The sequence below is a fragment of the Salvelinus alpinus genome, chromosome 4 (genome assembly GCF_045679555.1).
Source record: "Salvelinus alpinus chromosome 4, SLU_Salpinus.1, whole genome shotgun sequence".
In the NCBI taxonomy this organism is placed as follows: domain Eukaryota; kingdom Metazoa; phylum Chordata; class Actinopteri; order Salmoniformes; family Salmonidae; genus Salvelinus; species Salvelinus alpinus.
This window is the reverse complement of record NC_092089.1, coordinates 32,796,257-32,912,906: the sequence shown is the minus strand read 5'-3', so window position 1 is coordinate 32,912,906 and position 116,650 is coordinate 32,796,257. Positions and strand designations below refer to the sequence as shown.

The 116,650-nt window shown below is 44.0% G+C and overlaps 7 protein-coding genes and 1 long non-coding RNA gene across 10 annotated transcripts; 5 read left to right on the top strand and 3 right to left on the bottom strand.

Annotated features, from left to right (window-relative positions):
* Positions 1-13,032: 13,032 nt before the first annotated feature.
* il11a (interleukin 11a) lies at positions 13,033-20,110 on the top strand. Its single transcript, XM_071395080.1, has 5 exons — positions 13,033-13,582; positions 14,565-14,731; positions 17,339-17,431; positions 17,588-17,749; positions 18,036-20,110. The coding sequence occupies exons 1-5, from the start codon at positions 13,576-13,578 to the stop codon at positions 18,219-18,221; spliced, it is 615 nt and encodes a 204-aa protein (XP_071251181.1). The 5' UTR covers positions 13,033-13,575; the 3' UTR covers positions 18,222-20,110.
* Positions 19,260-20,604, bottom strand: LOC139572356 (uncharacterized). Its single transcript, XR_011674386.1, has 3 exons — positions 20,469-20,604; positions 19,969-20,092; positions 19,260-19,340 (listed from the first exon to the last, which is right to left on the bottom strand). It is a non-coding gene; the product is annotated as an uncharacterized lncRNA (long non-coding RNA).
* On the top strand, positions 20,532-29,419 carry znf628 (zinc finger protein 628). 2 transcript variants are annotated; one of them, XM_071395077.1, is made up of 9 exons: positions 20,532-20,670; positions 21,143-21,749; positions 22,063-22,135; positions 22,293-23,153; positions 23,354-23,533; positions 23,948-24,302; positions 24,486-24,640; positions 25,000-25,242; positions 26,947-29,419. In XM_071395077.1, the coding sequence occupies exons 2-9, from the start codon at positions 21,250-21,252 to the stop codon at positions 29,011-29,013; spliced, it is 4,434 nt and encodes a 1,477-aa protein (XP_071251178.1). In that variant the 5' UTR covers positions 20,532-20,670; positions 21,143-21,249; the 3' UTR covers positions 29,014-29,419. The 2 variants fall into 2 exon arrangements, with proteins under 2 accessions (XP_071251178.1, XP_071251179.1); XM_071395078.1 differs by lacking the exon at positions 20,532-20,670 and adding an exon at positions 20,871-20,983.
* Positions 29,420-29,541: 122 nt separating this feature from the next.
* On the top strand, positions 29,542-32,880 carry nat14 (N-acetyltransferase 14 (GCN5-related, putative)). Its single transcript, XM_071395079.1, has 4 exons — positions 29,542-29,831; positions 30,821-30,977; positions 31,289-31,585; positions 31,737-32,880. Exons 2-4 carry the CDS (start codon positions 30,897-30,899, stop codon positions 32,193-32,195), a joined length of 837 nt encoding a protein of 278 aa, XP_071251180.1. The 5' UTR covers positions 29,542-29,831; positions 30,821-30,896; the 3' UTR covers positions 32,196-32,880.
* Positions 32,881-37,357: 4,477 nt separating this feature from the next.
* On the top strand, positions 37,358-39,865 carry aicda (activation-induced cytidine deaminase). Its single transcript, XM_071395214.1, has 5 exons — positions 37,358-37,483; positions 38,055-38,220; positions 38,970-39,258; positions 39,347-39,462; positions 39,551-39,865. The coding sequence occupies exons 1-5, from the start codon at positions 37,464-37,466 to the stop codon at positions 39,599-39,601; spliced, it is 642 nt and encodes a 213-aa protein (XP_071251315.1). The 5' UTR covers positions 37,358-37,463; the 3' UTR covers positions 39,602-39,865.
* A 200-nt stretch (positions 39,866-40,065) lies between these two features.
* LOC139572347 (adaptin ear-binding coat-associated protein 1-like) lies at positions 40,066-47,499 on the top strand. The gene is made up of 8 exons (XM_071395069.1): positions 40,066-40,230; positions 41,207-41,307; positions 41,920-42,024; positions 43,175-43,256; positions 43,647-43,755; positions 43,973-44,231; positions 46,818-46,923; positions 47,018-47,499. The coding sequence occupies exons 1-8, from the start codon at positions 40,136-40,138 to the stop codon at positions 47,070-47,072; spliced, it is 912 nt and encodes a 303-aa protein (XP_071251170.1). The 5' UTR covers positions 40,066-40,135; the 3' UTR covers positions 47,073-47,499.
* A 1,648-nt stretch (positions 47,500-49,147) lies between these two features.
* On the bottom strand, positions 49,148-54,787 carry mfap5 (microfibril associated protein 5). Its single transcript, XM_071395075.1, has 7 exons — positions 54,656-54,787; positions 53,493-53,561; positions 53,347-53,379; positions 51,531-51,599; positions 50,446-50,533; positions 50,193-50,266; positions 49,148-49,984 (listed from the first exon to the last, which is right to left on the bottom strand). Exons 1-7 carry the CDS (start codon positions 54,774-54,776, stop codon positions 49,869-49,871), a joined length of 570 nt encoding a protein of 189 aa, XP_071251176.1. The 5' UTR covers positions 54,777-54,787; the 3' UTR covers positions 49,148-49,868.
* Positions 54,788-87,737: 32,950 nt separating this feature from the next.
* On the bottom strand, positions 87,738-95,701 carry sbk3 (SH3 domain binding kinase family, member 3). 2 transcript variants are annotated; one of them, XM_071396633.1, is made up of 4 exons: positions 95,342-95,701; positions 92,001-92,145; positions 90,005-90,207; positions 87,738-88,952 (listed from the first exon to the last, which is right to left on the bottom strand). In XM_071396633.1, the coding sequence occupies exons 1-4, from the start codon at positions 95,345-95,347 to the stop codon at positions 88,152-88,154; spliced, it is 1,155 nt and encodes a 384-aa protein (XP_071252734.1). In that variant the 5' UTR covers positions 95,348-95,701; the 3' UTR covers positions 87,738-88,151. The 2 variants fall into 2 exon arrangements, with proteins under 2 accessions (XP_071252734.1, XP_071252735.1); XM_071396634.1 differs by lacking the exon at positions 92,001-92,145.
* Positions 95,702-116,650: the final 20,949 nt, after the last annotated feature.

The window sequence follows — 116,650 nt, the reverse complement described above, 5'->3', positions numbered from 1 at the left end:
GAAGTTACAGGTCTGTGAGAGCCAGAAATCTTGCTTGTTTGTAGGTGACCAAATACTTATTTTCCACCATAATTTGCAAATAAATTCATTCAAAATCGTACAATGTGATTTTCTGGATTTTTTTTCCTCATTTTGTCTGTCATAGTTGAAGTGTACCTATGATGAAAATTACAGGCCTCTCTCATCTTTTTAAGTGGGAGAACTTGCACAATTGGTGGCTGACTAAATACTTTTTTGCCCCACTGTATATATAGTTGAAGTCGGAAGTTTACATATATATATATATATATAAACATACAGTATATATATATATATATATACTGTATGTTTATTGTCACATACACTGGATAGGTACAGTGAAATGTGTTGTTTTACAGGGTCAGCCATATTAGTATAGCACCCCTGGAGCAAATTAAGTTTAAGTGAGACGGCTGGATCACTACCTGATTTCTTGACCGCAGGAAGCCCAAACAGATATAATGTTAGATAATCATTTCAAACATTTGTATATGATCACGTGTCTCTATATTCTGCATGATAATACTTGGGAACATAATTCTTAAATTAAAATCACTTGTCTGAGACCTGATGACTCGTGTAAGCTCCCACAAGCTAACATCTAGGCTTTATCTCAGCGGGGTGAACACTATCTTCAGCCATACGGGTGACCCAGGCTCGATACCCAGTCGGTCACAAAGAGGGTACAGTGGAGGCAGGTGGGACAGGAGAAAGGGCTTACTGAGTCACACAGAGGTGCTGTCACTCACAGCTAACGACTCACCACTCAGAAATCAGGTAGTGATGCAGCTGTCTCCTCCTCTTCCTCCTCAATGCCAGACCTGCCCAATCACACACAGATTAGCTGTGTTTGTCCTTCCTGTGTCATACTTCTCTCTCTTCTCCCTGGCTATGGTCTGTCTGTCTGTTGCCTTTGTGTCCTACCTCTGTCTCTCTATTGGGTCGTCCTATCCCATCCCTCTATCATTCATCATCCCTCTCTCTTTCTATGTCACGGTAACGGAATTTTTCTGAGACTCCGATTTTTCACTTAAAATGTATGCCAAACAAAAACATTGATTTCAAAGTTTAACAAACCATACAACTCTATGCACAAGGACTACCTTTATCAATTTACACAAAACATTTTACAGATTCAAAGTTTGGTAACAGAATTTCTGTAAAATCTCCCTCTGTTTTTTATGTGTCCAAGTTTTCCAAAAACTCTGCTAAATATCTTCTCTGAATTAGGATTAGTGATGTCTGCAGAAACAATGGGGTGTCAACTATGACATGACACATTGACTTTGAAAACATCTATTTTGGTTATTGAACTACAGTAAGTGAAGTGGATTTACACCCGTTAAGAAAATTGCGGTAATGGAATTTCATCATTGGTCACTGATCTGTACTACACAGCAATGCATAATTATGGATATGAATGTCATTCTCTTCATGGTGATGTATCCTAAATAGGTACACTAAGATATACATCTGTACAGTGGCTTGCAAAAGTATTCACCCCCCTTGGTATTTTCCCTATTTTGTTGCTTTACAACCTGGAATTAAAATAGATTTTTGGGGGTTTGTATCATTTCATTTACACAACATGCCTATCCACTTTGAAGATGCAAAATATTTTTTATTGTGAAACAAACAAGAAATCAGACAGAAAAACAGAAAACTTGAGCGTGCATAACTATTCACCCCACCAAAGTCAATACTTTGTAGAGCCACCTTTTACAGCAATTACAGCTGCAAGTCTCTTGGGGTATGTCTCTATAAGCTTGGCACATCTAGCCACTGGGATTTTTGCCCATTCTTCAAGGAAAAACTGCTCCAGTTCCTTCAAGTTGAATGGGTTTAGCAGTATGCTTCGGGTCATTGCCCTGCTGGAAGGTGAACCTCCGTCCCAGTCTCAAATCTCTGGAAGACTGAAACAGGTTTCCCTCAAAAATGTCCCTGTATTTAGCGCCATCCATCATTCCTTCAATTCTGACCAGTTTCCCAGTCCTTGCCGATGAAAACCATCCCCACAACATGATACTGCCACCACCATGCTTCACTGTGGGGATGGTGTTCTTGAGGTGATGAGAGGTGTTGGGTTTGCACCAGACATAGCGTTTTCCTTGATGGCCAAAAATCTAAATTTTTGTCTCATCTGACCAGAGTACCTTCTTCCATATGTTTGGGGAGTCTCCCAGATGCCTTTTGGCAAACACCAAATGTGTCTGCTTATTTTTTTCTTTAAGCAATGGCTTTTTTCTGGCCACTATTCCGTAAAGCACAGCTCTATGGAGTGTACGGCTTAAAGTGGTCCTATGGACAGATACTCCAATCTCCGCTGTGGAGCTTTGCAGCTCCTTCAGGGTTATCTTTGGTCTCTTTGTTGCCCCTCTGATTAATGCCCTCCTTGCCTGGTCCGTGAGTTTTGTTGGGCGGTTCTCTCTTGGCAGGTTTGTTGTGGTGCTCCGTGACATGTTCAAACCAAACCCTGATCTGTACTTCTCCACAACTTTGTCCCTGACCTGTTTGGAGAGCTCTTTGGACTTCATGGTGCTGCTTGCTTGGTGGTGCCCCTTGCTTAGCGGTGTTGCAAAGTCTGGGGCCTTTCAGAACAGGTGTATATATACTGAGATCATGTGACACTTAGATTGCACACAGGTGGACTTTATTTAGCTAATTATGTGACTTCTGAAGGTAATTGGTTGCACAATATCTTATTTAGGGGCTTCGTAGCAAAGGGGGTGAATACATATGCACGCACCAATTTTACGTTTTTTATTTGTTTCATTTCACTTCACCAATTTGCACTGTACTGTATTGTACTGTGCTCTTCAAACATGTGAACCCAACTGTGATTTGTGATTACTTTGATTTCCCATTGTAGACAATTCAATAGTTTTAATCACTTAATACTTAATTAACAAAATTGATATCAGTAAAAACACTACAACTAATTGATAGGTCTACCTTTACCGGTTACTTCTGGGAATTTTCATTATCCTCCCTCCTCATGCCTTAAAGATATGTGGGTTTTTGGTAAAGGAATATGTTTCTTAAACTTACAGAAGGCAGAAGAATTTCTACAAAACAAAATAGAAGTGTTGAAATTAGCAGGCGGGGGTCTTCAACATTATTGTGTTTAGGTGTATTTCTGATACCTTTTAAGTCTTTTTCTGGTAGATGTTTTCTAAAACCCATTTTCGATCTGTGTGACCAGAAATCAAAGCCTTTGATTATTCAACATTTTTGGGATGGAAAATGGTTGAAAAATGTATACAGGGCATTCGAAAAGTATTCAGACCCTATGACTTTTTCCAAATCTTGTTACGTTACAGCCTTATTCTAAAATGTATTAAATCGTTTTTTCCCCTCATCAATACCCTTATTCTAAAATGTATTGAATCATTTTTTCCCATCACACAATGCCCCATAAAGACAAAGCAAAAAAATTTTTTTAGAAATCTGTTGTCCCTTGTGTTCTTTCACTCTATTCCTGGGGAATTTCCATCTTATCTATGACCAGGGAGCATTCCTGACATTCCAGCCATTCTTCCTGGCACTGCAAGGGGTCCAGCCAGATGCAGGGGCGTCACTAATACAAGACAGACACTGACACAGCCAGGGCCAGCTCGACCTGGCCCCACTAACACCAACACTGACCTTCTCATAGACCCACAGAAAGGGAGATGGAGTAATGGAGAGGAAGAGAGTTGGGGAGAGAGAGATGGAGAAAGAGGGAGTGAAAGAGAGATGGGGAGAGGGAGATGGAGTAGTGGAGAGAGAGAGAGTTGGGGAGAGAAAGATGGAGAAAGAGGGAGTGAGAGAGAGATGGGGAGATGGTGAGTCAGGAAGAAATGGAGGTGAGGGATGGAGATAGAGGTATGGAGAAAGAAAGGGAGAGAAAGAAAACAGAAAGCGAGGAAGACAAGGAGAGGACAGACAGAGAGGTGGAGACAGACAGAGAGAGTGGAGACAGACAGAGAGAGTGGGCGGGTGTGTAATCGTAGTGTATGTAAACTGACACAAAAATAGAATGTTGAAGAATAACTTTCATTTCCAGCCCCTGACTCACTGCCTGATATTGTTAAAAGGAGGCCAGTAAAGAGTTTGTTGCTCTTCCGGCAGAAGTTGTGTGTGATTGGGAGCATTAGTGGGGTCAAAGTGCGTATAAACATTCTCCACTAGAATAGAAGAGTTAAGATGACTGTCATGTCTCACTACTGACTCACTAAACTGATCATGATGAATGTGGTTAAGTGGCTTCATACAAAACCTAGTGAGTTTCAATTGTTGTTACTGTACAGGTGAGACAGTGAGAGTTGAGAGAAATGGGGGCAGAGGTCAAACACAATGAAAGATGTTTTTCTGGAAGATATCTTTAAACGGAAAGATACCCGAAACTCATTATTACTAAATCTGATAATGATTAATGAGGGGAATGCAGCTGGAATGCACGCTACCTTATTACATCATAGATATTAAGGAAGTAGGAAGTGATTGGACAGGTCAGGGTGTATGTAAACATTGCCGTTTTTCTTTACACAGCATCATGTAAGTAGCATATAAACGCAAACTCATACGTTGAGGATTAATATAATCTCTACAAACAAAGATTTACAATTGGGTTATGATGAAACATGAAGATAATTCACAGATTCTGCAGTTAATTCACACACAGACAGGAAATAGAAAAATGAACAGGTAAACATGCAGTCATAAAAACTCGAATAAATCCTTGTTAACTGCTGTTGTTATCTGTGTGTGATTTATGATGCTTGGGGTTTAGTGTGTTCTATTGTAATGGCCGGTGATGGAAGGGCTGATGTGCGTCAGTGTGGACAGACACCCAACCAGGCCCTGTCAGATGTGTGGGGAGGAGAGAAGGAGGACGAGGGGGAGGAGAGGTGGAGGAGGAGGGGGAGGAGGAGAGGTAGAGGAGAAGGGGTTATAAATGGTTTAAATGGTAGATTACTGAGGTGGTGTGAGCTCTAATTACTCTGTAACAGACGTAAGCATGTGTGAGTGTGTGTGTGGGGGGGGGGGGGGGGGGGGCACGTTGACACGGTTACTCAGTGGGACAAACTGCGACGTCACAGAATTCCTGCTTCCTTTGTCCGTCTGCCCCCCTCCTCCCCCTGGGGTGTTTGTCAGCAACTCTCAGCTTCCGTAGAATAACATCAGACCAGTGTGTGGCTGACGCAGGGAGCATGGCACAGAGAGCAGAGGTGGTCAGCTCTGTTACACTACACACACTCACTCATTCACTCACTCACACTCACAGACAGAGACGGTGAGGGAAGACTGACAAAGAGAGAGAATGCTCAAGTAAAGTCTCCTGGGTGACTTTGCTACACGCTTAAGAATGTGCTAAAAATAAGATCCCTCACTCACTCTCTCTTTTTATTTTCTCTCTGTCTTTCTCTTTTTGCAAGTGGACCTGCTAGAGTTGCAGTGTGGGGTCACTCTGGGGAGATGGTGTAGCAGCCAGCCAGGCCAGCTGATGAAAATGATCAACTGTTACTGGGCTGCTGAGAAAGTTGTGTTGTGTTGTATTGTGGGGTGCTGTGTTGTGTTTTTGTATGTGTCGTTTTTGTTGTTTAGGGCTTCTTGTCTTTACAGATCATTACGCCTTCAGAAAAAGTATGGCTACTATCTAGCATGTTACACTTATATTGTATTAAAGGCACACCTGCAGGAGGGGGGAGAGAGAGAGGGGGTAAGATGAAGGTAAGAGAGATACAGTAGAGATGGACAGAGAAAGGCAAAGATGGACAGAGAAGGTAAAATAGATGGAAGAGATGGAGAGAGAGAGAGGGATGCAGACAGGACACACACAATGACAGGGGAGGAAAGAATGTTTAGGGTGACTGAGAATGGCGGTGAGAGGAGAGGGAGCTCTGAGACTGGCGTGGCTTCCCCAGCGCAGTAACACTGGCCCGAGATGGAGAGAGGAGAGGGAGCTCTGAGACTGGCGTGGCTTCCCCAGCGCAGTAACACTGGCCCGAGATGGAGAGAGCGAGAGGGAGGGAGACAGCCGGTCAGATGGAAAGAGTGTTTGCACAGTAAAAAGTTCCTTTTTGCGTGGGTTGCCTGCTTCTCCCCTCCCTTCCCCCCATCCCTCCTCCTCTCCCTCTCTGTCTCTGACCTATTGCTTCAACTCAATCATTCATAGATTTCTTCACTTGCAGATGCAAGACAACTTGGAAGGAGTGAGGGAGAAAGAGAGAGAGAGAGAGGGAACGTGAGCGGGAGAGCAACGCACAGTGAGAGGGAGGGAGGAACGGAGAGGGTTTTCGGCTGGCACTCACAGTCACACACACACACACACTGTGTTCTGTCACATACCATAGAGTTCGGTTTAATAGAGAACAGACTTAAATGTTGTTCATCTCTACTCTCGTTTCTCTCCCTCACTCTCTTTTTCATCCCTTCTTCCTTTGCAGAGAGAGAGTCTGTTAGCTGATAGAGGACAACTGTAATAATGATGCTGGTTAATGTCTTCTTCTAATGAGCCAATAAAAGGGAGCAGAGCAGATGCACCATATCACAACACAACCCAATACAGGACAACACAACACAATACAGGACAACACAACACAATACACAGGACAACCCAATACAGGACAACACAACACAATACAGGACAACAACACAGGACAACCCAACACAGGACAACACAAAACAACACAGGACAACCCAACACAGGACAACCCAACACAGGACAACACAAAACAACACAGGACAACCCAACACAGGACAACACAAAACAACACAGGACAACCCAACACAGGACAACACAAAACAACACAGGACAACACAACACAGGACAACACAAAACAACACAGGATAACACAACACAGGACAACACAACACAGGACAACCCAACACAGGACAACACAACACAGGACAACACAACACAGGACAACCCAACACAGGACAACCCAACACAGGACAACCCAAACACAGGACAAAACAACACAGGATAACACAACACAGGACAACCCAACACAGGACAACCCAAACACAGGACAACACAACACAGGACAACACAACACAGGACAACCCAACACAGGACAACCCAACACAGGACAACACAACACAGGACAAACCAACACAGGACAACACAACACAGGACAACACAACACAGGACAACACAACACAGGACAACCCAACACAACACAGGATAACACAACACAACACAGTCAACACAACACAACACAGGATAACACAACACAACACAACACAGGACAACCCAACACAGGGCAACACAACACAACACAGGACAACCCAACACAACACAGGATAACACAACACAGGACAACACAACACAGGACAACCCAACACAACACAGGACAACACAACACAGGACAACCCAACACAGGACAACACAACACAGGACAACACAAAACAACACAGGATAACACAACACAGGACAACACAACACAGGACAACACAACACAGGACAACACAACACAGGACAACCCAACACAGGGCAACACAACACAGGACAACCCAACACAACACAGGATAACACAACACAGTCAACACAACACAACACAGGATAACACAACACAACACAACACAGGACAACCCAACACAGGGCAACACAACACAACACAGGACAACCCAGGATAACACAACACAGGACAACCCAACACAACACAGGACAACACAACACAGGACAACCCAACACAACACAGGACAACACAACACAGGACAACACAACACAGGACAACCCAACACAACACAGGACAACACAACACAGGACAACACAACACAGGACAACACAACACAACAACACAACACAGGACAACCCAACACAACACAGGACACAACATAGCCATATCTGCATGTTGAAGGCAGAGAGACAAATGGAAAGGAAGAGAGCAATTGACACGCATAATTTGAAAATCACATCCGTGGGGAGTTTTCCTAACTAAACTAGCCAGAGGTGAAGGGGGGTGAATGGGCGGGAGCAGGGGGGTAGGAGGTGAAGGAGGAGAGGGGGGTGGATTGTCATATATCTCTTGGAAGGAAGACAACAGCACATTAACCGTGATCACTGACTGTGAGAAAGAGAGAGTGAGAGACGTCACTTTATTGCCCAATGACTATCCTCCCCGTGTGTCACTAGTTCATTATTTTTTTCCTACAAAAACATCAACACACTCACTCGCTCTTTGACGTACGTAGATGCATAAAGGGCATGTGGGGAGAGGGGGTAGGGGGGGAAATGATGGTGTGTGTAGGGGGGTGGTGAGTTAGGGTTACCAGGACAGTTGGTCAGATAGGATGCACTACTGGAATCATGCACTCTGAGGCAGGAATGGAAGGATGGTGTGAGGGAGGGATGTATGAGAGGAGTGAGGCGGAGGTTATGGAGAGAGTTAAGGGGTTGTCCATCTACCCAGACATAGTAGAGTAAACATTAACAGTAGTATACTATGTCGGCCTCTCATCCGTTCCCTTTGAGCGTAAACGCTGTTTATTATACAGCTTGGTGGAATTCCCTGAAGGAGGAAATGGTGGAGCAATATCAGCATGATGAAATGATTGGCTCCCAAAATCACGTTTGCAATTGGAGCTTCCTGTGTTTCCAGCGTTGCGTCATATTCAACATTCCCTCTGTTTACACATCCAAGGCTGTGAGGTAGGCAGGATCAGAGCCTTAACCTTCACCTTCATTACACTACAGTCACTTACAGTAGACATACAGTAACCAATGGTGTCATTTAGAACAGAAGTTTTACACTACAGAAACCAATTGGAATAACAGAAGGGTTATTTGGACAATACCAACATATTCAAATGTAAATGTAAAAAAGTATGATAAATATTATGAAATGATTCAAATGTACCCTTATTGTATACCGGGGATGATCAACTCCCAACCAATCAGAGGGCAAGGATCAAACGCAGCAGACACTCTGACCCATCAAAAGGCTTCATATGACAGTGAGGAAACCATGTAAGAGTCAGTGGCGTGCATAACTACACGGCGCCAGGGTTTGTCAGGGCTACGCAAAGATTGACTAACCCAGTAAAGTTGGACTGAGTGAGTCAGGTTTGTCTGGCCAGAAGGGCAAGGGAAGACCATGTCACAGGTTCCCTCCTCTCACTCTCTGATGTCTTACTAATGTTTCATACACACACGGACACAGGGCTGTAGTACGCCGTGACACAGGTTCCCTCCTCTCACTCTCTGATGTCTTACTAATGTTTCATACACACACGGACACAGGGCTGTAGTACGCCGTGACACAGGTTCCCTCCTCTCACACTCTGATGTCTTACTAATGTTTCATAAACACACGGACACAGTCACAGACATAGGGAGGGCTGTAGTACGCCGTGACACAGGCACAGACAAAGGGAGGGCTGTAGTATGCCGTGACACAGTCACAGACATGGTGAGGGCTGTAGTATGCCGTGACACAGTCACAGACAAAGGGAGGGCTGTAGTAAGCCGTGACACAGTCACAGACATAGGGAGGGCTGTAGTACGCCGTGACACAGTCACCGACAAAGGGAGGGCTGTAGTAAGCCGTGACACAGTCACAGACATAGGGAGGGCTGTAGTACACCGTGACACAGTCACAGACAAAGGGAGGGCTGTAGCACGCCGTGACACAGGCACAGGCATGGTGAGGGCTGTAGTAAGCCGTGACACAGTCACAGACATAGGGAGGGCTGTAGTACACCGTGACACAGTCACAGACAAAGGGAGGGCTGTAGTAAGCCGTGACACAGTCACAGACATAGGGAGGGCTGTAGTAAGCCGTGACACAGTCACAGACATAGGGAGGGCTGTAGTACGCCGTGACACAGTCACAGACAAAGGGAGGGCTGTAGTAAGCCGTGACACAGTCACAGACATAGGGAGGGCTGTAGTAAGCCGCGACACAGTCACAGACATAGGGAGGGCTGGTATAGACCATGTCACAGGTTCCTCTGATGTCTAACATTTTAACACACACACACGGCTGGTATAGACCATGTCACAGGTTCCTCTGATGTCTAACATTTTAACACACACACACACGGCTGGTATAGACCATGTCACAGGTTCCTCTGATGTCTAACATTTTAACACACACACACGGCTGGTATAGACCATGTCACAGGTTCCTCTGATGTCTAACATTTTAACACACACACACACGGCTGGTATAGACCATGTCACAGGTTCCTCTGATGTCTAACATTTTAACACACACACACACACACACGGCTGGTATAGACCATGTCACAGGTTCCTCTGATGTCTAACATTTTAACACACACACACGGCTGGTATAGACCATGTCACAGGTTCCTCTGATGTCTAACATTTTAACACACACACACGGCTGGTATAGACCATGTCACAGGTTCCTCTGATGTCTAACATTTTAACACACACACACACGGCTGGTATAGACCATGTCACAGGTTCCTCTGATGTCTAACATTTTAACACACACACACGGCTGGTATAGACCATGTCACAGGTTCCTCTGATGTCTAACATTTTAACACACACACACACGGCTGGTATAGACCATGTCACAGGTTCCTCTGATGTCTAACATTTTAACACACACACACGGCTGGTATAGACCATGTCACAGGTTCCTCTGATGTCTAACATTTTAACACACACACACGGCTGGTATAGACCATGTCACAGGTTCCTCTGATGTCTAACATTTTAACACACACACACACGGCTGGTATAGACCATGTCACAGGTTCCTCTGATGTCTAACATTTTAACACACACACACGGCTGGTATAGACCATGTCACAGGTTCCGTTCTCTCTGATGTGTTGGAGGTTTAATTCAGTGTCTCACTCGGCTACTCCTCCTCCGGTGGTTTATACACATTGGTGATGTAATGGGTAGCACATCGAGGCCACACACACACACACAAACTTAATGTTCTTGTACACATATATACACCACACTCACACCACCAGCCTACTAATTACCCACACACATGCACACACACACTCACATTCGCACACTCAACACTACCCCTTCTCCTAACACACACACCATGGCACATAGGCCTTCTTTCCCAAAAAATAGCCCCCCATGAACACACAAACACACACACACACTGCATACATGTGCACTCCCTCTCACTCACACACACACAAACACACACATATAGTGTCAATGTGTATGAGTGATATGAGTGATCACCACTGGTAGATTGTCTAACAGACTCTCAGTGCCTCAGAACCACCCAGGAGACCCCCATCATGGTAGGCAGACGGAGAGAAGGAGAGAGAGGGAACTAGGGAGGGAGAGTGACTAACTTCACTCTTTCTTTTATTCTTACCCCAGCTGTGTCTTCAAACAGCCCTTTGATGTGGGAAATTAAAAAGAGTGAGTGTGTCAATATCTCCCTCGGTCCACCACATTCATCCATTTCCTCTCCTCCTCTCCCCTTCTCCTCCTCTCCTCTCTTTTCTTGTCTGCTGTTGACCCAGGAAAAGAGAATACTACTTGTTTCCCACACCTCTACCACCCAGCCTCCTCGCCACTATGCCCTCATAAGTGTCAGTGTGTTTATTTGTGTATCCGTGTGTGTGTGTGTAGGCCCATCACTTAACACTTGTACCCACTACCCACATCATTATTAGTGTGTCTGATGTTCTCCCTTGAAGACCCACCCTCTAAGCATTTTATCCTTTTGTTGGTTTATGAGTGTGTGTGCGTATGTGAGTGTGTGTGAGTGAGAGGGAGTGCACACATGTATGCAGTGTGTGTGTGTGTCCATGTGCATGTGTGTTTGTGTGTGTGGGCCTGAGTGAGTGAGAGTGGGTGCACATGTGCTCGTGTATACAGTAAGTGTGAGTGTGTGTGTGTGTGTGTGTGTCCATATGCATGTGTGTTTGTGTTTGTGTGTGTGGGCCTGAGTGAGTGAGAGTGAGTGCACATGTGCTCGTGTATACAGTAAGTGTGAGTGTGTGTGTGTGTGTGTCCATGTGCATGTGTGTTTGTGTGTGTGGGCCTGAGTGAGTGAGAGTGAGTGCACATGTGCTCGTGTATACAGTAAGTGTGAGTGTGTGTGTGTGTGTCCACAGGCCCACTCCCCTGGGGTTTATGTCTATGCTGCATTAATCCTCCGTCTCTGCCTTGATGACTGGAAACTCATTTCTGCCTTTTTGCAACACTGTGCTATGCTTTACTGCACCTGACGGGGTGTTTCCAGGGCTGCTCAGTCAGTGTCTGAGAAAGTGTGTGTTTGTGAGACTGGTGCGTGTGTATGTGCCTGGTTGTTTGCACATCTTTGTTTGTTTGTGTGTGTGTATTCATTCCGCCATGTATGTGTGTGTGTGCATTATGCTGTGTGTATGTGTGTGCATTACGCTGTGTGTGTGTGTGTGTGTGTACTGTTTTAACCCCATCTTATTCCCCCTCCCTGACACTGTGTTACTGGACTGGAGTCCAGTCACTGTTTCTATGCAACACTAGGCCCCTTCTGGACAACACCTCTCTCCCGTCCCGCTCTGTCTCTCACTCTTTCCTTTACCCTGGAGAGGGAGAGAGGGAGAGAAAAAAGAAGGGGGGAAAGTGGAAATAACAGGATGATGTCTCAGGAGTGGCTGTCTGAAAAAAAGGAGAGTGGGGTGGAGAGGTGTTTTCTCTGTGTATGAACTATGAAGTGGGGAACGTGCCATATGGAGCAGAGTCCTACTGTAAAGCCACAGTCAAAAAGCATTTTTAACACTCAGAGAAACACAATAAACAATGAGAGGGAGAGAGAAAACAAGGTAGATCCACTGTATAAAGGATACAGGACTGGAGATAGGCTGATATAAAATTAAACAATGGCCTTTTTAAACTTCTGCAGTGATAGAGAGAGGGGGGAAGAGATTTGGAGATGGAAAGATAGAAAGAGGTAGATTGAATGATAAATTGGTAGCGGGATGCGACGGAGGAAGTGTAGACTACTGGAGATAGGGACAGGATGGACGAGAGAAAGTGATACAGACCGAAAAAAAAATGAAAAAACAACGGAACATTTTGAAAAATTTGCTAAGGGAGAGACAGCTCTGGGAGGGAGGGGAGGAGGAAAGAGGGAGCACGTGTGTTTTTATGAATGAATGTCGGTGACTCAGTCGATGTGTCATACAGCCCAGTCTTTATAAAAGGACGTTTAAAACAAGCCTAAACATTTCACTGCGCGAAAATTTGACTTACACACGCTCGCGTCCCTCTCTCTGCACTCATCCGTCTATCCCTCCCTAACCATTTGTCGGAGTGTCTGTCTATCGTTACCATCAGTTCATTACTTAAACTGATCTCAAACTTTACTGAACAAAAAGTTTGGAGGCATTGTATTTTATTTCTTTATTGGATAGTTCGCCCTCATTCCTCTACTTTTTCATTCATTCATTCTCTCGTTTTATTCCTCTTCTGCAATCTCTTGCCTCCACTCTTTTCGCGGAGTGTGAAAGGGAGAAGAAACTGGAGCACGTGACAATTTCCGGAGTTCGATTTATTTATTAATTTTCTAACCTTATTTTAACTATTTATTTACTGCAAGTCGTGCATTTATTTCTTGGACACGAACAAATATGAAATGTAAGTGCCTATGATTTTTTTCTTTCAAAAGCTATTATTCTTTCAATTGTTTCTTAATTTTCTTATTATTATCATCATTTCTCTCTAACTTTTCTTGTTTAGATAAGTCTATGTCCAATATGTTGGCATAATAATATGCTGACACGATTCTGAGAGTATGATCATTGATTGGGCTATTCCATATTCAAATGAAATTACTGAGCATGCAAATGTTACTTAATTGCAGCTAAGCATTGCCATGTTCAGTGACCACTGGATCCATTTGTTTCAAGAAGCCTAGACACTGACGTCTTATACCAGCAGGTGGTTAAAGTTTGAACAATGAGTGATGCTCTCCTGAGTCCTGGCTTGTGCTCCTTGTGGTTCTCCTGTAATTACACAGGCACTTATCATTTCAGCAGCAATTGGGACTTTCTTTACCTTGTATTTGAACTTGAAAGAGAAGGAATGAATGAGCTTACTGTTACAGAACTGTCTTGGTTTAGGCTATGTAATTTATGTCATCCAACAACTGATGTGTCGTATTGCAGGTGTGACAATTGGAGGCGTTCATGAAAGTCAATAATTGTGAAGATCAACATAGTATTATAGTGTGTCATAGCATGTAATGATTTAGGTCAAGTGATTTGCATTTAGGACTCTGGTCACATCCAACAACTGATGTGTCGTATTGCAGGTGTGATAATTAGAGGCGTTCAGGAAAGTGGATAACTGTGAAGGTGTTGTTATTGTTAATGATATTATGAGTCATAGGATGGAATGATTTAGATAGATGTTCATGTAACCTGTGAAAACATGACTCTGCTTTGTGCAACTCTGAAGGATTCCACTGCCAAGTCTGGGTTTATGTTTACATTATGGTGCAATATCTCTGGAGAGTTGACAGCCGTACCCCGAGGTCATTATCATTATATCGACGTGACAGCACTTCTCCGCGGTCATATAAACCTAATAATTGCTTCCGTTTCCTCCCACCCTGCAGTGCTTGTCGACTCCTCCTCCTCTCTGCTGCTCTCGCTGCTATTGGCCCAGCTTCCTTTATTTACGTCTGCCGTCCCCGCCCCCTACCGGCGGCCGAACGTCGTGCACGAACTGGATAGATTGGCCAATCAGACGAAGAATCTGAGGCAGATCACAGCAGATCTATTGGTGAGTGGAATGTTACTGTACTCACTTCTGATGTCACGATGGGGAGATTGCTATGCTGTATACTGTATACTGTATAGATTGTGTGGTGGTGATCATGCCATGACCAGTTACCTGAGGCACATGAAAAGAGACTGGCTGGGGTTGTTGTCCAATAGCTCACCTTTATGACCCCTTAATGACTACTATAGTGATTGCATAGAGCAGTCATAAGAAGCCATGCTCCTTCTGCCTCACTCTCCCTGACTGTGACGCAATACAACTCTGGACAGTTGACTTAGATGTCTTATTCTCCTGGCTACGTTAACCTGCTTGTGTTATGTCAGCCAGTGTATTAAGAGTCCCTTAGCTGTGTGAGTGGGACAGTCAGGGCAAGCGTCAGTAGAGATTTAACTATGTGAGGTCAGCCTTAATCCAGACAGGACCAACTGGAGGGCCGACTGACCGTGGGGAGATCTGACTCAACGTCCTGGTCTGACTGGACACCTGATACCACAGGGCCTGATGGAGCACTCATAGTAGGAGAAAGTTGCCTCTAGACACTGATTTCAGGTCAGTTTAGTGTTAATGCTAAGGGTTAGGATTGGGGGTAGGTACGCTGGTCCTAGATCTGTGCCTATGGACATCTTATACCTGGAGTAGAAAACACACACTCAAAGAGAATAGAATGTAACTACCGGTAATAGTTATTTCTGGAACTGATTAACTCCGTTTATTAGCTGTGAGGAAATGGAATGTGGATTGGCACCTGTTGCTTATCTGGTGCTGTTTCCTGAAGTTGTTCTAATCTAGATGCCCAAGTAAAAGTGGCTGGGGAGTTTGTGTTGAAATGGAAATGATTGCTGTGTACGTTTGGCCTACAGATGTGCTGGAAGTGTTCTGTAAGCAATGTGTTTGAACAGGTGAACCAGAACATATCCTTATCTTTGGTTATTCATTCTATTTTTATATGATGTAAATCAGAAACCACATTTGTTTAAGACACAAAACTGAAAATAGTTACACTCTCTAGTCTCTGGCAGGAGGATTGGTCAATAAGTGTGTGTATGTGCGCATGCGTGTGTGCAGTATCTCTGTATAAGGACACAGTGCTATAGCAATAGTGTAGTATGGGTGCCAGATGTGAGGAAGTAGCTTTATCAAAGAAGAGAACTCTGCACAGCAACGGCAATATGCTGCTTTGACAAAATGTTGTGTTTGTTTTTCACTGACATGAAGAATTTATTTTGGTTTCTTTTCTTCTTGCGCGGAGTTCCACTGAACAGGGGTCAAGGCTAGGAAAGAAAAATAGAATTGGAGACAACGGAAAGTCCCCGCAAGAAAGCAATACAACTGTGTGTGTGTCTGTGTAATGTTTCTACATGTCAAGTGTGTGTGTGTCAGAGTATGTGTGCATTGAGGGTGCTGTAAATAGTTGTGTAGGTGTGGTGTTTAGTGTTTGGTTGTCGGTCGCCACAGCAAAGTGACCTGATAAAAATCACAGATTTATCACATTCCAGTATTTGCATTCAGAAAGATTGTTGGGGGGGTGCAAGGTTCAGTTGAGTGAGGTCATGATGGAGAGAACGAGAAATGGAGGATAAGAGAGAATTACATGCTGAGACTGAGCAGATAAAGAGATCAGAGAGAGGTGTATGAGAAGTGGTCACCAGCCTCTGTGTGTGTGTGTGTGTGTGTGTGTGTGTGTGTGAGAGACAGGGTGTAAGAGAGAAGGTAGAGAGGAAAGCAGAAGGAGAAATAACCCAAAGAGGGGTGGGATTGGATTAATTATGAAAGACAAAACTTTAAGCCAAACATTAGTGGTCTTTTGTAAAAGACAGAAGCAAGTGAGTGAGGGAGGGATGAGAGAGAGATGGGAAATCAACAATAATAGCAAAACACGATGGTAAAAGCACAATGAGGACAGAACACCACAATAGCATGAGGAAGCATTAAGTGTACACAACTCATTGTGTACCACCATCCATCATGTTTTCCTAATGCTGTTATGTTTCTCCACTGATTGGTGCTCTGACGCACATGGCATTAGTCACTGTTGTGCTTCGTCATTCTCAGTCATTTACATTCTACTCATAAATCACTTCTTCACCTGTAAAGGCCCACAGAGATACAGTAGCACCCCCCCCCCCCCCCCCCCAGTCTGCTGTGATGTGGTCTGTCTCCCCCTAGTGGTGGCTGTGAGCAGTGAAGACAGACCTGGGGATTGTACACACATTACTACACAGCAATACGTCATCTCAGACTTTTTAATAGCTGCGACCCTGGAGTTTCCCTGCAGCTCTGTGTTGTCTATCCCATTCGGAGCTCTCTTAGTCACAGCATATGTTGTTCTCCTCCTCTCCCAGTAGAAAACATCCTGTGGTTTCAGGTCACTTGCTCTTATTGTTGACGTTTTCGGGGTTACAATCTGGGTGAACTCTCCCTGACCCGACCACACTTTTCTCAGGGAAAGCTAGGGTCTGTAGTCCTGGCCAGACCATACAGTCATCTGATCTAGGTGCTTCTGGAGTAATACTTTCCTTATGCTTACGTGACTCTTGTGAGGATGTGTAAATGAGTGAGGATGTATTTGACTGATGTAGCGTGTTGTTTTGTCCGTTTTTCTTACAGAAGGAACATGCGTTCGAGACAGACCCAGAACAGCATAGATTTAAGTCCTTGCCACTAATGAACAACAGGGCCAGTGACATCAACTCCCTTGAGGTAAATGTATTTTACGTTGTGTGTGTCTGTCTTGTGTGTGTCTGTCTTTCTGCCTTCCAGATGAAGGCCCAGACATTTCATGTCCCAGACATTGATACTAAATCGCTCTTTCTTCTAAATCGCTCCCCCCCTCCCCCCTCTTCTTCTCTCCTCCAGATGAGACCCACTCTCTCCCAGCTCCACGCGGACTTGAAGTCGTTTGAGCACCATTTTGCCTGGTTGAGCAGAGCATCAAGGAAACACCACCACCCTGCTCTCCCTAAACTGGGACAGATGATGTCACTCATCAAGTCTCTCACCAGCATGCTAGAGCATCAGGTAACTGCTCTGTTCAACACTAATACAGCTGATACAGTATGCAGCGTAGTACATTTATATCATTTGGATATATTATACATATGAGGTTTTATCAGATCGTTCTACTGTTCTTACACTGTGATGATCTAATAATGGTATAACTCTGCAGTTCTTGCACTCAGTTTCAATCATTACATTAAGACCTGTTGCATCACATTCCTTGGATGGGAGGTACATTAGTCTAGCCTAGCACTTCAGACAGGAAATCTAAACCATCCCTCTCTCGCTCCCTCCGTTCTCCTCATAGATGATGAGAGTTGATGCTCAGCGTCTCTCTCCTCCCTCTCCCTCGATGCCGCCTCCACCCCCCTCCCAGTTTGACGTGTTACAGTCTTCCCAGGAGCTGCTACTACAGTTCAGACTCTTCTGTGATTGGGCCCAACGAGTGTTCTCAGTGCTCAGTACAAAGTCCAAAATGTCTGCAGTACAATGATGATCCCTGAAGTGCTATAGTCTATAGGGATACACAGAATCCACACTACAACCAATGGGGATCTACTAGCTTCAACCGGCACTACAGCCAATGATGACCCAAGAAATCCACACTACAGCCAATGATGATCCAAGAAATCCACACTACAGCCAATGATGACCCAAGAAATCCACACTACAGCCAATGATGACCCAAGAAATCCACACTACAGCCAATGATGACCCAAGAAATCCACACTACAGCCAATGATGACCCAAGAAATCCATACTACAGCCAATGATGATCTAAGAAATCCACACTACAGCCAATGATGACCCAAGAAATCCACACTACAGCCAATGATGACCCAAGAAATCCACACTACAGCCAATGATGACCCAAGAAATCCACACTACAGCCAATGATGACCCAAGAAATCCACACTACAGCCAATGATGACCCAAGAAATCCACACTACAGCCAATGATGATTCAAGAAATCCACACTACAGCCTTGCACTGTTGTCACTGAACCTCCATCCTCATTATAGCCAATGAGAGACCTCCATATTCAAACTACAGCCTATGAGGATCCACCATATTCACACTATTACAACCAGTAATGGTCTCCAATATTCACGAACACGTCACTGCCACCCCATCCTCTCTCTTAAATACCTTGTTCCTGACTGTGTTATTTATCTATTTATTTATTTATTTAGTTATTTATTTGATGTCATTATTTATTTGATTTTGTAACGTGTCACGTATCGTATCATTTTTACTTACTTTATTGTTGTGAATTTAATTTCTTGTACCTTGTCAATACTCCTATTTTGTTCTCTCTCTCCCCCTTCATCCCTCCCCCCAAACTAAACAAGGAGACCACACAGTAGCACTTCCTGACTTCTTACAGTCTCTAAAGATATGGATTGTATTTTCAACTATTTAACCTGTCTTTCTTTACAAAGAGTAGCCTATTTCCGCCAGTAGATGTAGCAAACATACTTGGCTTGTAGCAAGCATATCTTGGGAGAGCGTACATGTATTTTTCTTAGTGCTGTACTTTACCTGGTAGATTTAGGGTTACTCATAGAATCTTCTGAACATGTTCAATGTGCCACCTGTTTGGTTTTGTAAACTGTTAAGAAAGAGAATTATGAACCAAGCCTCAATCAGGATGTCAACACAACATAGGAGGGTAGATCATTTTTCCATGGGTTTAGTTGCTATAAGTGGCTGTGTCCCACATGGAAAAATAACAGGTGGTATATCTAACACTGTGGTAAAGGTTTATGAATATGCCCTGTTGCTAAGCACTGATCTAGGACCTGATCTAATCTCTTTGCACAAATTTGTTAGGATTAGCCTTTTGAGTCAGCTGATCCTGAATCTGTGCCTTGGTACACATAATGTTTGAGCGTTTTAGTGACATAAATAAGAAATTAAAAAACACCCCAAGCCTTAAAATACTATGTATTGTGATACTACGGTTCTGCACAGTTGTACATACTTGTACAATAATGTAAATTGTTGTATACAATGCAATTGTGTAGTATAGTTTTCTATGATATAAATGTAAAATACTCTGTCAATGCTATCCCTATCGTTTTGTCGCAATATCAATATTATTCTATTCTAGTATTTTGTGACAGTATTTAGTATTTACTATTTATTTAAGTTACTTTGGTGGAACTATTTATTTGCGCTGCAGAGGAGCGAGTCTCCTGTTGTTTTTGTACTTTTATACTGTTTTTATTCATAATTACCATTATCATTGCCATCATCCATGTCGAAATCATTGTAGTACCATGCCTGAACGCTGTGTAAAACCTTGTGCTTGGGGTCTCCAGCACACAGACTGACTGATTGGCCTAAATGTGAAATGTGTGCCTTGAAAAAAATAAAGAACATGCACAATGAGATGGGCTTTTCATGTTACTTTGTCATATTTTCAATATTAGGTAGGCCTACACATCATGCTCTCTTCCCCCCCCCCCCCTCCATCAATCACCATCCTCCTGTGTCTCCTCCATCATCACACACTTCAGGGCCTTTCCTACATTCTACCAAAGACTGCATTAACCATCAGGCATTGCAACAAGCACAGAGTTCATAAACCTGTTTCCAATTAACCTATAATAAGCCTTTTTATATTTGGGGTTAACATTCAAACAATGTGTGAATTCAAGTACTAAATCACAAATAGTACAGTATTATCATATATTTAACAGATCTAGAGACAAGACTTGACTGTTGAAGCTCTTACCCAATGGCAGTGGTGCATTCGGGGCTAGACCCAGCCTATAGCGATCGTCGTTGTTGGGAGGCGGCAGCGGGGTGGGTGACTCCTAGCTAGCTAGTTAGTTTGTGCTCAGGTTTATTGTTAAGGTTGTATGGAGTAGCACTGCGAGTCTCAATCCCTTTTCACAATATCAACAAAAGCATTAACCATGAGTTAATGATACTAGGTGAGTAATTGTTGCAATATTACTAATGCACCACTCCTATCAAACATTATATAGCGAAGAATGCCGCACGGACGAAGGTTTATAGATTCGCAGGCCAGTTGCAGAGGCGGCATTGAAGGCGGCATCTGTAACATTTTCTGCTCATAGTTAACATCATAGTGTAGGTAGCATTTGTTTTTTTTCTGCCTTTTAGCTTGGAGAAACCGATCTTTTTCGCACACGCTCATCAGGGACAGACGCGGATAAACAGAAAGACGGCCAGGGAGGAGGGGAGAAATAAGAAGAAGAAGAAGGAGGGAGGGGTCGGGAGGAGGTGGGATTTAAAGGAATAGGCGGGTCTGTCTTCGCCGATTTGATTATTTGTAGATGTTTTAATAATTGTAGATGGAGATCAATAATTCATGTTGCTTTGGTGTTAGTTCCTGGACCTTGTGTCATTGAACAATACTTTGTGCTTTATTTTATTTCACAGCCCTACTCTTAAGAAAGGAGACCACACACTACATCAGCTCAGCTGTTGTTTCCACACACTGAGGAACAGAGCCACATCAGCTGAAGGAACCTTTCCACCAGCAATGAATGACACCGGGAAAGAAGAGACACAGCTCCACCAACACTAATACACACACTTACATTAATACCAAACATACAACCTTTTATTCCCTAATCGTGTCTTGCCTCAACATGGCAAACTCAGCTCTAGTGGTCCAAGCAGAACTATTACCCCCTCAATCGTCCTCCTCCCTCTCTCCCTTCCCATCGCTGCAGGGACCAGGAGAAGGGGGGGAGGACAGGGTAAGGGAGGAAGAAGCGGATGGGGAGAAAGGGATGGTGGAGGGGGGTGAGGATATAGTGCTGACCGGGGTAGGGGTGCAGATGGTGACGTCATCGGTCCTGGCTGCGCCCCATCTCCAGGAGCACCCTGAGCACCCGTTCCAGTGCCTGGATTGTGGCAAGAGCTTCAAGTGGTCTTCAAGGCTGGCCCACCACCAGCGCAGCCACAACAACGAGAGGCCCTACCGCTGTAACCTCTGCCCCAAGGCCTTCAAGGGCTCCTCCGCACTCCTCTACCACCAGAGGTACTGCAGGGAGGGAGACAGAGGGGGAGTGGCACAGTGAAAGTTAGCAATAGAAATGCTTACAGCTTATAACACACATCTCACTTTATGAAGAGTATTCTTCTCCTTGTGTCCATCTGTTTTCATTTGTTTAGTTCTCTCACAATAATCCAAATGAGGGAAAGGTGACATGAACAATATAATGTGAGTCTATTTAGGGCCGCTAGTGGAATAATCAATACAACCAGGAATTCTTCCTGTAGCCGGTATGATGTCCTGTAGATCTGTTGAAGTCAGTAGATTGTCTGTTTTCATGTTTGTTTTTTCTGTGCAGGTCTCATTCAGGGGAGAAGCCCTATAAGTGTGAGGACTGTGACAAAGCCTTCAAACGCTCCTCTCTGCTCCAGGTGAGAAACACTGGCCAGTAGTGGTTCCCACATTTTGTGGTAAAAATGTGTTAAAACTTTTTAACTTTAAAAAGTTGAATTTTACAGTATTAAAAGGCAATTTTTGGGGTTAAGGGACCAGTCACGGACGTCCTCTTTCTCTTGTGCATGTCTCCAGGTCCATCGTAGCGTCCACACAGGCCTGCGGACCTTCCAGTGCCCCTACTGCCCGCTCACCTTCAAGTGGAGCTCCCACTACCAGTACCACCTGCGCCAGCACACAGGCGAGTGCCCCTACCCCTGCGACAGCTGCCCCAAGGCCTTCAAGAACTCCAGCAGCCTGCGCCGACACAAGAACGTGCACCTAGGTCTGAAACCCTACGTGTGCACCGTGTGTACCAAGGCCTTCACCCAGTCCACCAACCTCAGACAACACATGAGAATCCACACAGGAGAGAGGCCCTACATCTGTGGAGAGTGTGGACGCAGTTTCACACACTCATCCAATCTGGCCCTGCACCGGAATTCTCAAAGTCACACTGGTGAAGGAAAGGGCGGGGAGACAGGGGGGGGCAACATGGGGGATGAGATACAGGAAGTGATAGTGGGGGAGGACGTGACATCACAAATGTTGACGGACATGGGCTTTGTGAGCCAGGAGGCCACGGTGGGTGTAGGGGTCGGGGAGGTATTCCTATCGTCAGGTCACCAGACCCTCCTGCCCCATCTCACCCTCACCCCCACCCAGGGGGGCGTGTGCACATCCAGGGCCATCGGGACAGAAGTGCACGTGAGCATGGAGTCGGGGGCCAGCGTGCTGCTGTACAGCTGTGGCAGCTGTAGTCAGACATTCAGCACACGGACAGAGCTAGAGGACCACCAGGCCATGCACCTGGGCCCCGGGGAGGAGGGGGGCAGCGGGGTGGGGGAGGGGGGAGGGGTGGGGCATCTGCTGGCTGACTTTGAGGAGGTGGTGGAGACGACGGCAGCAGCAGAGAACGGACACACTACGGCTGAACTACTGGGACTGACCGGAGGGGTGAGTAGTAGAACTCTGTCTCAGCCTGGGGAGGTTACCCCTAAGGCTCTGTTTTAGGGTCACACCAGATTCATCCATTCATGATCAATATTTGGTTTCTTACTCTACCCTCTAGGTCAATATCTCAGCTAATATGACTGCCGGGATGTTGATGTTGTAGTGCAATGACTCTGGCCTAATAGTGTTGTGTCCCATGTCAGAATATGGGGACTACCCAGGCCCAGTTTGACCTGCTGCAGAGCTTCACAGTGAGGGCTCAGATCCCCACAGACAGCGTGGAGACAGGGTGTAACACCACAGGTACAGGGACGGGCACAGAGTGTGCCTACTGCGGGAAGAGCTTCAAGACCAGTGGAGGGCTCAACAGACACCTGGCACAGGTACCAATCAGCTGATGGGCTGCACATCCTCACTACTATGTCATAAGGTCTCTCCTGGATGCCAGTCTGTTTCTACTTAGTCTAACTTGGGCCTAGATTCAATCAGTTAAGCATTAACCTGCGATAACCGACAATAGCATATCATTGCTTTTGTTTGAGAGCTGTCAAATCTACATGCAGCTCCTGGCGGTATGCCTTTCGCAGACAGTTCCATTGGATGCATTAGTAGAAAGCCCCTCCAGCCGTATTACAAGTTGGAACTCTGGAATGTGTGATGTAATCTACACTTTGATTAGTCTGAACTGATCTACTCCTTGGTGTCTGTAAAGCTGATGTTATCTGATCTATAAATAGTCTGTTTTGATGACCCTCTCTCTTCCCAAATCTTCTTCTCTCCCTCTGCTCCCTCTCCAGGTCCACTCCCTTTCTCCCTCCCAGTCTCGCTCCCAGTTCAGCTGCTCTGCATGCGACCGCTCCTTCACCCTCCTCTCTTCCCTGCTCACCCACCAGCACTCCCACACCCCTGAGCAGCGCCTCCTGGCCGAGGCTGAGGCGGAGATCGTCTGCCCCGCGTCCCTGTCCCTTTCCCTGCCCCTGCCCTCCTCCCCCAGCCAGGGGGAGCAGCACCAGGACACCCAGGGGGAGATCCACGTCAGCCTGATGGCTGTGACCGAGGAGGGGGACAGGGAGATGGTCAAGCCATCCACCAGAGCAGTGGTCAAGGGCCAGAGGAAAGGAGCAGCTAGTAAGACTGCTGGGGGGAACAATGGTGAGTTAGTCTTTTTCTTATGGCATTTTGATAGAAAATACTTTTAAAAGTGAGATACCTTGACAGTAACAGAGCCTAACCAACTGCTGCTCATGAAATTACCTGTATAATTCATGTGTGGAAGAAAATAAAAGAAGTCTATATAACATTCTATCTCTCCCTGTCCCTGTGGGTACGGTACAGAGAGGCCGTACCGTTGCTCTGAGTGTGGGAAGGCCTTCAAGGGCTCGTCAGGTCTGAGGTACCACATGAGGGACCACACAGGAGAGAGACCCTACCGCTGCACAGAGTGTGGCAAGAGCTTCAAGAGGTCCTCGCTGCTCTCCATACACCAGAGGGTAAGACGCATCCATCCATTTCTATCTCACTAAGGCTGCGTTTAGACAGGCAGCCCAATTCTGATCCTTTTTTTTTCACTAATTGGTCCTTTGACCAATCAAATCAGCCTTCAAACATATCTGATGTGAAAAGATCTGATGTGATTGGTCAAAAGACCAATTAGTGGGGGAAAAAGATCAGAATTGGGAGCCTGTCTAAACGCAGCATTTGTCACAATGTGCGGAACAGCGGCACTGCTGCATTATAGCAGTTTATGACCTGCTTTTCTTGTTCAAACTTTTGAATGTACCTGTACTTTCAGAAGAATCCAGGCCGTATTCAGTTATTTTCTGACTGATCACCCCTCCCTCCTCTCCAGGTGCATACAGGTGTGCGAGCATTCCAGTGCCCCTACTGCCCGCTCACCTTCAAGTGGAGCTCCCACTACCAGTACCACCTGCGCCAGCACACGGGCGAGCGGCCCTACGTGTGTCAGGAGTGTGGCAAGTCCTTCAAAAACAGCAGCTGTCTGAGGAGACACAGTCAGCTCCACTCTGGCCTGCGCCCTCACATTTGTCCCATCTGCTCCAAGTCCTTCTCACAGACCTCCAACCTCAAACAGGTCAGCACAGATAGCTCTGCTATGGCTGATGCTAAGATTCTTATGATATTGTGAACAGTTGCTCCTTCGCTCCATCTCTCTATATATACACAGTGCATTCGGAAAGTATTCAGACCTCTTGACTTTTTCCACATTTTGTTACATTACATGCTTATTCTAAAATGCATTAAATTACATTTTTCCCTCATCAATCTACACACAATACCCTATAATGACATTTTTGGTAATTTATAAAAAATAAAATAAAAACTGAAATATTACATTTACATTCAGACCCTTTGCTTTGAGACTTGAAATGGAGCTCAGGCTCATCCTGTTTCCATTGATCATCCTTGAGATGTTTCTACAACTTGATTGGAGTCAACCTGTGGTAAATTCAATTGATTGGACATGATTTGGAAAGGCACACAACTGTCTATATAAGGTCCCACAGTTGACAGTGCATGTCAGAGCAAAAACCAAGCCATGAGGTCGAAATAATTGCCCATAGAGCTCCAAGACAGGATTGTGTCGAGGCACAGATCTGGGGAAGGGTACCAAAAAATGTCTGCAGCATTGAAGGTCCCCAAGAACACAGTGACATCCATCATTCTTAAATGGAAGAAGTTTGGAACCACCAAGACTCTTCCTACAGCTGGCCACCCAGCCAAACTGAGTAATCGGGGGATTAGGGCCTTGGTCAGGGAGGTGACCAGGAACCTGATGGTCACTCTGACAGAGGTCCAGAGTTCCTCTGTGGAGATGGGAGAACCTTCCAGAAGAACAACCATCTCTTCAGCACTCCACCAATCAGGCCTTTATGATAGAGTGGCCAGATAGAAGCCACTCCTCAGTAAAAGGAACATGACAGCCCGCTTCGAGTTTGCCAAAAGGCACCTAAATACTCTCAGACCATGAGAAACAAGATTCTCTGGTCTGATGAAACCAAGATTGGATGCCAAGCGTCACGTCTGGAGGAAACCAGGCACCATCCCTATGATGAAGCATGGTGGTGGCAGCATCATGCTGTGGGGATGTTTTTCAGCAGCAGGGACTGGGAGACTATTAAGGATCGAGGGAAAGATGAACGGAGCAAAGTACAGAGAGATCCTTGATGAAAACCTGCTCCAAAGCGCTCAGGACCTCAGACTGGGGTGCAGGTATACCTTCCAACAGGACAACGACCCTAAGCACACAGCCAAGACAAGGCAGGAGTGGCTTCGGGACAAGTCTCTGAATGTCCTTGAGTGGCCCAGCAGGAGCCCGGACTTGAACCCGATCTAACAACTATGGAGAGACCTGAAATAGCTGTGCAGCAAAGCTCCCCATCCAACCGGACAGAGTTTGAGAGGATCTGCAGAGAAGAATGGGAGAAACTCCCCAAATACAGGTTTGTCAAGCTTGTAGCGTTATATCCAAGAAGACTCGAGGCTGTAATCGCTGCCAAAGGTGCTTCTACAAAGTACTGAGTAAGGGTCTGAATACTTATGTAAAGGTGATATTTCAATTATAAATTTGTACACATTTCTAAAAACCTGTTTTTGCTTTGTCATTGTGGGGTATTGTGTGGAGATTGATAAGGAAAAAAAACTATTGAATCCATTTTAGAACAACATTTGGAAAATGTCAAGGAGTCTGAATACTTTCCGAATGCACTGTATCACTCTGTCACTCCTCTCCCTTTATCTTTCTCTCATCCTCCCTACCCTCCTCTCTCTCCAACAGCACGAACGCACCCACTCAGGCGAGCGGCCCTTCCACTGTGCCCAGTGTCACAAGAGCTTCACCCACTCCTCCAATCTCCAGCTCCACCTGAGAACCCACTCCTCCAGGAAAGACTACAAGTGTCCCTTCTGTGGGAAGGAGTTTGTCATGCAGTCCTACTTGCAGAGGCACATGAGGACCCATGGGAACGGGGCTGTGGCCGGGGACGCTGGGGTGGGGGGGAAGGAGGGAGGCAGGGCAGGTGGAGGGGTGACAACCACCACCACCTTACTAAACCCCATCACCCTAGAGACCACAGGGAACTCTGGGTCTCTGATCGTGTCTCAGCCGGCGCTGGACATTCCCCCCAACACCTCCCAGAACTACTTCATGATCCAGACAGCAAATGGGCTTCAGCTCATCCCCCTGTCTGCCCCCGCCCCCCCTCCTCCCCCTCCGCCTCCCCCCCAGACACAGTACATCCTCCTACAGTGCCCCTCCACCAATGGGAGCCAGCCCAGCCTGATTCTCGTCCCCACCACAGCGACCAATCCCCAGCCCACCCTGGAGCCCCAGGGCCTCCCATTGGTCCAGACAGTTCTAAACCCTGCCCAAACCCAGATGCAACATTTCCAGACAATATCCCAGCAACAACAGCAGCCCAGGTTCATCATCACCACCACCAACAACAATGTAAACAACCCTCCTGTTGCTAAGACAACAACTCCCTCCCTGAACTCTATGCTGAACAAGCCCATTTTAGGGAAAAGTACACGGACAGCCAGGTCCAGGAGAGGACGGAAACCCAAAGCCGTTGTAGGTCGGAATACTGCCACCTCAGTTGCTATGACAACCACCTCTGTCACCATGACAACAGCCCCCATCAGTCAGTCGGGGGATGTAATACCTGTGTCTAGCTGTAATGTAACTAGTGTCACTCCAGCTACTGTTACTGCTGCCAACACTATGACATCATCATTGCCATCGTCTTTACCCGCCAAGTCACAAAGTCCTTTCTCACCACCAACAGCCTCTGTCTCTGTTTCTACCCCCTCCTCCTCTACCTCTGCCGCTGTTACCTCAGGACCCCTAAAGGTTGCCACAGTTAACTCAGTTACCACGGTTACCCCATCCTCCCTGCCCTCTGACCCTGTGGCCTGGGTTGGGGAACCCCAAACCGCCCCAGAGTTGAGCAAGACCACTGAGCAGGACATGAGAGGGGAACAGTATGTCCTCTGCTTCCAGAAAGAAGGAGGGAAGAAGGAAGAGGTAAAGATAGGAGGAGAGGGAGGAGGGTCCTACGTGTTGCAGTTTGAAGGGGAGGGGTCCGGGGAGGGGGGGCAAGGAGGAATGGGCAGAGAGGGGGATGGGGAGTCATACGTGCTGCGCTTTCAGACTGAGGGAGAGAGAGAAGGAGAGAGAGAGGGAGGGAAGGAGAAAGGAGGCCTGGTGTCACTGAACCTGCTGCAGAAATGGGGAGGAGTGAGGGAAGGAGAAAGACGAGTAGGGGAGGATGGTGGAGTGGGAGAGTCCTTTGTGCTTCATTTCCAAACAGAGCCGCAGAGCGAAGAACGAACCACTTCTGACCGTGGCTATCCAGAAGGCCCCAGAAACAGCCTGGAACTTTCCTGCCCGCATCCCCAGGCCTTAATGTCTCTGAATGGGCAGGAGGTGGTGTTTGAGCTGGGGGATGAGAACAAGATGGTGGGTCAGGGGTCTGGAGAGAGTGTGCAGATGATAGCCCTGATCCAAGGCGAAGGGGGTGGGGAGGGAGAAGGGGGCAGTTACAGCGGGGCAGGGGGGGCTGTAGGGGAGGGCAGGGGGCCAATGGATGGCATCTTTCAGCTGGAGGGAGGAGAGGGGATCGTCATAATTGAGGTTAGCACCAGCAGTCTAAGAGAAGGGGGGCTGGACAGAGGGGAAGGAGGAGTAACTGTAGAGAGGAGTGAAGCAAAAGGAGGGAGTGGAATAACTGAGAGGCCTGAAAAAGACAGGAACTTAGCGGAATGCATTGAAATAGAGACTGGAGCGAATGAAGGAGAAAACACAGCTACGAATGGCCCTACACCTAACTCTCAGTTCTCTTAAACCTAAACCAAACAGCCACTGTCAGGAAATGTGTGTGAAGGTGTCTGCATGTGTGTGCACACATGAATGTACATATGCGTGCGTGCAATGTGTGTGAGTGTGTTTTTGATGTGGAGGCCTTTTCCAGCTACTGAACTAAAGGAGATTAAGGTCGTTCAGAAAGAGACTATAGGAAGGACTGTAGAAAATAATACCAAGGTGCCAGAAACACAAAGAGTTACATTCACTGACTGTTAATGAAGAGGGACCTCAACAAATGACTTTCAATTAAACTGTCATGTTGACAGTGTTGATATAAAACACCTAAGAGTTTTTTTTGTGGGTGAATAGATGGCTATATTGGCTCAGTTTCACTATAAATATTCATACTAGGAAATAGTCATTATTAATAAAGTTGTTAATAATATTTTTTATGAATGTTGATTAATTCACCTTTCTTATTTCGTAAATAGAAATATGTCCCTTTATCTAAAGAGGAAGAGGATCAGCTCAGAATAACGGACAATACCAGTTTATTATGGGAAATAGGTTCTCCACTGCGTAAAGTGCGACTGACCACATTCACGTAGCAGGTTAGTCAATTTTCTGCAGCGCAGGTACTCGCTATGCAAATGGCGTAGAGACAGCATTCATGACAGTAAATGTTATCGTAAAACTACGTAACACAACATTTGCAATAGGTGGCCATGGTGGCCACGCAAGTATTGCGAGCCATTCAATCAAACATAAGAAAAATCGTTTTGAGGAATAAATACACAGCGAATATATAAATCCGTTTCCCTGCGTTTGGCGGTGGTCCAACGCTGCAAGTTTACAAGGTAGGCTATGTTGGTTCGGCTGGGTTGAACGAGAAGATTCGACGTTTATTTAGACATTGCGCATGAATAACCCTTCTCCACTCACCATATAAGGATTTAAAACATGTCAACGGGTTTAAAACAGGCTCAAAATATATGAAAACCGTGTGTTTTGATTTGCTTTTTAATTGTCATATTACTGATTTGCGAACTACATTTATTGTACATAGAAGACCAACATTGTTCTAAAGGATCCTCTTGGCCCGTTGTTTGTTGTTGATAAGCCTTGTAGAAGCAGTGTGACCATGCAATAGACAAATCCTTTCCCGACCCCCTCAAATAATCGCCAGTTCTTTAGCTTGATTTTGGGAGGAAACGCCACTGCACTCACAACTGACACATTGTATCAACCTGTGCCAGTGTGATGCATCGGTTGTTACATTGTAGTAACAAACGTTACGCTGTTACTTTGTTGCACAATGCAGCCACCTACAGTCTCTTATAGAGAGAGGGATGTCATAGGGGTCTGCCCCTTACAGTAATGTCATGTGTTTTCTATGTGTATCTGTCCATTCAGGAACTTAACAAACATTACAATCAAATAATTGAAAAAAGGGCATTTATTTTCAATGACTTCTCAATAAACTGAAAAGTAGAAGCAATTTATTTCAAACGTTTTTAAACTTCCTGAATTGGCTGCCTTCAATTCAAATTGAGACCAGCCCAGGTATCTATGTAGGCTACATATACAGTGTTACAGGGATGGATTGCTTTCCCTCTGAGTCATGGCCTCAAACCCAAAATAGCCTGCATCAAATATAACCCACCACATTCCCATCATCTTGAATAGGATTTTATACCATTTAGCTACTATGGTAACCAGAATGTAAATACTCCGCTGTATATTGTCATTGTAGTGTTGTATGTAATCAAATATGCAAAACTCAACCAAATGGTGTATCTGTACAAAGCAATGTATTATGTGACCATGAGATTTTCTATATTTGCAGACCGGTGTGTGTTGCTGTATGAGTTGTGCGTGAGTGAGGGTGTGTGTGTGTGTTGCAGTGTGTGTGAAGTCCAGACATGGTAAAGCTGGAGCTAGATCAGGTGGTAATGAGGAGGATGAGGGAAGATGACATCGAGACTGTCAAAGCTATCATCAAGGTGTGTGTTTTATCCTTAAAGTTATGCACACACACACACACACACTTAAATCCTGAGTTATGCTCTGTCTCTACGCTCTTAGAATAAAAGGTGCTCTCTGGAACCTAAAAGGGTTCTTCGGCTGTCTCCATAGGAGAACCCTTTGAAGAACCCTTTTTTTTTGTAAGAGTACTTTTTCAGGTTATCACTCACTCACCTTTCTCTCTCTGTCCCCATCCCTTACGTCCCCCTATCTCTCTCTCACGCGCTCTTTCTCCTCCCCCACCCCTCTCTCTCTCTTCGTCCCTCCCTCCCTCTCTTTGTCTCTGTAGGAGGGTTGTCAGGGAACAGAAAACCGTCTGATCCTCCACATCCTGACTCGTCCTGTCTGCCTCCTACTCCTGGCCACCGTCTCTTCTGTCCTCCGCTGCTTCCTTCACTCCTTCATCCTGGCCCTCATCATCCCTGTCTTCCTGCTCATCGTCTACCTCAAGTTCACCATGCCACGCTCCACCGGAGTGCTGGGCACCAGCCGGCCCTACTGGGACTATGTGGGGAGCAGTTACCGAGGGGCGCAGGACGAGACCCTCCCCTATAGCAGGATCAGTGGGAAACCCCCACCGGCAAAAGTAGGTTTCCTTTTCTTTGGCTTTAGGTACTGTATGTTGTGGATGTTACATGCATTGCTCCGTTTTACTACGGTGTTTTAGTGATTTGGACTTTTCGTGCTTTGGGCTGAGTTGCTGCGCAAATAAAGTTGATTACTATCTGTCATTAAAGGGCAAGGCCAGACGGAGGACCAAACCCAAGGCAGAGGACAAGGACAAAGACTCGTCTCCTGAGATCATAGACGTGGAGAGGGAGAAGGCAGCAGGGCAGGTGTGGGTGGCGGACTGTGAGGGGGAGATCGTGGGCTGTGTGTCCAGGGAGGGTGACTGTCGTCTGGGGATGAGGAGGTTCTGCAGGGTGGTGGTGGGCTGCTGGTACCGCCGGGAGGGCCTCGGCAGACTGCTGGTCCAGAGTCTGGAGCAGAGGGAGAGGCAGACGGGGGCCACGAGGGTCTACGCCCATGTCCCCTACCCCTCTGCAGTAGGAGAGGCCTTCTTCAGGAAACTGGGCTACAGGCTGCAGGGGGAGGTGGGCTACGACGGGGAGGAAGAAGAGGAGGATGAAGAGCAGCCGGAGAGGACATTTCTGGGCTTCCATGTCACCAAGGTGTTTGTCAAAGACCTCAAGTGATGGAGGAGACAACAAAGGGAATGTGGAAAATAAGACAAAGAAGAGATACTAAAGGGAAATAGAGAGAGGAGTAGGAGGAGAGATACTAAAGGGAAATAGAGAGAGGAGGAGGAGGAGAGATACTATAGGGAAATAGAGAGAGGAGGAGGAGAGATACTATAGGGAAATAGAGAGAGGAGGAGGAGAGATACTATAGGGAAATAGAGAGGAGGAGGAGGAGAGATACTATAGGGAAATAGAGAGAGGAGGAGGAGAGATACTATAGGGAAATAGAGAGAGGAGGAGGAGGAGAGATACTAAAGGGAAATAGAGAGAGGAGGAGGAGAGATACTATAGGGAAATAGAGAGGAGGAGGAGGAGAGATACTAAAGGGAAATAGAGGAGAAGGAGAGGTACAGTGAAAAGAGGGGGACTACCTCTCCTCTCTTATCAAGGCAATAATGAGGGTAGAGTCTAACTAAAATGTTGGAAGACAATGGACAATTTAGTGAACAGAACCTTACTTTAATTATGTTTTTTCCTCTCCTGATTTGTAGTATGTATTTAGTTATGTATTGCTTTTACAGTTGTCATTGAGTTCTTATTCAATGTAAAATATGTCTGGCTGGCTCTTTATTTGTAAAAACTTGTTTTTATTAATAAGTGATTTTGCAAATAAATGTGTGCGTATGCGGGGCTGTGTGCACACCTGTGTCAGTGAGTATACATTTACTGTGTGTGAGGAAGTATGTGGTTTATGTGAGTCTGCAGAACTTCTCTGTTCACCTTTCTCTCTTTCTCCCCCCTCTTCTCTCTCACTCCTCACCTGCACCTGTGTGTGGCTTTGTATGAGTCTGCAAAACACATGCTCTCCTTCATTCATCTCTCTCTCTATCCTCACCCCCCCCTTTAATGACACTTAATATCCTTCCTCACACTGCACACCTGTCACATGGCAGGAGGAAAGTGTCAGCTATATTATCCCTGGTACAGATTACACACCATGGCATTCGTAGTAAATTATAGCAGTAGTGAAGTGTGCTGTTTGCAGGTGAATGTCAGTTTGTGTGTGGGTGGAAGGGTATGAGTGACACTGCTCTTCAGCCCTGTCTCAGCCTAACCAGAATTAGAGCGTGGTTAGCTACACGTACGCTCAGTGCTAACCTCAGACCGTATCATAACTACATTAACCTGTTTCTTACAGACATCAGTGTTGGAGTGTTGTAAATTAAATAGCTAGCGGTGTGTGTGTGGTCTTGGGGGAGGAGTATCTCCCCTAATACAAAGTTTAAGAAAACAGAACCACCAAAGATTGCATCAACTGTTTAAACAGAACAAATCCTTAGCTCTAAGCCTCTAGGATTCTGTGTAACATAAAGTGATTTCTCTGCAGTGCAAAAGACAGTGTTCAGAATAAATACATTACAATGCCACAACTCTTTGTAGTGCTGGGATTACAGTAAAACCCCATTAAAAATCCCTCCCACTCACACATTTAGCACTACCCATAGCCATGGACATTAGTGAAGGAAATGTGCAGACAGACAGATGTAATGGGGAGTGTGGGAGTAATTGTTATCCTTGAAACAGTCTTCCCCATTCTTCCCGTTGAGCATGAGGTCATTTTATTATTGAGAGTGATGGTTCTCTCTCCATGGCTGCCCTGCCCTGCTGCAGACACCTGTTAGCTGGCCTTCTATAGTCTAACACATCTGAAACTATTATTGTTGTCAGGAAACAGATGTGAGTTCACGCTACTGGAAAGTAAGCCTGTTTGTGACTGTGGTCATAGGGTTCTGCACGGTATGGCGGTGTGTGTGTGTTTGTTTGTGTGTGTGTGGGTGTGGGTGTGGGGGGAGGGGGGGTTTCGGAAAGTATGACTTTGCACATCCTGCTGCCGTTTGGTTCCCCCCGTAACTATGAGTTAAATGCACAGCCATGTCTACCATAACCTACTGTACTCTGACACACACACTGTCTGTTACATTAGGGCTGTGCACGAGAGGAGGGCCAGTGCATGTGAGTTGATATGTGACCGAAAGGCGACCTCGGTAAACTGTGGTCAAACCATGGAAGATGGTGATGTATAATCCATGTCTTACTTAAAACCACACACACACACGTTTTCAGGATCATATTTAAAACAGACTGGAGGTTATGAATGGTAACATTCCATAGACACATTCACAGTGAATTTTAGGTGCTTTAATAAACATAGTGCAACAAGGTTACTAAGGTTAGTTGCTGTCAACACATAGAGTCACTCTCTCACACACATACACACACAGACACATACACACACACACACACACAAACATTGCAGATGAATGTAAATCTTGATGTTGGGGCACCGCACCACCGGCGGTTGGTACGTAAATGGCAGTGGATAAATCCGTTCCAGATGATGTGAATAAAGATCATATTTATGACACACTCACACAGATGGGCTCCACAAGCCAACCAAACACACACTCACACACAGTACAGATGAGCTCCAAATACACCCACCCTGGGAAACAGTGAATTCCCCAAACCACAGAGTGCATGAGAGGGTGAGGGGAGTGGGGAGTCATGGGAAACAGAGGCACAGGATGCGTGCAGCTGCAGTGAACGGGACCGGGCCGGAGCAAAAACAGACAGAACGACGGCACAGAACAAAGCCGGAGAGAGAGTGAACACACCCTCGTCTATGGAGGAGGATGGATGACAACATCTCATGGTTCAAAGGCTGGTTGGTCTGAGTTATACACACTGTGGGTAAGGGGAGAGAGCCACACACTGCGGTGGTGGAGCAGAGAGGGAAGCCTGGGGTGAGAGGGGTCACTCACCTCCTAAGTTATGATTGACACACTTTGGTAAAACCCAAATATGACACGTGCAAGCACATGCACTCACAAAACCCAAATCAGAGGTATAGGTGTCAGGGCCTCTGGATTATGGGGGACGACCATGTCTACCCCAACTCTGGGGCCTGGAAAAGGTGACGAGGGGGAGGAGGTAACGAAAGGAGGAAGGAGCTGAGGGGAACGAGGAAGAGTGGTAAACCCAGTCTGCATCAAGGCGAGAAGGAATCTAGAAGTTTTTTTTTATGATCTGGGAAAACCAGAGTGGAGGGTTGGGTGACTGGCTGGGGGAGCGAGCGAAGCGCCTTTGGAAATTTCCACCCATTTGGCTGAGTTTACTGACGTATGTGAAAAAGTCAAAAGGTTACAAATCACGTCAAACACTCCTGGACTCATGTGTGGTCACTATAATTACTTTGTGTTTCCTGCAAAAAGCTCTGACGAAGGCCGTGAGGCCGATACGTAAGCTTATTAAATATCAGTGATACTATCAAGACCAGTGTGCGGTTTTCTTTTTCCTTCATCCTGTTTCCTGCATTGTGAAACGGATTTGTTTCCTGAGGTTCTCTAATTAGTCATAATCAACTCATGGACTCATATAACTATACTGAACAAACATATAAATGCAACATGTAAAGTGTTGGTCCCATGTTTCATGAGCTGAAATAAAAGATCCCAGAAATTTTGCACAAAAAGCTTATTTCTCTCACATTTTGTGCACAAATTTGTTTACATCCCTGTTAGTGAGCATTTCTCATTTGCCAAGATAATCCATCCACCTGACATGTGTGGCATATCAAGAAGCTGATTAAACAGCATGATCATTACACAGGTGCACCTTGTGCTGGTGACAATAAAAAGCCACTCTAAAATGTTCAGTTTTGTCACACAACATAATGCCACAGATGTCTCAAGTTTTGAGGGAGTGTGCAAATGGCATGCTGACTGCAGGAATGTCCACCAGAGATGTTGCCAGAGAATTTAATGTTCATTTATCTACCATAAGCCGCCTCCAACGTTGTTTTAGAGAATTTGTCAGTACGTCCAACCAGCCTCACAACCGCAGACCACGTGTAGCCACGCCAGCCTAGAACCTCCACATCTGGCACCCTCACCTGTGGGATCGTGTGAGACCAGCCACCCGGACAGCTGATGAAACTGGGTTTGCAAAACGAAGAATTGTCAGAAACCATCTCAGGGAAGCTCATCTGCATGCTCGGTGTCCTCACCAAGGTCTTGACCTGACTGCAGTTCGGGATCGTAACCGAGTTCAGTGGGCAAATGCTCACCTTCGATGGCCACTGGTATGCTGGAGAAGTGTGCTCTTCACGGATGAATGCCGGTTTTACCTGTACCGGGCAGATGGCAGATAGTGTGGCGTTGTGTGTTTGAGCTGTTTGCTGATGTCAACGTTGTGAACAGAGTGCCCCATGGTGGCGGTGGGGTTATGGTATGGGCAGGCATAAGTTACAGACAACAAAAACAATTGCATTTTATCTATGGCAATTTGAATGCACAAAGATACCGTGACGAGATCCTGAGGTCCATTGTCGTGCCATTCATCCGCTGCCATCACCTCATGTTTCAGCATGATAGTGCACGGCCCCATGTCGCAAGGATCTGTACACAATTCCTGGAAGCTGAAAATGTCCCAGTTCTTCCATGGCCTGCATATTCACCAGACATGTCACCCATTGAGCATGTTTGGTATGCTCTGGATCGACGTGTACGACAGCGTGTTCCAGTTCCCACCAATATCCAGCAACTTTGCACAGCCATTGAAGAGGAGTGGGACAACATTCCACAGACTACAAACTACAGCCTGATCAACTCCATGTGAAGGATATGTGTTGCGCTGCATGAGGCAAATGGTGGTCACACCAGATACTGCCTGGTTTTCTGATCCACGCCCCTACCTTTATTTTAAGGTATCTTTGACCAACAGATGCATATCTGTATTCCCAGTCATGTGAAATCCATAGATTAGGACCTAATGAATTTATTTCAATTGACTGATTTTCATATATGAACTGTAACTCAGTAAAGTCTTTGAAATTGTTGCATGTTGCGTTTATATTTTTGTTCAGTTTAGTATTAGTCATAATCAACACACGGACTGTATCTATCTAGTATAACTAGTATTTCTTATCTAGTTTGACAGTTAGTAGGCCTACATTGTTGTTTGCTGAATAACAATGTCCTGTAGTATACTGTATCTATACGACCCTGGCCTAGCTTTGGTACTGTTGTCACCCCTCCCCTATTCTTGTTTTGAAAAATCTCTCCATCCAACCAGAGCCACCTCTCTACACAAGCTGTTTGACTGAGCGTATAGGTATATATATATATCTACCCTGTCCCCTCCTTCCCTTCCCTCCTCCCCCCACACTCATCTCACCACTCGCTCTCGCCTGATTGACTGTGTGAGACAAATTAGGCTTCTGAAATGATCAACAAATTTGACAGGTGAGTAAAATGAACATCTGTTTTTTTGTATTAATTGTTTAATGAGTTGAGCAAATGTATATGATATAATATCACATGGATGGTGTAGTACATATTTTAAAGCTTATCCCTACCAATTGGTGATTGCGGTCCTATTTATCATTGGTGATGCTTTATGAAACCACTCCTGTCATCTTTCTCTTATGCAGCACAATCAGAAGTTTCAGTGATGATGACAACAATGAATTGAATAGCTTTCGCTAGTTTCGCTGAAAGCTGTCTGATTGAAACTGAGACTGAGAGAACCAGGGTCAGTTTCTTAGACACCAGTTCATTGACAGATGGTTGACCAAACCTGTGGTTTTGTTAAAGAAGAGGAAAGTGTTGAGTAGTTAGTGCAGTCCTCATAACCAGAGTATATGGCTTTTCCACACCAGAGAAGACACTACAGGGGCAGAGGAGGGAAAAGCAATAGTAGTGGCTATAACCATTCACCTTTTCACCATAGGCCTGCCTCAGTTTGCGTATGAAAATAGATTTAGCATTCATATCTACTACGTATTTGAGTGAAAACCTACTTTCTGTGTCTCAGTGTTCTGTTGGCCCAGAAGAAGTTTATCTACCACTATAAGAACATGCGCTGGGCCAAGGGCCGACATGAAACCTACCTGTGCTTCGTGGTCAAGAGGCGGGTGGGACCAAACTCACTCTCCTTCGACTTTGGACACCTGCGCAACCGGTCCGGCTGTCATGTTGAGGTGAGGGAGGGAGGGAGGGAGGGTAGAGGAGATGAGAGGAGAGAGAGGGAGAGGAGGAAACAGAGGAAAGGGGTAAAAAACATGCAACAAATCTCATCATCTGTCATTTGCTTCAGTTTCTCTCCCTCTTTCCGTCTTCATATATTTTCCTCTCTTCCATTTTCTTTCTTTCCTTCCCCTGTCTTCATCACTCTCTTTCCCGTCATTCTACTCTACACTCTCTCTATCCATGCATTACTTCTCCTTTCTCTCTATCTACATCTTCCTTCCTCAAACATTCCCATCTCTCTCTCTCTCTTCCTCAACTACATCCATCACTCTCTCCCTCATTCCTCACCCGTCTACCTTCCTCACCTATCTCCATAACTATCTCTCCCTCATTCCTCACCCGTCTACCTTCCTCACCTATCTCCATAACTATCTCTCCCTCATTCCTCACCTGTCTACCTTCCTCACCTATCTCCATAACTATCTCTCCCTCATTCCTCACCTGTCTACCTTCCTCACCTATCTCCATAACTATCTCTCCCTCATTCCTCACCCGTCTACCTTCCTCACCTATCTCCATAACTATCTCTCCCTCATTCCTCACCCGTCTACCTTCCTCACCTATCTCCATAACTATCTCTCCCTCATTCCTCACCTGTCTACCTTCCTCACCTATCTCCATAACTATCTCTCCCTCATTCCTCACCTGTCTACCTTCCTCACACATCTCCATCACTCTATTTTCTCCCCCCCCCCCCCAGCTGCTGTTCCTGCGCCTCTTGGAAGCAGGCGCCCTGTGTCCAGGCCTGTGGGGTTATGGAGCTCCAGACAGTGTGGGACTGTGTTACTCTGTCACCTGGTTCTGTTCCTGGTCCCCCTGCTCAGACTGCTCCTACAGGCTGGCCCAGTTCCTCAGCCAGACCCCCAACCTCCGCCTCAGGATCTATGTCTCCAGGCTCTACTTCTGTGACCCGGAGGACAGCAGTGCGAGAGAGGGTCTCCGCATGCTGCAGAGAGCCGGGGTGCAGATCACTGTCATGAACTATGAAGGTAGAGAGGGTGTGTGTGAGTGCGGGTGTGTGTGTGTGTGTGGGTGTGTGTGTACGTCTCTCATTATAATTCTGTCTCTTCCCTATAGACTATTTCTACTGTTGGCAGACCTTTGTGGCTTGCAGACAGCGTGTGTTTAAGGCCTGGGACGGACTGCATCAGAACTCTGTTCAACTGGCCAGGAAACTTAACGACATCCTCCAGGTAGGACACACACACACGCACACACACATACACACACACTGTACCCTTGAGTTAGTAGGCTAATAATATTTACTGATTTGTCTTTCAGCCTGGTGAGGCAGAAGATTGGGGAGATGCTTTCGAGCTACTTGGACTGTGATTCACCTCTATCCCTGTCATATACGCTGATATGGAGCTATTTATTTATGCTCCTCCCACTGGTGCTACCTGTCAATGTTATACTGTAAAGATCACTTTAATCTATCATTGTAAAAGTAAATAATAATAACTGAAATAGGTCAACTGTACAACTCAATAATGTGTTTATATATTGTTATTTAATCCATGGGATTTACATTTTTACCCTTTGTAGCATTATTACTGTCTTGTAACACATCCATTAAATCATTCCCTCCAACTGTGATTGAGTCGTTTTGTGTTGACATGATCCTATCCTCTATTTACATTTGACCAGCTCTTTATCTCTCACATAGCCAACAATAAACAAACAAATAAAGTTTAGGCTAATTGATTACAATGATCTCTAAACTATCACTGACAATGGTTGATTAATCTGGATAAATTACATTAGAAATGGATGTGAACGCTTCATGTGCGCAAATACACAGGGTATTACGCTCTCGCACCCGTTAACGTGCACGATCACCACAACACCGATTGAATTAAAGTCAAGATGGCGACCGAGGGCGAATACGAGTCGATCCTGTGTGTGAAACCTGACGTCAACGTTTACCGAATCCCGCCGCGGGCATCGAACCGGGGAGTCAGGTAAGAGACCCGGTTCCGTCACCATCAACCAGTGACCTTGCCCTGGTCTGACTCCAGCATCCATTGTTTGATGCGGCGATAAATAAACGTCCCCATAGGCAAAGCTCTTGTCCCCACATCAAGGGAATGCATAGCCCATATAAAGGCTATAATGGTCGTCTCTGTCGCCTTTGCAGTGCGCAATAGCTTTTTCTAAGGTGGTTTACTAGGCAAACTGGTTGACTTGTATTGGGGAAGAATAATCTACCACCAGATGTCAAGGTTGTGCGTAGTGGGATGGATAGGGAGAATACACCCGTCATTATTGTATTCCACCTGTCGGTATCAGACAATGACACTGAATCCTGTTTTCAGTGCGAAAACGTGACCGTGTCGTGTGCCCTTTTTACAGAATGCGCTTTGACTGCACTCTGCTTTGGGGCGAATGTTTAGTGAAGGGCTATAGCGGGTACTACGGTATTTAAAGGTCTAGAGGATTAGGTGAGATTTTTACTCCCTCTGAGGATTATCTGGGCATTTTCTCTGTTGTAGCCTATCCTGTTACTTTCTGAACAGGGTTCGTTAAAGGATCTCTTGTTGACAGTGACTTCTGTCCTGTTAGGGTACAGTCTACGTTTGGCAGTGTGTGTGACTATATTGTGTTTACCCATTTGTTCATTGGCTGGTATTTTAACGTGATCCAGTCTATCTCCATGCTGACTGGACAGCGCTTCATACTGTATCTGTCTCCTGGGAGCTGATTGGCTGACCACTAGTAAAGTGCCATGACCACGCACAAAGCTGAGTCTGTTGTGTGATGTAGTGAGTAATAGTAATGAGGGAATATTTCACCCCAGTTCTGGTGAACTGCCAGCCCAGTCACTCTCATTTCGGTAGCAAAGTGTGGTGGTTGGTTATCAACATGGTCTCCCTCTTTCTCACACACACACCTATACAGTCAGTCTCATCTCTGATTGGCAGTCTGTGTCTCCCTCAGGGCTGCGGATTGGAAGCTGGACGCCCCTGATTGGACAGGCCGCATGAGAGTGACGGCTCGGGGAAAAGTGGCTTTCATCAAACTGGAGGACAAGATCTCTGGTGAGAGGCCAAATCGGCCCCTAGCCCCTAGCCCCTAGCCCCTAGCCCCTAACCCCTAGCCCCTAGCCCCTAGCCCAGGGTTACCCAATAGGCGGCCCGCAGGCCAAATTTGATTTGGCCCCCCAAGTTTTACATTTTTACAAATAATTATTTTTGTTCTTAGACATGAAAGACTGTAAAATCACCAGGAAATGCTCAAAGTAATTTGAATTAAGGAAATCTGTTCCCAAGTATTCTCACGCATAAATAGAGAGGCATATGTGATCGTATCCCAATATAATCAAGGTTTGAAATGATTCTGTTTTTGTCAAATACTATATCTGTTTCTTGCAGTCAATTTCCAGTGTACAAATTATTTATAACTATGTTCCGAGCATCCGCTCAAGGAAAAATTGGCCCACTGCTGAATGTAATTGGGAACTCCTACCCTAGCCCCTAGCCCACCTCAAGGCACTTCTAGTCAGAAGATCATCGTGCCCAATTCCAAATTGTCCCCTGGGCACTTCTTGTTGATCTGAAAGGACCATGTTAACTGTTCCACCTTGCTCTCTGACTCTTGACTTGAACTATTAGTTATAATGTCTAAGTTCTAATTACCCTCCGTCTCTGCAGGGGAGCTGTTTGCACAGGCACCAGTGGACGAGTACCCTGGCATCGCCATAGAAACCGTCAGTGACTCCAGTCGTTACTTTGTGCTTCGGATCCAGGATGAGAGTGGTGGGTTGTTGGTTGTCATCACTAGTCACCATCTGGCCAAATTAGAAAGGACAGAAGTATCACACACTACTTTCTCACATTTTCTATTAGTATTTATTATACTGAACAAAAATATAAACGCAACATGTAAAGTTTTGTTCCCATGTTTCATGAGCTGAAATAAAAGATCCCAGAAATGTTCCATATGCACAAAAAGCTTATTTATCAAAAGAAAAATGGCACATATTTGTTTACATCCCTTTTAGTGAGCATATATCCTTTGCCAAGATAATCCATCCACCTGACAGGTGCGGCATATCAAGAAGCTGATTAAACAGCATCGGCATTACACAGGTGCACCTTGTGCTGGTGACAATAAATGGCCACTCTAAAATGTGTAGTTTTGTCACACAACACAATCCCACAGATGTCTCAAGTTTTGAGGGAGTGTGCAATTGGCATGCTGACTGCGGGAATGTCCATCAGAGCTGTTGCCAGAGAATGTAATGTTTATTTCTCTACCATAAGCCGTCTCCAACTTTGTTTTAGAGAATTTGGCATTACATCCAACCGCCCTCACAACCTCAGTCCACGTTTAACCAGTCCAGCCCAGGACATCCACATCTGGCTTCTTCACCTGCGGGATAGTCTGAGACCAGCCACCCAGACAGCTGATGAAACTGAGGAGTATTTCTGTCTGTACTAAAGCCCTTTTGTGGGGAAAAACCTATTCTGATTGGCTGGGCCTGGCACCACAGTGGGTGGGCTTGGCTCACAAGTGGGTGAGCCTATGCCCTTCCAGGCCCATCCATGTCTGCACCCCTGCCCAATCATGTGAAATCCATAGATCAGGGGATAATTCATTTATTTCAATTGACTGATTTCCTTACATGAACTGTAACTCAGTAAAATTGTTGAAATTGTTGCATGGTGCATTTATATTTTTGTTCAGTATAGTAGTAGTAGTAGTAGTATACCACAGTAATAACAAGGTATGTTTTGGATCATTTGAGTGTGTAGTATGAAACAGTATTCTACTACAGCATTTGGAGTACACAATCAGTTGTTTCTCACTGTGCTATGTCTCTGTTTTAGGATCAGTGTGTGTACGAAGTGATTTGATTTGTAATTTACATTGGTCTGTTGTTCTTCTTTGGCCTCTGTCTCTCAGGTCGCAGTGCGTTCATAGGCATCGGGTTCGGGGACAGAGGAGACTCGTTTGACTTCAACGTGGCGCTGCAGGACCACTTTAAGTGTGTTGCTCTTACAGCTGTCAGCCACAAAACTCTCATAACATTAGCAAAACAAGTGCAGCTCAGAGCTAGAATGTTGACTTCTAACTGACATGAATTAGTAATAGCCTGTCATCTGTTTCACTATATAACTCTCGATTCAATTCAAAGGGGCTTTATTGACATGGAAAACATGTTTATATTACCAAAGCAAGTGAAATAAACAATCACAAATTAACAGTAAACATTATGCACATCAAATTTTTCAAAAGAATAAAGACGCTTGAAATGTTATATCTAGCTATAACGCTCTGTCCCTTTTGCCCACTCATTCTTTCTCTCTATCTGTTTACTGTATATATCTCTTTCTCTCTCTCTCTACCTACCTCTGTCTCTCTGTCTCTCTCTCAGGTGGGTGAAACAGGAGCTTGAGATCAGTAAGCAGTCTCAGACTCCAGACAACACTCCTAAACTGGACCTGGGTTTCAAAGAAGGACAGACCATCACTCTCAATATCGGGGTAACTTCTTCAACTCATACCCATAATACTCCTACCATGGTACCATCTGGTTAGCGCTTAACAACTAAAAAGTGAACAGCACGTTTGCACGCACACGTTGCAAACCCATGCTCTGTTTATAAGCTTTGTCAAGCTATCACTCAAACACCTATTCCTCTCTCCTTCCTTCTCACCCGTCGCCCCTCTCTCTTTCTTTCCATTTCTGTTCCTCTCTCAGCAAGGCAGAAAGAGAGACAAGTCCCGCCCCCAGAGCGCTGGTGGCTTTGGGCTCCTCCCTCCTCCCCCTGGCGGTGGTGGTGCCAAGATAGCCCCTCCCCCTATGTCAAGCTCCTCCAATGACAACGAAGGTTTATTCTCAGGGGGAGACTTATTTTCTACGGGAAGTGACTCATTTTCAGGGGGTAGTGACACATTTTCAGGAGGAAACAACACATTCTCAGCAGGAAGTGACATGTTCTCAGGGGGAAGTAACACAGGTAGGTGAACAGCATTTTGGGCCACGTTCAGCGAGGTGTAATGCTCCTGGTTGTTCAGACAGATATACACTACATGACCAAAAGTATGTGGACACCTGCTTGTCGTACACCTCATTCCAAAATCATGGGCATTAATTTGGAGTTGGTCCCCCCTTTGCTGCTATAACAGCCTCCACTTTTCTGGGAAGGCTTTCCACTAGATGTTGGAACATTGCTGTGAGGACTTGCTTCCATTCAGCCACAAGAGCATTAGTGAGGTCAGGCACTGATGTTGGGCGATTAGGCCTGGCTCGCGGTCGGCGTTCCTATTCATCCCAAAGGTGTTCGATGGGGTTGAGGTCAGGGCTCTGTGCAGGCCAGTCAAGTTCTTCCACACCGACCTCAACAAACCATTTCTGTATGGACCTCGCTTTGTGCGCTGGGGCATTGTCATGCTGAAACAAGAAATGGCCTTCCCCAAACTGTTGCCACAAAGTTGGAAGCACAGAATTGTCTAGAATGTCCTTGTATGCTGTAACTTTAGGATTTCCCTTCACTGGAACAAAGGGGCCTAGCCTGATCCATGAAAAACAGCCCCAGACCTTTATTCCTCCTCCACCAAACTTGACAGTTTGGCACTATGCATTGGAGCAGGTAGTGTTCTCCTGGCATCCGCCAAACCCAGATTCGTCCGTCATACTGCCAGATGGTGAAGTGTATTTGTCACTCTAGAGAACGCGTTTCCACTGCTCCAGAGTCCAATGGCAGCGAACTTTACACCACTCCAGCCAACGCTTGGCATTGTGCATGGTGATCTTAGGCTTGTGTGCAGCTGCTCGGCCATGGAAACCTATTTCATGAAGCTCCCGGCGAACAGTTCCTATGCTGACGTTGCTTCCAGAGGCAGTTTGGAACTCGTTAGTGAGTGTTGCAACAGAGGACAGACGATTTTTACGCTCTACGCTCTTCAGCACTCGCCGGTCACATTCTGTGAGCTTGTGTGGCCTACCACTTTGCGGCTGAGCCGTTGATGTTCCTAGACGTTTCAACTTCACAATAACAGCACTTACAGTTGACTGGGGGAGCTCTAGCAGAGATGAAATTTGACAAACTGACTTGTTGGAAATGTGGCATCTTATGACAGTGTCGCGTTGAAAGTCACTGAGCTCTTCAGTAAGGCCATTCTACTGCCAATTTCTGTCTATGGAGATTTCATGACTGTGCTCGATTTTATACACCTGTCAGCAACAGATGAGGCTGAAGTAGCCGAATCCACTAATTTGAAGGGATATTCACATATTGTGTATATATAGTGTATATAATAAACAAAAAAATAAACACAACATGTAAAGTGTTGGTCCCATGTTTCATAAGCTGAAATAAAATATCTCAGAAATGTTCCATATGCACAAAAAGCTTAGTTTTCTCAAATTTTGTTCACAAATTTGTTTACATCCCTGTTAGTGAGCATTTCTCTTTTGCCAAGATACTGCAATTGTACCACCTGACAGGTGTGGCATATCAAGAAGCTGATTAAACAGCATGATCATTACACAGCTGCACCTTGTGCTGGTGACAATAAAAGGCCACTCTAAAATGTGCAGTTTTGTCACACAAAATGCCACAGATGTTTTGAGGGAGTGTGGAATTGGCATGCTGACTGCAGGAATGTCCACCAGTGCTGTTGCCAGAGAATTTAATGTTAATTTCTCTACCATAAGCCGTCCCCCATTGCTTTAGAGAATTTGGCAGTACGTCTAACCGGCCTCACAACCGCAGACCACGCATAACCACGCCAGCCCAGAACCTCCACATCCGGCTTTTTCACCTGTGGGATCGTCTTAGACCAGCCACCTGGACAGCTGATGATATTGAGCAGTATTTCTGTCTGTAATAAAGCCCTTTTGTGGGGAAAACTCTGATTGACTGGGCCTGGCTCACAAGTGGGTGGGCCTATGTCCTCACAGGCCCACCTATGGCTGTGCCCCTGGCCTCTCATGTGAAATCCATAGATTATGGCCTAATTTATTTATTTCAATTGACTGATTTCCGTATATGATCTGTAACTCATTAAAATCATTGAAATTGCTGCAGGTTGCGTTTATATTTTTGTTCAGTATAGATCTGCTCTGGCATGTAGATCAGGGATGATGTCAGCTCCTTACAAGACAATTCTATGTGCAACGTTCAGAGCGTCGTGTTCTCCTGAATGTGACCCTGTTCTTATATTGTTGCTTCTGATTCATCTGTTTGTTTATCTTGTTCGGTTACCCTAGTAACTGCTTTTTCTGTATAGCGCTTTTTGCTTCCATTGTTGTAGTCTATTTTTACAGTTCCCCAAACCATGCTGTGAATTCATTTGACTGAAGGGAAAAAGTGTATGTTTTATATGCCACTGTGTAATTAGGTTAAGGATTGAATGGGGCCCTGGGTGTTTTTTCTTTTAGTTTTATGAGCTAACCAAGAAAAAAGGCTGTTGTCGTTAGAGTATGAATGTAGAGAAAGCAGTAGAGGGTGTGTATTGAAGAGTCTGATGTGTGTTGTCTCCATAGAGATCCTATTAAATTAGTTCTCTAATTCCTAATTCTATCGTCTCTCTGTTCTCAGGCTGTTTGTTAGACCTGGACAGCAGTAACTCCAACTCTGTGGTGCAGCCGAACCCCAACCCTACAGGCGGCTCGGACATGTGGGGAGACTTCTCTGCCCCAGAAAAGTAAGGGGATAATCTCCTGTCTTTCATCCTTTTCTCTCTTCTTTCATTATTCTGTTCCCCCATTAATGCTCTCCTCTTTTTCCCCATAATGCAGGTCAATGTCTCCTCTCGCCAACAATGATGGTTCCACCAACTGGCAGCAGTTCTGAGGCCCTCCCACAATCCCTTTCACTTGACCTTCACCTGACCTTTAACCCCTGACCAGAGGAGGACTCCAGCAGAACACTGTATATTATCACCTCAACCTCAGTGTACTCTCTCTCTCTCTTCCCCCTCTCTTTAATTTTCTCTCTCTCACCCCTCCCCCACTCTCTTCACCCCTCTCCTGGCTTCCTCTCCTTACCATCCTCTCCTTCTACATCTTTCCCTCTCAGCCCCAAAGTTACACTCTCTTCCCCCGTCCCCCTCTCCTTGCCCTTCTCTCCCTCTGTCTCTCTATCTATTGCAACAGAGTATGTATTTATTGCTGAGAGAAAAGACTGAGGTTAAATGTCTCTAAATGAAAGATGTTACAGAAAGGAATGATGGGGGCTCACACTAATATAGTCTTGATAAATAAATACATTAATTCATTTATGTACATAATATATTATTGTAAATGTATATAGTGTCAGTAGTTTGTAATTCCCATTGTTGTTGTGGTAGTGTTGTAGCTAATTTTCCTTTAGAATCTCCAGTACAACTGGAATTATCGCCTGAAATAACTGATTTACAGGATGCATTAGTATATGACCAAGTTATCTTATATCTGATCCAAGGTCAGTTTAGCTTTTTCCTCTTAATTGCTAAGGTTAGGCCACGGTGAGTCTGGAGCTGTGCTTTGGAGCAGCTTCTGCTTTGAGTGGACACTGATCTACTGTAAGTTTACACAGCAGCCATGCTGTTTGGCGCCCCTTAGTGGGCTATTGCGGTCCTACAACCACAGTCTGACAGGGAGAGTGGTGAGATGCACAGCAGCAGCTGCTGTGGACGTTATCACTGCTGGGGATGGGCACTTGTCTGGGTCACTTGGCTGCATTGTTTTAACAGGAGGCTGGTGTTAGTTGGTCAATTAACACAGAAATGGAGGGAGAGAGAGGAAAAAAGTGTGCTGATTGAGGGAAGGGAAAGATGGGTGGGGTCTGAGGAGGGATGGAGGGTGAGGAAGGGCTTAAACCCATGGGGTGATAGACAGGCCTGATTTAGGCCTAGTGATGTAATCAACAGTCCCTAGGGGTTTCTGGGTAGTGATGACTCATTTAGGTCACGACTTTTGCCCTGCTGGATGAATAGCCCTGTGTGTGTACATACAACTGTCTGTCTGTCCGTCCGTCCGTCCGTCTGTATTCTATACGTTGTACCCTGGAACTAACGTAACGCTGTCAATGCAGCCAGACCATTCCAGTCCTTGTGAGATGCAGTGTTTTACTTTACTGTTGTGTTGTTATTGTGAGAGAAAGGATGGAGGGTGGGATGGAGGAAGGGAGGGAGGGAGGGATGGATGGATGGAGGGAGGGATAAAGGGATAGAAGGATGGATGGATGTATGGAGGGAGGGAGGGAGGGATAAAGGATGGAGGGATGGAGGGAGGGAGGGATAGTGGGAGGGATAAAGGGATAGAGGGATGGATGGATTGATGAATGGAGGGAGGGAGGGAGGGATAAAGGATGGAGGGATGGATGGATGGAGGGATGGATGGATGGAGGGATGGATGGATAGAGGGAGGGAAGGGTTATAAGGCTGTACAGGACATCATAATATTACAGTAAAGGATGGAGGGATAGAGGGAGGGATAGATGGAGGGATGGATGGATAGAGGGAGGGAGGGATGGGTGATAATGTTGTACAGGACATCATAATATTACAGTAAGCCAGTTATGTGGCTTTTGTACTTATCATTGTGTGTGTCTTTCTCTCATGGACACACACATGGACTCCAACATTTGCATTAACTGATGACATGATGTTGATTAATGAGGTGATAATTGATTGATTTCCTGTGTGAGAACACAGCTAGTGGGAGAACTGGTATGAACTGGTGAGAGTCTGTGTAGATCCTACTCATGTTGGTTTATGTGTTTATTCTTGACATTACAAATACAATATATGTGTATGTAAATGTTGATGTATTGAAAATCAAAGCATAAAGATATCAACTAATGTTGAGTCAAGGTTGACTTGTTTTCTTTTTATCTACATGAGGGAAAAAACTGGACTCCATCAATAAAGCAATCCACATATAAACCACTGAATGACATTTTATTGGGTAGTATTGCACTGCTTTGGTATTGGATTGTGATAGAGTGCTTTACAATAAGGTGTCAGTAATGACAGAGTGGATACTTTGTTCTCAGACTGTCTCTACAGTACACAACTACAGGAACTCAACAGCGTTCCATCTGAACAGTATTATACAGCCCGCAACGGCACAGAACATGATCCGTGTCAAATAAAACAGGTCAAATCTGTGGGGAGTGATTTCTCCCCACAGTTCTAATAAAACACAGGGCTAATAGAAGAACTGAGAAATATGACACAGACTGTTCTTAACTGGAGTTACGTGGACTGTGTTATATATATATGTTGTTTGTGTGTGTATGTGTATGTGTGCGTGGTTGTGTGGTTGTGTGTGTGTGTGTGTGTGTGTGTGTGTGTGTGTGTGTGTGTGTATGTGTGTGTGTGTGTGTGTGTGTGTGTGTGTGTGTGTGTGTGTGTGTGTGTGTGTGTGTGTGTGTGTGTGTGTGTGTGTGTGTGTGTGTGTGTGTGTGTGTGTGTGTGTGTGTGTGTGGTTGTGTATTAAGGCACAGGCTAGCACCAGGTGTTGAGTGGTGGATTTATGGTGTTTTGGGGTGTTTTTATGGAGACAACCCAGTGTTCTGTCTCCAAGGGTGTCCTCCCTCCTACTCCTTCTCTCCTTCCTCCCTTCTTCCTCCGCCCCTCCTTCCATCTCCGCCATCTTGGGCACATCAGGCCTTGTTTTCCCAGGTTTTGGGGTTGCCATGGCGATTGCGACAGCGTTTCTTATTGGTGGTTGACCTCTGGAAGCGTTTGGGCCAGCCGGACCGCTCCCTGCAGAGCTCAGCTGGGATGGAGAGAAAAGAGAGAGAGATTGAATAGAGAGAATGTGTAAGAAAGAGAGAGAGAATGTGTAAGAAAGAGAGAGAGGATGTGGGGGCTCAGATGTACGTGCGATCCTAAAGTCAGTAAGAGTTTCATGCACTCTAAGATTGTTATGTTGTTGTAATCCTAACAACGGGTCTAATGAAGTGCTATCAGGTGGACTGTCTTACCCTTCAGGTACTCATCCTGTTGGCAGACAGTTCTAACACAGATCTCCTTGTTGATCACATAGACACGAGGGAGGCTGAGACAAAGCAGGAGACAGACATCATTACACTATAATCAGAGCGCAGCTGCTGTCTCTAAAACATGCCTCTCTGTACAGGCTCTCAGGTTGAAACAAATGAAGTTTGACTGCATGACCAGGAGGCACTGAGTGTGTCTATGTTTTCCTGTGAGAGAGAGCCTGTAGTTGCAGTTTACCTGTAAAGGCAGAGGGAGTGGATGCATCTCTTGATGGGCCGGTGGACAGAGTACATCCTGGTGCAGGGATACGTCTCTTCCCTACAGTCTAGCACAGAGGATACACACAACATCCAGATAACTCACACACAATGTTTAGATAACACTGGACACCCCTGGTCATCCCTGGTCATCCCTGGTCATCCCTGGTCATCCCTGGACACCCATGGTCATCCCTGGCCTAACATTGTTTAGTGATCTTTCTGTTCCACACTGAAGACTTTACTCACCAGGCGGTAGGGTAGAGACAGACACCTCACTCACCAGGTGGTAGGGTAGAGACAGACACCTCACTCACCAGGTGGTAGGGTAGAGACAGACACCTCACTCACCAGGTGGTAGGGTAGAGACAGACACCTCACTCACCAGGCGGTAGGGTAGAGACAGACACCTCACTCACCAGGTGGTAGGGTAGAGACAGACACCTCACTCACCAGGTGGTAGGGTAGAGACAGACACCTCACTCACCAGGTGGTAGGGTAGAGACAGACACCTCACTCACCAGGTGGTAGGGTAGAGACAGACACCTCACTCACCAGGCGGTAGGGTAGAGACAGACACCTCACTCACCAGGTGGTAGGGTAGAGACAGACACCTCTCTCACCAGGCGGTAGGGTAGAGACAGACACCTCACTCACCAGGTGGTAGGGTAGAGACAGACACCTCACTCACCAGGCGGTAGGCTAGAGACAGACACCTCACTCACCAGGCGGTAGGGTAGAGACAGACACCTCACTCACCAGGTGGTAGGGTAGAGACAGACACCTCACTCACCAGGTGGTAGGGTAGAGACAGACACCTCACTCACCAGGCGGTAGGGTAGAGACAGACACCTCACTCACCAGGTGGTAGGGTAGAGACAGACACCTCACTCACCAGGTGGTAGGGTAGAGACAGACACCTCACTCACCAGGTGGTAGGGTAGAGACAGACACCTCACTCACCAGGTGGTAGGGTAGAGACAGACACCTCACTCACCAGGTGGTAGGGTAGAGACAGACACCTCACTCACCAGGTGGTAGGGTAGAGACAGACACCTCACTCACCAGGTGGTAGGGTAGAGACAGACACCAAAGCCTCCTCTTCATTCCAGTCACCTCTGGGGAGTTCCACCTCTACCAGCAGGGAAACAACACAATCAGCATGGCAACGACCTCTACCCACGGCATGACTCACAAACAGAGACATATTGTTGAAGTCGGAAGTTTACATACACTTAGGTTGGAGTCATTAAAACTTGTTTTTCAACCACTCCACAAATTTCTTGTTAACAAACTATAGTTTGGAAAGTCGGTTAGGACATCTACTTTGTGCATGACACAAGTAATTTTTCCAAGAATTGTTTACAGACAGATTATTTCACTTATAATGCACTGTATCACAATTCCAGTGGGTCAGAAGTTTACATACAATAAATTGACTGTGCATTTAAACAGCTTGGAAAATTCCAGAAAGGATGTCATGGCTTTAGAAGTTTCTGATAGGCTAATTGACATCATTTGAGTCAATTGGAGGTGTACCTGTGGATGTATTTCAAGGCCTACCTTCAAACTTCAAACTCATGGGAAAATCAAAAGAAATCAGGCAAGACTTCAGAAAAAATATTGTGGACCTCCACAAGTCTGGTTCATCCTTGGGAGCAATTTCCAAACGCCTGAAGGTACCACGTTCATCTGTACAAACAATAGTACGCAAGTATAAACACCATTGGACCACGCAGCCGTCATACCGCTCAGGAAGGAGATGCGTTCTGTCTCCTCGAGATGAACGTACTTTGGTGCGAAAAGTGCAAATCAATCCCAGAACAACAGCAAAGGACCTTGTGAAGATGCTGGAGGAAACAGGTACAAAAGTATATATATCCACAGTAAAACGAGTCCTATATCGACATAACCTGAAAGCCCGCTCAGCAAGGAAGAAGCCACTGCTCCAAAACCACCATAAAAAAGCCAGACTACGGTTTGCAACTGCACATGGGGACAAAGATCGTACTTTTTGGAAAAATTTCCTCTAGTCTGATGAAACAAAAATAGGACTGTTTGGCCATAATGACCATCGTTATGTTTGGAGGAAAAAGGGGGAGGATTGCAAGCCGAAGAACACCATCCCAACCGTAAAGCACGGGGGTGGCAGCATCATGTTGTGGGGGTGCTTTGCTGCAGGAGGGACTGGTGCACTTCACAAAATAGATGGCATCATGAGGCAGGAAAATTATGTGGATATATTGAAGCAACATCTCAAGACATCAGTCAGGAAGTTAAAGCTTGGTTGCAAATGGGTCTTCCAAATGGACAATGACCCCAAGAATACTTCCAAAGTTGTGGCAAAATGGCTTAAGGACAACAAAGTCAAGGTATTGGAATGGCCATCACAAAGCCCTGACCTCAATCCTATAGAAAATGTATGGGCAGAACTGAAAAAGCATGTGCGAGCAAGGAGGCCTACAAACCTGACTCAGTTACACCAGCTCTGTCAGGAGGAATGGGCCAAAATTCACCCAACTTATTGTGGGAAGCTTGTGGAAGGCTATCCGAAACGTTTGACCCAAGTTCAACAATTTAAAGGCAATGCTACCAAATACTAATTGAGTGTAGGTAAACTTCTGACCCACTGGGAATGTGATGAAAGAAATAAAAGCTGAAATAATAACTATTATTCTGACATTTCACATTCTTAAAATAAAGTGGTGATCCTAACTGACCTAAGACAGGGAATTTTTACTTGGATTAATTGTCAGGAATTGTGAAAAACGGATTTTAAATGTATTTGGCTAAGATGTATGTAAACTTCCGACTTCAACTGTATCATGCAACTTAATGTCTGTTGAAATAACGTGTGACCGTTGAATAGAGGGATTATTACCAGCCTGCGGGGCTTGGGCTACAGCTGTGAGGGCTGTGGAACAGAAAACCAAATGAGAGGAGTGTTTTATGGAGTTAAAACAAACAGAGATGGACTCAAACCTAATTGAAGGTGATGATTTGTGTGTTGTGTTTGTCAGGGGTTACCGTGGAAACCGCAGAGGAGCAGGGCGATTGGAAGACTGCCCATCCTTGTAAGAGCTGAATGTTTACGAGCTGAAGGAAACAGGACCCACAAAAGCCCAAAGAGGAAAATAGTTTAAAGTTTCAATTCACACAGAGGAACTCTTCAATATCTCGACTTTACATTTCCTCCGTCTTCCTTCTGCTCTCCCTCTGGCCCTACCTCTGCTGTTTCTAATGCAATGTATACTCTTCTGTAAGGCAGTTGTAGGAAATGTGAACCTGATGAAATCCAGGTAAATGAGCTAGATACAGTATATGTGCGGTTAATAGTATCCAATACTGGAATCAGGATGCTGTTTTAATCCTCTCTCTCCCTCTCCCTCTCCCTCTCCCTCTCCCTCTCTCTCTCTCTCTCTCTCTCTCTCTCTCTCTCTCTGTCTCTCTCTGTCTCTCTCACTCTCTCTCGCTCTCTCTCTCTCTCACACGCACACTCTCTCAGCTCTCTCAGCTCTCTCTCTCTCTCTCACTCTCTCTCTGTCTCTCTCTCTCTCTCTGTCTCTCTCTCTCTCTCTCTCTCTCTCTCTCTCTCTCTCTCTCACACGCACACTCTCTCAGCTCTCTCCCTGCATCATTCCTCTTGTGATGTGTCAGTGTGAGTTTGGAGTCCAAGACATGAGTTCTCACAAAGGAATGTGTTTTTGTGCCCTATCTGAGCACCCCTCTACTCCTCCTTTCTCATACACGCTCTTTTCATACACTTCTCTTTTCGTAAACCTTATTAAGAATGTTCTAAAGCATCCAAACAGTTTTGTCCACTCAATATGTTTAACACCCCATTCCTCCTTTAGCAGCATCTTACCCAGGCCCTGAAAACGTTCAATTGATTTAACTTGCTTTGACTCATTTATACACTCTTGTATGCCAGGGCACATGGCTTTCTAAAATACATTCGTTCTGAATGACATATTGTCATCCATGACCGGAGTTCACAAACAGTATTCTATTAGGATGACTTCATGTAAAGTTAGTTTTTTGCAGTAAAATGTAGTTTAGTTTCTCTATACGTCTTTTGTATATGTACTTCATGTTATTTATTGTAAACATTCTATATACAGTACTGCAGTGCTACTAATGTCTTTATAGTCTTCAAAATTAAGAAAATAACACAATGTTTTCATACTCACAACTTTTCCTGTCGTCCAAAAATGTCCTTTGTTTTGAATATTTTGTCCTCTCTCCTTTCTCCTCCTTCTCTCTCCATCCCCTCCTCCTTCTTCTCCTCCACCCCTTGTCCTCCCCTCTCATTATAATTCTCTTTCTCTCTTACTTTCCTCTCCTCCAATCTGAGATTTAGGGAGAATTGTTCTAGTCCAGAGTTGGTTTTGTATACACCCAAACAACACAAACTCATTATCAAAAATATATATCTGTGGATTTCACAATAACCATCACTAATAGTAAACACATATATCAGCGCATTGAACTAGGAACTTACACTTTACAAATACAAACAACTGAAAGAATAATGATCAACACACAATGACAGGTAGAATATTGTGTAATAAATATGAACATTAACAATTAGCCCAGTATGCTTTAGAGCAGCTGAAGGAATATGACGGAATGACTGGTACAGGTCTGGCAGACCTTGCGTTTGCAGTGATCCCCTTTCTCCACTAGGCGGGGCAGTAAACTTGGTGAGTTTTTTTCATTTTTATTATGAACACAACAAATACAAAAACAGAAATATACAAACAAGAGTACATAAATCTAACAGACAGGGGTGTTACATATCAAATACATTTTAAATTTGTCTAAAAGTTTTATGGTTCGTTTTGCTTTTTTGTTTTTACATTTACTGATAATTTCAAAATAATATTTAAATTCTATCTTAAATAATGTGAAGAAGAGTTTGTTCTCTGCCCACTTCATTATATGGATAAAGAATCTTCCATGAAAAATCAACACATGAACAATGGAAGTTAAATCAAGGTCCATATCATTTGGATCAAAATAAAACTTAACATCAGAGTCTCTCAGATGAACATTAATAGTCGTTTCTTTTCAAATAAAATCTTCTAACTCCAAAATCTTCTGACATAAGAACAGTCCTAAAATAAATGGTCAAGAGTCTCTGGGTCACAACCGCAAAATACACATTTGTTATCAATAGCTATTTTAAATCTGTGCATAATAAAGGTCTTTACAGTGTAGATTCTATGAATGAGTTTGTATGATACTTCACCTTATTAGATATGCTATATTCACCAGACAACGACAGTGTAGTTGGTGAGTGTGGTCTCAGCTCAGAAGTGGCCAATTCTGGTTTCGGAAGAGCAGCAGTGTGTGCAGGCTTTTGTTTCAGCCCAGCTCTAACTGTACACCAAGTTATCGTGGTCTAGATTGAATGAAACATGCTAGTGTTGGGCTGGAGTAAAAGCTTGCAAGGCCTGTATCACTGTCCAGAGTTGCTTGTAGCTAAAGGTCACATATTTCTGTATTCATGGGGTTCTTAACCCTGGTTCTGGGGACCCACAGGGGTGCATTCTTTGATCGTTCCCATCACTAACACACACCGTATCACGCTAATCAAGGGCTTACGTTAGGTTGGGTAGTTGAATTAGGTGATGGGCTGAAGCAGAAATCTGCTGTGGGACCCGAAGGACCGTGCAGGATTAAGAAACTAGAGTAGACAATTATATTGCTACATCAAAAGGCATTGCAACAAAGATGAGTGAATATCACGACCGAAACTCCTGACCCTTTGTTTGATCCGCTACTTGTGTTGAAAAGAGGGTTTCCATGGGGACCATTAATAGCTTGTATGGGGGAAACCTGAGTGCAGCAGGCTTCCATGAACTTGACCAATATAAATATTGTCACACATACTACCAGAGTCACAGACAACAAAACTCCGCTGGCGCTCTCTCTCCCTCTCTCCCAAAGTCACTTCAAGAGGGATACACACTCATCATCCCCCTGACATATCGGGGCTACATAGTCTCTGGGGATGAGGCTGGGGGTGAGGGGGGGTGAGCGGGAGAGAAGCGCTGGCCTAACAAGGTCAGGCGGGCATGGCTGATGACAGGTTGAGTGATGGAGAGATCAGGCCAGGGAACACACCGACCCGCCATTCTGAACACTCTGCTTTCACCCTGAGAAATAGGGAGGGAGGGCATAGTGAGCAAGACCCAGTCAGCAAGACATAGAAAATATGACTCTGCCTGATGTCCAAAGGACGTTCGGATTTGGTACAGAGTGAAAGTTGAAACAACCTCTTTTATGGATGTTGAAAAAAAAACTATTTTGGGGCCAAATCAAGGCTGGTCCTGCCAGGCCAGATTGGCTCAAAAATCTATGTCTATAGACATTAAAATCAAGGCATGGGGGGACTGACCCAATTTTTACCAATAAACAACGTCCATGCATCATGTCGGTGCTCACTGGGGATAGAATGTATATACAAAGTATAGAGAAGGAGAACTTCAGCATTGAGAGAAAAGTGTGGGAAGAGGGACAGTAAGTGAGATTGTAAGCATAGAAAAGCTTTAGAGGGAAAGGTACAGGGACATATTGTGAGGTAGAGGGAGAGTGAATATTTTGGCAGAGAGAGAGTGAATATTTTGGCAGAGAGAGAGAGGGCAGCAGGGTGGTTGATAGAGGGAGCCCAGGAAGCGTCCATTTTGGAAGTGAGGGGGGAGAGATGCCAGGTCATAAACACTGATAAACCTCCAGACTTGTTTATTGGTTGAAGGCCTTTCTCCCCGCCCCTCTACAAGACTGCCCATTCCTGTCTGGTGCATGTTTCCTCCACACAACCCCCTGTTAAAGATGCACTCTGGGATCTTAAAACCTCTTATGGCTGCAGTCCCGATATCGGGACCAATATGACAACAGCCAGTCCAAGTGCAGGGCGCCAAATTCAAAAACCAGAAATCTCATAATTAAAATTCCTCAAACATACATGTGTCTTATATAATTTTAAAGGTAATCTTGTTGTTAATCCCACCAAAGTGTCCGATTTCAAATAGGCTTTTCAGCGAAAGCACTACAAACGATTATGTTAGGTCACCACAAAACCAAAAATAATCACAGACATTTTTCCAAGCTAAATATAGCTTCACAAAAACCGGAATAGAGATAAAATGAATCACTAACCTTCGATTATATTCATCAGATGACACTCATAGGACTTCATGTTACACAATACATGCATGTTTTGTTTGATTAAATTCATATTTATATAAAAAAATCTGAGTTTACATTGAGGCTACAAGATTCACTAAATGTAAAAACATCAAGTGACTTTGCATAGCCCATCGTTTCAACATGAATACTCATCATAAATATAGATGATAATACAAGTTATACACATTGAATTATAGATATACCTCTCCTTAATTTTCTCAATAGGGGGGCGCTGTTTTCACTTTGTAAAAAATCGTGCCCAAATTATACTGCCTCGTACTCTATTCTAGATTGTACAATATGCATATTATTATTACTATTGGATAGAAAACACTCTCAAATTTCTAAAACCGTTTGAATTATATCTGTGAGTAAAACAGAACTCATTTTGCAGCAAACTTCCTGACAGGAAGTAAAAAATCTGAAATCGAGTCTCTGTTCCAGGGCCTTCCTATTAATTTGCTTGAAATCTATGGATATACATGCACTTCATACGCCTTCCACTAGATGTCAACAGGCAGTGGGAGGTGGAATGGGGTGTCTAGCTTGATCTGAGGTCGAACAAGAGCTCTTGGAATGACGTGACCACTATTTCCTTTGTCTTCGAAGGCGCGGGAAGGACATCAGCATTGCCTTCTGAAAAGCTTTCGGTATACACGGTAGATATCTCCGGCTCTGATTTTATTTGATAGATGTGATAAAAACATCATAAAGTAGTTTTTTTCAACCGAGTTGTATCAGTTTATTGAACGTTAATTGCGAGTTTTGGAATTTTATTTTCTTTGCGTGAGGTGAAGTTGGGCACGTTTGCGCCACATGGCTAGCTATGGTTGCTAATTCGACAGGCGAAGAGGACATTCTAAAACCAAACAACGATTTATTCTGGACAAAGGACTCCTTGTACAAGATTCTGATGGAAGCTCAGCAAAAGTAGGAACCATTTATGATGTTATTTCGTATTTCTGTGGAAAATGTTTAGTTCTATTTTCCGCCCTCATTGCAGGCGCTGTCTCGCTATAACGTAAGCTGTATGTCGTACTAAAGTTATTTTAAAAAATCTAACACGCCAATTGCATTAAGAACTAGTGTATCTTTCATTTGCTGTACAACATGTATTTTTTAGTAAAGTTTATGATGAGTTCTTTGATTAGATTAGGTGACTCCGGAGAATTTTGTGCAGTTTGGCTACGTATTCACATTGTAAAACCAGGATTTGTAGCTCTAAATATGCACATTTTCGAACAAAACATATATGTATTGTGTAACATGATGTTATAGGACTGTCATCTGATGAAGTTTGTCAAGGTTAGTGAATAATTTAATATCTTTTGCTGGTTTTTGCAATCGCTACATTTTGCTGCTGATAAATGCGTTTGTGTGGTTGGCTATTGTGGTAAGCTAATATAATGCTATATTGTGTTTTCGCTGTAAAACACTTAAAAAATCTGAAATATTGGCTGGATTCACAAGATGTTTATCTTTCATTTGCTGTACACCTTCTATTTTTCATAAATGTTTTATGATGAGTATTTAGGTATTTCACGTTGCTCTCTGTAATTATTCCGGCTGCTATGGTGATATTTTTTATGGTAGCTACAATGTAAAACTATGATTTATACCTCAAATATGCACATTTTCGAACAAAACATAGATTTATTGTATAACATGTTATAAGACTGTCATCTGATGAAGTTGTTTCTTGGTTAGTGACTAATTATATCTCTATTTGGTCGGTTTTGTGATAGCTACCTATGCGGTAAAAAAAATTGTGAAAATATGCGGTTGAGTCTTTTGCTATTGTGGTTAGCTAATAGAAATACATATTGTGTTTTCGCTGTAAAACATTTAAAAAATCGGAAATGATGGCTGGATTCACAAGATGTGTATCTTTCATTTGGTGTCTTGAACTTGTGATTTCATGATATTTATATGCTAGTATTTACTTGTGGCGCTATGCTAGGCTATGCTAGTCAACTTTTTTACTGATGAGGATGCTCCCGGATCCGGGATGGTGACCAAGTAGAAGTTAATGCAACCGCTATATCAGATTTCAAAAAAACTTTACGGAAAAATAATTGCAGGCTATAATCTGAGACGGCGCTCAAAGTAGCATACCACAGCTGCAAAGATAGCGTCACTATAAACAATAAAATACATGATAAATATTCCATTACCTTTGTTGATTAGGATCAGAAAGCACACCAGGAATCCCAGGTCCACAATAAATGTTTGTTTTGTTCGAAAAAATCTGTTATTTATGTCCAAATACTTTCTTTTGTTAGCGCGTCTGGTTAACATATCCAAACGCTAATTCTGGTCAGCGTTATATCGGACAAAAACTTCAAAATGTGATATTACCGGTCGAAGAAACATTTCAAACTAAGTACTGAATCAATCATTAGGATGTTTTTAACATATAGCTTCAATAAAGTTCCAACCGGAGTATTCCTTCTTGTCTGCGTGAGCAATGGAACGTCAGTGCCTTGCATGAGGAAAAGGCATGATCAGCGCATGACTGCTTGATGGACACCTGACTGATTCTGCTCTCATTCTCTCCCACAACATCATAGAAGTCTCATTGGAATTTCTATTGATTGCTGACATCTAGTGGAACCCCTAGGCAGTGCAACATCAGTCATAACTCAATTGGATTTCTTAAAGGACTCTGGTGAATACAGACAAACTCAGATTTCTGACTACCTGTTTTGATTTCAACTCAGGATTTTGCCTGCCAATATGATCTCACAGACATAATTCAAACAGTTTTAGAAACTTTGGAGTGTTTTCTATCCAATACTAATAATAATATGCAAATATTAGGAACTATGACTGAGGAGCAGGCTGTTTGAAATGGGCACCTTTCATCCAAGCTACTCAATACTGCCCCTGCAGCCATAAAAAGTTAAGCACAACAAATTTCTATCATATTGCAAAAAATGGATTCATAACATATCACACGAATTACAAAAAATAGGATGATATCACGCAAATTGAAAAATTCGTAACATATCACACGAACTGGATGACATAGCACACAATTTAATGACATAGTACACAAAAAACGGGGACCGGTTTTGGCTCGTGAGCACCACTTTCAAAACTAGTGGCTGAAATTATACAGAAGTCTGAGAGTGCATCTTTAACCCTGCAGCACCTTTCTCTCCCTCTCTCCACTGTCTTTTAATTCTCCTTTACTTGTTCTTACCCCCACAGGTCCACACAAGTGTTCCGTATCTATTTGCAAACAACACAAACATGGCCTTAACTACACGAGGACACTCACTTGCCGTGTCGATCTTCTTTTTTTTCAATTTAAAGTTTTATTAAGTTTTCAAACAACCAACCAAACACATTCCACATTCACAGATGTGACAGACTTAAAAAAATAAAAAAATAATAATAATAATAATAAAAAAAATAAAAAAAAATGTTATATATATATATATATACATATATACATACCTACATATACATACATACACACATACACACAAATAATAATTATAACAAAATTTAAAATGTAGAACTTGCAGCAGCACTATCAAGGTTCTTATTTGCTATTTCCAGCCTTAGCTGAGATGACGAGCCAATGATTAGTTTTTAGATTTTACAGCACCTTACACAACACGCATCTGCTCACCTCCCCGATCCCCCCATTCACTCTGTCCAATTTGAGATATAGTGGAGTAGTGGAGACCAGAGTCTATCAAACTTGGGCTGTCTCTTGTGGAGGTCATAAGTGAGCTTTTCAAGAGGGAGAAAGTCAACAATCTGGTCAATCCACATTTTAAATGTAGGAGAGGTACTAGAGGCCCACAATAGAAGGATACATTTCTTAGCAAAGTATGTAATGGTCATGAGCAAATTTTCTCTGTCAGGATCAAGAACAAAGTCCTGCTGGGCATTAAGAAGATAGAGACACGGGGTCATATCAAACTGTACATCTAGTATTTTCTGTGCAGCAGTATGTATAGATTGCCAAAATCTGGCAATCTCTCTACAGCTCCAAAATACATGCATATAGGTTCCACTTTCAGAGGTACATCTTTTACAGTTAGGAGAAATGTCTGTTTTCATTTTATGGAGTCTCAAGGGAGTGTAATAAAATTTGTACAAAAATTTGTAATTCGATTCTTTCATTTTTACATTAGTAGAGGAGCAGTATACCCTGTCGCAAACCTCCGCCCATAACTCATCACTGATAGTCAGACCAAGGTCCTTTTCCCAGATTATTTTCAAAGGAGTAAAGGAGGAGCCTCCTTTCTCAGAAAGGAGTCTATAGATATAGGATATTTTGCCTTTAATGGATTGTGCTGTGACAAGAAGGGTTTCAACTTCGTTCAACTGAGTTCTAAACCTCCTCTTGGAAGTAAATGAGGAGATGACATGTCTAATTTGAAGATATTTAAAAAAATGGGATCTTGGCACATTGAATTCACTGCAGAGCTCTTGAAAGGATTTCAGTGTAGTGGTCTTCTGATGAAATAGGTCTGAAAAGGTCCTGATTCCTAGAGTATGCCAAAGATTAAAGTTGGCATCCCTCAGGGCTTTTGGCAAGTCTGGGTTGCCTACTATAGGCGAGTGAGAGCATATTTGGGAGGAGATGCCCAGGTATTTCTTACAGTCCCTCCACGCTAGTAGGGTGCTGTAAATCACAAATGTTTTGGCTATGTTGCCCACTTCACTAAAGTTATTAATGAATATAGTTGAGCTTAGTGGCAATGAACCACAGGATTGGGCTTCTATCTGGATCCACGTTGACTCTTGTCTGTTTGTGATCCATGTTAGCATGTTGCGGATTTGGGCAGACCAGTAGTACAATTGAAGGGAGGGAAGGGCAAGACCGCCCTTAGATTCAGGTTTCGATAGAGTGGAGAGCTTGATCCTAGGTTTTTTATTGCCCCATATAAATTTGGTGATGCTTTGGTTAATTGTTTTGAAAAAGGAAGCTGGGAGATAGCATGGGAGCATCTGAAATAAATAGTTCAGTCTAGGGAGGATGTTCATACGGATTACATTAATTCTTCCTACTAAGCTAATTGGGAGGGTTTGGAGGTTGTTTTTGATTCGATCCAGGAGTGGAAGATAATTCTCCTTGAAAAGCCTATTCAGATCTGGTGTTATGAATATCCCAAGGTATTGAAACCCCTGTGTCTTCCATTGGAATGGGCATAGTGTCTTCATAGAACTGGTGAGTGTAATATTGAGAGGGCAGACAGTGGATTTGTTAAAATTGATCTTATAACCTGAAAACGTGCCATACTGAGCAATTGTGTCTAAAATGGGAGGAAGGGATTTCTCAGGGTTGGATATGTAGAGCAAGACATCATCCGCGTAAAGCGAAATCTTGTGCTGCAGGCCGCCTGCAGGAACACCTGTAATACTTGAATTGCTCCTTATCAACTCTGCCAGAGGCTCCGCCCCCAACAAGTAGAGCAGGGGGGATAGCGAGCACCCTTGTCTTGTGCCCCGTCCCAAAGGGAATCTGTCAGAGTTCAGTCCGTTAGTAGTCACCATGGCATTTGGATGAGAGTATAGTGATTTGATCCATTTAATAAAGTTTGGGCCCATATTGAACTTTTCTAAGACTGAGAACAAAAAGCTCCACTCCATCCTGTCGAACGCCTTCTCAGCATCCAGTGAAGCCAGCAGGACAGGGGTCTTCTGTGCGTTTACTTGATCAATAATATCAAAAAGACAGCGAATGTTATCAGAAGAGTATCTGTCTCTAATAAATCCAGTTTGGTCCGCTTTTATTATTTTGGGAAGAAGAGTGTTTAGTCTTTTGGCCAGCAATTTGGTAATTATTTTGTAGTCGAAATCCAACAAGCTTATGGGCCGGAAGGAGGAGCAGGATAGGGGGTCCTTGTCTTTTTTGAGCAACACTGTAATGCGAGCTGTGCGCATTGAGTCTGGGAGAACTCCGTTTTTGCAAAAATTCTCCAGCATTGGCATGAAAATAGGGCTAAGCTGGGGCCAAAAAGCTTTGTAGAACTCTCTGGGGAATCCATCTGGGCCTGGGGACTTGTTAGGTGGCATGGAGGTAATTGCCTCCAGGATCTCCTCAGGAGTGAAGGGGGAGTTGAGATCTTCTTGGTCAGTCTCTGATAGTTTAGGTAGCGAGATTCCCTCTAGGAAGGAGTGGAGTTCTGCTTCCGTGTGTTTTCTCTCAGAGGTATATAGTTTGCAGTAAAAATCATGAAAAGTTAAATTGATCTTTTTTGGGTCATATGTGACCTCGTCCTCTGCTGTTCGGATAGCCATAATTGTACGCTCTGACTGCTCTTTTTTTAATTGATAAGCAAGCAATCTACTAGGCCTATTGCTATACTCATGGTATTTCTGTTTAGTAAAGAAAACTTTTTTTTTAATCTCCCGAGTATAGTCCAAATTCAGTTTGGCTTTGGCTGCTTTAAGTTGACTCCAGGAGGTGCTGTCTGTGGATTGTTTATGTACTTTTTCACAGCGTTCCAGCTCCCTCTCCAGATCTAGCCTGTGTGCTTCCATTGCTTTTTTCTTAGAGGAAGCATATGCAATTAGATGACCTCTTAGTGTGGCTTTAGCAGCGTCCCACATTGTGGCCGGAGAAACAGGAGAATCTTTGTTGTCTTGTGTGTAGTTGTCTATCCATGTAGTTACCAATGTATGGAATGCTTCGTTTGATAGCATGGAGGTGTTGAATTTCCAGCTCTTTGACCTCGGGATGTTTTTGCAGAGGTCAAAGCGGAGGTGGACAAAGGCGTGATCCGAAAGCGCTATGGGTCCGATTCTACACGTGGCTGAATTTATGAAACTCTTTGGGATAAAAATGTAATCTATACGGGAGTAGGTGTTATGGACATTAGAGTAGTATGTATAGTCCATAGATGAGCTATTAGTCTCTCTCCAGATATCTATCAGTCCCATCTCTTTAGTAAGAGAGTTCAACATCTTTGCAGATCTAGGATTTGTGGTGGGGACTTGAGATGATTTGTCTAGGGTTGGGTTCAGGGTACAATTAAAATCTCCGGCCAACACTCCAAAGGAAACACAATGCTCATTGAACAGGGTTATCATTTTCGACATAAAAGCAGGAGTATCTGTGTTAGGGGCGTATATGTTTAAGAGAGTAATTGGTTGCCCATACAGTGACCCAGTTATCAAAATAAATCTCCCCTCCGGATCAGATATGTTTTTGTCAATTATGAATGGAACATTCTTATGGATAAGTATGGCTGTGCCTCTACTGTTGGATTTGAAAGATGAGAAATACACCTGTCCCACCCAAGCTCTGCGGAGTTTGGCATGTTCAGCATCACAGAGGTGTGTCTCTTGCAATAGCGCGATGTCTGCTTTTTCCTTTTTTAGAGCACATAGTATCTTTTTCCGTTTTATTGCATGACCTAGACCATGGCAGTTCCATGTCAATAGATTTAAGGTACTAGTCATCGTCATCGAACAGTAATCGAACTTTAGTGCAAGTCATCTCTGGGTAAAGGTGGATAGTAGTTACAGCTGCGTTCACATAAAAGGAAAATAAATGATTTACATAAAATAACAGTCTCTGAACACCCCAGCCGAGTTCCCAAACAACTCGACATATCCCGTTGGATCTATTACCTCCCCGCTCAGTCACAATTCTGTGTTCCCACAACAACAACAAAAAAACCGGGAACAGTTAGCAACGCACAACGTCTCCCCCTCCCCACCAAAGAAATGCCTCATCCTCTCCGCCCCGCATTGGGTAAATGACAACGTAGCCCCCGTCCAGACCACATTAAAAATGGGAGAAAATAAAATCAATAGCCCAGCCTACATATAGTAGGCCTAGGTTATAATATGGAGCCTATCCCTCTCAGCTAAAGGAACATAAATATAGATTAGACGGCTATAATGACATTTAGCAGGGCGGGTGGGTCTTTGGATATCGGCTATATGTTGTCTTACCTCCTTTAGTAATAATAGTAATCGCATTTAGTCATTGGTCCATTTCTCATTGACCGGGGTTGTCTTTCAAAAAACGTTTTGCCTCTTCGGGAGTTTTGAAGTGTCGCAGGGCTCCTTGGTAAAGAATCCTGAGCTCGTTTGGGTATTTGAATCCCCTAAAGATGCCTCGGTCAATGGAGCATTTCTTCACCTCGTCAAACTCTCGGCGCTTTCGGCGTATTCCAGCTGACAGGTCCTGGAGCAAGATGAGTTTGGCGTTTCCCACTGTAATGGTGTTGGTTTTCGCCGCCTGTAGGACTCGTTCCTTGTCGGTGAATCTCAAGAAACGTATGGTGATTGGGCGCGGTGGTTGTCTGGCTGCTGGTGGGGGCCTCAGTGCTCGGTGAGCTCTCTCGAGTTCTATGGGTCTGTCGGTGGACAGGTGGAGCCACTCGGGAAGTTTGTCTTGCAGGTAGCGGATCAGTGGCATGTTTCCCTCTTCTTTTTCGCCCAGATTTAATAGAACACAATTATTCCTTCGCCCCCTGTTTTCCAGGTCCTCTGTTTTCTCTTCCAGCTGCTCTATTTTTTTTTTAGCATATGCTATTGTTTCCATGGCGTCTGTCAATAAGTTTTCCGTGGATAGGATTCGCCTCTCTGCCTCGTCCAGGCGCCCCGCGTTTATGGTTATCTTGTTGTTTATGTCAGGCAAAGCATTTTCCAGGATTGTCACCTTGCCCCCTATCGCACTGAGCTGAGCGTTAATGGCATCTAGTTTAGTGTTGAGTTCTGTACTTTGGGATCTCAGCTCAGAAAAGATGTCTTCGACAGAGTGCGAGGTTGGCCTTCGTTGGGCCTCGGGGGGGAACGGGTCCTCTTGCTCCTGGCTAATGGCGCTAGCTTTTTCTGAAGCTAGCTGCTTCTTGGAGGCTTTTTCCGTCGCTAGTGCTCGAGTCCGGGTAAAAATGTCACCTGTAGTGTCGCCTTTTGTAGCCGCCATGACTTTTTGACTAAAGCTAAATGAGTTTAAACTTGAAGTGGAGGTAAGATTAGGAATTGGAAACTACTTGTGCGGAGCTCCTAGTTCATGCGGCCATCTCGTTCAGGGGTCACGTGATCCCTCTCCGTGTCGATCTTCTAATCATTTGTTCATCACGCTGGGCTCCTGCCAGAACTGTGCTTTCACCCTCTTCAACAGTGTCATGACTGTCTGTTGCTGGACCCCTTAGATTAGAAGATCAAAGCGATTTCTCCATAGAACAGCGCCATCTTCTGTTCGTATGTTGTATGACTTTGGCTGTACTTCAGCCCCTGTTCCTTTTTGTGCCCATGCGTTCGTTTCGTCTTTGTACCTCATGTTGTCACCAGGTTGGAGTTCAGATAGGTTTATGTCCCTCTGTTATAGTAGAACTTTTGATTTGTTTTCGGTTGTTCTTTGAACTTCCTTCGTTCTTTCGTTTTTAGGAGGTTCTCCGTGATGGGTCAGTTGGTCCTCAGTCTGCATCCCATGAGGAGGTGTGCTGGGGAAAACCCCCAGTCAGGTGGCAACGTGCGGTAAACAAGCAGGATCCTGTAGAAGTAAGTTCCACTGTCTTTTGCTTAGTACATCAGTCTCTCCACTGTCTGAACAGATTTCTCCACGAGTCCGTTCGATTGTGGGAAGTGTGGACTTGATGTAGTGTGGACGAAGTCCCAGTCCTTGCTGAATTGTTTGAACTTTTGCATTAGAGAATTGCGGTCTAGTATCGCTGAAGACTTCACTTGCCACTCTGTGTCTGGATAATATGGATTTTATACACATTATCTCAGTGTCTGAGGTGGTGGTGTTCAGCCTATAAACCTCTGGATACAGGGAGTAGTAGTCTGTAAGAACAAGGTCATCCATTCCATTCCATTAAATCAAATAAAATTGTATTCGTCACATGCGCCGAATACAACAGGTGTAGACCTTATCGTGAAATGCTTCCTTACAAGCCCTTAACCAACAATACAGTTCAAGAAATAGACTTAAGAAAATATTTACTAAATAAACTAAAGTAAAAAATGAAATAAAAAGTAACACAATAAAATAACAATAATGAGGCTATATACAGGGGTACCGGTACCTAGTCAATGTGCAGGGGTACAGTAAATTGTCTGGGTGGCCATTTGATAATTTTTTTTACTTTTGAGGATCTGAGGACCAATGCCAAATCTTTTCAGTCTCCTGAGGGGGAAAAGGTGTTGTCGTGCCCTCTTCACGACTGTCTTGGTGTGTTTGGTCCATGATAGTTTCTTAGTAATGTGGACACAAAGGAACTTGAAACTCTCGACCCGCTCCACTACAGCCCCGTCAATGTTAATGGGGGGCTGTTCGGCCCTCCTTTTCCTGTAGTCCATGATCAGCACCTTTGTCTTGCTCACATTGAGGGAGATGTTGTTGTCCTGGCAACACACTGCCAGGTCTCTGACATCCTTCCTATAGGCTGTCTCATCGTTGTCGGTGATCAAGCCTACCACTGTTGTGTCGTCAGCAAACTTAATGATGTCGTTGAAGTCGTGCTTGGCCACGCAGTCATGGATGACCAGGGAGTACAGGAGGGGACTAAGCACGCACACCTGAGGGGCCCGAGTGATGAGGATCAACGGGGCATATGTGTTGTTGCCTACCATTACCACCTGGGGGAAGCCCATCAGGAAGTACAGGATCCAGTTGCAGAGAGAGGTGTTTAGTTCCAGGGTCCTTAGCTTAGTGATGAGGTTTGTGGGCACTATGGTGTTGAACGCTGAGATGTAGTCAATGAACAGTATTCTCACATAGGTTACCTTCACTTTCTTGGGCACAGGGACTATGGTGGTCTGCTTAAAACATGTAAGTTTTACAGACAGTGAAGACACGTTCCAGTTGGTCCGTGCATGCTTTGTGTACACGTCCTGGTAATCCATCTGGCCCCACAGCTTTGTGAATGTTGACCTGTTTAAAGGTCTTGCTCACATTGGCTACAGAGAGCATGATCACACAGTCGTCCCGAACAGCTGGTGCTCTCATGCATACTTCAGTGTTGCTTGCCTCGAAGCGAGCATAAAAGGCATTTAGCTTGTCTGGTAGGCTCGCGTCACTGGGAAGCTCGCGTCTGGGTTTCCCTTTGTAGTCCGTAATAGTTTGCAAGCCCTGCCACATCCGACGAGCGTCAGAGCCGGTGTAGTAGGATTCAATCTTAGTCCTGTATTGATGCTTTGCCTGTTTGATGGTTTTACAAGTGGAAAGGTCAGCTCCTACCTTTTGGTCTGGTCTCTCAGGTGCAGGGTGGGGCTTGAATGGCTCTGCAGGGTTGCTTGGTATTTCAGACATGCAGTACAGTTTGATACTTCATCTGTCACATCTTGGTTAAATCTGGGCCAATATATTACTTCTCATGCTCTCTTCTTGCACTTCTCGATTCCTAGGTGTCTTTTTTAACATTTCCTTCCTCAGACTTTTCAGAATTACTATTTTGCTTCCATTATAGACAATGTTTTCAACTACTGTCAGCTCAGCTCAGCAGTTCCAGTATTCGGTTAAGTCTTGTGAGCAGTCTTGTTTCATGTTAGACCATCCATTGATTATTATTTTCTTCATGTTTGTCAGTGTCTTTTTCTGTCTCAGTCCGTATGTTTCCATCTTCCATCTGCGACTAGCAATGCTGTTGTGACCATGTCCACTTCTGCTCTCACTTCTTCATCTGCTTTGGTACTCGCTGGCGCCTTCGGGTCCACAGCTTTAGAAATAGTGTCTGCTGTGTGCATCATCTTTCCTGGAGTGTATGCTACATTCAGAGCATAGCGTTGTAGTTTGATCATCATTATTTGGACTTTCAGCGGACATTCATTCGGGCTCTGACTAGTATTACTTAGCCAGCTAGAAAGGTGAAGTAAGAAGTTAACGTTAAATGGCGCCTACCTCAGCAAGAGCAAAAAAATAAGATACAAAGTTCTCATAATAATTTTGCTTTACAGAGAGTGGGCTACTAAGACAGACAGTGATGTTGCGCTCAGTGGTGAGGCTGAGGCAGGCTGCAATGCATGCAGGAGGAAGCAGAGACAGAGAGAGAGGAAGCAAGGAATGTGTGGTCCCCTGAGAAAACCTGCACTAATCTTATCAAACAGGTTAGGAACTTTAAAAAATAACATATGTTACAATATGAACACATCAACATGACCTATCTTCCCTACAGGCCTACATTACAGTGATATTAAAATGCAAACAATACAGTTCTGTAAAAATGTCATGTTTTAGTTTATATCGGTGGTTGTTTGTCTTTACCCTCTTTTTTTTACCTCTACATCACTGATATTAATACAGAATTGTAAGTAATATTCTAATAATTCATGTGAATGTGATAATATGATCATCTGTGTGCTCCATTTTGCCTTTTGATGTCTGTTTGTGCGGAGCTCTGCCTCCCACTGTCACGGATTCCCCGGTACTGCTGCTCATTCTGTTCACCAGTTCCGGAGGTCCACGTCACCAGCCTTCTAGGCTGCACTGAACTGTGTCATTACGCACACCTGGTTCCAATTCCTCACTGATTGTGTTTGTATAAAAGTGCCCTTTGTTTCCCCATTGGGCTGTGGATTATTGTTCCCATGTCTGTTGGTTGTGTGAGTACCTATACGTTGTCTCAGCCTGTGCTGCGTGTTTTGTTTATTATGGGTCTCGTCCCGTGTCGTTCTACGAGATTTACCCTCGCTCTTTTGGTTGGGTACATCCCAGTGTTTTGCTCTTTTGTTTGGGTACATCCCAGTGTTTTGTACACGTGTTTGTTTCGGGTGTATTAAAAACCCAGATGTATTCCTGTGCATGTCTCCAAATCCTTTATACCAGCTCACTAAAACTCTAACCCTGGTTACAGCCCTGGACACAAACACACACAAACAACAAGTGCACATTCTCCCTCTCATTCTCCCTCGCATACACACTCACACTCAATCACTCACAGCCTTTATGACCTAGATCAGGTGACATCGTGTGAGTCAGTGCTCCCTCCAAGATAGTTAATCTGAGAATCATCCAGACTCCTATACTGATGCCATTCCCCTGATCCAGCAGAACAATTAAAGTATTACTGACCTAACAAGGGGGCGGGGCACATCTAGTGAGAGAGCAAGAGTTCAGATTGGACTGTGTAGTTTCCTAAGTCATTCGGCTTGACATTTCAAACACCCTGCTACTTGATCACTTTATTTTCCCCATCCATCTAGATCTCGTTCCATCCATTTACATGTAGCTCTCTGTCTGCCTGATCTCTCTCTGTTGATCTCTCTCTTTGTCCATTTAAAAGTCTCTCTGTTCATCTCCCTGTCTCTTTTTTCCATCCATCTGGGTCAGTCTGTCTTCAACCTGTCTCTCTCTCTCACCGTCTTGTCTTGCTCAGTCTGGTTATCTACTGTATCTTATTTACCCAGTCTGTCTCTCTGTTTAACTCTGTCTGTCCTCTTGTCTATCTGTCCCTCTGGCTTTGCCCCACCCCCTCTCTGTCTTGTTGTCTCACTGTCCCTCATATCAAACTGTCCTCCTGGCTATGTCCTATTATTTAATCACCTCTCTCACTCTCTGCCATGCAGACAGCCTCCCACAGATTTACGCCTGGATCAGCATCTTTGTGTTGGCACTCCATTGTCTCCCTGCACCATGTGTTTCCATTTGTCAAACAGAGCGTCTGTGCTCCTGTATGAACTCCCCCCCCAACCCTGTCACATGAGCCCTGTCCCCCTGTTTCCTGGAAATAGCGCACCCTAAACATCAACAACTGAGGGGGGGAACCAGCACAACCATTTACAAAGAGAGGGGGTGAGGGGTGTTAAAGACATGCTCTGGTACTTTGGGGAATAAGAAATTATTTTTTAAACCTCCCGCTTTGGAATGTGTCAATGTGTAGTTCATACATACATAATCTATGAGCAGAATTACTGTCTTACCTCAATTAGCCACAAAATCCCTAGTTTGAACCTGACTGTTTTCTTGAAAAACAGAAATACCTTATTTACATAAGTATTCAGACCCTTTGCTATGAGATTCGAAGTTGAGCTCAGGTGTATCCTGTTTCCATTGATCATTCTTGAGATGTTTCTGCAACTTGATTGGAGTCCACCTGTGGTAAATTCAATTGATTGGACATGATGTGGAAAGGCACACACCTGTTTATATAAGGTTCACAGTGCATGTCAGAGCAAAAATCAAGCCATGAGGTTGAAGGGATTGTCTGTAGAGCGCAGAGACAAGATTGTGTCGAGGCACAGATCTGGGGAAGGGTTCCAAAAAATGTCTGCAGCATTGAAGGTCCACAGTGGCCTCCATCAATCTTAAATGGAAAAAGTTTGAAACCATCAAGACTCTTTCTAGAGCTGGCCACCTGGCCAAACGGGGGAGAAGGGCCTTGGTCAGGGAGGTGACCAAGAACCCGATGGTCACTTTGACAGAGCTCTAGAGTTCCTCTGTGGAGATGGGAGAACCTTCCAGAAGGACAACCATCTCTGCAACACTCCACCAATCAGGCCTTTATGGTCGATTTCCCAGACAGAAGCCACTCCTCAGTAAAAGGCACATGAGAGTCTGTTTGGAGTTTGCCAAAAGGCACCTGAAGACTCTCAGACCATGAGAAACAAGATTGTCTGGTCTGATGAAACCAAGATTGAACTTTGGCCTGAATGCCAAGCTTCATGTCTGGTGGTGGCAGCATCATGCTGTGGGGATGTTTTTCAGCGGCAGGGACTGAGAGACTAGTCAGGATCAAGGCAAAGATGAACGGAGCAAAGTACAGAGAGATCCTTGATGAAAACCTGCTCCAGAGTAATCCGGACCACAGACTGGGGCGAAGGTTCACCTTCCAAAAGGACAACGACCCTAGGCACACAGCCAAGATTAAGCAGAAATGGCTTCGGGACAAGTTTCTGTATGTTCTTGAGTGGCCCACCCAGAGCCCGGATTTAAACCCGATCTCTGGAGAGACCTGAAAATAGTTGTGCAGCAACACTCCCCATCCAACCTGGCAGAGCTTGAGAGGATCTGCAGAGAAGAATGGGAGAAACTCCCCAAATACAGGTGTGCCAAGCTTTTAGCGTTATATCCAAGAATACTCGATGCTGCCAAATGTGCTTCAACAAAGTACTGAGTAAAGGGTCTGAATACCTATGTAGATATGATATTTCAGTTTATTTTTATTAAATTAGCAAGAAAATCTAAACCTGATTTTGCGTTGTCATTATTGTGTGTAGATTGATGAGGCAAATGTATTTAGAATAAGGCTGTAATGTAACAAAGGTAGGATGTCCACATGTTGCATACAGAACTCTAGACTACACTGGCTGTTACTGGCCCAAGTAAGCAGTGGCCTGCAGAGACAGAAGGCAATGGAGAGAGGGAAGGGGAGAGAGAGGGAGAGAGAGAAATGGAGGTAGAGAGGGGACAAGATGTAATAATACATTTGAGGAAACAAAAAAACACAAGGTAAAGATAAGGGGGGGGGGGGGGGGGTTGCGAGAAAAGGGGTGCCATGATAGAGAGAGGGGACTGTTACGTTCCCCAGTTTCTGTGTTGTATTTGAGAGTGTGTGTTTCAGGAGATAGCTTCCTGAGTTCTCCATGGCAAATTGATAATTGGAGAGCTGACCACGCCCCCTCGTCAAGAAGCAGCTGACACTAATTACCTTTGCCACCTGAGGAATATAAAAGCCAGTGTTCTGTTCAGGAAAATAGATTTTTGTTTGGAGGGAGAGAAATCATTAGAAGGAGAGCGAGAGAGAGATGATAGGCAGGGTGAGATCATTGAAGGCTGAGGGGTAGATCATGTTGGTTTAATATGTACTGTGTTAGTTGTTGCTGGGTAGCAGCTTTAATATGTTCTGTGTGAGTTTGTTGCTCAGTCAGACAGAGCCTCATTGATGTCCTGTGTTTCTGAGTGTTTGTGAAATTGTTAGTAATTGTTCTGTTTCATTTGTTCCCAGGGGGGAAGGAGAAGGCACTTTGGGAGTGTTTAGGCAAGAGGCCCGCGGGCATACATATACCCGTAGTATATTCATTGTCTAGGCACACTAGGTAAGACCTGGGCGGACCACCCCCTGTATTTTGGTTAGGGCACCAGGTGGTGCTAAGATGGGTAAGTAGTGGGTAGGTAGGTTAGATAGGAAAGGGGGAAGTTTTGATATTTACTTTCTTTGCTTTGGTTCCGTCCAGCCCCTTTTCCCCATATTACCGTAAGGAAATAAATCCTAGTAACGGTAAAATCTGCCTTTGTCGTCCTTACTCACGCCTACAGTCCATACCTCTTGCACTTCACAGGGAGTTGAGTTGCAGCAGGGAGTTGCGTTCCCTCTTCTCAGAGGCGTGCGTAACAGGGACAAACTGTTGAACAACCATTAGAGTCTAAGTCAGGCTGCCTTGAGAGTTTTGGTGAGGAGGGAAGGTACAGATTGAGGAAGGGAGGAAGAGAGAGAGTGTGAGAGAACCGATAGCGGAAGGTCAAACTGTTTGGCCAAATTGTGAGAGGAAGCCAGGGAGAGAAGGAGAGAGGGAGCCAGGGAAAGAAGGAGAGAGGGAGCCAGGGAAAGAAGGAGAGAGGGAGCCAGGGAAAGAAGGAGACAGAGGGAGCCAGGGAGAGTAGGCAGAGGAAGCCAGGGAGAGAAGGAGCCAGGGAGAGAAGGAGACAGAGGGAGCCAGGGAGAGAGGGAGCCAGGGAGAGAAGGAGAGAGGGAGCCAGGGAGAGAAGGAGACAGAGGAAGCCAGGGAGAGAAGGAGACAGAGGAAGCCAGGGAGAGAAGGAGACAGAGGGAGCCAGGGAGAGAAGGAGACAGAGGGAGCCAGGGAGAGAAGGAGACAGAGGGAGCCAGGGAGAGAAGGAGACAGAGGGAGCCAGGGAGAGAAGGAGACAGAGGGAGCCAGGGAGAGAAGGAGACAGAGGGAGCCAGGGAGAGAAGGAGACAGAGGGAGCCAGGGAGAGACGGAGACAGAGGGAGCCAGGGAGAGAAGGAGACAGAGGGAGCCAGGGAGAGAAGGAGACAGAGGGAGCCAGGGAGAGAAGGAGACAGAGGGAGCCAGGGAGAGGGGGGAGGAAGGGAGGCAGGGACAGAGGGAGGCAGAGAGGTAGAGAGGGGGGAGGAAGGGAGGCAGGGACAGAGGGAGGCAGAGAGGGAGAGAAGTAGAGAGGGGGGAGGGAGGGAGAGAAGTAAAGACGGGGAAGGGAGGGAGCCAGGGTGGCAGTATAGCCCCCAGAGGTGATGATGTACGTGTTGTGTAAATAGATGGGGCCTGGGGTCTATTTATAAAGTCATCTGGAGTGGTCCTTAGCTGGGGTTAGCACAGACCTCCCTTCCTGACACACACATACACGCATGCACACACAAGCACATACATGCACACACACAAATGAACGCACGCACTCACGCATGCTGAGGATTTGTAGTTTTTCTATTTGTGTTAATTGGTATACAATTCAGTCTGCCCACTATCAACCAATAAATGCTGCTACGTAACGGGTAGCATTGGCTTAGCATTCAATTAGGGGTCAAGTCCACATAGGCTACTGACAGGCTAACAGCATGGCATGGTTGGGTCTGTGGGCTATTAGGGTAACATTCAGGGAGGTCATTTTTCATCTGTTGGCATCATTCTCAGTGACAGAAATGGGACAGGTCCAGAGTTCCTTCTACAGCTAGGATGCAGTGGTCTGTCGTTTTGTATCTGCTGCAGGGTATAGTTATTGTACTCAGAGGGACAGTTGTTAGATATTACTGCACTTGTTAGATATTACTGCACTTTGTTAGATATTACTGCACTTTGTTAGATATTACTGCACTGTCAGAACTAGAGGTACAAGCATTTCGCTACACTCGCATTAACATCTGCTAACCATGTGTATGTGACCAATAACATTGGATTTTATTTTATTTGAAGCATACAGGGTGTAGGTCAAGGGTCAAGGAGGCAGATCTCACCACAGCAGGTTATTATGTTTGTCAGTTGTTGCTAAGGTGGTGACACAACTTTAAAAGGAGCCTGTCCTGTAGTTAGGTGTTAGGGTCAGTTTTAGCTGACATCAGCAGTGTAATGATGGTGCCTGATTGACCTGCTTCTAATGAAACACCCTGATAAGCTCTTATTCCTAACGTGGGTGAAGAGGGTAGACAGGGGCCATATGAGATTGAATACTGAGCTTGGAACAGCCAGGGTATTAGGTATTATTTATTGCTAATGGTAGCCGTGTGTGTGTGTGTGTGTGTGTGTGTGTGTGTGTGTGTGTGTGTGTGTGTGTGTGTGTGTGTGTGTGTGTGTGTGTGTGTGTGTGTGTGTGTGTGTGTGTGTGTGTGTGTGTGTGTGTGTGTGTGTGTGTGTGTGTGTGTGTGTGTGTGTGTGTGTGTGGTGTGTGTGTGTGTGTGTGTGTGGTGGAGATGTAAAGTTGGATTCAATCCACATCTTTAGTTCCAGTACTGGCTTCATCCTGTCCCAAATTCTTAAAGGTCCAATGCAGCTGTTTTTATGTCAATAACAGTTCATAACAATTAAATAGCTTACTGTGATTGTTTTCAATCATCTCAGTGATCACTGCTCTACTGCATTTATTAGAGATTCTAAACAGATTAACACTGATCCTCGTATAATCATGAAGAGAAATGTTTTAAATCCCAACAAGCTTTCTTCATGATGTATTACTCTGACTTGTCCTCAGCTACATCTCATTATGATCAGATATTGTTATGAGGCCTGGGCCAAGAATAGAAAAAATGACTCTGTAGCTGATTTGCAGCTTTTCAGGCAATTGTAAAATAGATGCACTTTCGCAAATTAGGCCAGCTAAATCTATCTACTGTCTAAGTTCCATCTCAGACTACTGGTGATCCATCTACATGTTGGAAAACAGTTCATGTGCTGAAGAGTGGAAATCCCTCCCCTTCCCTGCCTTAGCAAATTGTGTCAGACTCTGGCATCATCACTAAGAAAAGTGAGATGTGATGCTTTTAATCAGCATTTTATCTAGGCTTTTTATTGTAAATAAATTGTAGTTTAATTGGCCCTGGTCAGCCAGTCGACTGCCTGCCCATCTCCCCACCTCTAGGTGTCTCAATGGAAGTTCTGGCAACTTCTATTGAATCTTTGTTTTCATTTCAACAACTTTCTACTTTTGATGTGCTAGATGCATTAATTAAGCAAGATTGAAAAGTGGCCCATCTACTCCCCCTTCACAAAGGTGGTGACCTGTGTGACCTAAATAATTATCACCCCATTTCCTAACTCTCTTGCCTAGCAAAAATTATCAAATCCTTGGTAAATACTCAACTTAGATCACTTTTAACTATGAAATGTATTCTAAAATGGACACCAGTCAGGTAGGTTTCAGACCTGGTCATAGCACCATTTCTGCTATTTCTTTGGTTAACTGATGTTCTTAATGGTTTGGACAAGAAGAAACACTGTGCGGCCCTTTTTATTGATATATCTAAAGCCTTCGACACAATTACTTACTCAGAGGCTTTCATCAATTGGCCTGGACCAGGCTGCGTGTAGCTGGTTTGGAAATTATTTAAAGGACAGAACAGAGTGTATTTACTGATGGTGTTAAATCAGGTTTTCTGGACGTAAAAGCGTGTCCCACAGGGATCGATTCTTGGTCCAATTCTTTTCACTATTTACATTAACAATATTAGTTTATCTGTAAAAAAAAAAATCTGAAATGACTTTCACCTGTATATAGCTGACACTGTGGTGAATGCTTTTGCCCTCACAGCTGACACTGTGGTGAATGCTTTTGCCCCCACAGCTGACACTGTGGTGAATGTTTTTGCCCCCACAGCTGACACTGTGGTGAATGTTTTTGCCCCCACAGCTGACACTGTGGTGAATGCTTTTGCCCCCACAGCTGACACTGTGGTGAATGCTTTTGCCCACACAGCTGACACTGTGGTGAATGCTTTTGCCCACACAGCTGACACTGTGGTGAATGCTTTTGCCCCCACAGCTGACCAGCCTCTGTCAAAGCTTCATTCTGTCTCTATTGCCCTGTAGAAGGCCTTTGTTGAACTGATATTGGTAATTAATGCAGGTAAAACCAAGTATACAGTGGGGAGAACAAGTATTTGATACACTGCCGATTTTGCAGGTTTTCCTACTTACAAAGCATGTAGAGGTCTGTCATTTTTATCATAGGTACACTTCAACTGTGAGAGACGGAATCTAAAACAAAAATCCAGAAAATCACATTGTATGATTTTTAATTAATTAATTTGCATTTTATTGCATGACATAAGTATTTGATCACCTACCAACCAGTAAGAATTCCGGCTCTCACAGACCTGTTAGTTTTTCTTTAAGAAGCCCTCCTGTTCTCCACTCATTACCTGTATTAACTGCACCTGTTTGAACTCGTTACCTGTATAAAAGACACCTGTCCACACACTCAATCAAACAGACTCCAACCTCTCCACAATGGCCAAGACCAGAGAGCTGTGTAAGGACATCAGGGATAAATTGTAGACCTGTACAAGGCTGGGATGGGCTACAGGACAATAGCCAAGCAGCTTGGTGAGAAGGCAACAACTGTTGGCACAATTATTAGAAAATGGAAGAAGTTCAAGATGACGGTCAATCACCCTCGGTCTGGGGCTCCATGCAAGATCTCACCTCGTGGGGCATCAATGATCATGAGGAATGTGAGGGATCAGCCCAGAACTACACGGCAGGACCTGGTCAATGACCTGAAGAGAGCTGGGACCACAGTCTCAAAGAAAACCATTAGTAACACACTACGCCGTCATGGATTAAAATCCTGCAGCGCACGCAAGGTCCCCCTGCTCAAGCCAGCGCATGTCCAGGCCCGTCTGAAGTTTGCCAATGACCATCTGGATGATCCAGAGGAGGAATGGGAGAAGGTCATGTGGTCTGATGAGACAAAAATAGAGCTTTTTGCTCTATACTCCACTCGCCGTGTTTGGAGGAATAGAAGGATGAGTACAACCCCAAGAACACCATCCCAACCGTGAAGCATGGAGGTGGAAACATCATTCTTTGGGGATGCTTTTCTGCAAAGGGGACAGGACGACTGCACCGTATTGAAGGGAGGATGGATGGGGCCATGTATCGCGAGATCTTGACCAACAACCTCCTTCCCTCAGTAAGAGCATTGAAGATGGGTCGTGGCTGGGTCTTCCAGCATGACAACGACCCGAAACACACAGCCAGGGCAACTAAGGAGTGGCTCCGTAAGAAGCATCTCAAGGTCCTGGAGTGGCCTAGCCAGTCTCCAGAACTGAACCCAATAGAAAATCTTTGGAGGGAGCCGAAAGTCCGTATTGCCCAGCGACAGCCCCGAAACCTGAAGGATCTGGAGAAGGTCTGTATGGAGGAGTGGGCCAAAATCCCTGCTGCAGTGTGTGCAAACCTGGTCAAGAACTACAGGAAACGTATGATCTCTGTAATTGCAAACTAAGGTTTCTGTACCAAATATTCAGTTCTGCTTTTCTGATGTATCAAATACTTATGTCATGCAATAAAATGCAAATTAATTAATTAAAAATCATACAATGTGATTTTCTGGATTTTTGTTTTAGATTCCTTCTCTCACAGTTGAAGTGTACCTATGATAAAAATTACAGACCTCTACATGCTTTGTAAGTAGGAAAACCTGCAAAATTGTCAGTGTATCAAATACTTGTTCTCCCCACTGTATGTTATTTCCCAAAATGTATCTGCTGCATACCTACTTTGGATGGTGCCTCATTGATCGTGTCCCTGCTTATGACTATTTGGGTAACTGGATTGATGAAAAGCTCTATTTCAAAAAGCATGTTGATGAGTTAGTTAAGAAATTAATTATTATTTCAATAATGAACAGGTCCGGTCTTTTGTTTAGTAGCAGAAAACAAATAATCCAGGCAACATTCAATCCGGTTATTGACTATGGCAATAATAATATAATAATAATAATAATAATAATAAATCCAGCTGCCACTGTATTGAAGCCATTGTACACAGTTTATCATAGCGCATTGCGCTTTATTACGGGCGATAGGTTCAGTACACATCATTGCATTTTGTATCAGAAAGTAAGCTGGCCCTCTTTGAAGTCTCATAGATTAATGCATAGACGCGGTAAAATGGTCAATCAAAATCGACAAAACAATTGAATTACTATGAAATCGTGTGAGGGAAAGGGCCGTGGGAGAAAGATCCCAAATTCTCTCATTGCTCCCCAGCAAAATTAGCCTACATTTAGGCTATTGTGTATATGACATCTCACACGATGTTGGGGTAAAAATCTGAGTATAAAGCTTGTATGGATGCCAACCCCAACACATGTTCATGTCATTGTCACCAATCAACTTCGCTACAGTGACAAATGACTTTGACTACCACCACCGATGTCTGTATGCTAGCTATGCTACCAGCTTATACGAACAGGAGTTAGCATTTAGCACTCACTTCTTCTGAACCTGATAAGGGATCACTTCTAAATGTTATGCACGAAAAACAAACAAATATATCCAAATCGGACTTAAGTAACCACATTGTGGGCCTCTTACAATATATAAATCATGACAAATTTGAACAATATCCACTTTGTTAGTTCAGATTTTTTGATTGTGCGCCAATCTGCTCTGCGTTCCATTGACTCCTTTACCGCATATAGCTCTTTCAGTCTATAAAGCACTCTTGCATTAACTTCTGCCATACCTTACCAACCTTCAGACGTATAAGTTACCAGACCCAGACTCAGGGATAGCTAACCTCTTTTTTTGTCCTCTCATGGAAAATGATCTCCAAAAGACCTTAAAGTTGCCAGATTTGAGAGGACATTTTTTACTGAAGAATGTGCTTGTTGATTGCTTTTCGTGTTTTGTGTTTGCTTTTCATGTATTGATGTGTATATAGATATGTATAGTAAAACTGTTGTTTATTGATGTCTATATAGATATGTATAGTGAAACTGTTGTCACGCCCTGACCTTAGTTATCTTTGTTTTCTTTATTATTTGGTTAGGTCAGGGTGTGACAAGGGTGGTTTGTTTAGTTTTTGTATTGTCTAGGGGTGTTTGTATGTCTAGGGGTGTTGACTTGTCTAGGTGTTTGTATGTCTATGGTTGCCTAGATTGGTTCTCAATCAGAGGCAGCTGTTTATCGTTGTCTCTGATTGGGGACCATATTTAGGTAGCCATATTCATTGGGTATTTTGTCGGTTGTTATTCTATGTTTAGTTGCCTGTTCTGCACTAGCCATATTGCTTCACGGTTCGTTTTGTTGTTTTGTTTAGTTCTGTTCAGTTTTCTCTCTTTTATTAAAGCGCTATGTTCCCTTCACCACGCTGCGCCTTGGTCTCCTCATTATGACAACCGTGACAACTGTCGTTTATTGATGTGTATATAGATATGTATAGTAAAACTGTTGTTTATTGATGTGTATATAGATATGTATAGTGAAACTGTTGTTTATTGATGTGTATATAGATATGTATAGTAAAACTGTTGTTTATTGATGTGTATATAGATATGTATAGTAAAACTGTTGTTTATTGATGTGTATATAGATATGTATAGTAAAACTGTTGTTTATTGATGTGTATATAGATATGTATAGTAAAACTGTTGTTTATTGATGTGTATATAGATATGTATAGTAAAACTGTTGTTTATTGATGTGTATATAGATATGTATAGTGAAACTGTTGTTTATTGATGTGTATATAGATATGTATAGTGAAACTGTTGTTTATTGATGTGTATATAGATATGTATAGTAAAACTGTTGTTTATTGATGTGTATATAGATATGTATAGTAAAACTGTTGTTTATTGATGTGTATATAGATATGTATAGTGAAACTGTTGTTTATTGATGTGTATATAGATATGTATAGTAAAACTGTTGTTTATTGATGTGTATATAGATATGTATAGTGAAACTGTTGTTTATTGATGTGTATATAGATATGTATAGTGAAACTGTTGTTTATTGATATGTATATAGATATGTATAGTGAAACTGTTGTTTATTGATGTGTATATAGATATGTATAGTAAAACTGTTGTTTAGTGATGTGTATATAGATATGTATAGTGAAACTGTTGTTTATTGATGTGCTTGACAGATCATCCTTGTAAATAAGAATTAGTTCTTAATTAATTGACTTACTTGTATAAATAAAGGTGAAATTTCAAAAAATGTAAACAGTCAAAAAGAAACAAAAATAGCTTCTTAGCAAAGAGCCATTTCTGGTTGGGGAGCCGACAATGAAAAAGCTGTTATTGGCAGAGAGGTTTGGATTGCACATCAATCAACATTTTTGTAAATGTGCCAGATATAGCCAGCTAGCTAGTTGTTAACTGGAGAACCTTGGCAGGTAGATGCAACAAAAAAAAAGCATTGTAAACATTTCACATAAAAATTCAACATTTTTAAAACATTCGGAAAGTATTCAGATTCCTTGACTTTTTCCACATTTTGTTACATTACAGCCTTAATCTAAAATGTATTAAATTGTTATTTTTTCTCATCAATCTACACACAATACCGCAAAATGACAAAGCAAAAACAGTTTTTAAGAATTTGAAAAAAATTGAAATATCACATCTACATAAGTATTCAGACCCTTTACTCAGTACTTTGTTGAAGCACCTTTGGCAGCGATTACAGCCTCGAGTCTTCTTAGGTATGACACTACAAGCTTGGCACACCTGTATTTGGGGAGTTTCTCCCATTCTTCTCTGCAGATCCTCATAAACTCTGTCAGGTTGGATGGGGAGCATTGCTGCACAGCTATTTTCAGGTCTCTCCAGGGATGTTCGATCTGGATCAAGTCCGGGCTCTGGCTGGGCCACTCAAGGACATTCAGAGACTTGTCCTGAAGCCACTCCTGCATTGTCTTGGTTGTCCTGTTGGAAGATGAATCTTCACCCTAGTCTGAGGTCCTGAGCGCACTGGAGCAGGTTTTCATCAGGGATCTCTCTGTACTTTGCCTCGATCCTGACTAGTCTCCCAGTCTCTGCCGCTGAAAAACATCCCCACAACATGATGCTGCCACCACCATGCTTCACTGTAGGGATGGTGCCGGGTTTCCTCCAGACGTGACGCTTGGCATTCAGGCCAAAAAGTTCAATCTTGGTATCATCAGACCAGAGAATCTTGTTTCTCATGGTCTGAGTCTTTAGGTGCCTTTTGGCAAACTCCAAAGCGGGCTGTCATATGCCTTTTACTGAGGAGTGGCTTCCGTCTGGCCACTCTACCATAAAGGCCTGATTGGTGGAGTGCTGTAGAGAAGGTTGTCCTTCTGGATGGTTCTCCCATCTCCACAGAGGAACTCTAGAGCTCTGTCAGAGTGACCATCGGGTTCTTGGTCACCTCCCTGACTAAGGCCCTTCTCCTCCGACTGCTCAGTTTGGCCGGGCGGCCAGCTCTAGGAAGAGTCTTGGTGGTTCCAAATTTCCAAAGAATTATGAAGGCCACTGTGTTCTTGGGGACCTTTAATGCTGCAGACATTGTTTGGTACCCTTCCCCAGATCTGTGCCTCGACACAATCCTGTCTCGGAGCTCTACGGACAATTCCTTCAACCTCATGGCTTGATTTTTGCTTTGACATGTACTGTCAAATGTGCCTTTCCAAATCGTTTCCAATCAATTTAATTTACCACAGATGGACTCCAATCAAGTTGTAGAAACATCTCAAGGATGATCAATGGAAACAGGATGCACTTGAGCTCAATTTTGAGTCTCATAGCCAAGGGTGTGAATACTTATGTAAATAAGGTATTTCTGTTTGAGTTTTTATACATTTGCAAAAAAAATGAAAACCTGTTTTTGCTTTGTCATTATGAGGTATTGTGTGTAGATTGCTGTGGTTTTTTTATTCAATCAATTTTAGACTAAGGCAGTAATGTAACAAAATGTGGAAAAAGTAAAGGAGTCTGAATACTTTCCGAAGGCTCTGTATATGGTGTCGACAGTGAGATGCTGGCCCATGTTGACTCCAATGCTTCCCACAGTTGTGTCAAGTAGGCTGGATGTCCTTTGGGTGGTAGACCATTCTTGATACACACGGGATACACACACCAGCAGCATTGCAGTTCTTGACACACTCAAACCGGTGCGCCTGGCACCTACTACCATACCCCGTTCAAAAGCACTTAAATATTTTGTATTGTCCATTGGCACACATACACAATCCATGTCTCAATTGTCTCAAGGCTTAAAAATCCTTATTTAACCTGTCCTCCCCTTCATCTACACTGATTAAAGTGGATTTAACAAGTGGCATCAATAAGGGATCATCTTTCACCTGGATTCACCTGGTCAGTCTATGTCATGGAAAGAGCAGGTGTTCTTAATGTTTTATATACTCAGTGTATATTATATTTAATGAATTATAAACATTTCGGTAACCAAACATTCTAAATTAATGGGGGAATATGTTGGGATTAACAGTAACTTCACTGATGAATATATATTTCACGGGGCATTGATAAACATTGACAAATTGACACAATTAAATAAATAGTGTGCAAGTATTGGCGGGAGTCAGTGGCAATAGAGGAGAGAGATGTGCCTATAGAGCATCTTCACCACACACCCCTCCCCTTATTCTGGTCTCCACATTTTAAATGATGCTCCAGACACGTTCCTCACACATAAGCAGAAACCGCATAAACATTGTCAGGACGTAGGAGCGTTCCCTTCAACTGAAATCATTGGGGTTGAGTATTTCTAACCATCCCCCTTAAAAGCAAACACTACCCAAACTAATGGGCATGTGACAGCATGGCAGAATGGCTCATTCCAAACGAGCACTGGGTACATGATACATATTGATTAACATGATATGTCAATTTGGTGAATGTAGATTGGCGGAGCAAATAAAGGAACATCATAGCAGTTGCCCTGAGGCAGATGAACACTTCCCCCCTAAACACTGTCCACTAATCTTTTGGCAATGCGGTTGCCACAAACTTCCCCGCATGGGCCTTTGTTGAAGCAGGTAAGGGAGCATTCTCTCCCGAATGATGCACAGTGGACACTGGGGTTGTCTCCAGACCCCCCATCAGTGACACAACTTCCATGCCACACCCAGGAACGTGCCTGGGAAAGGGTCAGAGCACACCTTCTCCTTTCCAGGCTCTGGAGAGAGCTCGGTCATAATCAATTCAGTGGTCATAATCAATTCAGTGTCAGACTTACGTCACGTTCAAAACAACTGGGAACTCTGAAAAATACTAGTTCAAATCATGACGTCAGTGATCTTCAGGTCGGAAAGTCGTAGCTCTAGAAAGAGGACCTAGTTCCTAAGGTGGAATTCCGAGTTGGATGAGTATTCAAATAGATTTTTTCCCAGTCGGAGCAGTGGAGCAGTGGTTTAGTGGTGCCTGAAGAAATGGGTATAGACTAATATTGAAACAAAAAAATTTAAACAGCCGCCAGGCGAAGGAAAGGCGCCCTGTGTGAAAAATTCTATGGAAACAGTGACATACACTCTGAATGACCTTAAATCATGAATCCCATATTGGTCTGTCACAGTCAGCCCAACCCAAGCTGTACCGTGCAGAAAGCTAATAGTTGGCCTACTATTGAAACAGATGAACCGAGTCAGAAATTCACAGGTTTCAGAAGTCACACTTTTTTTTCTTCTGAAAAATTGGATGTTCTTAGTCCATAACAATGCTTAAACCACATCAGGAGACCTCTTCTAAGGTCTTGGAAAAATCTCGGAAATGTTGATTTTTAGAGTAGTTACCCTTTAAATCAAGTGTGCAGGCACCTAGCATTATTGTTTGTGGTGTTTCTGTAGCACATGAGATGGAATTTGTAAAATAAATGGCCACTGGATTGACGCAAATAATATCATGGTATCATTCTGCAGTGGGATAAAGTACTTAGGTAGTAATACTTGAAAGTACTTCTTAAGTAGTTTTTTTGGGCATCTGTACTTTACTATTTATATTTTTTACAACTTTTACTTTTACTTCACTACATTCTTAAAGAAAAGTATGTACTTTTTACTCCATACATTTTCCCTGACACCCAAAAGTACTCGTTACATTTTGAATGCTTAGCAGGACAGGAAAATGGTCCAATTCACACAGTTGTCAAGACAACTTCGCTGGTCATGCCTACTGTCTCTGATCTGGCGGACTCACTGAACACAAATGTTTCGTTTGTAAATTATGTCTGAGTGTTGAAGAGTGCCCCTGGCTATCCATAAATTTAAAAAAATAAAATAACAAGTTGCCGCCTAGTTTGCTAAATATAAGGAATTTGAAATGATTCATATACTTTTACTTTTGATACTTAAGTATATTCTAGCAATTACATTTACTTTTGATACTTAAGTATATTTAAAACCAAATACTTTCAGACTTTTACTCAAGTATGATTTTACTGGGTGACTTTCACTTTTACTTTTGTCATTTTCTATTAATAAGGTATCTTTACTTTTACTCAAGTATAAAAATTGGGTACTTTTTCCACCACTGTCATTCTGACAGGTCGGCTACTTCGTAGCTAGTTAACATTTCATCTACCAGAAGACGGTTAGACCTATCATTAGCATCGCTGTCATTAATAAACCTGGACGTTTTATTTCATATTATGAGGCATGTCTTATCTTGCTTCAAACTAGCCTATAGCCAAAATCCCACCACAGAAACGTGGAGGCAAGTATTATTATTCTAGCAGCCAAAGGCATTATCCTAATCACATTAGCAACTCATGATAGTTGTTGCATGTTTAAATCCCCCCTCTTTCTAATGGATATTTCCATATCTGTCCATGAAACCGCTTGCGTGTGCGGTGCACATTTTACAACGGTGTTTCCAGCAAAATGCATTTTGGAACATTCACCGGTAGGCCTACTGCCGTGTGTACATTGCTGCGCCTAAAATGTGAATAAATAATAGTTTATCAACATAAACTAAACATTCCGATCTGTTCCATCAGCCCTATTAATTGATACGATGTATACATCCACTGCACTACTTTCATAAGTATCAGTGGGGATTAGTGCCACATTCAAAACTGGGAACTCTGGGGGGAAAACTCAAACTGGGAACTCTGGGGGGGAAAACTCAAACTGGGAACTCTGGGGGGGAAAACTCAAACTGGGAACTCTGGGGGGGAAAACTCAAACTGGGAACTCTGGGGGGGAAAACTCAAACTGGGAACTCTGGGGGGGGGGGAATTCAAACTGGGAACTCTGGGGGGGGAAAATTCAAACTGGGAACTCTGGGGGGAAAAACTCAAACTGGGAACTCTGGGGGGAAAAACTCAAACTGGGAACTCTGGGGGGGAAAACTCAAACTGGGAACTCTGGGGGGGAAAACTCAAACTGGGAACTCTGGGGGGGAAAACTCAAACTGGGAACTCTGGGGGGGAAAACTCAAACTGGGAACTCTGGGGGGGAAAACTCAAACTGGGAACTCTGGGGGGGTAAAACTCAAACTGGGAACTCTGGGGGGAAAAACTCAAACTGGGAACTCTGGGGGGGAAAACTCAAACTGGGAACTCTGGGGGGGGGGGGGGGGGGAACTCAAACTGGGAACTCTGGGGGGAAAACTCAAACTGGGAACTCTGGGGGGGAAAACTCAAACTGGGAACTCTGGGGGGGAAAACTCAAACTGGGAACTCTGGGGGGGTAAAACTCAAACTGGGAACTCTGGGGGGAAAACTCAAACTGGGAACTCTGGGGGGGAAAACTCAAACTGGGAACTCTGGGGGGGAATTTTTTTATTTCATTATCAATTTTTTTACTTAACACTTAATTTTCTTAAAACCGCGTTGTTGGTTAAGGGCTTGTAAGTAAGCATTTCACTGTAAGGTCTACCTACACCTGTTGTATTCGGCACATAAAATAGGATTTGATTTGATTTAACCGCCCCAGCAGCTTAACATAGCCCCACACACCGCGGCGCATTCTGTCTATTGTGCTGACACAAGGCAGCTGAGATATATTTTTTTGCGGCAACCTGTCACTCAGTCATTGTAACTTTTTTGAGTGGACTAAAGTGAGGGGGCTAAGGTTTGAACTGAGGGGACTAAGCCCCCTTTAGTGCCCTCGTGGAGCCAGGTACATTTGTGGATAACCTAGTTTTGCTGATTTTTCGCAAAATCCCTAGGTTTGCATATTGGACATTTATTTTAAAAGAATACAAGAAAAAGTGTATTAGACAAACATAGAGAAGCAAGACATGTATATAAATACAAACTGGTTTATTCAGATATTCTTACAACATAAAGTGTCAGAGTGATCATTATAATACAGCCTGTGTGTTGAAGGAGAACTAATTAATGTCTTCTCTTAAAGAGGCTACCTAGCCCTAAGCTCACATGCACACTCACGATCATGTTCAAGCATGCACATACACAGGCAGGTATGACACATGCACGCTCACACACACACATAATATTAAGTTGCATTACACTGGAGAGAACTATTACAAGGTAAAACATACAACAATATCAAAATACAGTAGTCTCAATTCTATCAATACAGAGTAAGAAATGTTCAGCAAAATATTCAGAATATCAACCTCTATAAAGCAAATATTCTCTTCGAAAATGTACAGTACATCTTAAAAATTCTCGAACCTGTCTAGTATGAAACATTTTATCTCTCCCCTCTTCCCTCCCTCTCCCTCCCTTCCTCCACCGTTCCTGCCTCTCTTATTTTCCTGGCCTCCTTCTCTACCTCCTCTGCTTTCCTCTTCTCCTCTCTCTCCGTCTCCATCAACCAGGGCCCACCCAGGTAGCTGAGGATCTCGTCAGGGCCTCCTCGAAGCCTGGGCTGTGGGTTAAGCAGCTCCCTGAAAAGAGACATCACCAGTGGGCTGAAGCCTTCAAACTGTGGGGCCATAGGGTTCGACTTCTGATTCTTCTCCAGGATCAGGATATTGTCCTTTTCACTTTCACCTTCGCACCAAATTACTTCCTTTTCCCCTCTCAGTCCCTCGCTCCTTTCCTCCCTCTCCGTCTCGCGGTCGTACCACTCCTTGTACCTCCGGTAGGCGGGGTCGTCGTGGGTTGTCTCTTCCCAGGGAAAGCATCCCGTCAGCAGGCAGTAGACCAGCACGCCCAGGGCCCAGCTGTCTATAGTGGTCTCCACTGTGATCCAAATGTTCTCCTCCTCCTCTCCATCCTCCTCTCTCTGCTCCCTCACTTTCTCAGACTCTTTGGCCTGCTCCACCTCAGGCGTGCAGAAGGGCGAGTCGTACCAGACGGCGCGGACGGTGCAGCCAGTGGGGCGGGCCAGGCCGAAGTCACCCAGTTTGACCCAGCGACAGGCGCGGTCACACAGGAAGATGTTCTCTGGTTTGATGTCCCGGTGGACGAAGCCCATGGAGTGGAGGTATGAGACGGCACCACTCAGCTGAGACATCACCCTCTGGACACACTCTTCATCTACACCCACCTGGAGACAGAGAGAGACAGAGGGAGAAAGAGAAACAACATTATACTGTATATCATTGTTTCATAAATGGTATGGCCTGGATTCCTTTTGGGTCATGGTTTAAAGTAGGCGGCTGCTAGGTTTAGTTTACTAGTTAGGTCACACAAAAAGCTTTATGTGGGTCACGATGCAAAAATGTTTGGGAACCACTGTTCTATCACGTTGTCCTCGTCCCACCCATAGATGCTAAAAGGATCGGGGACAGCAAACACCTTGTAATTTTTCACATTTACAAGTTAGACATTTAGCAGAGGCTCTTCTCCAGCGCAACTTACAATTAGTGCAGTCATCTGAAGATATCTAGGTCAGACAACAACACATCACAATTGTATCAAGGAAATTTTCCCTCGACAAAGCATTTACCAGCAAAGTCAGTGCTAGGGTGAAGAGGTGGGGGGGGGAGGACACCGTGAGAGTTATTTAAGATACTCTTCAAAGAGGTAGGGTTTCAGACGTTTTCGAAAAATGGGCATGACTATAGGGTAAAAGTTGTTCCACCATTGGGATGCCAGGACAGAGAAGAGCTTGGACTGGGCTGAGCAGGACCTGCCCTCCTGTAGGGGTGGGAGGCCCAAGAGACCAGAGGTGGCAGAACGGAGTGCTCAGGTTGGGATGTAGGGTTTGAACATAGCCTGAAGGTAAGGAGGTGCAGTTCCCCTTGCTGCTCTGTAGGCAAGCACCAGGGTCTTGAAGATGATGCAAGCTTATCATCCACTGTAGGTTACTGGCATAGACCGACACAAACAAAGAGTCACTAGAGGGGACGAGGTGGAGGCTACTGGAGAGATTCCATTGAAGTCTTTATCATGGACTCACTGACAGAGGAAGAGGGCAACTGGGACCAGGGCAATATGGAACAGTAGAGGTGGTGGCAGACAGAGGTCAGACCTCGGAGGAATTGCAATACTGGGTCTGTGTTGTGCACTTAGCTTTAGTGCTTTGACATTGAAATGAAAAACCTCTCATGTATGACTGACTCAGAGACTGTAAACAGATGTATGATTCTAACTGACCTCTGACACGATGACACTGTAGAGGTCTCCATAGAGACCAGCCTGCTGGGCGAAGACGTAGTAGCAGGGGGTGGAGAAGAAGATACCCAGGGCCCGGGTGAGAGAGGGATGAGCGCAATAAGAAAGGGAGAGGTTGTATTCACGCAGGAAAGAGAAGAGGGGTGTGGACTGGCGGGGGAAGAACTTCAGAGCCATGGGAGTGCCTGATGGAGAGGAGGAGAGGCCCCAGAAATTATTTAGACATTCAAATCAAATCAAATACTGCACCAAAACATCAATAGATCAATTATAGAGTAAATCATGTTGTCATCACTGTGACCACATTGATAACATAAAAACATATAGCCCCGGGGATGTCTAAATTACTACCCTATTCCCTGGGGTTTAGATAGAGGAAATCCAATGACTGTTTATGAACGGACAAAGCCATCGATCACGTGACAAAGTTTTTTATTTACATAAAGATTCACCACGAAGATTGACAATTTTCCATTCACAATCATGGGGATCCCATTTTTTGCTAACAATGCCTGCAGTAACGCGGTCGGCCTTGAACTTCTGTGGTTTCCGGGTTTTGGAGTAACTGATAAAAAAAACTAACTAAGAAATGACATTGCCTGCAAAAATATTGTAATCAGATTACAGATATTTTGAAAAACTAGATGATTACTTCTTGGATTACTTTTCAATTCAGAAAGGATGCTTGCGGAAAAAATAAATTATGACACCTTTCTGTTTTGTCAATGACATTCAATTCAGCGTTTAAAAAAGGCGTAAGTTTAAGTTTGTTCCATCTAAGTGAGTCTGACCACAAGTCAGAGACCTCTATGATGACACACCAAATCTGATTGATGGATAGTTTTTGTCTTCTTTTAGTGCCTCTTTAGGGGAAAGTAATCAGATTACTGAGTTTGGGTAATCCAAAAGTTACTGATTACAATTTTGGACAGATAACTAGTAACTGTTACGTATGACATTCAGAAAGTAACCCATCCAACTCCGCGTGGCTTCAATGAGAAGGGGCAGTCATTCTCCCCTGAGGAAACCCCACAGCAACTCTATCCCCAAGAATGTAGTAAAGTACTTCATAACAGCAACACTCATGCTAACGGTTAAGTTGACGCTATTTAAAGACACCTCTACCCTCACGTTGGACAAATAACCACTCACTGTTCACGTGTTTTATCCTCTGAACTGTAAGCCCAGACCCCTTCAGACCCATATTTCACTAGAACAAATTCAATCAAATTTTATTACACTTTTTAAAAATTACAATTTTAGTCACATCCCCCGAATACAACAGGTGTAGACCTTACAGTGAAATGCTTACTTACGAGCCCCTAACCAACAGTGCAGTTTCTAAAAAAATATGATAAGAATAAGAGATAAAAGTAACAAGTAATTAAAGAGCAGCAGTAAAAAAGAACAATATATACAGGGGGGTGCCGGTACTGAGTCAATGTGTGGGGGCACCGGTTAGTTGAGGTAGTATGTACATGGGGGGGGGCAATGCAAATAGTCTGGGTAGCCATTTGATTAGATGTTCAGCAGTCTTATGGCTTGGGGGTAGAAGCTGTTTAGAAGCCTCTTGGACCTAGACTTGGCGCTCCGGTACCGCTTGCCGTGCGGTAGCAGAGAGAACAGTTTATGAGGGTGTCTGGAGTCTTTGACCATTTTTTGCCTTTATAACAAGCATTTATAGGTGTATAGTGAACACTAACAAGTTTCAAGTTTTATTAGCAGTATGTATGGGATACACATGGTATATACCGTCCAGCTAAATGCTTACTGACAGGTTCATTCTCGACAATTCAACAACAATAAAAAATTATAAAATATAAGAATACGAACATAAAGTAAATGGCTCAGTAGAACAGAATATATGTTTTAGCATAAGTATAATACAGGAAGGCATCATTTATAACGCCTGCCCATCCCATAACTCTCCAGGACCGGGGTCAGGGACCACCACAGTGACCTCTGGTGCTTTACTGACCTCTCTTCTTGTGGACGGCCAGCATGACCTTGCCGTAGGATCCCTCTCCCAGCAGCTTGACCATCTGGAAGTGGTCGGAGGTCTCCAGAGTGGACATGGACTGGGCTGAGAGGAAACATAGCTCGTCCAGTTCCTGAGCTGCAGCCTGACAGAGAAAACAAGGAAACATGGTCAAATAGGGAGAAGGAGTTGATATTTAATTTCCAATATCTTGTTACACTAGCAGGAATTGACTAGGCTTGTAGGCTACCGCGTTGCATGGTGAATAACCAACCAACACTGAAAATGGTCAACGAGGAGTGGGAATAAATACTAAGCACTTTATGACATATGCAATATAAATACATTTTAATTTATCAATTGAATGATTGATTGATTGATCAACTCGCTGATACATGTATGCTTGGGTGGATATGGTTCAGTGTCACCATAAAATGTACTGTTACAGGATGTCCAGCGACCTCAGGGATTACCATAAAATGTACTGTTACAGGATGTCCAGCGACCTCAGGGATTACCATAAAATGTACTGTTACAGGATGTCCAGCGACCTCAGGGATTACCATAAAATGTACTGTTACAGGTTGTCCTGCGACCTCAGGGATTACCATAAAATGTACTGTTACAGGATGTCCAGCGACCTCAGGGATTACCATAAAATGTACTGTTACAGGATGTCCAGCGACCTCAGGGATTACCATAAAATGTACTGTTACAGGATGTCCAGCGACCTCAGGGATTACCATAAAATGTACTGTTACAGGATGTCCAGCGACCTCAGTGATTACCATAAAATGTACTGTTACAGGATGTCCAGCGACCTCAGGGATTACCATAAAATGTACTGTTACAGGATGTCCAGCGACCTCAGGGATTACCATAAAATGTACTGTTACAGGATGTCCAGCGACCTCAGGGATTACCATAAAATGTACTGTTACAGGATGTCCAGCGACCTCAGGGATTACCATAAAATGTACTGTTACAGGATGTCCAGCGACCTCAGGGATTACCATAAAATGTACTGTTACAGGATGTCCAGCGACCTCAGGGATTACCATAAAATGTGAGAAAATTATGAGATGAGAGATTGGATGAATGTCACATTGGAGCAACCAGAACATGCTGTATGTACATACCTACTGTCCCCTCAGTCCCCTGTGTCTATCATATCATCAGTATGACCCCCTATATACATCTGCTGACCTCGTTAAAATTGGATCCCACCCTGCCTATAGTAACACCCCAGCAAATGAGTCAGGGATGTAAAGACTGTTTGCGTAACACAGTTGATGAAGCTATAATAACACCATGATATATTTATATGTTCGACCTTGCACATATATTTGTTGCATAATAGAGCATCAAAATGTCAAATAGGGGGTGCTTACAGTGTGAAATGGAAATGTGTTATTTGCATATCCCACTCCCCCCAGAGAGTGGGATTACGGCCAGGCATCAGCCGTTATTGACGGTGACCCTGGAGTAATTGTTTCCACAGATTTTCCACCTAGTCGGATCGGGGATTTGAACTAGCAACCTTTCGTTTACGTCCCACAGCTTTAACTTCTGTAATTACTTGAGTTGGGAGTAACATACTTTTGGATGTAACTGACAAAAGACTTGATTTACTAAGCATTCGCAAAGGTCAGAAGTTTGCACCTGTTACATTACAGAGTGAAAGAAAGACAATAATACGGTTTTAGGAACAAATGTAAAAAACAGCAGTTACATGTTTTAACTTTCAGCTGCAGAATCTTCCATCTGATGAAACGCTCAGTTAATCTATCGGTGAGTTGGCTTTGAGTAAGTGGAGTTTAATTTTAGTGGACTATCTGAACTATCTGTGTCTTGTCACACAACAACGCCAAACATTTTATATGAAGCCAAGAATTTGTCAGCAGGGTCCAACCAGTCTGAATATGCTGCTGCTGGGCACGCTGGATAAAATATAAAATACATTTCTAACATAAATGACAAACTCTACTTATAAGTAAGCATTTCACAGTAAGGTCTGTATCGGTACCCCCCTGTATATAGTCTCGCTATTGTTATTTTACTGCTGCTCTTTAATTAATTACTTGTTACTTTTATCTCTTATTCTTATCCATATTTTTTTGAAACTGCATTGTTGGTTAGGGGCTCGTAAGTAAGCATTTCACTGTAACGTCTACACCTGTACACCTACAACATTTGATTTGATAGGCTACATTGGGTCAAAGGTCATTATTTCCCTCAACCCAATTTCAATGAAAGCACTGAAAATATTAACTCCTTTGTATCATAATCAGGAACGGGATCATTTCCAAGTCAATTCAGAGAATGAATTGAATGTTGACCAAATTATCTTCAATGAGGACTTTTCAATTGATTGATTGAATTCGCTCTTAATTTAAATGAAATTGACCCCCGGCTAGCACTGATCACAATGTCCAATGACGTTTCCCAATTGACACCAATTGCGTAACTTGTTGCTGCAGCAGGTGGAAGACAGTTGCCCCAGGCTCACCCACCTGACATTCACTGTGTCCTTGTAACCTGAGGTGATTATGAATTAATCCCTTATTGGTCAACGAATCCCCCTGTCGATAAGAGCTAGCTGTAATTGAAATATTGGCCTCTATGACAGTATTATGATCTGTCAGAAGACTAACGCTATTAACAGATTTAAAGACAAGTAAAACCAGTAAAGATATAAACACTGGAAGCTGAAAAGCCTCTCTACTATGTGCTCCTTTCTGGACCCGTGGCCGTGGCAACCACTGACACCCCCAACTGAACGCCCCCATATGAAGACATGTCTATATTACAATGTCACTTCACTATGCAGATACTAGTGTCAGAGTGATGTTACTGTATTTACAGACCCATAAACATAATGCCATTGTCCATAGAATGTGACCCCCGAAACAAACTAAGTCCAATGCAACATCTGACAGCAGGCTAAATCAAATCAAAAGCAAATCAAAGTTTATTGGTTGTGTAAAGCGTTCAGCAGATGCTATAGTGGGTGCAGTGAAAGGCTTCACTTACTAGCTGCTAACGATGCAGTAAAAATGTCAAACAATACACAAATCATGAATCTACTTGTAAAAACACTGGTTATATGTTTATATGACTATAGTGCAATGTCATATCAGCCTCCTGTCGATGTAGTGGGGCGAGGAAGACATTGGCTGTATAAAAAAAATCACATAGTTGTCTTTGTGTCTTTATGACTATTTTGCGATGGAATTTCTCTGCAGTTGGTATAGTGGAAATTAAAATATATGACACCGCCACTTTTCATGCAATTTGCATAAGGACAACAGTAGCTGGATTTTAAAGAAACGTTCACTTACTGTCATTGTAGAGTTTTCTCAAATGGGAACGTCTGTCTCTGTTCTGCTTGTCCGGGTCCTCGTCAGCATCTAAATAGACTTCAACACCCTCCTGACCCTTTGTAGGTCTGCTGTTGGTCTGCTGCTGTTCTGTTCCTAACTATTGTCTTTCGCTGGTGATCTACTCTTTAGGAGATCAGTATCGCAGCACAAGTGGCTGTTATTGTTACTTTGTCTCTGCAGGTCCATGCGCTGGTAGTTTTTATAGCAGACACTGAGGTATATCTACCTCACTATCCCTCAGGACCTTGGTACTTACCGTGTCTCTCTCCCTGAGAGACCACCACTTCACTCACTCTCTCTCCTCCCCTCTCTCTATCCCCTCCTCCCGCTCTCCCTCTCCTCCCGCTCTCCCCCTCTCTCTGTCCCTAACACACACTCTCTCACTCAATCTAAGTTCCCCCACTTGTTTTTCCAGCAAATATGCATGTACCATAGTTGTAAGGTATTCCAACCCTCTCCCTCTCCCCACGTGTCCTTATCCCCCTCCCTCTCAATGTCAGTGTTAATGTTCAAATGTGCCCAATCCGTCAGTCTGTCTGTCTACATTAACCCTGTAACCCATTCATTGTGTTCCCTCTCTCTCTCTCTCTCTCTCTCTCCCCTCCCTCTCTCTCTCTTACTCCCTCCCTGTCCCTCTCCTCCCATACACAATCACCCCTCCCCATACTCTGTTCTCCTCTCTGTCTTTCTCGCCCTCTCGCTCAGTCTTACTCTGTGAATTCCTTCCACAGTGTTTGGATTCCGTATCTAATCAACAGACGTGGTGGATTAGGATGGTCTGAATGAGCTAACAAGCTGTTTCCACCATCACTGCATCTGATGGAGTTTAGCTTCCAATGACTTCTCCTGCCAATCTGCATGTTGTATTAAATTGTAACGGCAGCCTTCCTCCTCTTCACGAGAAGAGGAGGTGTAGCAGGGATCGGACCAACACGCAGCGTAGCCAGTGCTCAACATGTTTAATTAAACGATAAACAGTGAACACTTACAAATACAAAATAACAAAATGTGGCAAACCGATACAGCCCTATCTGGTGCAGAGAAAACACAAAGACAGGAAACAACCACCCACAAACCCCAACACAAAACAAGCCACCTATATATGATTCCCAATCAGAGACAACACAAAACACCTGCCTCTGATTGAGAACCATATTAGGCCAAACATAGAAACAGACAAACTAGACACACAACATAGAATGCCCACCCAGCTCACGTCCTGACCAACACTAAAACAAGCAAAACACACAAGAACTATGGTCAGAACGTGACATAAATCCCTATTACTCAACATATCTCTGCTCTCTGGTCTCTCCCTCACTCTCTCTCTCCTTCTCCCTCTCTCTCCCTCTCTCCTTCTCTCTCTCACACACATACACACTCTCGTGTCTCCCTCTCTCTCTCCTTCTCTATCTAACACACACACATACACTCTCTCTCTCTCCTTCTCTCTCTCACACACATACACTCTCTCCTTCTCTCTCTCACACACATACACTCTCTCATCTCTCCCTCACTCTCACTCTCTCTCCTTCGCTCTCTCACACACATACACTCTCTCGTCTCTCCCTCACTCTCGCTCTCCTTCTCTCTCACACACATACACTCTCTCATCTCTCCCTCACTCTCACTCTCTCTCCTTCTCTCTCACACACACATACACTCTCTCCTCTTTCCTTCTCTCTCACACACATACACTTTCTCGTCACTCCCTCCCTCTCTCTCCCTCTCTCTCACACACAGACACTCTCGTCTCTCCCTCTCTCTCACTCTCTCTCCTTCTCTATCTCACACACATACACTCTCTCGTCTCTCCCTCTCTCTCTTACACTCTCTCTCTCTCCTTCTTTCTCTCACACACAAACACTCTCTCTCTCTTTCTGCCTCCTGCTCTCTCAAGCAGTGAAGTGAAATCAAGTGTTGTGCATCAAAATCCATTTTTTAAAACCCATGTCCTCTGAACTCTTAGTCAGCTACAAAGTTTAGAAAAGCCTAATGCATTAGTCATCTATTTTTCATCATACAAAACATATATTTTTGGTAAGCTCTCAAAGCTACATTTCTGGCTTTCCCCTTTCTACCCTACTTCTCTTCCTCTCCCCTCCACCTTTCTCGCTCTTTACCTCCCTCCCTCCCTCTAGCCCAAACTGTGTTATGTCCCATCATCAGTGAGTGACAAAGCTAACAGCTGAAAATGTACCTTACCAAACAGCTTAATATCACAGTGCCGTCAACATGTCAACTCCTTTTCCCTGCTTAGTGCCAATGAACTGGGACCTCTTGTACATCTCTCTCCCCCGACACCCTCCTTCTCTTTCTGTCTCCTCAGATTTCCCCTGATACTACATACTACTGTACTATTATTGCCGAGGGCTCTCTCTCTCTGTGTTGTGTAACTAAAACACAGGCTGTTATAGCAACCACCCATATACACTCAGGTTACTACAGCTGCTGGGTGGCCTGACGGGCGGGGGGGCGTCCGCTCTGTGGGCTCCCCATGCCCCTGCTGTGACAACCTGCCACCACTCCACCAGGAACATGTCTCATCACTACCTATGAATGGACACCCGGCCTACTCTGCTTTAAATTCATTTAATTTCACACACACACACACACGCACACCGCATATACACACGCGTATACACTTGCACGCACACACGCTCATACACACACACACACCAGCATGCAGAAACGTATGCTCGCATACACACACTCTCTCCTGCCATTCACAAAACATTGTTGTTGACAAATGACATAGTGTACCTTTCTGCTCCTAAATGACTTGTAAAGTACAGATAGCCTTTTTGCAGTTTTTTCTGATTGTTTAGGTGCTATCTTTGAAACTATAGGCTATTTTTGCAAAACTCCACACACTAACCACAAAACCTTACACCAAACCAGCAAAATCTTATACAACTCTTGCAAAAGCAAACAATTCTTGCGAAACTCTTCAAACGCTTTAAAAAAATGTGTGTTTTTGCGTAAATTCAGTACACACAAACCATCATTTGAATAAGCAGACGAAGAACCAACTAGGCACTGATAGTGTGAATGAAAAACACTTGTGGCTTTTGCTTTTTCTGTGTGCAGGACATAGCAGTTTGCAAGAAAGTTTTGTCATAGATGTAGTAAACACACATACACACAGGTATCCAAATTTGTAAAGTATGGATGTGTATTTGCGAACATAACACACTATCAATACAAAGAGGAAAATAATTTTCATTTTTTTTCTCAGAATGTTCTAACACTCCTCAAACAACAAAAGCGCAGTAGAAGAAAACAGAAACATTTGTTCTAGAAAAAAAAGAACAGAACAAAATGAAGCTACATCTCACCTTCTTTGTGGGTCTGGCCATAAGACTTCATCCACATCACATGTGATGTTGTCTTGAGCTAGGCAGCGTGGAAAGTATGGCCTGGAGTGCCGTATCCAGGCCTGGCCCCTGATCCATGTCTCCACAAGCCTCCTCCATTGCCTGTAGATGAGGTAGGCGTTGGTGGGGCTGGCTATCATACACCTTCCAAACGCCATGCAGAGAATAATTATTCAATAGGATTCAAGAACAGAGAGTATGGGGGGAGATTGAGTGCGATGAAAAGAGGGTGACCTGTGAACCAATTGCGGATCACAGCATCCCGGTGGAAACTAACATTGTCCCAGATGATAACGTACCTGGGCTGCTCTGGCCCCTGGTCATTTGGGATTAGTCTGTTGTGGAGGGTGTCCAGAAATGTGATAATGTGTGCGGTGTTGTATGGGCCTAGGATTGCATGATGGTGAAGGACTACTTTTTGACTAATAGCCACACACATTGTTATGTTGCCAACGTCCCTAGACGTTGATGATGGCACGGTGTCCGATGATATTTCCTTGTTTTTGCAAGGTTGAAACCTGCCTTGTCCACCCATATTAGCTCATGATGCACTGCATCTGCTTCTAGCTCCATGACTCTCTGAAAGAGACAAGACAACAATGTAGCACAGTAGGAAAAGACAGGGATCAGTCAATATGATGTAGCACCATACACTTCCAGATCCAGTACCAATGATAGGATAGTATAGCTTACCTGCACATATTCATATCTCAGTTGTTTTACACGGACTGAGTTTCTTTCGAAAGGGACTTTGTACAGCTGCTTCATCTTAATTCTATTGCGTTTCAGTAGACGAGACAGAGAGACTCACTCTGTTTCAGTAGACGAGACAGAGAGACTCACTCTGTTTCAGTAGACGAGACGGTGCAGAGAGACTCACTCTGTTTCAGTAGACGAGACAGAGAGACTCACTCTGTTTCAGTAGACGAGACAGAGAGACTCACTCTGTTTCAGTAGACGAGACAGAGAGACTCACTCTGTTTCAGTAGACGAGACGGTGCAGAGAGACTCACTCTGTTTCAGTAGACGAGACGGTGCAGAGAGACTCACTCTGTTTCAGTAGACGAGACGGTGCAGAGAGACTCACTCTGTTTCAGTAGACGAGACAGTGCAGAGAGACTCACTCTGTTTCAGTAGACGAGACAGTGCAGAGAGACTCACTCTGTTTCAGTAGACGAGACGGTGCAGAGAGACTCACTCTGTTTCAGTAGACGAGACAGTGCAGAGAGACTCACTCTGTTTCAGTAGACGAGACAGTGCAGAGAGACTCCCTCTGTTTCAGTAGACGAGACGGTGCAGAGAGACTCACTCTGTTTCAGTAGACGAGACAGAGAGACTCACTCTGTTTCAGTAGACGAGACGGTGCAGAGAGACTCACTCTGTTTCAGTAGACGAGACAGAGAGACTCACTCTGTTTCAGTAGACGAGACAGTGCAGAGAGACTCACTCTGTTTCAGTAGACGAGACGGTGCAGAGAGACTCACTCTGTTTCAGTAGACGAGACAGTGCAGAGAGACTCACTCTGTTTCAGTAGTCGAGACAGTGCAGAGAGACTCACTCTGTTTCAGTAGACGAGACGGTGCAGAGAGACTCACTCTGTTTCAGTAGTCGAGACGGTGCAGAGAGACTCACTCTGTTTCAGTAGACGAGACAGTGCAGAGAGACTCACTCTGTTTCAGTAGACGAGACGGTGCAGAGAGACTCACTCTGTTTCAGTAGACGAGACAGTGCAGAGAGACTCACTCTGTTTCAGTAGACGAGACGGTGCAGAGAGACTCACTCTGTTTCAGTAGACGAGACGGTGCAGAGAGACTCACTCTGTTTCAGTAGATGAGACAGTGCAGAGAGACTCACTCTGTTTCAGTAGACGAGACAGTGCAGAGAGACTCACTCTGTTTCAGTAGTCGAGACGGTGCAGAGAGACTCACTCTGTTTCAGTAGACGAGACGGTGCAGAGAGACTCACTCTGTTTCAGTAGACGAGACAGTGCAGAGAGACTCACTCTGTTTCAGTAGTCGAGACGGTGCAGAGAGACTCACTCTGTTTCAGTAGACGAGACAGTGCAGAGAGACTCACTCTGTTTCAGTAGACGAGACAGTGCAGAGAGACTCACTCTGTTTCAGTAGACGAGACAGAGAGACTCACTCTGTTTCAGTAGACGAGACGGTGCAGAGAGACTCACTCTGTTTCAGTAGACGAGACGGTGCAGAGAGACTCACTCTGTTTCAGTAGACGAGACAGAGAGACTCACTCTGTTTCAGTAGTCGAGACGGTGCAGAGAGACTCACTCTGTTTCAGTAGACGAGACAGAGAGACTCACTCTGTTTCAGTAGTCGAGACGGTGCAGAGAGACTCACTCTGTTTCAGTAGACGAGACAGAGAGACTCACTCTGTTTCAGTAGACGAGACAGTGCAGAGAGACTCACTCTGTTTCAGTAGACGAGACAGTGCAGAGAGACTCACTCTGTTTCAGTAGACGAGACAGAGAGACTCACTCTGTTTCAGTAGACGAGACAGAGAGACTCACTCTGTTTCAGTAGACGAGACGGTGCAGAGAGACTCACTCTGTTGACGTTTTGGAATATGGTGTTATCTACCATTATGTAGTCCTGCAGTTCTCTGAGTCTGATGCAGTTATTTGCAATGACCATATTTACAATGTGGGTCTCCTGCTCTGGGGTGAACAGGCGACCTCTTCCACCAGATAGTGGTTTTCTTGCAGTTCTGTAAAAGCATTTGAATGGTTTTAGTGATAGATCCTTCTCATTATGAAAGTACAGTACATATTACTGTACCAGTAAGACTACAGCACTTACAGTTACTTACCGGGTCTCATTGAAATATCCGGGTAATACCTGCAACAGTATAGCGGCTCAGATTTGGTTGAACCCATTGCCCAGCCTCCCTCATGCTCATCCTATGTTTGACAACATGGTCAACTTTAGTCACTCTGATTTAATCAGTTATTGTGTTCCTGATTCCCCTTCCTCTTCCTCTTTAGTTTTCCCCGTCCTCTCCTTCTCCCCCGTCCTACATCACATCTTCCTTCTCCTCCTCCTCCTCCTCCTCTTACTTCTTCACCTCCTCGTCCTCCTCGTTCTCCTCTTCCTCCTCCTCGTCCTCCTCTAGTTCTCACCCGTCTTGCTCTCTGTCCAATATTGACCTCCATTGTTGTTCAAACCAAATGTTTACCTGTGGCCTATTTATAGTGCTCAAGCTCTGATTTATAAGTGAACTCATTATCTTAAAGTGTTTTCACATGTGTCAATGTGGAAAGGCAATTGGCAAAATAGTGTAGCAATGTAGAGACTAATATTTACAGTTATTAAATTGCAAACTGAGTGTAAAGCAGTGAGTTGTGTTTACAGTTTTGCAAAAAGTGTGTTATAAAATTACAAACTGAGTGTAAAGCAGAGAACGTGCATTCAGATTGGCAACACTTGGTAAATACATTGGCTACAAGTGTCAATGGTTTCAGAGATAGTACTTCAAGAATCATTGTTAGTGTTTAAGCATTCAGAAAAAACTGTAATACCTCTAATGACAGCATTGTGGTCAACTTTAGTCACTCTGATTTAATCAGTTATTGTGTTCCTGATTCCCCTTCCTCTTCCTCTTTAGTTTTCCCCGTCCTCTCCTTCTCCCCCGTCCTACATCACATCTTCCTTCTCCTCCTCCTCCTCCTCCTCTTACTTCTTCACCTCCTCGTCCTCCTCGTTCTCCTCTTCCTCCTCCTCGTCCTCCTCTAGTTCTCACCCGTCTTGCTCTCTGTCCAATATTGACCTCCATTGTTGTTCAAACCAAATGTTTACCTGTGGCCTATTTATAGTGCTCAAGCTCTGATTTATAAGTGAACTCATTATCTTAAAGTGTTTTCACATGTGTCAATGTGGAAAGGCAATTGGCAAAATAGTGTAGCAATGTAGAGACTAATATTTACAGTTATTAAATTGCAAACTGAGTGTAAAGCAGTGAGTTGTGTTTACAGTTTTGCAAAAAGTGTGTTATAAAATTACAAACTGAGTGTAAAGCAGAGAACGTGCATTCAGATTGGCAACACTTGGTAAATACATTGGCTACAAGTGTCAATGGTTTCAGAGATAGTACTTCAAGAATCATTGTTAGTGTTTAAGCATTCAGAAAAAACTGTAATACCTCTAATGACAGCATTGTGGTCAACTTTAGTCACTCTGATTTAATCAGTTATTGTGTTCCTGATTCCCCTTCCTCTTCCTCTTTAGTTTTCCCCGTCCTCTCCTTCTCCCCCGTCCTACATCACATCTTCCTTCTCCTCCTCCTCCTCCTCCTCTTACTTCTTCACCTCCACGTCCTCCTCTTCCTCCTCTTCCTCCTTCTCGTCCTCCTCTAGTTCTCACCCCTCTTACTCTCTGTCCAATATTGATCTCCATTGGTGTCCAAACCAAATGTTTACCAGTGGCCTATTTATAGTGCTCAAGCTCTGATTTGTAAGTGAACTCATTATCTTAAAGTGTTTTCACATGTGTCAATGTGGAAAGGCAATTGGCAAAATAGTGTAGCAATGTAGAGACTAATATTTACAGTTATTAAATTGCAAACTGAGTGTAAAGCAGTGAGTTGTGTTTACAGTTTTGCAAAAAGTGTGTTATAAAATTACAAACTGAGTGTAAAGCAGAGAACGTGCATTCAGATTGGCAACACTTGGTAAATACATTGGCTACAAGTGTCAATGGTTTCAGAGATAGTACTTCAAGAATCATTGTTAGTGTTTAAGCATTCAGAAAAAACTGTAATACCTCTAATGACAGCATTGTGGCACCTGTATAACAGGTTCATCTGTCCCCTGTCATTCTGCAATTCTTGGTAGTGGCAGAATAAGAACTACTTTATGTTTGCATTTAATCCATTTAGCATTAAAAGGAATGGTTAGCATTTGTTATATATTGTGTCCTACTTGTTTTAACTATCATAAGATCCATCAAATGGATCGACCCACCTTTCGAGAAACACTAATATGGAATTTACATTGCAACTCTTGCATAAACTATATTTATTTGAAACACCAAAGCATATTTGTGTGTTTTCCTATGTGCCTGTCTGATCAGTGCTGGACCCACACACAAGTGTCCCCAGCAATCCTGACAGGGCATAGGGGGGGGGGGAGAGAGAGAGAGAGAGAGAGAGAGAGAGAGAGAGAGAGAGAGAGAGAGAGAGAGAGAGAGAGAGAGAGAGAGAGAGAGAGAGAGAGAGAGAGAGAGAGAGAGAGAGAGAGAGAGAGAGAGAGAGAGAGAGAGAGAGAGAGAGAGAGAGAGAGAGAGAGAGAGAGAGAGAGAGAGAGAGAGAGAGAGAGAGAGAGAGAGAGAGAGAGAGAGAGAGAGAGAGAGAGAGAGAGAGAGAGAGAGAGAGAGAGAGAGAGAGAGAGAGAGAGAGAGAGAGAGAGAGAGAGAGAGACTGTTTACTCTACTGTCTACTGTTTGCTGATGATCTGGTGCTTCTGTCACCAACCAAGGAGGGCCTACAGCAGCACCTAGATCTTCTGCACAGATTCTGTCAGACCTGGGCCCTGACAGTAAATCTCAGTAAGACCAAAATAATGGTGTTCCAAAAAAGGTCCAGTCACCAGGACCACAAATTCCATCTAGACACCGTTGCCCTAGAGCACACAAAAAACTATACATACCTCGGCCTAAACATCAGCACCACAGGTAACTTCCACAAAGCTGTAAACGATCTGAGAGACAAGGCAAGAAGGGCCTTCTATGCCATCAAAAGGAACATAAATTTCAACATACCAATTAGGATCTGGCTAAAAATACTTGAATCAGTCATAGAGCCCATTGCCCTTTATGGTTGTGAGGTCTGGGGTCCGCTCACCAACCAAGATTTCACAAAATGGGACAAACACCAAATTGAGACTCTGCATGCAGAATTCTGCAAAAATATCCTCCGTGTACAACGTAGAACACCAAATAATGCATGCAGAGCAGAATTAGGCCGATACCCACTAATTATCAAAATCCAGAAAAGAGCCGTTAAATTCTACAACCACCTAAAAGGAAGCGATTCCCAAACCTTCCATAACAAAGCCATCACCTACAGAGAGATGAACTTGGAGAAGAGTCCCCTAAGCAAGCTGGTCCTAGGGCTCTGTTCACAAACACAAACACACCCCACAGAGCCCCAGGACAACAGCACAATTAGACCCAACCAAATCATGAGAAAACAAAAAGATAATTACTTGACACATTGGAAAGAATTAACAAAAAAAACAGAGCAAACTAGAATGCTATTTGGCCCTAAACAGAGAGTACACAGTGGCAGAATACCTGACCACTGTGACTGACCCAAACTTAAGGAAAGCTTTGACTATGTACAGACTCAGTGAGCATAGCCTTGCTATTGAGAAAGGCCGCCGTAGGCAGACATGGCTCTCAAGAGAAGACAGGCTATGTGCACACTGCCCACAAAATGAGGTGGAAACTGAGCTGCACTTCCTAACCTCCTGCCCAATGTATGACCATATTAGAGAGACATATTTCCCTCAGATTACACAGATCCACAAAGAATTTGAAAACAAATCCAATTTTGATAAACTCCCATATCTACTGGGAGAAATTCCACAGTGTGCCATCACAGCAGCAAGATTTGTGACCTGTTGCCACAAGAAAAGGGCAACCAGTGAAGAACAAACACCATTGTAAATACAACCCATATTTATGCTTATTTATTTTAACTTGTGTGCTTTATCCATTTATACATTGTTACAACACTGTATATATATAATATAACATTTGTAATGTCTTTATTGTTTTGAAACTTCTGTATGTGTGATGTTTACTGTTAATTTGTATTGTTTATTTCACTTTTGTATAATATCTACCTCACTTGCTTTGGCAATGTTAACACATGTTTCCCATGCCAATAAAGCCCCTTGAATTGAATTGAATTGAATTGAATTGAGAGAGAGAGAGAGAGAGAGAGAGAGAGAGAGAGAGAGAGAGAGAGAGAGAGAGAGAGAGAGAGAGAGAGAGAGAGAGAGAGAGAGAGAGAGAGAGAGAGAGAGAGAGAGAGAGAGAGAGAGAGAGAGAGAGTGAGTTCCGGAGTTCCAAATTAAGCAGCAGCAGCTGAAAAGATGAGCTCCTAAAAATATTGAAATTTATATGGTTTTTAGAGTAAAGTACATCGAAAAAATGCAAAAGAAAACTGCTAGACTGAATAGGAGACCAAACAAGCAGCAAACAAAAAAGAAAGGATTTTGAAAAAGTAACATTTTTTCATAAAATTATACCGTTTTCTTAGCTAGCTAAGTTGTTTACCTGTTGCTAGGCAGTTGCTAGGGACTCTCCTGAAAGAAGCTAGCTAGCTAACAAGGAGTGTCTAGTTGACAGAAGAGAAGAAGGGACAAAGTGGGACAAAATAAGGACAGAAGAAAAGGGAAAGGGGACATCAAGGTGAAGCAGTCCTCTAAAGACATAAAAGACAATAATACAAGAAACAACACTTCTATTGCAACATTGTAGCCAACATCACCAGCGTTGCTATGGAAATTGTTTACCCACCAGACATCAAAACAGAGAAAGCTAAGAAAAGTTTCAAAGGTTTGTTGATGGGACAGAACCATGAATGCCTGTTTGCAGATCTTACCAGTTGCAAAACAAGAGCAAATTTAATTTTTAATACCAAACGAGGGCATATATGGAAAAGGGTTATTTGCAACCTTTTCCCTTTCTCAAAAAAGAGAGGCATCAGCCAAGGATGTCAGATCAGCATTTTTGAAGAAGCTGACCCTAGCAACACATATCAAACAGTAAATGTATATAATAATGGAACTGTATTGATACAAGGCAATGATTCAAGCCTCCAGGCTTTTGAGAATAGGTTTACTACCCTAAAAGCAGAAGCTGAAATCATCTCAGAAACTGAGGAAAAAGTCAAGGAGGGAGATGACGGTGAAGAGCAGCCCCCAACGGTCTCTGTGACCCAGCAAGAAGCCCTCAGTGTCCCTCTACCTACCTCACCTGCAGCAGACAGAGCCAAGGACATGCCTACAACACCAAGAACACCTGCTATGCAACGTTTCCACAACACCCTCTCTCTAGTCGAAGCAGAGGTCATAGAACTCAGAGAGAACAAGCTTCAAGAGGAGGACACTGTCCAGAAACTTAAAGAAGAGATGAAACAGTTCAGGGAGTAGAGCAGAGCATCTATTGGTAAATTAGAAAGCAGAATGGACAAACTGAGTCAGACAAATGATGACCTCAGAGACCATCTGAGCACAACAAGAAAGGAGCTAGAACAAAGAGAGAGATACATTGACCTCCTCAACCAGCAGCGAGTCATTATGTCCTCTGCATCTGGAGAACATGTCCACCAGCTTGGCACAACACAAGCAGAACCCGAGACCAGCATGGCCTCCACCACACAGCCTGATGACACTGCACCAGCCTACCAGTCTGCTCCAGCCCAGGTCAGCCAACCAGCCTCTCAGTCTGCTCCAACACAGTGTGCTCCAGCCCAGGTCAGAATACCAGTCTCCCAGTGTGCTCCAGCCCAGGTCAGAATACCAGTCTCCCAGTCTGCTCCAGCACAGGTCAGAATACCAGTCTCCCAGTCTGCTCCAGCACAGTGTGCTCCAGCCCAGGTCAGAATACCAGCCTCTCAGTCTGCTCCAGCCCAGGTCAGCCAACCAGCCTCTCAGTCTGCTCCAACACAGTGTGCTCCAGCCCAGGTCAGAATACCAGCCTCCCAGTCTGCTCCAGCCCAGGTCAGAATACCAGTCTCCCAGTCTGCTCCAGCCAGACAGTCACCCACAACTGCAATCCTTATTGATTCAAATGGGAAGTTCTTAGTACAGGAAAGATTATTCCCTAGACACCAGGTGTATAAGTTCTGGTGTCCTACAACTGACAGTGCAATGCAGCTACTCAGTCAGACCAGGATTGACACCCTCGACAACATCATCATCCACACTGGCACAAACGACCTTCATGCCAAAGGTGAAGATGTATCTGGGGCAGTGAGAAGAGTGGCAGAACGGGCACAGGCTGTGTTCCCAACAACCAATATAGTTGTGTCCACCCTCCTACCAAGAAAAGACTTCCCAGGACAGTTGATCGACAAAATAAATCAACAGATCACTGTGGACTGTGCCTCACTACTCAACGTCAGAACGGCTCACCACCCCACTCTGACATGTCAACACTTATACGATAATGTACATCTTGATCAGGACAGTGTCAGAACCTTTGCCAAGGACCTAAAAGATGCAACACTTGGCAGGGACCCACACACCCATCACCCCAGCAACAGAGGTCCCCCGCCCCACCTTCTGAAACAACAGTACCTCCACCATCCCCAGGAGAAAAGAGCCAGACACGGCTTATTACAACACAGCTCTACTAGACCAGGCCCAACACAACACAGATTTACGAGACCAGGGCCTTCACAACACAGCTCTACTAGACCAGGCCCATCACAACACAGATTTACGAGACCAGACCCGCATCAGGACAACACGACTAGACCAGGCCCAACACAACACAGCTCTACTAGACCAGGCCCATCACAACACAGCTCTACTAGACCAGGCCCAACACAACACAGATTTACGAGACCAGACCCGCCTCAGGACAGCACGACTAGACCCGGCCCATCACAACACAGCTCTACTAGACCAGGGCCTTCACAACACAGCTCTACTAGACCAGGCCCATCACAACATAGCTCTACTGGACCAGGCCCATCACAACACAGCTCTACTAGACCAGGCCCATCAGAACACAGCTCTACTGGACCAGGCCCATCACAACACAGCTCTACTAGACCAGGCCCATCACAACACAGCTCTACTAGACCAGGCCCATCAGAACACAGCTCTACTAGACCAGGCCCATCACAACACATCTCTACTAGACCTGACCCATCACAACACAGCTCTACTGGACCTGGCCCGTCACAACACATCTCTACTGGACCTGGCCCATCACAACACAGCTCTGACCACTACTCCAGGGTCGGACAGAACACTGTCCTTCAGAGAAGTACACCACATGATGCAGTCCACACCATGTATCATTCAGATCATCAGCCTACATATGCTGAGGTAACCTCTGGCAAAAGACACCTAGAACAATCAGAGATAGGAGAGGTGCGCCAACTACTGCAACTAATATGCAGACTACTGAGCTAGACAGCCCCTTTAATTCACGGGCACACACACACACAGGGTTGCAGATTGCATTGTACTTATTTTTTGTGCAGTCTTATTCCATTCTTATTAATTTGTTTACAACTATTCTTAATTTTATTGGCACCAGTATAATAATAATATTTATATATAATGGTGTGTGTATGTATGTATGTATGTATGTATGTATGTATGTATGTATGTATGTATGTATGTATGTATGTATGTATGTATGTATGTATGTATGTATGTATGTATGTATGTATGTATGTATGTATGTATGTATGTGTGTGTGTGTGTGTGTGTGTGTGTGTGTGTGTGTGTGTGTGTGTGTGTGTGTGTGTGTGTGTGTGTGTGTGTGTGTGTGTGTGTGTGTGTGTGTGTGTGTGTGTGTGTGTGTGTGTGTGTGTGTGTATATGTGTATATGTATATATATATATATATATATATATATATATATATATATATATATATTATTTTGTATTGTTTTCAATGTACTTTACTCAAACCAGTGAATATCACTTATTATAAATGAGATCATTAACTATCAGCTCTTGGAATATACAGGGCCTTTACTCTTCACATTTTGGTTATAAAACAACAAATCCAGAATTGATTAAAAACATCAAAGGACAGGACATCATAATCCTACTGGAAACATGGTGTCGTGGAGACATAGATACTCAGTGTCCCTCAGGCTATAGAGAAAGTTTACTACCATCAATCAAACATAAAAATGTTAAACGGGGCCGAGACTCAGGTGGAATCATCATTTGGCATAAGCAGGACTTGGCACTGAATGAAATGAAAAAAGGTACCAGTCACATTTGGCTAAAACTTAACAAAGGTACAATCTATTGTGACAATGATGTGTACATATGTGCAGCTTATGCTCCTCCTTCAGATTCACCATATTATGATGATCAGTTTTTTGACAATCTCCATACAGAAATCATTACATTTCAGGCAGAGGGTAAAGTGCTTCTTTGTGGAGATTTCAATGCAAGAACAGGTTCTGAGCCTGACTACACTGATGCGGGAGGTAACCACCACATATTTGGTCACCCCTCCTTGTACAGCAGCCCTATTATAAATAATAGAAACAGTCCTGACCAAATACTGAACAAAAATGGGAAGGAGTTAGTGCATCTCTGTCGAGCCTTAGGCCTGTACATGCTTAATGGTAGAATCAGAGGGGACTCTTTAGGTCAGTTTACTTACTGCTCAGCTCTTGGGACAAGTGTAGTCGATTATGCCATCACGGACATTGACCCCTCCTCCATTAGTGCATTCACTGTCAGACCACAGACACCATTGTCAGATCACAGTCAGATCAACGTGTTTTTGAAGAAATTAACCGGCAATATTCATTCAAAAAAACTGCCCAATAAACTCTTCAACATAAACCAATCATACAGATGGGATCCAAACAGTGCAGAGAGATTCATTGAAACATTGAACTCAAAAGAAATGATGAACTCTATACAGTTTTTCAATAACTCACAATACCAAAACAATAAAGATGGTGTCAATTCGGCTACTCTAAACTTCAAACTGCATATTCCAAAAAGCAGCATCGAAAGCAAGTTTGAGAAAACCAAAGAAATGCAACATCAGAAACAAAAAACAAAATGTTTCTGACAAATGGTTTGATAATGAATGTAAAACAATTAGAAAACACCTAAGACAAATGTCAAACAAAAAACATAAGCAGCAAAACAACCCAGAGCTACGATATGAATACTTTGAAACTCTGAAACAGTATAAACATACACTGAAACGCAAGAAACTGAATTATACCAACAAGACACTTGATGAAATTGAAAACGCAATTGACCAAAATCAGTTCTGGGACATGTGGAACAATTTAAGCACAACAAAGCCACAAGAATTAGCCATACAAGATGTAGGAATTTGGAAAACTTATTTTGATAATCTATACAAAAACATCCCACAAAAACACTTAAAACAGAACCAATTAGAAATTAAAGAAAAATTGAAAATCCTTGAATCAGTCATTAAAAATAACCAAAATCCATTAGATTACCCAATAACCCAACAAGAACTAAATGAAAAGCTCAAATCTATTAAATCAAAGAAGGCTTGTGGTCTAGACAACATCAGAAATGAAATGCTGAAAAACAGCACACCTGAGTTGCAAAATGCTGTACTTAAATTGTTCAACATGGTTTTAACTTCTGGCTGCTTCCCTGATGTCTGGAACCAGGGGCTCATCTCCCCTATCCACAAAAGTGGAGACAAATCAGACCCCAATAATTACAGGGGAATTTGTGTAAACAGTAACTTGGGAAAGGTTTTCTGTAGCATTTTGAATTCAAGAATCCAAACCTTTCTTCAAGAAAAAAATGTAATAACTAAATGTCAAATTGGCTTTCTCCCTAACCATCGCACTACTGACCATATATACACCTTACACACACTAATTAATAAACACGTCCACCAAAAAAAAGAGGGCAAAATCTTTGCTTGCTTTATTGACTTTAAAAAAGCATTTGATTCTATTTGGCACGAAGGGCTATTCTACAAAATTCTACAAAGTGGCTTGGTGGTAAGGTGTATGACTTAATAAAATGTATGTACACAGAAAATAAGTGTGCAATAAAAATCAAAAACCAAAGAACAGAATTATTTTCACAATGTCGAGGTGTGAGACAAGGCTGTAGTTTGAGTCCAAATCTTTTCAACATTTATATCAATGAATTAGCAGACATGTTGGACCATTCTCCAGCCCCAGGACTCACACTATTTGACACAGAGGTGAAATACCTGCTATATGCTGATGACTTGGTACTTCTATCACCAACCAAAGAAGGTCTTCAACAGAACATTAATATTCTAGAGCAATATTGCCATAATTGGGCCCTGGCAGTAAATTTCCCAAAAACTAAAATCATGATTTTCCAAAAACAAAACAGATGTCAGAAACACAAATATAAATTCACCCTGAACAACACCATAATTGAACACACAAAAAATTACACCTACCTTGGTCTGACCATATCTGCATCGGGAAACTTTAATATGGCAGTGAATGCACTCAAAGAAAAAGCCCGCAGAGCATTGTATGCAATAAAAATGAAATTATTCAAAATCAACATCCCAATTAGAATTTGGACCAAAATATTTGACAGTGTAATCCTACCAATAGCTCTTTACGGAAGTGAGGTTTGGGGGCCACTCAATAAACTGGACTTTAAAATGTGGGACAAACATCCAATTGAAACCCTACATGCAGAATTCTGTCGGAAAATCCTACAAGTCCAGAGAAATACACCAACTAATGCATGTAGGGCAGAATTGGGCCGCTTTCCAGTAATAATGAAAATACAGAAAAGATCATTAAAATTTTGGCTACATCTAAATTCAAGTCCAAATTCGAGTCTGCAATTTAAAGCACTTCAAACCCAAGAACTGAGCCCAGAAACGAGCCCTCTCAGTCAGCTGGTGTTGGACCTAACCAACCAAGCTGACACCGGCACTGCTTCAAAAGAAAGAATTCCAATAAACAAAATCATGAACCAATCAAAGGACTCATATTTACAACATTGGAAAAACGAAACAAAATCCCAAAGCCGACTAAATTGCTATCTGACCCTAAACAGAGAATATGAATTGGCTGAATATCTCTACTCTGTCAGAGATTCGAAGCAGAGACAGATCCTTACCAAGTACAGGCTGAGTGACCACCGATTGGCAATAGAAACCGGCAGACATAAAAAGACATGGCTACCCAAAGAGGAGCGTGTATGTGGTCACTGCACGACAGGGGAGGTAGAAACAGAGATGCACTTTCTCCTTTACTGTGATAAATATTCCTCACCAAGAGATTCATTATTCACAGAAATGACTACATTTATTCCAAATTTTAACTTATTAAACCCAGAGGAAAAACTAAAAATACTCATGGGCGAAGGAGCAATGGCTCCTCTTGCAGCCAAATATGTATTTGCCTGCCATAGCCTGAGGGACACTGAATAATAACATCTGCATAGTAAGCAGTAACTTACTTATTATGACTGTTATTGTTATTACTGTTATTGTTATTAGTATTATTATTGTTGTTTATCATTCCAAATAGTAATGGTATGGGTGGTAATGGTAATGATAGCAGTTTAATGATAGTGGTGGTGGTAGTGGTGCATTACACCATACATTACATTCGACTATTGACTGTTACCATTTTATTGTTACTATTTTTTATATTTAATTTTGTATTATTATTTACTGCCATTCTATATTATTATTTGTCATTGTTTTAATTGTATTACAATGTATATTGTATACATTGTTGCTTTGGCAATATTGACACAATGTTTTTCATGCCAATAAAGCAGCTTGAATTTGAATTTGAGAGAGAGAGAGAGAGAGAGAGAGAGAGAGAGAGAGAGAGAGAGAGAGAGAGAGAGAGAGAGAGAGAGAGAGAGAGAGAGAGAGAGAGAGAGAGAGAGAGAGAGAGAGAGAGAGAGAGAGAGAGAGAGAGAGAGAGAGAGAGAGAGAGAGAGAGAGAGGAGTTTTGTTGTCTGTGGCAAAAATATAAACGCCACATACAACAATTTCAAACATTTTACTGAGTTACAATTCATATAGAATTTTTCTATTCAAAACATAGAAAAACAACATAGAATGCCCACCCTAACTCACGCTCTGACCAAACTAAAATAAAGACATAAAAAAGGAACTAAGGTCAGAACGCTCTGGAGCGGGACGAGGAACTCCCTCCACCATAGTCTCGGCCCACTTCTGTGAGACCTTAGGAGCGGCGACCCTCGCCACCGCCCCCGGATTGGAGACCCTAGTAGAGGGAGCCTCTGGACTGACGGGCGCCTCTGGACTGGAGGGAGACTCTGGCGGCTCAGGACAGACGGGCGGCTCAGGACAGACGGGCGGCTTGGGCGGCTCAGGACAGACGGGCGGCTCAGGACAGACGGGCGGCTCAGGACAGACGGGCGGCTCAGGCGGCTCAGGACAGACGGGCGGCTCAGGTGGCTCAGGACAGACGGCCGGCTCAGGCGGCTCAGGACAGACGGGCGGCTCAGGCGGCTCAGGACAGACGGGCGGCTCAGGCGGCTCAGGACAGATGGGCGGCTCTGGAGCATTGGAGACCAGATGCGCTGAGCCAGCTTCATTACTCCTGGCTCGATGCCCACTTTAGCCCGGCCGATACGAGGAGCTGCAATGTAGCGCACCGGGCTACGTATGCACACTGGGGACACCGTGCGCTTCATCACGTAACATGGTGCCTGCCCGGTCACTCTCTCTCCACGGTAAGCACGGGGAGTTGGCTCAGGTCTCCTACCTGACTTAACCACACTCCCTGTGTGTCCCCCCCTCCCAATAAATTTTTGGGGCTGCCTCTCGTCCCAGCCGCGCTGCCGTGCTGCCTCCTCATACCAACGCCGCTCAGCTTTCGCTGCCTCCAGCTCTGCCTTGGGGCGGCGATATTCCCCAGCCTGTGCCCAGGGTCCCTTTCCGTCCAGAATCTCCTCCCATGTCCAGGAGTCCAGAACTCGCTACTGCCGTTTACCACGCTGTTTGGTCCTTGGTGGGTGGGTGGTTCTGTAATGACTTTCCTCTTCTTCTGACGAGGAGTAAGAGATATCGGACCAATGTGCAGCGTGGTAAGTGTCCATTTTAATATATAAAAACTGAACACTACAAAAATACAAAATAACAAAGTGAATGAACAAACGAAAATCGAAACAATCCCGTATGGTACAGACACAGGAAACAACCACCCACAAAACACAAAGGAAAACAGGCTACCTAAATATGGCTCCCAATCAGAGACAAAGACTGACACCTGCCTCTGATTGAGAACCATACTAGGCCAAACACATTAGAAATAGAACAACAGAACAAAACATAGAAAAACAACATAGAATGCCCACCCCAACTCACGCTCTGGCCAAACTAAAATAAAGACATAAAAAAGGAACTAAGGTCAGAACGTGACACCTGCGCCTGACTCCTCAACACCAGCTACACACAGACCACGTTACAGGCAATGGAAAATCTGGGATATTTTTTGCTTTGTTTCAGAACATTCAATTCTCTGGAAACATCTCTGGTGGACATTCCTGCAGTTAGCATGCCAATTGCATACTCCCTAAAAACTTGACACATCTGTGGCATTGTGTTGTGTGACAAAGGATAAATGCTCACTAACAGGGATGTAAACAAAATTGTTCACAAAATGTGAGATAAATAAGCTTTTATGTCTTTTATTTCTGCTCATGAAACATGGGACCGACACTTTACATGTTGCGTTTATATTTTGGTTCAGTGTAGATAGTGGATAAAAGGAGGAGTTGTAACCCACATGTATAGCAGCTCTTATAATGGTCCTCTGATCTGTTGACCACCATGCATTATCATGGTTCAGCTGGGTTCTGACGCTATACTGTACATCTCTGTAAAATAGCCTGGAGGTTACCTCTGTGTGGATGCTATATGCTACGGTAGTGTTACTGAGGGCAATATACATAGCCACCCACAGCAGACATGCACATGTCCCAAACACACAATGTCCCAGGCTCAGAGCTGTCCTGTTGGGTTAGGGTTATAGGTTGAGGTTATGGGGTTAGGAACTGGGAAACGTGATCTCTGGACATTACTGTCTGACTGTACCAATTGTATTTTTAAAAAGAGCTCTACAAATGTGAAGGAAAAGTGTGAGTGATTGATGCCTGTGGATGTCACAGCGCTTGCGGGATTGTGCCTGTTGAAAGATGATTCTCTTTTATTGTGATCATACTATTCATAATGATATGCACATGAACAGGGACTCATGCCTGAGGAGGACAGGAGAGATGCTTCGTGTTGATGGACATTCAGCAGGGAGGGAGTCTCACTGCAGGGGAAAATGGAGAGGTGTTTATGACTACTATTCATACCAGCAGAAACCAGAGCAACAATAAGATGACATAACACGCTTCTGTGTGAATCTGAATGTGAAGAATGTGGATGAGAGGAATAGTTCCATTCACAACGAGGTGATTTATATGAGCTGATTTTATTTATAGCTCAATATTTGCTGCTGGTTTTGCTGCTAAATTTAGGAAGTGGGCCTGCAGTAATGTCCACCGACACACAACACAAGCCTAACCCTCTTGAAATCAATGTCAGACAAATCTCAATGATTTGTTGTCTACTGTCCCTTAGTAATATATATATTTGGTGATTTGTGTTGGCCAGTATTTTATCCTGTCTTATTTGATAAATGCTTTGAAATATAAATATTGAAATATGCTTATATTATTAAAGTATATTCATATCTTATCATTTTTTTATTCAACGTTTTCTAGGCCCGTTTGGGAAACAGTCAGGAGTCAGGTATAAAAAGATAAAATAAATGTATTAAGAGATTCAGGCTACGTATAGGTTTGCTTGTTTCAAACAGGATAAACTCAAAGCACATTAACACAATTACATCCGGCCGTGATTGGGAGTCCCATAGGGCGGTGCACAATTGGCCCAGCGTCGTTCGGGTTTGGCCGGGTAGGCCGCCATTGTAAATAAGAATTTGTTCTTAACTGACTTGCCTCGTTAAATAAAGGTTAAATAAAAAATAAAGAGGAAATCTGCAGTTGTAACAATAACAAAACATATTCCCAACCACTGTTTCTGTAAAAATCTGAGGGCTGGAGAAATGTAACCCCTCTCTAATTCATAGACATAGCTATGGATGCAAGGACTGATCATTCA

Coding starts and splice junctions, on each gene's coding strand:
- il11a (XM_071395080.1), top strand. Junction 14,732..17,338: donor AGATCACAGCAGATCTATTG/GTGAGTGGAATG, acceptor TTTTTCTTACAG/AAGGAACATGCGTTCGAGAC. Junction 17,432..17,587: donor GTGACATCAACTCCCTTGAG/GTAAATGTATTT, acceptor TCTCTCCTCCAG/ATGAGACCCACTCTCTCCCA.
- znf628 (XM_071395077.1), top strand. CDS start 21,250: ATGACACCGGGAAAGAAGAGACACAGCTCCACCAACACTAATACACAC. Junction 24,641..24,999: donor TGCTCTCCATACACCAGAGG/GTAAGACGCATC, acceptor CCTCCTCTCCAG/GTGCATACAGGTGTGCGAGC. Junction 25,243..26,946: donor AGACCTCCAACCTCAAACAG/GTCAGCACAGAT, acceptor TCTCTCCAACAG/CACGAACGCACCCACTCAGG.
- nat14 (XM_071395079.1), top strand. CDS start 30,897: ATGGTAAAGCTGGAGCTAGATCAGGTGGTAATGAGGAGGATGAGGGAA. Junction 30,978..31,288: donor CTGTCAAAGCTATCATCAAG/GTGTGTGTTTTA, acceptor TTGTCTCTGTAG/GAGGGTTGTCAGGGAACAGA. Junction 31,586..31,736: donor GGAAACCCCCACCGGCAAAA/GTAGGTTTCCTT, acceptor CTGTCATTAAAG/GGCAAGGCCAGACGGAGGAC.
- aicda (XM_071395214.1), top strand. CDS start 37,464: ATGATCAACAAATTTGACAG. Junction 38,221..38,969: donor GGTCCGGCTGTCATGTTGAG/GTGAGGGAGGGA, acceptor CCCCCCCCCCAG/CTGCTGTTCCTGCGCCTCTT. Junction 39,463..39,550: donor AACTTAACGACATCCTCCAG/GTAGGACACACA, acceptor TTTGTCTTTCAG/CCTGGTGAGGCAGAAGATTG.
- LOC139572347 (XM_071395069.1), top strand. CDS start 40,136: ATGGCGACCGAGGGCGAATACGAGTCGATCCTGTGTGTGAAACCTGAC. Junction 41,308..41,919: donor ACTGGAGGACAAGATCTCTG/GTGAGAGGCCAA, acceptor CCGTCTCTGCAG/GGGAGCTGTTTGCACAGGCA. Junction 42,025..43,174: donor TCGGATCCAGGATGAGAGTG/GTGGGTTGTTGG, acceptor TCTGTCTCTCAG/GTCGCAGTGCGTTCATAGGC.
- mfap5 (XM_071395075.1), bottom strand. CDS start 54,776: ATGAGAGGGGAGGACAAGGGGTGGAGGAGAAGAAGGAGGAGGGGATGG. Junction 53,562..54,655: donor TTTGGACGACAGGAAAAGTT/GTGAGTATGAAA, acceptor TGTTTCCTTCAG/CTCGTAAACATTCAGCTCTT. Junction 50,267..50,445: donor CACTCCCTCTGCCTTTACAG/GTAAACTGCAAC, acceptor GCTTTGTCTCAG/CCTCCCTCGTGTCTATGTGA.
- sbk3 (XM_071396633.1), bottom strand. Junction 90,208..92,000: donor GGCCGTCCACAAGAAGAGAG/GTCAGTAAAGCA, acceptor CCTCTCCATCAG/GCACTCCCATGGCTCTGAAG. Junction 88,953..90,004: donor ACAGTGTCATCGTGTCAGAG/GTCAGTTAGAAT, acceptor CTCTGTCTCCAG/GTGGGTGTAGATGAAGAGTG.